We start from the raw sequence: 128,267 nt of genomic DNA on the forward strand, positions 1-128,267 counted from the left end.
GTTGTTTGTTTCTGTTAGACCATAAACATTAACTGATAAATTATTCATCTTTTCAAATTTAGGAATATCATTTAAAGTCATCGGAAACTTTAGATCTTTCGTATTTAATGTATTCTCATATTTTTTATAATGAGATACTCTTTCATCATGAAAATGTGGAGGATGTAAGTGTGCTAAAATAGACCAGAGAAAACATTTATTGTCTTTATTTTTGATATTGATAACTGCTTTTCTATTTTTGATAACACTGGGTAAATCAATGTAAGAAGAAGCTTTTAGAGGATCTGATTTAAGAATATGAATGTCTATGTAAATAATTTTTCCTATATTGAATCCACTTCCTACGATTGAATTATCCACATCTTGCTCCTGTTTAATAAGTTCATCATAGACTCCTGATGTTTTAAAATCTTGATATGAAGATATAAAGTGTGGCTCAGTTCTCATGTATGGTGCATCTATAACTCCTTCATCCTTTGTCATTTCTAATTTTACTCCCATATAAAATTTAAGTGGTTTCATTTCCTTTAGTGTTTTTTCAATCAACGTTTGAACAGCAGGTTTAACTATTTCTACAGCATCAACTATAGACTCTGGTTCAGGAGGTTTGAAGTTAAAGACTCTTATTTTAATATGTCCTTTGAATGCTCCATCAGAGTTTTTAGTTGTGATAAAATTTGATAAATGTAGATTTGTTTTAAGATGTATTTTGAAGCCTTTCTTGAGGATATTTTTATTACATGTAGAACAGTGTTTTGTTTCAGGTGGAAGAGGGGAAAGTTTGTTTAAAATGTTGTATGTATGTTTTGCGGTGAGAATATGTTGTTTATAATATTTTACTTCCTTCTCGCAAGTATCACAATAAACCATATTTATAGCATGAGAAAACGTGGTGTTTTATATATATCACTGTGCTTAAAATAAAACACTTTTGAGCTTTACAGCTCCGTTTTATATATATCGCTGTGCTTAAACTAAAACACTTTTTCACTCAGAATCATCTAAGTCATAACTATCACATGAATACTCAGAATCATACTCAGAGTCATCAATAAAGCTACTCTCATAACTATCATTTGAGCACAAACTATTAGTATCATAACTATCATCTGTGTTCAATGAAATACTATCATCACCATCGTCCAAGTTCAATGAAATACTATCATCACTATCGTCCGAGTTCAATGAAATAGTAAAATCTTCACTGCTGTATTGACTCATATTTAATTAGCAAGAAAAATATTCCCATCAATATCTATATACTTTCTTTCATTAACAGATTCAATCTCTACAATTTTTATATCAAAAGTTATCTTTAAATAATCTCTAACTATCATAGAACGAAATGACATTTCACCAGAAATATTAACATCATTCATTTTACTTAGATCTACACCCTTTGGATTATTAAAGAAAATACAAATGTCTCCTCTAGAATTATTAATGGTCTTATCATTCTTTTTCAAAGTATCGTGGTCAATCACTTTTTCAAGCTTTGAATAAATTGCCAGGAGTAGAGGAGAAACTTTTGTTAGATTTACTTTAATGGATGTCTTTCCAGGTATAGTTAGAGCTCTTCCTTTAAATGAAATAGAGGGGCTCATGTTATTTTCCATAACTGGTTTTACCCAAAAATTTCCATATTTATCTTTGTTCAATTTAACATCTTTGACATATTTTTCTATATCTTCCACCGAAGTAGAGATTGATTGAAATTTGTCTTTTGTGCTTTGAAACATTGTATTTATTAATGAATAAACTTGCGTTTAGTTTAAGTAAAAATTTACCACATAAATATGATAAGTTCTGAAGGATATTTAGAATTTCCAGACTCTCCATATGATAAATTAGAGAATTGTCCGGCTTGTGATAGAGTGGGGCTTAATGATGAGGATTCATATAAACAATGTTTATTCTGTGATTATATTCTAATTAATGATAATAAGAAATATAAAAAAACATATAACTCTTTTAAATTAGAACCAAAAATGAATTACTTTACAAGATTAATAAGAGAGATGAATGTTAAGCATTATGGTGATAATACACCATTTCTTACAAGGAAAGAGACTCTTTGTATTGAGGAAATGTATAAGGGTTTAATGATATTTATTATTCAAAATAATTTTAATGGAAATGTTAATACAAGATACTACATAAATAAAATAATGAATTATTTTGAAATTAAACCCGAACTCAGGATAAAATATAGAGTTTCTAAAATAGCTCAAAAAAAGTTGGATGACTTGTTTTCCAAATATATAAATGAATGATTTTTTACCCGTTTGGGAAAATAAGATAAAATTTAATAACCATAAAAACATTCCAAATTCATTGAGATGTCTAATAGTTGGTTCAAGCGGATGTGGGAAAACCTGTTTACTTTTAAAGATGCTCCTTGGTCCTAATTTTTTAGATTATGATAATTTAATAATTTTTACAAAGTCAAGTTTTCAACCCGAGTATCAACTACTCTCACAGGGTTTTAATGCAGGTTTTAAAAAGGAAGACATTATCGGTTTATTTAAACTTCAAAACAAACTGAATGATTATAATATTGAAGATATAATACAATTATTTTGTGATACACAGAAATCAAAATCGAAACCCATAACTTGTATTCTCAGTGATAATACGGATGATATACCTTCACCTCAAGATTTAGATAAATCAAAAAAGAACCTCGTCATCTTTGATGATTGTGTTAATGAGAGAAACCAAACAGTAATGGATAGCTACTATACAAGAGGGAGACATTCTTCTTGTAATTGTATATATCTTAGTCAATCATATTTTCAACTCCCTCGACGCTCAATAAGAAACAATGCCAATACTTTTATTTTATTTAAGTTAAATTCAATAGATGTAAATAATTTTTGGAGAGATAATTGCTCTACGTTATGTAGTAAAAAAGAATTTGAAAATTATATGAAACACACGATTGGAAAATATAAATATATTGTTGTGAAACAAGATGAGATACTAAATGATATTTTTCAATAAATAAATACAGAAAATGAATACCGAAGAAAGAGAAAGAAAGTTTAAGGAACATCAACAATTAGTTTCAAAAGTTGTTAAACAACAGGAAGAGATAAAGAAGAAACGGAGACAGAAACTAACTGGTGAAGAAGCCTTTGAAAGAAAACAAGAGAAATTCTTTAAACCACTTTTGAAAACTCAACACTCACCTACAGTTCCCACGGTAGAATTTACTCCGAAAAAACTTCAAATGCTCAAAGATTTTAGTCAGATAACAAAACAAGAACTAGGTGAATTAGAATATGATGACGAGGGATTATTTCGGAAACTTGAGGAGGTAAATCAACCCCCTAATTATGTTGTGGAAGCTCTTCAAAACAATGAATATTCGGCGGGTTCAAAAACCAGAGCAGGTCTCATTCCAACAGAAGAACCAGCAGTGTTTCATCTTGTGGAAGAAAAGGTATTGATATTTAATGATGAATTGATGTTCTTGAGTTCTACTCAACCAAATGTTAAATTAACTCCAAGATTAATGTTTCTTCTAACAAACCCCGGATTCAGCGGTTCAAAATATTTTGAGGAACCACTTGATATGGAAAGAGAGGAAGATAGGGTATATATTGAGTTGCTAAATGCACTTGATTATGGAGTTTCTGTTGCTGGTAAAAGTAAGAAGAATGAGAAGGAGAAACATATTATTGATGCTTTAAGTAAGCTTGGTTCGGGTGTTAGTTTTCTTCCAAATGACCCATCACAATTAGTTAATAGGCTATTATTGTTGTTAGGTAGTAAGAAGGCTGGAAACAACAATTGTTTTAATGAATCCTCAGCCATTTTAGATCAGTTGATGAACATGAAAATAATTAATAAATGTCAATACAAAGATATTTTATTAGATATTAAATAAGATGAGAAGCACAATTCTTAGTTTTAATTTCACAACGAGCGATTACACAGCTTCATTCCCTTACCCACTACAACTTGACCCCCTTACCTCATATGAGGCATCTTTGTTGTCAATGGAAACTTACAATACCCTTTTTAATATCACAGAGAAAAACAACAAGTTTAGTTATAATCCAGGAAGTGGATATAAAACTATAACCGTTTCACCTGGAGCTTACGAGATTTCTCAAATATCTTCAGAAGTCTCTCGCCTTATGAAAGAAAAAGGTGATGAACCAAAAAATATTGTAATAGATATTCAAAAACACACTTCAAAATCAACTATTAAACTTAAAAATAATTATAAAGTTGATTTCACGATTGAAAATTCGTTTAGAGAGCTATTGGGTTTCTCTTCAAAAAAGATTGAAAATAACGGGACGTTTTACAGTGATAATGTTATCCAAATATCCTCCGGTATAAATTCAGTATTAATTCATTGTGATTTGATTGATGGTGCTTATAACGATGGAATAAGAACAAATACAATATTTTCATTCAGTGCATACTCAACCCCGATTGGTTATAAATTTAATATGGAACCAAAAAATCTTGTCTATTTACCTGTGTCAGGAAAAACCATATACAGAGTAAGTTTTAGGATAACCGACCAAGATAATCGTATGATATCCTTTAATGATGAAATTATATCCATCAGAATTCACCTACGTGAAGTTTTTCAATAAATAAATAATGGTTATTGTGAGAAAACACGAGTTGGGAAAATATAAAATAATTACAGGGGAGGGCATGTTCCTTTCACCAGACTATACAAGGTATGTGGGTAGAGGATACTATAAACCTAAGAGACAACGAGGTGTAGGTCATCAATTTCGAAATAAAGGAGATGGGATAATTGATACTCTAATGGGTATTGGTTCAACCATCCTTAAACATAAAGACCTAATTGATTCAACTGCTTCTGCCGTGGGCTCCGTTGCGGGTGCTATAAAGAGTATAAAAGATGCTCAAAAGGAGTCTCATAAATTACAAGCAATCAAAGAAATAAAAAAAGGTAAAACTCAACTATCTTCACAAGAACGACAAAAAATCATTAAAATACTTGGGTCAGGGTTTCAACAATTTTAATGCTATATAAATACAAGTATGGAAGCGATTGATAGTATCTATGATTTGGATGATACGATTATCATTTCAAACTCCACTAAAAAGGAAGACTATTTTAAGGTAAATGCTATAACAGGAACAGACTGGAATTCAAACGGAACAAAAAGTTTTGAAATAAATAATCAACAAACTTACTTGAATATAGCTGATAGTTTCTTGCTGTGTAAATTTAAATTCACTAAGGCTGCGAATAATACTAATGCTACACTCGTAAATGATTTCTTCTGGAAAATGTTTGACAGTGTCCGCCTGTATATTGGAACACAAGAGGTTGAAGCGGTTGATTATGTCTCTGCTACATCTGAAATGATGAAATTTACACTATATTCGTTTAGTGATAGAATGGGTAAGGGAGCTGTTGAAGGTTTTATTCCTGATATGTCAACGGGTACAAACGCAGACCCTGGTTATAGTCAAAGGAAGTCAATGTATAATGATGAAACAAAAGCAGTGAATAGTTTTACCGTAGCAGTACCTCTTAAAGGTATATTTGGATTTTGCGATTATGATAAAGTTTTGTATGGTCTTAAAATTAGATTTCAACTACAAAGGAATGATAATGTAAATAGGTTGCTTTTTGGGGATGAAAATGCTTTTGGAGACAACAATAAATTTGTTATTAATGATTTGTGTTGGTATATCAGTGAATATACTCCTAATCTTAAAACGGAAGAGATGTTAAATAGAAGACTTAACTCAAAGAAACCGCTAAATGTATCATACCTTAAAAGAAGATGTCAACATGTTAAACTGGAACACACTACCTACACTTGGAATTTGGGTGTTCTTCAAGGAAAGCCACGATACCTCTGGCTCATTTTTAAAAAACCAGATGGAGAGGACGGTACTAATAAGAATAATGCGCTGAGTGATAATGCTAAGGTGAAACAACTTCGGGTTTCTCTTGATGGCACATTTTATCCGCGAGATAGATTGGAAATTGATTGGGAAAAAAATGATTATGCGGAAGCCTACAAGTCCTACCAAAAGGTCTGTGAAAGTAATGGTAATAATGATCCTATTTTGGATATGGTTGCGTTTCAAAAACTTTATACAATCTACGCAATTGACCTGAGTTCTCAAAAGGAAACTATAAAGTCTAATCGAGTGGATACTTCTCTATACATTGAAAGAGGGGAGAGTGAAGAGGTTAATGCATATTGTTTGCTTTTGGAGGAAACAGAATTACAGATTAATACAGATAATGGTGTTATGATTAATATCACATAGGTTTTTTCTCATAAATAAATGGTTGGGGTATATGTTAATCAAATCAATCTTAATAAATTAACATCTTGTATTCAAAATCAAAAGCCTTGTATTATTAATGTTAATACAATTCAAAGAAAAGGAGCTGTAAGAATTGATGTTTTACTCACACACACACAAGTAAAAACACTAAATGATGTTGGATCACTTAAAATTAAAATGACGAAACCTATGTTAAAGAAATATTCAATAGACGAGTCAAGAGGAGGATTTCTCCCGTTTCTAATTCCTTTATTTGCTGGTTTAAGTGCGGCGGGAGCATTGACTGGTGGTATTTCAGCAGCGGTAAAAACTGCTAACGAAAGGAAGGCACAACTAAAAGCTCAAAAAGAATTGGAAAGACATAACAAGGAGTTGGAGAAACAAATTAGTGGAAGTGGTGTAATTGTAGATTTTGCTCAAAAACTTGAAAGTCTACCTGATAAAGCTAGATTGTTGGTTGGAGATATGCTTTCCTCTATCGCTCAAGCGGGTGTTAAACTAACTAAACGGGGTAATGGATTGTATCTTTCTCATAAATAAATGGATAAATGGTTTAAACAATTTGGAAAGAATACAACGTCAAATATAGAACTAGCTAAGTATTGTAAAACACTAAAAATTGATAATGTGGTTATTTGTATGAGAGATGAATTAATACATATAAATAAGAATACAAAGAATATTATTATGAATTTAGACACACAGAATGGTTCTCATTGGGTTTGTATTCATAATAGTCAGGATAAATATTATTTTGATAGTTATGGTATGCCACCACCTGTTGAAGTAATACAATTCTTACAGAATGGTGTTTATCAAACATTTCAAGTTCAAGAAATTAATTCTAAATGTTGTGGTCAATTATGTTTATATGTATTATTTCAACTCAACAATAATGAAAATTTTTATGATATCATTTTTAATCTAATATAAATGACTTATGTTGGAAAAGATGGTTCTATCTTTGGAAAATCCTCTCAGGATATTGATTTATCAAATTATTATACAAAGGCACAGGCTGAACGACAAAAATATAGTGTAAGTAAAAATATTAATATGAAGAATACTTATAAATTAATCAATTATCCAAACCCTACAGATGCGAATGACTTAATTAGATTAAGTGATTTATCACAATATATATTTTTAAAGAAAACAGCACGTTTTGTGAAACAAGTAAAATTTACAACCACAACACCTGGTTATACTGACCATACACCTTTCCTCATTGAATTTAACTACCTGCTTACAATTGAATTTTATAAAGAAGGACATTTAGTTAATATGCGAATTAATAAATGGGGGTATGATATGCCTGATTTAGGGTATAATTGGTCTTTTTCAATAAACATAGAAGACCTACATGATTTAAATCAGTCTCGTAAAGAAGAATATTATCCACTTGGTGAGGATAAGGATTTATGTGGAAGTACAATTAGTAAACAACAAATACGTGATTTTAAGAAAAGAAAAATATATGATAGTATAGCGATGGTTCGCATGACAAAGAAGGAAGGTAATGAGATAAGGATAGAAAGCCGAGGAATACAAACCGATTTGGTAGTGGGAAGATGGGGTGGTATTACCTGTCATAATATTAATCTCACATATATTTCTGATACATAAATGGCAGGAAGAAGACTACAAGAGAATTATAATTTTTGTATTCAAGGATACCTACAAGAAAAGGGTGCTCGGTATTACATACCTTATGATTTGGAGCATATACATGGGAATTTTGTCATTAAAAACTGGCCTTATACTGATATTGTTAAACCCACAAATAGAGACTTGTTTAAAATATTAAATAAAAATGAACTTCTCAAAGTTATGAAATATAAAACTCTTTTAGAAATCGTCAACAAATCTTATTGGTATCCTATTATGAGAAAAATAATTATAGATACAAGAATATCTCAAAATCCAGATGAGTATATGTATAATATTCTTTGGGGTTCAAACTCAAGGGTAGCAAGGGATGAGGAAGGAGTTGAAGAAGAGAAGGAGGAAAGAGAGAAAAAGGAGAAGGAGGAAAGGGAGAGGGAGGAGAAGGAGGAGAGGGAGAAAAAGGAGGAAAGAGAGAAAAAGGAGAAGGAGGAAAGGGAGAGGGAGGAGAAGGAGGAGAGGGAGAAAAAGGAGGAGGAGAGGGAGAAAAAGGAGAAGGAGGAGAGGGAGAAAAAGGAGGAGGAGAGGGAGAAAAAGGAGGAGGAGAGGGAGAAAAAGGAGAAGGAGGAGAGGGAGGAAAGGGAGCAAAGAGAGAGGGAGGAAAAATATAAAAAGATGGAAATCAGTGAGATTCGTAAAAGATTGAGTGTATTACAGCAAATAAATCAATCTCAACGCACAGAAGAGGAAATTAAAGAATTAACAACTCTTATGAAGATAATGGTTTCAAAAATAACAACGTCAATGTCTTCAATTTCAGGGAGGAGATTTAAACGAGAAAGTGGTGAAGAAGAAGAAGAAGGAAAAGATTATGTGATTGATGATGTTGGTGTCATTGACTTTAGTTAGTTTTTATTTGTAAATAAATGGAGGAGAGAGTGAAGGCATTCCTTAGGATTCTTTATGTTTTAAAAATAAAGATTGAAATGTATATGTTGAAAACCAAAAAGGTTTTGATACTCTGTCGGAATTTTTCTGATAAATAAATATGAGTTATTGTCTCAAATGTAAAAAGAAAACTAAATCTAAAAATATCTCTTATGTTAAAGCTAAAAATAATAGAGTTTATCAAAAAGGAATATGTCAAGTGTGTGGCTCTAAAAAGTGCCAATTCATCTCTCCTAAAAGTGGAGGAGACATACAAAAGTTTCTGTCAGGAAGTAAATTTACAACAACTGGAATTCCAGGGGAATTACACCTTCCAGGGTATTCTTTCTGTGGTCCAGGAACAAACTTGGATAAAAGATTAGATGAGGCTGACAATCCTAAACCTTGGTCTAAACCTACAAATAGGGTTGACGAAGTGTGTATGAAGCATGATATTGCTTATGGGAATACCACTACGTTGACTGAAAAACATAAAGCCGACAGCGAAATGTTGTATAATTTGTCTTTGATACAAAATCCAACGTTGAGAGAGAAAGTTGATAGGTTTATTGTGAGAAATTTGATAAATGCTAAATTGAAACTTGGTCTTGGTTATTCCTCAAAAAACTATTAGGCTCTAATGATGTCATCAAGACTGAGGAGCTTTTGGCTGAAGAATTACACAAACCTATAATCACAAAGTTTAAAAGAAGGAAGGTTTATTCTAAATACACCGACCACATATGGTCCGCTGATTTAATTGAATTGAATAATGACAGGGGATACAGGTATGCTTTAACCGTTATTGATTTGAGGAGTAGATTTGCCTGGGTTGTCCCTTTAAAAAATAAAAGGGGTGATACTTTAATGTTAGCCTTTAAGCTAATATTTGATCGGGATAAAAGGAAACCAAAGAAGTTATGGACTGATGAGGGAACAGAGTTCTATAACAAAATATTCATGAAATTTCTTAAGGGGAAGGGTATTAAATTATACAGCACCTTTAATGAAGGAAAAGCAGTTGTTATTGAGCGTTTTAATCGTACTTTGAAAGAGAGACTATATAAAAAATTCACACAACTCGGTTCTCAAAAATGGGTGTATTTAATTCAGGATATTGTAGATAATTACAATAATACAGTTCATTCATCAACAAAATCAAAACCATCGGAAACATTTACAAAATTAGAATATGAAAAGGAGATTAATTTGAGAAAGCCCAAGTTTAAAGTTGGTGATATTGTAAGAATATACAAATGGAAAAGTCATTTTGAGAAAGGTTATACACAAAAATGGACTCGTGAATTATTTAAAATCATTGATGTAATGGATACAGTCCCTTGGACCTACAAATTATATGATTTAAATGGAGAAGAAATCTTGGGTTCATTTTACTCACAAGAATTACAAAAAACACAAGTAAGCAGATAATACCCTTGAAAATAATAAATAAATAAATAAAATGTAATGGGGATACGTTTTTAAATCTGTGAACCCCAAACACAGAATCACACAACTTTTTAGTTGGGGCTTAACTTTTGTGTGTGCATAATGGGGATACGTTTTTAAATCTGTGAACCCCAAACACAGAATCCCACAACTTTTTAGTTGGGGCTTAACTTTTGTGTGTGTATAATGGGGATACGTTTTTAAATCTGTGAACCCCAAACACAGAATCCCACAACTTTTCAGTTGGGGCTTAACTTTTGTGTGTGTATAATGGGGATACGTTTTTAAATCTGTGAACCCCAAACACAGAATCCCACAACTTTTCAGTTGGGGCTTAACTTTTGTGTGTGTATAATGGGGATACGTTTTTAAATCTGTGAACCCCAAACACAGAATCCTACAACTTTTCAGTTGGGGCTTAACTTTTGTGTGTGTATAATGGGGATACGTTTTTAAATCTGTGAACCCCAAACACAGAATCCCTCAACTTTCCAGTTGGGGCTTAACTTTTGTGTATGTGTGTGAGTCATAATAATATACAAACCCTAACCCAACCCCATCCCTAACCCAACCCCATCCCTAACCCAAACCCATCCCTAACCCAACCCCATCCCAAACCCAACCCCATCCCTAACCCAACCCCATCCCTAACCCAACCCATCCCTAACCCAACCCCATCCCTATCCCAACCCCATCCCTAACCCAACCCCATCCCTAACCCAACCCCATCCCTAACCCAACCCCATCCCTAACCCAACCCCATCCCTAACCCAACCCCATCCCTAACCCAACCCCAACCCTCACATTCAAAATCCCAACCCTAACCCAATCCCATCCCTAACCCAACCCCAACCCTAACCCTCACATTCAAAATCCCAACCCTAACCCAACCCATCCCTAACCCAACCCCATCCCTAACCCTCACATTCAAAATCCCACCCAAACCCTAACATAATCTTTTTTTTCTTCTTTTAAAAAAATATGTATTTCATTTTTTTTTTTTCCTCTTCTTCCAATTCTGTCTTTCAAGGCTTTCAAGTTTGAAGAAGTAGAAATGGGAAGAAAGAATTTTCCAGCATTTTCTTCCTCGAACTTTCTTGATATTGCTTAAATCAAGCGTCATTAAACAAAGAACATTGTTCATTGCTTTAGAATCCAAAGAGTCTCCAAGATGGACCCCACAGGTAGAGTCTCCAAAATAAAACCAACTTTCCAAGTTCCCAAGGTATAACCACATTCCTGTTGAGCCTCCAAGATAGGTATCACATTCCGAGTCATCAAAACAAAACCCCCATTCCGAGTCTCCAAAAATATAACCATCTTTCCAAGTCCCCAAGGTAGAACCACAATTTTCAGAAATATTTGGGGTTTCCGTGATAAGTCTCACATAGTATAACTGCGGACCATCAGGGAAAACTTCCCTTTCCCAATTTTTTAGGGTTTCTATGATGTGTCTCACATAGTATAACTGCGGACCATCAGGGAGAACTCTCCTTGCCCAATTTTTTAGGGTTTCTATGATGTGTCTCACATAGTATAACTGCGGACCATCAGGGAGAATTCCCGTTTCCCAATTTTTTAGGGTTTCTATGATGTGTCTCACATAGTATAACTGCGGACCATCAGGGAGAACTCTCCTTGCCCAATTTTTTAGGGTTTCTATGATGTGTCTCACATAGTATAACTGCGGACCATCAGGGAGAATTCCCATTTCACAATTTTTTAGGGTTTCTATGATGTGTCTCACATAGTATAACTGCGGACCATCAGGGAGAACTCCCCTTTCCCAATTTTCAGAAATTTGTGGGTCTCCAATGTATGACTTGTATTCTGGCTCATCAAGGTAGAACTTGTTCAGTGGGTTTTGTTTTGATAACTCACAACAAGTATCATCATGGTAAAACTCTTTTTCAGGATTTTGTGGATCTCCAAGGTATAACTCTTTGGCTGGGTCATCAAGGTAGAACTCGTTCTGGGGGTCTTGGTTGTTCAAAATGTCTTCAAACAAAAAAATAACTTCATCCCAAGTTGTGTTAAAAGCAGAATTTTCATTTCGTATCTCAGATACAATTTCCTGTGAAAGAAAATAACAATGTATTAATTTAATACAATATTTTTATTTGTATAAATCAAGCTCTATGAATATTAAAATAAACTTTGTTAACTCTTACATGAGTCTCATCTAAAAAAAAAAAAAAAAAAAAAAATTAAATAAATAAATAAATAAATAAACAAACTTACCTCCATTGATAAGAGGTTCGAGTCCAGTTCATCAATCTGAAGGTTGAGTTCTACACAGGTAGTAGGACTCCAAGGAATAGCAAAGTTATCCCATTCCATTTCGGCATAGGAGTCCATTCTCAAGTGAAGCAGAAAGCGTGTTTGAAAAAGCCTGTGTGGTCGGTGCCTTTTATAAGAAGGGCTGGGTGTGTGTCATTTCCTGTGGAAATTCCCTGGGCGTGTCTTAACTGGAAATGATGTGATGGAAATTCCCTGAAAATGATGTAATGTATTACCTGGAAATGATACAATGCTGAAGAGTTTATAAAGTGGGTGGGACTTAGCAAAAGTGGGCGGAGCGTAGCAAAAGTGGGCGGGACATAGCAAAAAGTGGGCGTGGCCTAACAAAAAGTGGGCGGGGCTTAGTAAAAGGTGGGCGTGGCTTACCAAAAGTGGGCGGGGTTTACCAAAAAGTGGACGGAGCTTAACAAAAGGTGGGCAGAGCCTACCAAAAAGTGTGTGGCACTGGAGGCGCTCAAACAAGAACATTGAGGGAGGTTTACCATTTTATCTTAGCTCAGTTAAAATATCTTAATAAAGAACCAAACTCAAACATATTTTTTGTTAATGTATTAGACGGTGAGGAGAGTTGTAGGAGAATTAAATTATTTCCCACACATAAACAAATATTTGTAGGGTCGTTGTTTGAGTGGGTCAAAGATGATTCACCAGATGATATTAAGAGTAAAAGGTTAAAAGGTCCATAAGGTCAGAAGGATCACAGGTTCACACAGAAGGACCATTGTTTAAGTGGTCTAATGAATAAGGATAACATGTCAAAAGGTTAGAAGGTTCGTAAAGAACAGGGTGAGAGAAATAGAGGTCTTTAGGGGCAATGAGGGAGGGAAAGAATTAATATGGAAGTGAATGGGTCAATGTTTGAGTGGGTCAAAGATTAATCTGCCAGATGATATGTAGAAGAAGGATGATAGGTCTATAAGAGAAAACAAATATTTGTAGTGTTTGAGTGGTCTAATGAACAACATTAAGGATAGGTACTACAGACAAAAGGTTCATAAAGATGAGGGTGGGAGAAATAGAGGTGTTTATGATTTTTGAAAAAGACAAGGGGGTAAATGACATTAGATAGGGATTTCCCATGTTAAACGGAGGTGTCCCAGAAGCAACATTATTACACTACTAGCATCTTCTTTTCTAGACTTGGTTATGGCAAACTTCCCTGCAAATGTCTGCTGCTCTTCTTCTGCTCCAATCGGTTCTTCTGATCATGTGCTTGTTAAAGTGGACATCTCTCTGGCCATTCTCAGAGAGCCTCCTCAGTGTCGACGAGTCTGGCATTTCACTCAGGCCAACTGGCATGGTCTTCAAGCAGCCATCAATCATCTGGACTAGTCTCCCATCTATACTGCCTCTGACATCAACTCATCATGGGAATTCTTCCAAAGTAAACGACTCTCTCTCATGCACAGATTTATCCCATCTCGTCTTCAGTTGTCATACCCTTCCTCCCGTCCATGGTACACGGAATCTTGTGGTGAGGCAGTTGCCCTGAAACAACTTGCTTTCGTCTCCTGGAAGGCAAATCCAATGGAAGGAAATCTCATTTCCTTTCACAAAGCCCGGAACAAGTGTGTGTCTACCCTCAGGAGAGCCAGGAAACAATATCTCTCCACTCTCAAGAGTGAACTGCCAAACCTGTCTCCCTCCTCCACATGCCGGTGGCATCTGGTCAAATCTGTTTCTGGTGTTTGTTCCCCCTCCATCCCCTCCCTTACCTCAAACGGCTACACAGCTGACTCCACACGTGAAAAAGCTGAATGCCTCAACTCTGTGTTTGCCTCTAAATCTTGTGTCCCAAACCCATCCCTCTCTGTACCCACCATACCCAGCTGCTTCTGGACACTGTGTCCCTTTCTCCTGACAAGGTGGAGAAGTTTCTGCCAATCCTCGACTGATTATGCAACTGGACCAGACGGCATCAGCCCACGGGTCCTAAAATCCTGCTCTGCCGTTCTATCTCACCCTCTCTCTGTTCTCTTCACCCTCTCTTTTGCTCAAGGTCATCTGTCATATGCTTGGAAATCAGCCAACATTACCACTTTTCACAAAAAAGATGCAAAAACAGATCCTTGCAACTACAGACCAATCAGCCTTCTCCCAATTATCAGCAAAGTCATGGAATCCATCATTGCTTCGGTTATCAAATCCTTCCTCTTCTCCAATGGCTTAATCTCTGATCATTAATTTGGTTTCAGACCAGGTCACTCTACTCTAGACATGCTGCTTCGGCTGTCTCAACAATGGATGAAGGTCCTCAATGCCAAACAGGAAATTAGAGCAGTCTCCCTTGACATATCACGTGCCTTCGATACGGTCTGGCACCGCACTCTGCTCACCACACTCTTCTCCTATGGTATCCATGGAAATCTCCACGCATTGCTTGCGGAATTCCTCTCTGGTCGTAGTCAATGTGTGGCCCTGAATGGATCTCTCTCATCTCCCCTTCCTGTTCAGGCTGGAGTTCCCCAAGGTAGTGTTCTGGGCCCTGTGCTTTTTGTGGTCTTCATCAATGATCTCTCTGACTCTCTTGAAAATCCTCTCTATCTCTTTGCTGATGACTCCACTCTCTGCCGCTCCATACTTCATCCCTCAGATCGGTAGTCTGCAGCCTCCTCACTCTCTGCAGACCTGGACAAAATCACAGACTGGTCAAACAAGTGGAACATGTCTTTCAATCCTGACAAATCTCACTATGTCTCTCAGAAAAGACCGACTGGACAACCCTCCCATCTACTTTCTGAGCAATACCCTCCAAGAGGTTCTGCAACTCAAGCTTTTGGGTCTCACTATCTGCCATTATCTTTCCTGGGAAAACCACATTTCCAAGCTGGCCTCCAAAGCCAGTCTCACTATGTCTCTGGGCATCCTCCGTCGTGCGAAGTCCTTCCTTGGCACACCTTAGCTCCTCACCACATACAAGGCTTTCATCCGCAGCTCAATGGAATACTGTTCTCCCCTCTGGGCTGGTGCTCCTGCCTCACACTTAGCTCAGCTTCACGCTGTTGAAACCAAAGGTTTCAGAATCATTGGAATCTCCCACAATGAAGCTAACTCCGAGGGCCTTTCACTCACTCACCGTAGGCAGGTAGGTGGTCTTTCTGTCTTCTACCGACTCCTATCCGGCCTTGCACCCCCAGCTCTCTCTGTGCTCTGTCCCCTAAATATTCCTGCAGGTCACACAAGATCTGCCAGCAACCATGTTCTGGTGAAATTGCCAAAATAAAGACTCTCTGCTCACCTTCACTCTTTCATTCCTCTTTTCTCCCGCCTCTGGAACAAACTCCCTCACTCTCTTCAATCCCACTCCTCCCTCCAGGTCTTTAAAACAGCTGTTCACCACCATCTGTCTTCCCCCATCCAAAACCTTGATCTCTTCTACCCCCGTTAATTCACCCCAGATCCACTTTTTTTTTTGAAATACCGACTTCTTTCCTGGAAGTTCTCGCAGTGCCCATGTGTTTTATACCTCTCCCACCCCACCCCCTTCCCATGCCTCCTCCCCCAAGCCCTCTCCCTCCCACAGATCTCCCGATGTCCCTGTTCTCTGCTGTTGTTCTTGTGTGCTTCCCTCTCTCTCCCCATCTCTTGTCTCCCGCTCCCTTTATTGTATGTTTTGCTTGTCCGATTGTTTTTTTTGTGATTGATGTTAGCTCTTACACGAGCCTCGATCTTGTATACAAAAAACAACAAAAATAAAACAACAACGTGCGTCACCCCATGAAAGGGCATTCGGCCCGAGGACACGTCTGCCAACTCCTAGACGTTAAAAAGATAGGACGTTCAACTTCAAGATCCCACTGGTGTCTTTCATAAAGAGTAGGTGAGTTGTCTGCAGCACCCCAAACAACTTCCTAATTCCTGCCACCTTCATCAAACTTTAGGCCGATTCAACCAGTTCGTGGAAAAATTTGAGCCACAATCGTTCCATTGACGACCCCAAAAGGTGGAAATATTTTTGCCGTAAATGAAGTGGTACTAGATACACCTACAGACACTGCCCACATTATATGTGCATACCTAGAATTTCAAATTCCAGATATATCCTTGATGGCTGTCTACACCATATTACCAAAATAATTTACAACCACGAATTCAATTCACGTAGTGTTGCTTCATATGCTTCTGGGAACAAGCACAGGTGAATCCTTGTTATGAAAATCTACAAATCTAGAAAATCTACAAATCTAGAAACTCTACAAATCTAGAAACTCTACAAATCTAGAAAATCTAGAAACCTAGAAAATTTAGAAAACTGAGAAAAATCTACAAATCTAGATAATCTAGAAACCTAGAAATGCTGCACCTAGGCTTTCAATCACCACTGACAACAGAGAATACAGCTTAAATTCCAGAAAAAAATGTGGAATTAACTGCATGGGACAACAGTAGAATTGCTCCCAATAGACGACGGATTTATGGAAAAAGGCCATGTATAAACTTCGAGGTGCATTTTTGGGTAAAAGTTGGGAACCTCACTTTCTAACATAATTAGGGTATGCTGAATTCGATTAACCCGGTTCCCCAGCCGAATTTTGAGTTTTGAATAAACTGCTGAATAACTTGGGCATTGGTGAACTCATAGAGGAGACAATCAAATCTGCAGAAGCGTTCGTCTGCAGAATATATAATGTGCACAGAACAACCTCTGTTGATTCAGCACGAAATATGTTGTTCTCCAAGACTGGTAAAGCAGAAGCAATGTCACCGACAAGTGATGCTCTTCATTTCCATTTGACACGAGTACACTATCAAGCCATGGTATGGACAAATGCTCATTGTGCCATACCTGACCTTCCTGCACCTGTGGAAATGGGATGGAAACGTGGTGATTCAGGACTAGAGCCTATTCTGATGTCACTGAGTCCAATCCCAGAAAGTTGCCTCGAGATGATTTGTTGTGTATGCCAGAAGCAATGCAAGACTCGACGCTGCAAATGTCGCTATTCAGAGTTGAGGTGCACATCAATGTGTGCCTGTCAGCAACAGAGTGATGATCAGACCCCTTGTAGGAATTTGATGTAGTTTGGCAAAACAACATGTGTGACATTCCTGAATGTTTGTTCTTCATGGCGATGTATACTTAATTTTCGAATAAATGGTTGTCTGAAACATTGTCTTATTAAAGCCATTTCCCATTTTTCGTGTTCAATTTAAATATCAGTTTTAATGTCTCTTTCAATATGTCACCAACCATAATATAGACCAGACGGATTTATGAAAAAACGCCATGTATAAGCTTCTAGGTGAATTTTGGGGTAAAAGTTGTAAAGTTAAAGTAAAAGAGCTGCATGTATATACATGATATATAAATGCTTGTTCAAAGAAATTGTCCAAAAGTGGCAAATTGGCGGCCATTTTGTTTATGCTAATTAGAAGGTCAAAAACTCAAAATTCGGCTTGGGAACCGGGTTAATCGAATTCAGCATACCCTATTTATGTTAAAAAGGGAGGTTCCCAACTTTTATCCAAAAATTCACCGAACATTCACACTTCTCAGAAATCCGTCTCGTCTACAATTGAAGTGAACAAGATTAGGCATGCCAGTAGCACTGGCACGAGCTGAGCTATTTCTATCAAAACAGCCAGTAACTTGTGACTTAACACATTTGTCGAGTGATGTAAAACTACATCCGACTACAAGTATCTCTCTCTCTCTTCGATGTACCATACTCTTCTCGGGGCGTTGGTGCAGCCGAAGCAGCTTCCTGAGCAAGGATTGCCCTGGGTAGTTTGCCTTTGCCATTGCAGCAGGAATTAGGGTAGTAATTTGGAATTTTTTCAGGATTCTTGCCATAGCTCACGTATTCTTTATGAAGGACACCCTGGGATCTTTAACGTCCAACAACTCATTCCGGCAGATGGGACGCCCAATTTAACATCAATTTGAGAGACGGCACACACGTTGATGAATCACCCTGCCTGCCAAACACTGGGATGGCAGTTTATAGCTGGGTCTGGATTCAAACCCAGGCTAGACAGCTTAGAGGCGAGTGTGGTTACCATCTAGGTCTAGGCAACCCTTAATACATGTGTCAAACTACATCAAATGCATTCAGTAATATATTCAGAGATTTTAAAATATATATATATGTACATTCTCAAATTGCTTGTTGTTTCTGAAGACGGTGCTCTTGCCAAAATTAGGGTCACAATGTTTTCTCCTTTAGCAGAACCTTGATCTGTTCATCATTGTCATCCAACCAATCCTGCTGGGTTCTTTTCTGCATTCCCATGACATCAGTAGCAGGTTTCAGGACTGCTGATTTGAAGGTTGACCAGGATTGTTCAGCATTTTCACCTGAATTAGCTGCGAATGGCAGCTGTCCCATGAGTCTAAGCCTTAGTTGTTCAACACACACGATGTCGATGCTAGTTTCTGTACATTCAATGTATTTGGAGTTATAGTACTTATTGGTCTCGTTTTTGGTGAAATTGATATTTTTTACATTGGAGCGCAGCATTCTGTGGTCTATAGAGCACTCCATACCTCTCATGGCTCTGGTGATTATAATAACATATTTGATATCACTCTGGCAGGTGATAGGAAACTCAATATAGGACCAGTGTTTAGGTCTTCGTGCTTTCATGCAAGCTTCATCTTATATCGAAAGATTGTTCGTAATCGTTATATTCCAAAGGGTGCAGAGGCTCTGGAGAAGCATGCCATTACTATTGCATTTCCCGACACCTTGCTTCCCTATTGAACTATCCCAGGCTGAGTTGTCAACCATCCCATTCTTGTATTAAAGTCGACCATCACAATTATATTTTCATCTGTTGGAGTGTCTGCAATCGCTCCATCAAGGTTTTCACATAATTTGGCCTTGATGTCCTCAGGGTTTGTCATTGTTTGGGCATAGATGCTGATTACTTTCACAGACTTGCTATTGCCAAGTGGTAGACATTGTCATACGAGTATCGTTGATGCCCTTGGGGAGAACATCCAGTTTTGTTGTGATGCCTGACTTAATAGCAAAGCAAACACCTGTCTCACTTTTCCTTTCTTGGCTTGCCTATCCAAAGTAATCTATGGCCAGCAGAGAAACCACATGGCTGACCCTCATCTGCCAGATGATTTTTGCTAATAACAGCAATGTTGATATTGCATCGCAACAGCTCCCTGCCAATTAGAGCAGTTCTGTGCTGAGGCCAGCAGCTGTTGTTCTTTGTCAATCAGAGTTTGTATGTTCCAAGAAGCCAGGTAAAGTTGCTGTTTCTTCATCGTTTTTATCTCACCCAATAGAGAGAAAACTCTGTAGGTATGCAAGAAACATCTGCACGTGAGTTTGATTATAGTGGGGATGGTTTGCACTGACCCAAACCCACTCGGTCTTGCACATCTGCTCCCAGTAGCTTTACGAGTCGAGATAGCTGGACGCATGCTCATCTGCAGTACCTATACTCGTAGCACCTGTGACAACGAATTTGACAGCTGTGCCTTCGATACCAGCAAGGTAAAACGATTACTTCCTCTGTTACATACACCATGGCAGCTATTCGTACACTGAAGATAAATGAAAGGAGATAGGCATTCTCCTAGGCATTGGCCCACATGCTACCATCACCTGCTTTAACCTGCATACTGATGCAGTTACGGGTTTGTGGCCACTGTCACTCACAGTCAGCTATGTGAAGCCACAGGTTAAAGTTGGCTGAATGTTGAGGTCAGGTGTAGTTATCCATCCAACTTTAAGGAAATATGTGGTTGCCCTATAAATTATGCCACCTCAGGAGTTTCACTTTTGACTTCGTGTCTTATTGGGCATGTTTCGATGCGCATAGAGTAAACTCAATTATGAGCTACTGAATCATGTACTATACCCTCAAAACAAGGAGGGAGGCTCCACATAATAACTGCTGCTGGTACTAATAAAGGATCATCAAAAAGTACAAGCATTTATGGATGATCACACAGGACATTGAGTTTTGACTACAAGTGTCAAATAACTGATACGTTTCTGCACCATCAATTAGGGATTGTGTCTAACTCAGCCAATGATGCAAACATCATCAACCAAACGCCTTCGACATATATTCTTAACCAATACCTAAGAGTTTTGTGATTTATGAAACATCAAGGAAAGTGTCAGTGGAATGTGAGACTTTATTTACTATTCACTAAAAGAGAGGTGGAAGTGTTAGATAAGTAACTCCCACGCAAAAGAAGCCTGCAACACACAAACCATCTTTAGAGTCGGCAAGGCAGCAATAAAATAGCAGTGTGGTAATTATTGCAACAAAGCACCCACAATAAGCGGAGACAGAATGCCTGGTAAGATTAGAACAAAAATTGTTTGGTTGCCATAACTTAGCTATTACTAAATATCTAACTGATAAACCAGTTGTCAAGACCGAGACATATATGATGTTGTTCACAGTAAATCAAAGATCTGCAATGGAAAGACGTGACTGTCTCAAAAAAATTACTTGGAAATTCACTAATTTTCATTGGTGTTGCAACTATAGTGGAAGTACCACAAATTTTAGGCAGTATATAGGAAAGCACAAATGAAACAATTGGTTTCATAAGTGCATTTCATGTTTGGCCTACAATCTTTTAGATCCTTGAAACACAGCAATTTTGGGATACTGAAGGAGATGGTGCACTATAGATTGCACAATGGCTCAGTTATAAAAAAATGTCTGTGATGTAGTAGACGTCAATTTTTTGCTGCAACATTGATGAATAATTATTTAATTTAAGTAATTTCACTTGAAGTGTGTGTGTGTATATCTATATATCTATATATATATAAATATATATATATATATATATCTACACACACACTTCAAGTGAAAAAACTTAAATTAAATAATTATTCATCAATGTTGCAGCAAAAAATGGAGGGGGGGGGGGATATGTACCCCACTATCCCCCCCCCCTCCATCCCCCCCCCCCCCAACCACCCACAATTTATGCTCACATATTGGAAAGTTAAGCTTCTCATTCTCTTCTTTCAAGTCAAGGTGGGAAAGAGCATGACTGCAGCATATAGGTATGGATCTAGAGATGTGTTTAGCATCTCAATAAAGACAACAGATTCTGATAAAATGCTATTCCACCACCATAATAAGTGCCCATAAACAAATATTCTACGTAAGAGGTAACAGATGTAACATAATCATGATGACATTAAAAACAGAGGGCATCCATCGCACAGTTTTGCTACTTTGACGTGGCACTACTTCTCTCAAGTGGAAATTTGTAACTAACCTAGAAGGTTCTGGAAGGTTCTTGGCATGAGTTGCTGGTGGACCCGTTAACTTGCCATGTGCTTGATTACAACTAATCATGCCTCAAGCTCACTTCCAGTGGAGCATGAACTTACTTTAAAACTGTCACTTGTTCACGTGGAATATTGCAGAGAATGACGTCTATCTTAGGGCCATTGAGCCAGCCATCCAATTTAAATGCATTCACTTGTGGACAGAAAAAGTAAAAATAAAAGTCCATGGTATCTGTTGGAACACTTTTTTTTCGTTTTATGTATTTCCCTGAAAATTGGCCCAAACTTTTGTTAAAAGCAAAATTGTTAAAAGTAACTTTTGTTGTTTCCATCTGTTTGACAAAAATTGTAAAAACAACAAATTGAACCTTGAGATTGTTGCAAGCCTTAGTTCCTGCTATCACTTACATTCATTTCCAAGCTTTGCTTCATCAGCATTCCAACTTGTATCATCTCCGTGTGAGCTCGATCTTGCTTGACAATTGAGGTTCTGATTAAAATTTCCAGTTAACAGAACTTTCAATCCTAGATATTTTAAAACAGTAGTTTTGCCTCTTTTAAGATTAAAATGAAAAATCACACTTCCTTCTTTTTTAACTTGTGAAACAGCAAAAGTTATGACCCCCTTCTTGTCCTCGCAACAATTTAAGTGACAGGTAATTAATAAAACGAATGACTGAAGTTGTACAACTATTTTTTTTTTTTACTTATTATGACAACCAAACAATTATTTTCATATCGCCAATATTTGTGCTCTATTCTTCACCACAGAGCAGCAGCAATGTACTTAGGAAGTCTCCACCAACATCTCCCTGTCGTGAGGCAGGCGAAAGTAAGGGTTAGCACATGTGGAGGTAATTTGCAGAAAAATTGCACTGTGTAATATGTGATGATCTAAGATGTCATTGGTTACACAGTGTGGAATAAAAGGCAGATGACTTGAAATTGACTTTCATGAGAAAGAAACATACTACGTCTGGTGAGGTATGCACTCCACTACTTGGGAAAACGTGTCTGTTACCTCAATAACTGAGCGTAGTGATTCTTCATACTCCTCTTCAAATACTTCCTTGATGGTCTGCAGGTCAATCTCCGAGCGGCAGACAATGATACGCAACAAAGTTCGCTCATCTGTTCCAACCCCCTGGAAGTAGAACATACATAACTTCTTCCAGAAATAAAGATGTTGCTTAGGTCAATTCAACCCCAATATAACTACTCCCACCCTCAATATATATATATATATATATATATATATATATATATATATATATATATATATATATATATATATATATATATATACATGTATATATATATATATATATATATATATATATATATATATATATATATATATATATATATATATATATACATACATACATACACTACCGCTCAAAAGTTTTTGAACACCTCAATTTTTCCAGTTTTTATCGAAATTTAAGCAATTCAAGTCTAGTGTCCTGGACTGGGGGCTGGGGGGGGGGGGGGGGCGGGAGGAAGTGGGCAGTGCCCAAAGTATGTATTTTTTTGTTTGTTTAAAGTCTTATGATTATGTTAGTATGATTCTACATGCTGCCTTGTCTTCTAGCAACCATTGAAATTGGTTTTAAATATATTTAGTCAGTGCAGTATACTGTTTATTCTATCAGGTGAGCGCCAGGGGTATTTCCCCTATGTTCTATTTGGACCTTATGGAAACTTGCACCTTTCCAGGATCTCTTCTGCCACTCCAATGTCCTTCCCCTTGATGCTAAACTTTGAAATCCTTCAAACATGAGGTGCCATGTTGCATCCGTGAGGCATCAGCATTAAATTGGATAAAAAATATTGGCAGGAACGGAAGAAAAAAATATTATATTGTATTTATTTTACGATCAGCATAGACGAGTAAAAGTACAAAGCCTGATTCACTCTTACACTTCTTCAGGTTTATCATCATGTACCACACTCTCTATAGTGTCAGTTTTGCTGAAGCAGGGTTACAAACCTGGAGGGGGTGCCACTTCGACGCAAGATACTCGACTGAGTGTGCAGGAATTAGGAATTTGGCCAGAGTGACAGCGACAGCTCACTTATTCTTTGAGCAAGATACTGTGGGGTATTTAACATCCATCAACTAATGCTAGCAAATGGGATGCCTGGTGTAATGTCCATCCGAGGGACGGCACACGCATTAATGCATCCATTACCTTGCATACAAAACATCCAGATGGAAGTTTATAGCTGGGCCGACATTCGAACCCAGGCGAGACAGCACAGAGGTGAGTGTCTCACAAGGTTGGTAGAAACAATTTGGTAGTTGCAGTCTGTTACTCTTTATGTCTCTCTTTCTTTAAATCTATCTGTCGAGGAGAAGGGAATTATTGCAGAATGTTTTCTGTAAGACTCAACTTGCCTGGATGTGTTTGAGGGTAGCGGAATAGCGGCTGGAACCAGAATTCTGTCCAGGTTCCTCCTGATGACTCCATCTTTACTCTTTACTTCTTCTGGTTCCTTCTGATGACTCCATCTTTACTCTTTACCTCTTTTGGTTCCTTCTGATGACGATATTTTCTCTTTACTTCTTCGGACTCCTTCTGATAACTCCAATGCAGCATTTGGTTTTCCGTTTGATCAGGATGTTAATGAAATTGAAACTTTATTCCGATGAGATTATGGCATTCTCAAAAATCAATCTGTCAATTAACATCTTTAAACATATGGTGGGATTTTCACCAAACTTGGTAGAAATCCTTCTAATGGTGGTCATGCTCCAGTTGCTTCAAGCAATTCTATGCCTCATAGGACTGTCTTTAAGTAGGTCATATATTTGAAAAAACGACTTTTCAAATTTCAAAATTTCAAATTCTTTTGAAATTTCAAATTTCAAAAACGACTTTCAAAAACGACTTCACATCCTGACTAATTTTAAAGCAAACATGAAAATCAGCTAGCTGTTTTGCCTATGTCAGTGTTTCTCAAATTAAATTATTCAGTGTTACCTGGATGAACGGTTGCTTCACAATGTAGTGTAATAATTATGTGATCCTGACATTGTTTTTTATCATACCTGTATTGCTTCACGAATTTTTCTTGCAAAGTAAGCTGGTGTTTTCTTTATACTTTTCACTGTAAAAAAAAAAACATTAAAGGATGAAAGGAAAAAACATGACAAGTTTGATTAATGTTATATGGTCTAAAACATACAGTAATACTTTGATAAGAAGGACATCACACCGGCATGGCAAAGGTTGGAACCATCTTAGACCTGGGCATGTCATGACAATATTTTTTTATGTGGGAGGTGGTGCACCCACTCTCCAGGGTGAGGGGGTCGGGGCACATTTATTTTGCATCTAGTGTATTGCTCAGGTTTCAAATAATACTGGACTATAAAAAGAACAACCCATTGAAAACGTTATTACGCCTCTACAGAAGTGATCTGGGAATGACAAGGTGATAATTTATTTCTCGGAAAGTCAGCCCCTACACGGAGGAAAGGGCTGGTGGTATGGGGTGGGAGGATGAAGACCTTGAAGTTGAAGTGCAAGAAGCGTTTGGAAATTAACTGCTAATGCTCCATCACATCCTTCAGAGGGTACTGGTAGAGGAGCTTTTCTACTACAACTGATATTATGCAGGTGATCATCTGCAGCACCCCAATCCTTCTCTAATCAATTCACTGTCTCCTTTGCCAACATCTGAGGTCTTCATTCAAATCTTAACCGTGTCCACCATTTCTGCAGTCATCTAGACCAGATCTCTTGTTTCTTACTGTGACTCTTGAAGGCACTGGTGATCGGGTGGATATGTAAATCAAAATGTGTGGAGCATGACAAGCGCTCTTCCCGATCCCAATGGATCAGAAATCCCACACATCACCGGTGCCTTCTGGTTTCTTGGTTTGCATTAGTTGAAACAAATGCATGTGTGGCAGATGATGGTTATGTTTTCACCCCTGTTTGTCTGTCTGTTTGTTAGTCTGTGGGCAGGACATCTCAAAAAGTCATGGACCGATTCGGACGAAACTTGGTGGACTGCAGGTTTGCTGTGTGACATGGACAGGTTTATTTTATTTTGGTATAGAACTGGATCTTGATCTGGATAACAGGATTTTTAAAAAGTGATGATTCACCTTTGAGAGATAGGGTCAAAAATGATATACAGCAGTTGTGGAACAGTTGTGGAAGGATTATGACAAAACTTGGTGGATCAGTTGGGTAGTTGACAAGAACCAGCTGATTAAATTTTGGTTGAGGTACAGAAGCAAATCCGGCCGATGAGTGGGATACAAAACGTAAACTGTTCAGCCTGGAAGAGGTATGTGCCCTTCCGAGTGCCGTTTCAGTTATGACAATGTATTGTGAAGGTGCGGTAGGATATATTTGTAAAACATAACGAGAACTGAATACATACCAACAGCCAGCATGGCTTCTTCCAGTGTGCCAGACATCTCATCAGCAATGGTTTCCTCAATATCTTTTCCAGAAATTTCTTTGTACTCGTCAAACACTACACAGCAAAACCCAAAGAAGCAGAAAAGCCACACATGAGCAAGGTGTGAACAAGGTCGTGTTAGTTATAACCTCGTAAATTTTATACTGAATCCTCCATGTCGATGCAAAATGAATGGATTTAATGGCTCTGTTGGTAATATGGCCTCACCACGCCAAAGATGACGATCATTGCGCAAACACAATACGCTGATGAACTCTGTTTCATCAGTTCCCCACTTCAACTCACTGGCACTCAGGAGAGCCTGCAGAAAAGGTACAGAAAATATCACTCAAACTGAGAAACTGAGCAAGAAATACACTGGAATTTAACTCAGTAGAAAACATTCTGCACTCCTCATTCCCCATTATAAACAAAGAACCGGCCATAGACCACTAGTTCACATTTAACTCTGGTCATTCAACACTAAACATAGTGAAACTTATCAAGAGCGTGTTTTCAGGTCTTGTGAAAGTGTTTCTGCGATGTGTGACCTTCACCACAGCATGGGAATGCTGCCAATTCAAAACATGCAGAGTAGGAGGTGACGGTGGTGCTTTCATAGAATGATGGATGAGTTAGACCTATTGCTGTTGGATTAAGTGTCAAGACTCTAATCTCAAAGACAATCATTTATAATTTATGCATCCTGTTTTTTCTCGAGTGAACATAACTGTGTAGTCTCCTTCAAAAAGCACAAGGAGCTCAACATCACATTATGGACGTCGCCATCTTGTTTTTGCTCAAAACTGAATTGCAACTGCAGTCATGTCCGTGACATGATTCAACTGTGAAAATTCTCAACCAAACTCTTGGTCGTGATCTAATTTGTAGCCATGGCTATGAAAACACCCTCTAATTGACAAAGAAGTTGAATGATGAGGTTTAAAGAGGCCATCTACAAGTACATACTATTTAAATAAAATTGGCAAATTTTGACTCCACTTGTCTCTCTTTTAACAGCATAATCCACCTCCCACCTTTTCCTGCCTGTAAACATTGCCATAATTGTCACATACCTGATGTATAAAGTCTTATGAGATTCCCCTCATTTCCCTAATACATCATGGTTTTCCTCCATTTTTTTGGAATACCAAGTCTATGCACATGGACAAGGTAGGTTTTACATGTACATTTCTCTACGAGTGAAGTCACGAAAAATGGAACACTTATGTAAAAATCAGCAGTGGAAAATTTTCTACCTTTAAACAGTTTGTCTGTTGCTTTATTTTAGAGTATGAGGGTCCACGTGTACAAAAATAATGATTAGAAGATAACGGCTTGCCTTGCTTTTAAAATGGAGGCTTGTGAATTAGACAATTCAATATCTTATGTCACGTCCGTCACACTGATAAGATCATGTGCCCAGCAATGTTTACCTCTAATTAATATTATTTTCTTGGCATTTGAAGATGCAGAGGGGTGAAAACTATCAGAAAAAAATACTAAGTGTAAGTCTGTGATGGAAAAATGTAACATTGGTTTGCTGGTGTTGCCATATTGTGTCCCTCTACCACAATCTACCATGAAAAGCTTTCCTCTGGCAAATTTTAGGGGTCATGAGTACAAAATACTCTCAAAATCTCTTGTATGCCTCATGTCTTTATACGATATACCCTCTTAGTTCACCAAGTACAGTGTATTTTAACATTAAAGGCAATATCACCTCAGTGTGATGGACGTGACATAAGCGACAATGTATGTAAATCATAAGATACTTGTTACTTTTCCATAATAAATGATAGTTTGCCATGACAGAAATTCTTTACATGATACCAGTCTTTCTAAAATCTATGAAAGCTGAGAACAAATAACAGAAACACATCAAACATGTCAGTTGTAAACTGTGACAACCTGACAACATGAAATTACATCAAGGTAAGTGAAAATCTAATTTTGACACTCAACAAGGATAGTGTATAAACAATAAATGGCTATTTTCCACATTACTTGCATTATGCACCACCATGTCAAGCCAATTACAGGCCTATGTATCAAAGACATGAAAGATAAGTGAGCATGACCAGGAGGAATAATTTGCAACTTTGTGCTGAAAACTCAACAGACAGTGTGATCAACTCCTGATTTGGAGCAAGTCTGTTAGATGGTAGGCACAATCCTGTAGCAGTTCATTTCCTCTTTCCAAATTCAGTTTTGATTCTGTTGAGGGCTGGGACTTCCAGTGGGTCAACTCCAGTGAGGTCTAGCGGGCCACAGAAAATTGCAAATGGGTGGACACAATCTAGGTCATCATTTCTTGGCCACTGGAAGACTGTATTCTCATTTCTGGTGTTTTGCGAACAAGACCGTTTGTCATTTCTGGTACTTATGTCACATCCGTCACAGTGTGACGGATGTGACACTTCAGGGGACGGAATCATTATTTTCCCCTTCTACAAATTTACATGAAGGCACAAATTAATCATTTGATGTTTGAGAATAGCTAATGGTTGAAGCTGTCTCAGGCATATTTTTTCATATTTTTGTAACTCTTACTTTTTGAATAAATTAGGGTGTGACGGACGTGACATAAGGGGATGGAAATTTTTTGATGATTTTCTCATACAAAATTTTTATGATGTGATATGTTTATTGAATTTTACTTGTAGACTTCAACAGAGAATGGTATCTACAACAGAGAATGGTATCTACAACAGAAAAATGCAAAAGATATAGTTATTCTGTTACCATTTGTAAAGGAGTAGAGTGATAATTAGTACCACTCAAATTGAGCTCACTTTGAAAATAGCGCCATCTTCCCATCTCAATTACTCCGCAATGAAGAGGGGTAGAATGAAAAATTTTTCACTGAAATAAACTTTAGCATTTAAATTTTACATAAAAAAATAAGGAGACACCTCAAAACCTTCCTGCTAATAATAGTTGATCAAAGAAATGTCATAGTCTAACTACTTTACATTTTAATGCCAAAAATACCCCCTTTGTTGGCCTTTAACCTGTCACGCAAGAACCAAAAATTGTTATATTGCACTGAAGTTGTCTCTGCAGGTAGAGGAGACCCCATTACACATCATACAAGTGTAAAATAGTGGATATTTTATTTGTAATAAGAAAATATCAAGCCCTGTATTGAGAAAAATGAAAGTGTTCCATTTTTCGTGACTTCACTTCTACACTAAAATCTTCACCCCATTTCAGTTCCATAAGTTCTAATGTGTGCAATTCTGTCTTTACAAATGAAACCTTACTTTCTTTCTTTTGCTTTCATTAATCTTCAACCTTCAGAAGCACCTTTCTATGTCCATCTTGCATTGTTTTTCTACTTTTATTCATTAATGTTCCGTCACACCACCATATCTTATTGACCCACTTATCTATCTGTGATTTTTAGGTCATCTCATCTTGATTTTCAAAGAGATTAACTTATAAAATGGGTCGTAATGTCCGAATATCTGTCTGTTCATCCATAGGTTCATCCGTCTGTCGGTTAACTTTTTGCTATTTTTTGCTATTCCTCCCTTTTCACCAAGCTGTTTGTTCTGAAACTTGACACGTTAATACAAGAAAGTAGCCTGCCTTCTACTCGATGGTCCGCAAAATCTTTCAGGCTTCAATTTCAGATCATTTGGGCTCCCTAGGAAGGTTACCCCTGAAACTTTGGATCCCGATTCATCCCTTATTTACCACCAATGTCTCTGAAACCCAATAAAGCCCTTCTACTTGATAGCCCGCACAATCGCTCAGGCTTAAATTTTTCGATTTTGGATCATGGGGGCTCCTGGGGAGGGGGGGGGAGTTGGGGGGGGGGGGTGAGGAGTTACCCCTAGAGTCCCTGTATAAAGAGAGTTGCGCCATGCGCTGACCCGAGATTTCTGGTCACGTGATTTCGTGGCGCCATTTTGTGTCTAACTTCACCGTGCGTGAACATCAGCTTGGTACGGGAATGTTGTTTATTGCCAAACAAAATGACTGGTTGTTCTGCTTTTGGTTGTTCAAACCAATCTGGGAAATATAAGATGTATAGATTTCCAAGTGATAAAGTCAGAAGACAAATTTGGGAAGCGAAAGTCAGACGAAAGAGCTGGAAAGCGATCGACTCCTCGAGACTCTGCCAGGTAGGCCCACGCCGCTTGATGATCGATGTTCAAAAGCAATTGTATCTGCTCGTTTTTTTTTTGGTTGTCTGTCCGTTGAAAACCCTTTTAAAGGGAAGTGATTTGTGTTTGTTTATAATCTTCAAGGAGCTGACCAAAAATGCATTTCTGTGGGAAGAACCCTGCTCAATTTTTTTCGGGTAGTCCTAGCGGACCGCATATTGTCATTGATTGATGAAATGTCCCGGTACAGTGACATTGCCTGGTCTGCGGTTGGGTAGTCTGCGGGCAATGTCACTGTACTTTTTCAGAGGGAATTAATTTTGATTTTATAGAGGTGGGAAACCCATGGTCCGTTTTGTTTTCAGTTGTCTGTCCGTCCATTCAAAACTTATTCCGAGGCAAGTTATTTTTTTGGTTTAAAATCTTTAGCCTAATCGGCAATCATAAAAGCAATTTTAGGGGGGGACCTGCTCAATTTTTTTGCGGGTTGTGCAGCCATCCATACGTCCAGAATTTGACGAGTTATTGTTTGCTTTGTACAGTGCTCATGCGTCTTGTGGCATATTTGCTCAAATATTTCCCACCCCGGGATTTATGGCCAAATTGTAGTAATGGAAGATTTTGCACATTGGACAATCCCTATATATTTAACCTGGTGACAGCTATCGTTCCCAAAACATACAATATTTCTAGGTGATTAATGCAGTAAAACAGGTGTATTTGTGTACCCACATTTAAAACTGGCTCAACTTTCAAAAGCTGTTATCCCTGTTTGATATCAATATACATGTGGTCGATAGAGCTAGCGATTTGTCTGGCCATCTTCCGGAAGATTGTCCATGTGATTTTCTGTTGTGGAAGTACTAGTACATGACAGCTCATTAAAATTAAACGGTGTTGTGTTAGAATAAAAATTTCAATAAATAAATACATCAAGGACACTCATTGATTGCTGATTGAATGCAGGAACATTTCGATGTGAATCAGTTTGAGAGGGGGCGAGCTGATGACAAAAAGAGGTTGAAGTGCTCTGCAGTTCCAACAATATTTAGCAACAATAGCTGAGTTTTTGACAAAACAAATATCACCTGTATGTAATAATAAGACAAAATATGTGTAGTAAAATTTTTTTTAGCAGGTTTAGAATATATCACCCCATATCGCGAATGTACATGTATATCTAATCCGACACACTTAGACACAAAATGGCGTCCAAATTTGAGTTGACACAACTCTCTATATACAGGGACTCTAGTTACCCCCTGAAACTTCGGATCCTGACTTATCCATTATTTACCAACCGATTGCTCAAACTTGATACAGCCCTTCTACTCGATGGTCCGCAGGATCGTTCCATCATGGATTTTTCAATTTCGTATCAGGGGGCCTCCCATGGAGTCATTGGCGCTCCAGGGGTTCCCCAAATAAGCACAGGTCTGAACTACAACCGCAAATTTGTGCCTCATTTTACAAAGTGTCAGAAGCCACACATTTGTTGCATATTTAGCAGCTCGATTTAGAATTTACTATTCTGTGCATTTTTCAGTCGAAGTGCTTACTGAGATGCTTATTTGCAGAATACCAAAAAACATGTTTGCAATTTTTGCCCTTGTGACATTGGGAAAAGGAATCTGTCAAAGATCACAACCATTTCTCTTCCTTACACACCCTCGCATCGTCCTCCACTTTGTCCATGTCAACATCGCCGTCTTCATCACGATTCCCCTGAAAACAGGGAAAAGGGTAAACCATCACTCTCTTTTTACTCAAACTACTTACAATCACCATTACAGATGTAAAACTAGAATGGCACTCTTCGACGTCATGACGTCGACTGATATGCCTCCGCCCACATTATTACATCATTATAATACTTGTATCAAGTTTGATTTAAATCCATTCAGCTGTGCCCAAGTTAGCACATTTATACCTGACATTACCTCTGACCTTTGACCTATTGATCCCAAAATGTAATCAGTTCATGTTTACATCATTATACATACCTGTACCAAGTTTTAATTTAAATCCCTTCAGCTGTTCACAAGTTCTCACATTTTTACCAGACATGACCACTGACATTTGGCCTTTGACCTCCAGACCCCCAAAATCTAATCAGTTAATCTTTACATCATTATACATACCTGTACCAAATTTGAATTAGATCCCTTTAGCCATTCTCAAGTTATAGACCTATTACAGACTTTGACCTCTTGAACCCAAAATCGAATCAGTTAATCTTTACATTAAAGCGCGGCGTTACGCGCGCTGCTTGTGAGCAAGGAGGAAGCGGACAAGCGGTAACATATAAACGTCTTTATTGTAAGACTACACTGTAACACTAAACTCCTCCGGGCTGGTCGCCCGGTGTATATCATGAGGCCACGCCTACCCCTCGGGCGTGGCCACCGCCCACTTGGTGCGTGGAATGATGTCACCACGCCAGTGGGCTTTTGTGTCCGCCACACGCGCCCCCCCAGAATTCCCGCGCACCTGGAGGGCCAGTTTGTGGGGCAGACGAATGACCCGGCCGAAGCGCCCCCTGGCGATCGGCGGCGTCCGGGGTGCAGGGATACCAGGTGGGATGCCCCTGGCTGCCCCTGGGATGGGTGCAGGACCGGGGGGCGCCGTGGCGGCGGGGCTGGGCGGTGCCGGGGTCCGCCCGCACGAGGGCGGCCCCGACGTGGGGGTCGGGCCACTGGCGGTGGATGGTCCACATCGAGGTGGGCCGGCTTGAGGCGGTCTACCGAAACGCGGTCAGGAGTACCGCCGATGTCCAGGGTCAAGTGCTTCGCCCCGGTCTCCAGCACGCGGAAAGGCCCGTCGTACGGGGGCCGCAGTGGTGTCCGATGGGCATCGTGGCGGACGAAGACGTACTCCGCCGTGCGAAGCTCCGGGGCGACGTGCGTCGGTGGGTGCCCGTGGCATGCCGTTGGCACCGGGGCGAACCTCTGGGCGGTCTCTTGCAGAGCGGAGCGCTGCTGTGCCGCGGACCATGGTGCCGTGGAGTCGGGGAGGAACTCGCCCGGCACCCGCAGCGGTTGCCCGAAGACCAACTCCGCCGCGGATGCGCGCAGGTCCTCCTTGGGCGCCGTCCGGAGGCCCAGCAGGACCCAGGGGAGCCTGTCGACCCAGCCGCCGTCGCGGAGGGTGGCCCGGAGCGCGGCCTTCAATGAGCGGTGAAATCGCTCACACAGGCCGTTAGCCTGGGGGTGGTAGGCCGTGGTTCGGTGCAGCCGGACCCCGAGCCCCTGCGCAACCGCCCCCCAGAGCTCCGAGGTGAACTGGGGGCCGCGGTCGGATGAGATGTCTGAGGGGGCGCCGAACCGGGCGACCCAGGTGGCGATGAAAGCCTGCGCGACATCGGCCGCCGTTGTCGACGCCAAGGGCACGGCCTCCGGCCACCGGGTGGTGCGGTCCACCATGGTGAGGACGTGGGTGAAACCCCGCGAGGGGGGCAGAGGTCCCACCAGGTCCACGTGGACGTGGTCAAACCGGCGTTCCGGCACCGTGAACGGGGCCAACGGGGCCTGGGTGTGCCGGTGCACCTTGGCGCGCTGGCACGCGAGGCATGTCCTGGCCCAGCCGCGGACGGCCTTCCGGAGGCCATGCCAGACGAACTTGTCGGCGATCAGCCTTTGGGAGGCCCTCGCGCCCGGGTGGGACAGGCCGTGGATGGCGTCAAACACCTGGCGCTGCCAGCCCGCGGGCACAATGGGGCGAGGACGCCCGAGGGAGACGTCGCACAAGAGGGCCGCGCCCGCGCCGTCGAACGGCACCTCGGTGACGTGGAGGCCCGTGACGGCGGTCCGCAAGGCCTGGACGTCGGGGTCAGCGGCCTGGTCCGCTGCCATCCGGGCATAGTCGATGCCGAGGTGGACTGCGTGGGCGACGGCCCGGGAAAGGCAATCCGCCACCGGGTTGTCCTTCCCCGCGACGTGCTGGATGTCCATCGTGTACTCGGACACGGCCGAGAGGTGACGCTGCTGCCGGGCCGACCACGGCTCGGTGACCTTGCCCATCGCGAAGATCAGCGGCTTGTGGTCGACGAAGGCAGTGAACGCCCGGCCCTCGAGCAGATGGCGGAAGTGCCTGACCGCCAAGTGAAGTCCGAGCAACTCGCGGTCGAAGGTACTGTAACGGCGTTCGGGCGGGCGAAGCTGCCGGCTAAAGAACGCCAGCGGTTGCCAAGCTCCACGCACCCATTGCTCGTGCACCGCGCCCACCGCGTAGTCCGAGGCATCGGTGGTGAGGGCGATCGGTGCATCGGGCGCCGGGTGCGCGAGCATGGTGGCGTTAGCCAAGGGGAGCTTCGCGCCCGTGAACGCCGTGTCCATCTGCTCGGTCCAGGTAACGTCGCCTTTGCCCGGCTTACCTCGGAGAGCTTCGTGCAGGGGGCGCAGGAGCTGGGCGATACGGGGCAGGAACCGATGGTAAAAGTTCACCATGCCCAGGAACTCCTGCAGCCCTCTGATCGTGCGGGGGCGCGGAAACCCCTTCATTGCCTCCACCTTGGCCGGCAGGGGGACGGCTCCGTGCCTGGTGACACGGTGCCCCAGAAAATCGATTGTGGCGGCGCCGAACCAGCACTTTGCGGGGTTCACAATCAGGCCATGCTGGCCCAGGCGTTCGAAGAGCGTGCGGAGGTGGCGTAGGTGCTCTTCGCGGGACGCGCTGGCGACGAGGATATCGTCCAGGTAGACGTAGACAAAATCCAAGTCGCGCAGGACGCTGTCCATCAGTCGCTGGAACGCCTGAGCCGCATTCTTCAGACCGAAGGGCATGCGCAGGAACTCGAAGAGTCCGAATGGCGTGATGACCGCCGTCTTCGGGACGTCCTCCGGCCTGACGGGGACCTGATGGTAGCCGCGTATGAGGTCCACCTTCGAGAAGAAGGACCTGCCCGCCAAACGGGCGGAAAAGTCCTGAATGTGGGGGACGGGGTAGCGGTCGGGAGTCGTGGCGTCATTGAGACGGCGATAGTCCCCGCACGGTCGCCATCCCCCGCCGGGCTTCGGCACGATGTGCAGCGGCGACGCCCAAGCGCTCTCTGAGCGCCGAACGATGCCGAGTCGCTCCAGGGTAGCGAACGCCGCTTTTGCCACCGCCAGCTTCGTCGGCTCGAGGCGGCGTGCCCGGGCGTAGACCGGTGGCCCGACGGTGGGGATGTGATGGGCCACCCCGTGCTTGACGGCCCCCGCCGAGAAGGTGGGCCGCGTGAGGGCCGGGAAGCCGGCGAGGAGGCGGGTGAATGCGTCCGCTGCCGGAAGCGTACAGACCAACGTGGCCGGAACCGAATCGTTCGGCAAGCCGCTTGGCAAGCCGCTCGTTGAGCTGGGCAACGCACATGCGAGCGAGCTGAACGTCTCGGCCTGGACAAGCCGTCTGCGCTTGACGTCGACCAGGAGCCCATTAGCGCACAGGAAGTCCGCGCCAAGCAGTGCCATGGGCACGTCGGCGGTGACGAACGTCCATCGGAAAACCTGCCCTCCAAACCGCAGAGAGAGACAGCGTTTTCCGTACGTACGGATGGGCGTCCCGTTCGCGGCAAGCAGCGCGGGGCCCCCACCCGCGGCGTGCTTGTCTGACGTGCCGGCGGGAATGACACTCACCTGTGCTCCCGTGTCGCACAGGTAACGGCGCCCGGAGAAGGTGTCCGTTATGAACAGCAGGCTGCTCGAACGGCCGGCGCTCATCGCCACAATTGAGCGCCGGCCCGGGCGTTTCCCGACCCGTTGAAGGAGCACGGCGGATGACACCGCCGAGCTTCGTGGCCGAACTTGGCGTGGAACCAGCACCAGGTGGTGGAGCTGGAGGAGCGCGGCTGGCTCCGCCAGGCCAGTGGAGTCGACGGGTTTCCCCGCGGTGGCGGTTTTCGCCGCGGCGGTGGGCGGGGCGTGGCGGCGTTCACGAGGTGCGTATCAGCATGCTGCTGAAACTCAGCGTGCTGTAGAAGATGATGCTGTGGAACAGCAGCGTCGAAGGCCGTGACGGCCACGCCAACGCTCGCCCGCGTGTCCGAAGCGGCGAAGTACTTGTCCGCCTCGGCCGCCAATGCTCGGGGTTCCGTTAGCCCGGTCCCAGCCAACGCGAGGCGAACCTGCGCTGGAAGTTGGCGACGGAAAAGCGCCCGGAATAGCGAACCGGGGGCTTCGTCGCCCAACAGTGACAGCATATGGTCCATTCGGACCGACGGGCACGTCTCACCGAGCTCGGGGAGATCCAGGAGGCGGTCGGCCCGTGCGTCGTCCGTGAGGCTGAACGTGGCTAGGAGTAGCCGCTTGAGTGCCTCGTACTTGTGGCCGTCCGGTGGGTGGCGAAGGACGGACACAACTCGAGCGGCCGTGCCGGGCCCGAGGGAGGCGACGACGTGGCAGTAGCGCGTGTCATCGCCGGTGAGGTGCCGAAGCTGAAATTGGGCTTCGGCCTGGACGAACCAGACTTCGGCCTGAGCCTCCCAAAATTCCGGAAGTTTGACGAAGGCGGCCATGGCGATGGCGTCGCGTGTGGAAGGATCGCTCCGGCAGATCCAACGTCGAGGGTCACCAGTAAAGCGCGGCGTTACGCGCGCTGCTTGTGAGCAAGGAGGAAGTGGACAAGCGGTAACATATAAACGTCTTTATTGTAAGACTACACTGTAACACTAAACTCCTCCGGGCTGGTCGCCCGGTGTATATCATGAGGCCACGCCTACTCCTCGGGCGTGGCCACCGCCCACTTGGTGCGTGGAATGATGTCACCACGCCAGTGGGCTTTTGTGTCCGCCACAACATCATTATTCTGTTACGTGGTCCTCCCGGTAACTACCTGGTCTCGGTGACCCCCGGACCGTGGGAGGCACCCCGCCAGAAAGATATATGATTTATACGCTTTCGTAACGCAATCAAGATGAATTCCAGTCCATAAGAAACCCCACACCAAGGATTCCGAGTAATCAATAATATATTCCCCCAAGGAATCAACAATCAACAACCATCAACAATCCACAATCAACAATCAATCCCCGAGATGATTAAGATGGCCATCTTACATATGTGTGTCCCCTTTCCCCACTCCCGACCCCTTGGGTACTCACGACCCCTTTGGTCTCTGTCCCTCACAATGTCTCTGGGCCCCTCCTGACCAAGATGATGGTCGGCTTCGCCGCACACGGGTGGTTGAACGAACCCCGGGCGGACGTGCTTCCACCGGGCACGTACCGTACCGGGAACCACGGCTGCAGCACACACCTCCTGGCCAAGCAAAGCGGGCAAAGCAAGCGCCGCTTGCAACGCGCGCGAGGCCCCAAAGTGCGACCCGTACGCGTCCTTGTAGACGGTGCGGCGAACTGTGCCGGACGCTGGGTCCGTGCACGGACCCACGGCAACTTGACGTGTCAAAAGGGTAGTTACACGTCCCGGTAACTCCTCTCGCCAGACGGGCTTGGGAACGCAGCTTTTCCACGCTGCTCAATATCGATCCCCACTCTCGTCGGAGCTGGGCGAGGAGGAAAAAGAATCGTCGCTTCTCCAGGACCTCGTGTCTCTTTTTTCTTCCGTTTCCGATCTCCTTTTTCCCAGAAGGGCTCCTGACCCTTTAATCACAACAACCTTTAATCGACTACACATCGATAAGCAAAGACCTGAATAGTAATTCACATACATTTACATAAATATGTAACAATACATACCTGTACCAAGTTTGAAATCGATCACTTCAGCCATTCTCGAGTTATAGACCTATTACAGACTTTCACCTTTGGCCTCTTGAACCCAAATTCTAATCATTTAATCTTTACATCATTATACATACCCATACCAAATTTGAATTGGATCACTTCAGCCATTCTCAAGTTATAGACATATTACAGACTTTGCCCTTTGACCTATGACCCCAAAATATAATTACTTCATGTTTACAACATTATACATACCTGTACCAGGTTTGAAAAAGATCACTTCAGCCATTCTCAAGTTATAGACCTATTACACATTTGACCTTTGACCCCAAAATCTAATCACTTAATCTTTACATCATTATACATGCCATTATACATGTACTAAGTTATATCATTATACATATACTAAGTTTGAATTACATGACTTCAGCCGTTCTCAAGTTATAGACCTATTACAGACTTTGATCTTTGACCCCTTGACCCCAAAATCTAATCAATTTATCTTTAAATCATTCTACATCAGTGTACCAAAATTTGGTCAGAATCCCATCACTGGCTCACAAGTTATCACGGTAGCAGTATCTTTACCTAACATGACCTCTGACCTTTGCCCTTTGACCTCGTGACCCCAAAATCTAATCAGTTCATCTTTACCTCATTATACATACCTGTACCAAGTTTGACTAAAATCGCTTTAGCCATTCTCAAGTTATCGCGGTAATGAAAACCTATCACGGATGGACGGACGGACGGACAGACGGACGGACAGCCTGAAAACATAATGCCTCCAGCGACCTCGTCGGCGGGGGCATAACAATAAAAAGAGTAAACACAAAACACTTAAATCTGATAATGTTTTAAACAGCATTTTCAGGTTTACTTAATTCTGTTGTACAATTAATGCTCATTTTAAGTCATATCAGTTTACATCTTATCGTTTTAACGTCTTTGGCAAATAGGGGACATTATTGTCAGTTCAAGTCATGATAAGTTTTATGTCATCGCCTAAATTGTTTATGATCACTTGTAAGTTGCTTGATCACTCACTAAGTTGTGTTTTTGTGAACTGTACAGTCTTGTAAGGTACACGAATGCAGAACCTGAGGTGTTCTCACTCAAGCCACATCGGCCCGCATGTAAAATGCGAACAAATATACCGTGTAAATATTTATGTATCGATGAAACTATGTCTATTACGTATCTTAATTTATTGTTTTACGCCACTAACGCTTCCGGTTCCTCTGGCGAGGTAGCGTTCTTCCGAGCTCTCCACGTCATCAAAGATAAGTCTTTTTCCTGATCGCATTTTTGTCAAACTTCTACTGTTTATTCTACTGTGTATGTGTTTACTGTGTTTCTAGTTAGAGCTTGTTTTGTAAATCGTGCAAGCTTGTGTGCAATAGTCGTTTGTGTTCGCGCCGCGTTTGGGACCTGTCCTTCAAGGCTTCATCATCGGTCTTTTGTTTATTTATGTTCGTTCTTTCGCTGTATTGCACTCTTCTTTGTTTTTCTTTTCATCCCCTACTTCACCCGGACATCTTACCCTTTGTTTAAAGTCTTAAATACAAAAATAATTTTAAAAAAATACCCCCGTTAATACACCCCAAATCCACTTTTCAATCTCCAACTTCTTACCTGAATTTCCTGGTAGTGTTTATTTGCTTTATACCATGCACCTCTCCCTCCTCCCCCAGCCCTCCCCCTTCCACAGATCTACCGACGTCCCTGTTCTCCACTGTTGTTGTGCTTGTGTGCTTCCCTCTCTCTATCCCTCTTGTCTTCCACTCCCTTCATTGTATGTTTTATGTGTCTGTGTATGTTTTCATGTTTAATGTGTTATAGTCAGGTTCACTATGTTTTTTCGTTCAAAATTTTGGTAGATTAGCAAAACTATACATTTTTGGAATATTCAGAGCATGAGGAATCCAAAAAATAATGTTTACATTTGCGTAGACACCTTTGCGAAAATGACACTCATTTTCGGAGTGCTGGAACGTATTCTCCTCTATTTTAGTTCATTATTATGGGAAATAGTTGTTCAGTTTAAGTTGTATCCGTTTGTTGTGTTTCCCAGGAATGTAACCGCGACCTAAACGGATTATTACCAGTGCAGTAAGTTCAGCTCTTCCTTTTTGAAATAATTATGTTAACAAAAAATACTTCATACGATTATTCATAACCTGGGCGAAGTAACAATAAAGTGATGCTTGAGAGTAATTTTTCAAATCTTAACTCGAAAAAGTATTTTCAAACGTTAAGTTTGAAAATTCCAAAAGTGAATGAAAACTTGAATCATGGTAAAATGTCCACATAATGCAAGTGGTACTAGCACTGAAGATAATATTAAGTTTGTGCTTCAATGACATCACTCAGTCACGTGACTCAGCATCGCCCCGTAAGCACTCGATACCGCAGCACGAGTCTTTTGGTGCAACAAGTTTCATTCATATAGGTCTAGATGGCATCTGTTTCAGGGTATATTCTGAAGAAGTGTCAATAGTTCCTTTACTATCTATTAGAAGCTCAGTGGTTATACATTTTATTATTAGGCCGATGATTAAACATGAATACAACATATCTCGGATGCTCAGCAAACCTGCAGCAGAGCAATGAGGAAGCGCTGGAGGTTCCCATCGATGTCAGAATCAATCTTTTCTTCCAATTTCTCTTCAAACTCTGTCAGTATAGGCAGATGCAATATTAGTCACAAAAAGGTTGCATTCATGAGATAACCATGCATCATAAATTATCAGGTCAAGAGAAAAATGACAGTGGGGTTGGTGGGGGAGAGAGAGGGGCCTGGGGGGGGGGGGGGGGGGGGGGGATGATGAATGACATGAGTTTTTTCTCCTGTGTGCACTATGTGTAAATGTCCTTACAGATGGGGAGGGACTCTGGGAATGTTTGCGTATGGGTCACTAAGCTTAGCATCCATCCAAAGGATGGTGCGCTTTGTGATACGATACAATGTCCTGCCTGTGAAGCACCAGTTCGGCAGTTTATAGTCGGGTTGAGAATCAAACTCAGGCTATGAAGTTCAAAGGTAGGTGGAATACCTTGCTAGCAGACAGGATACCTGGTTTAACGTCCCTTCAAGGGACAGCATACTCAATGATATAGTGCTCTGGCCAATAAGCAATAATGATCAGGTTAACAGTTTATGGTGGTGTTGGGATTCAGACTCAGATTATACAGCTGAAAGGTGATCTACCTCCAAACTATCCTGGAAGATACACCTAATCCAAATTGTATATATTAAAATAAACGGATGCATTTTCACTGCAAAGCAGGCTAACATTTTACTTTGTCTAAAAATGCTATCTCACATGCAACAAGCACATAATGTACCTACCAGTTTCATATGCCTCTACCAAAGCCTTTATTTGTTCGTTGGTACGTGTTGCCAGTATCTCAATAAGGCAGCTCTCATTCGTTCCTGCACCCTGTTCAGAGAAACATACCGCCCTGATGTGAGAGTAGTAGGAAAATTGGACTGAACTTAGTGCCTTCAGAAAGTATTCACACCCCTTGACCTTTTTCACATTTTGTTGTTACAGCCTGAATTGAAAATGATTTAAATTGAGATTTTTTTTGTCACCGATCTATCGATACATAATACCCCATAATGTCAAAGTGGAATTAATTTTTTCAGAATTTATACACAAAATAATTAAAAATGAAATACAGAAATATCTAATTTACGTAAGTATTCAATGCTCTGAGTCAACACTTCGTATAAGCACCCTTGGCAGTGATTGCAGCTTCGAGTCTTCTTGGATATGTCTGTATCAGCTTTGCACATCTGGATTTGGGGAGTTTCACCCATTTTTCCTTGCAAATTTGCTCAAGCTCTGTCAAGTTGGATAGAGAATGTCGGAGAACAGCAATATTCAAGTCATTCCACAGATTTTCAATGGGATTCAAGTCTGGGCTTTGGCTGGGCCACTCAAAGAATTTCACGTTCTTATTTTGAAGCCATTCCAGTGTTGTGTTGGCTGTACGCTTAGGGTCATAGTCCTGTTGGAACGTAAATCTTCGCCACAGTATCAGGTCTTTTGCACTCTGAAGCAGGTTCTCCCCAAGGATTTGCCTGTATTTGGCTCCATTCATTGTTCCCTCTATCCTTACTAGTCGCCCAATCGCTGCCACTGGAAAGCACCTCCATAGCATCATGCGTCCACCACCATGCTTCATGGTAGGGATGGTGTTAGATGGGTGATGAGCTGTGCTCGTTTCCACCAGATGTAGCACTTTACATTTCGGCCAAAGAGTTCATTTTTAGCTCACTTGGAACGAAGTTCAGGGGAGCTTATGCAATGGCGCGTCGTCCGTCTGTCAATCCGTCAGTCCATCCGTAAATACTTGCAACTTCTTCTCCGAAACAGATGAAGGGATCGAAAAACTTGGCACAAATTATATTTGTTGTGTTTTGACGTTTGCTCACGGCATTAAAAAAAACAAGGTCTAAGGGGGTTTACCTTGGTCAAAGTGGATCCAGGTTTGACCCCCCCAAATAAGAATTTGCTTTCTTCTCTGAAACTACACACACAATTTCGATGAAACTTGACCACAACCTTCATCATCCATGCTATACTAAAGATTGTTCACGGCATTAGAAAATTGGTGTCTGAGGAGGTATATGGGGTTTGGGAGTGGGGGGATTACCCCCCAAAATAGGTATTTATTTTTGTTTGTTTAAAGTCTTATGATTATGTTAGTATGATTCTACATGCTGCCCTGTCTTGTAGCAACCATTGAAATTGGTTTACAATACCTTTAGTCAGCATACTGTTTATTCTACCAGGTGAGTGCCAGGGTTAATGTCCCTATGTTTCATCTCATCAGATCACATAATCTTTTGCGTCATGCTCTCAGTCTATCTTGTGCCTTTTTGCAATCTCCAGGTGTGCTGTCATGTGCCTTTTTCTCAGGAGTGGCTCCCGTCTGGCTACTCTCCCATAAGGCCTAGATTTGTGAAATGCTGCAGAGACTGTTGTCCTTCCGGCAGGTTCTCCCATCTCAGCCAAGGAACTCTGTAGTTCTGTCAGAGTGGTCATTGGGTTCTTGGTCACCTCCATGACCAAGGTCCTTCTTTCCTTTTTGCTCAGTTTGGTCAGACGGCCAGCTCTAGGAAGAGTCTGTGTCGTTCCATATTCTTTCCAGTTCCTAATGATGAAGCTCACTGTGCTCTTGGGAACTTTTAACACTCTGTAAATTGACTTATACCCTTCCCCAGATCTACGTTTCCTCACAATTCTATCTCGGAGTTTTACGGACAGTTACTTGGACTTCATGGTCGAGTTTCTGCTCTGACATGCACTGTCAACTGTGGGTCTTATACAGAAAGGTGTGTTTCTTTCTAAATCGTGTCCGATCAATTGAATTGGCCACAGGTGGGCTCAAATCAAGTTGTAGAGACATCTCAAGTATTATTAAAGGAAATTTGGTGCACCTGACTGCAATTTGGAGTGTAATAGCAAAGGGGTTGAATACTTATTGACGAATAAAAAAAAATTGACTAATATTAGAATACTAAAAAAATAGTTTTCCATTTTTCATTATTTTGTAAATAATTTCTTTAAAAAACCAAAAACTCCACGTTGACATGATGGGGTATTATGTGGAGATCAGTGACAAAAATTCTCAATTTATTCCATTTTAAATTCAGGCTGCAGCACAACAAAATGTAAAAAAAGTCAAGGGGTGTGAATACTTTCCAAAGGCCTCTCAATTCTGAACTGGAACCTCTCAATTGTGGTTCAAATGTTTCTTTTCAATATCTCCAATTTTGAGTACTATGCCGTACATTGCAATGAACTACATATACAGCATACGTAAATTCTGGTTATCTATATATTTCATAGAATATGCAATTAGTGGGATTGTATATCCCACATATATTAAGAGTGTGTGTGAGCGGGTGAGGGATGGGGTTGTAAAGAGGAGGGAGTGATGGTGTACCATTGTCATATACAATATTGTTACTGTTACGTGCTCCTCCCCAAACCCCGGTCACGGTGTACCTCCGAGCCCCGAGAGGAGTCATGGCAGAAAGATGTGTTATTCTGTATGTCAAAGATCAATGGTGAAACCACACCAATTGTTACCAACAAACAAGTATTGTGTTAAGATCACACAAGAATAACAGTACAACAACAATAGTAATCAATTGTACAACCAATATGTATTTCCTATGATGGTACCATCAGGTTCGTACAATATAACTCACGTGCTCCAAGTGAGCGAAAAGAACATCCCCAATGTCTCTTTCCCGGCTTCAAGCCAAAGTTGATTCCGGCTTCAAGCCAAAGTCGATCCACTCCAGTGATTGTCCGTACGATGTCGTATTGAGACCAGAATCCCGTTGGGTTGGCAGTTACACTGCCAAAGATGGGTGAAGGTGTCCTCGAGAAGCGACGGGGAAATCACACCTTCAGGTATGGACGTTTGACGGCTCTCAATTGGCGAACCGCAGATTTCCCACTCAAAAGCCACGTTACACACACACACCAAATTAACGTCTGGATGCGGTGAGAATGGTTGAAGCGAAGTGAAAAACCTTGAGCGATGCGCAAAGCGCACGAGTCAAAATGGCCGACGGCCCGTTCTCGTGGCGTAACGGCACTCTGATGATTCTCTCCGGAATCGACCGCAAAACCTGTCACGCAGGTTTATCTGTCACAGCGATGACAACTCTGTCGCAGGAATCCCTTTCCCGGGAAACCCAAAGTTCACTCGTGACCCTCGTTCGCCAATTGTTCGCTCCAGACCTCGAAGCAGCTCGGCTTCTTGTCCGACTCACTCGCTCCGCCTTCTCTTCCTCCTCTTCCTCTTCTTCCTCTTCGTCGTCATCCGGTTCCGGTTTCATTTAAAACATTAAGTTTTTTACCTTTTGAAAATAGTAATCTCTATTTCCCCCAAACGACAACAATAATAGTACATGGAATCAAAAATGTTTACAGTGGATGAAAACCACAACAACGGAAGTGACGAATCCGTAACAGTTACATCTGTGGGGGTAAACAACGACATACCGTGGTCAAGATATAATCATATACATTAGCATGCCCCAAGTGTCGTGAAGAAGAAGAACCCACCTCGATGTATCTAAGTAGTGTGGAATGTCCAGATAAGATCGTATATGTGTCTCCATACGAGGGGTGGAGCTATGCTAATTAGGTAGGGCTTAAGGATAAACCCCAATGTGTAATTGCCCTGTGATTTTTCCCTTCGTTGTTATTGCATCAAAAAGGGCCGCCATTACAATAACTACAACAATCGCACTGTAAATGGACTCATTCGCTCACAACGCCGCCAGGGCTAACCAACACCCAGCACATTTGCCGATTGGCACGCAAGCCCCGCCTCACGGCCTTCGACGTCATCCGAACAGTCCTGAATGCAGATTAGACTCCGCCCCCCGATGAATCGTAACAGGGAGGCCACGCCCCGGCCTTCGTGATTGAGCAGCGTTCGGTAATTGAACAGAGAGTGTGACGTCATCGTGGAACATTTTGGAGCTGAAGGAAAAGAGAAGCTGTCGCGCCATCTTGCTCTTCTGGTCCTGGCTTTGATAGTGGACGGTCGCGTTTTATAATGCCCTCCCTGTGCCTTCGGCGGAGGCGGCTGTGCTTTGAGCGGTACGCACCAGCGAGGCGAGTGGTTGGAGCCCGGTGGATCGTGATGATCGGAGGAGGGATTTCGGCCGCCACTCCGCGGGTCGTTGGTTGCTATGGGGGCGACTGCGCGCCATCTTGTGCGCTCCCCACGCGTTGACTCCCTTTGACGACCACCAGGCTTTCAAGGGCCGTTTGGGGACGCCAGGCTGAGTACCGGCCAACGCACCACAAATGCACATTTTCTTTAATTTGTCTTCCCTTGTCGTGTCTCTGTGTCCGTATGGAGGGTCCCTCAGTTAGAATTTAGTTTCACCTCACCATTTATTTCGTTTTTATGACTTGCATTTATCTTCATTAAACCCATTATTTATTGCATTTCTGTGCTGCGCCTGTATATTCGTTTCTCTGTCTGTGGGGATCGGATAACCCCTGCGTGTGTTTCCGATCAGATAAGGGCTCGAGCCTTCCCGCTGCGCGAAAAGATAATACCACCAAGTTGGGTATATGCCTCGGAGTTTAAACTCGTTTCGGCCATTCGTCCTTGGGGTCTCGACCCCAGTGACACGACAATATCTACATCAAATAACACACTGTGAATCTTCACTTACACAGACAGGTTTGCTTCTATGGATGTATAGAAGGGGGAAGGGGAATAAAGAGAGGAAACTATTGACAAAAAGCCAAGATGAAACAAAATCTGTCCATCCAGTGGAACAGGAAATGTTGCAATGAATAAACCATAAAGGTAATACATGCGGGGAGTCAAATAACCCAAATGATGAAGTAATGATCCTTGGGCAAGAGCACAGGTACTAGTCTATTTCTCTGCAGTTCCTAGGCAGTGATACACATTGTTTTATCAGAGGCAGGTAAGTTTCCTAATTTGGCTATACCATGAGCTGAAGCAATCATGATTTTTGCACTGTAAAAAGCTTCTGAGATCTTCTGAGAGGTTAGCAAACTTGTGCTGAAATTGACTTTTTCTTTGCTTTATTTTAATGTGAAACAAAACCACTGGAGTCATGTGTTTCCATAAATGTTGCATCGTTAATTACCTCTCCTGCCAAAGGTGGATGGAGGTTGTGTTTTCACCCCTGTCTGTTTGTGTGTGATCAGGATATCTCAAAAATTATGGATGGATTCGAACGTGAACTTGGTGGGCAGGGCGGTTGAGTGACAAGGTTTTGACAACAATTGATTCGATTTTGGTGAAGATTCGGATCCGGATATGAGTATTAAAAAAAGAATTTAAAGTGATTCTTCACCATTGAGAGATGGGGCTAAAAACTATACATATGATATTTCAAAAAGTTGTGGACGAGTTATGACAAAATTTGGTGGTTGAGTTGGGTAGTTTACAAGAACAAGCCGATTAAATTTTGGTTCAGGTCCAGATCCAGCCTATCAGCGGGATACAAATCATGAACTGTTCAACCTGGCGGGTGATATACGCTCTACCAGTACGGCTATATTTTCAATTGTATTCTGTTTCCTTTCAATCGGGCCTAGAAATGGTGTGCTCCAGTGAGGCAACCAATGAGTGTGCTTGATGACGTCACACGAGGAATGGTGTTAAACTGAGTTTTGAGGGAGAAACAGCACTTTGAGCCGGCAATGTACCTCTCGAGTGAGGTCCGTGACAGTTTTTGAGTCGGAAATCCAGAGCGTGAGGTCTGGGTGAGGTTTCTCCCAGCCTCTCCACAGGAGGTCCTTACCAGAATTCTGTTTTGGGGATTATTTGGACCCTCCAAGTGGAAGGAGGAACTGGTCCTGTGATGCTGAGAATGTCAGCAGCAAGTTTACCTGGACATGTCATGCGTGGGGGAAACTTACCTGTTCATACTTGTAGTATGACCACGAGAGAGTGAAGAGGTAACATTTTCTGGATTTAATGGACAGAGTAGAACAATGTTTTTAGAGGGAGCAGAGCATGGAGATGTGATGATTGAGTTGTTACTGATGATTGAAAGGATGAACAGATAGGAGAAAAGAAAGATAAAAGCATTTTGGCAATAAAAGAGGAGATGGAAGAACATATATATATATATATATATATATATATATATATATATATATATATATATATATATATATATATATATATATATATATATATATATATATATATATAATATATATATATATATAATATATATATATATATATATATACATAATATATATATATATATAATATATATATATATATAATATATATATATATATATTATATATATAATATATATATATATATAACTTATATATATATATAATATATATATATATATAATATATATAATATATAATATATATATAATATATATATATATATAATATATATATATATATAATATATATATATATATAATATATATATATATATAATATATATATATAATATTATATATAATGTATATATATATATATATAATATATATATATTATATATATATATATATATATGTATATATATATATATATATATATATATATATATATATATATATATATATATATATATATATATATATATATATATATATATATATATATATATAATATATATGTATGTATATATATATATATATATATATATATATATATATATATATATATATATATATATATATATATATATATATATATATACAGTATATAGAGACAGAGAAAGATGAGTGGCAGGACATGGTAAGAGCACATATGGGGGCCCCACCTAGTAACGTGCATGTGCGTGAGAAATCTGCGTTTGACAGGTGGGAACGTCGAAAGTGTGTTACATGAGTAAAAGGGCAATGCCAGAGAAAAACCAAATGCGTGGGGAAGGCAGATTTTTTTATTTATTAGGACTGGGGACGAAATCGTTTCCTGAGACCTCGGGATTAGATGGTTTACTGGGGCCAGGAAGAGACGATAATATATACACATATACATATGAAAATGATGACCATTCCTTTCAAGCCCTCAGGTGAATACATCAGGTGTGTGTGTGTGTGTGTGTGTGTGTGTATATATATATATATGTATATATATATATATATATATATATATATATATATATATATATATATATATATGTACAGTCATGTGAAAAAGTAAATACACCCCGTGTAAAGTTCTGACTTTTTCAACATATTTCAACATACAGCTATTTGATCTTCATTTCAACAATATTGATAGATAAAGGTGATATAATATATCAAATATCATGAAACATTTACATTTTGTAGTCCATTGTATAATTTAAATAAACATAAATGCAAATTTTGCATGTGGAAAAAGTAAGTACACCCCTACATTTATCACTACTTCAAATACCTAAAATTAGAATCAGGTGCACCAGCTCAGGTGCAAATGATTAGAACATCGTTAGAGAGGATCATGGAGGAACCTGTCTTATTTAAACCTCAGACATTTAGTTTGGTTTGCTCTTTATTGTTGAAGTGTGCGGCATCACCATGCCTAGATCAAAAGAGCTCTCTGAGGCCTTCAGAAAGAAGGTTATAGATGCCTACGAGTCTGGGAAGGGATTTAAAAAGATCTGCAAACAATTTGAAATCAATCATTCGACTGTCCGGAAGATCATCAACAAGTGGAAAAGATTCCAAACAACTGCCAACTTGTTCAGGCCAGGCCGCCCCAGCAAGTTCAGCCTGAGAGCAGACCGCAAGATGCTGAAAGAAGTCTCTAAGAACCCCAGAATGTCATCACGGGACCTACAGGTAGCTCTTGCAACTGTTGATGTCAAAGTGCATGAGTCTACCATTAGAAAGAGGCTGCACAAATTTGATCTACATGGGAGGTGTGCCAGGAGGAAACCTTTGCTGTCCAGAAAGAACATCAGGGCAAGACTAAAGTTTGCCAATGAACACCTAGGCAAAGACCAGCACTTCTGGAACAATGTGCTCTGGACAGATGAGTCAACGGTAGAGCTATTTGGCCACAGTACCAGAAGACATGTTTGGCGAAAACCAAAGACAGCATTTGACGACAAGAACCTGATACCAACTGTAAAGCATGGTGGTGGAAATATTATGGTTTGGGGCAGCTTTGCTGCATCAGGGCCTGGGCAGCTCACCATCATATAATCCACTATGAATTCTTCATTGTACCAGAGGGTGCTTGAGGATAACGTGAGGCCATCTGTCAGAAAGTTGAAGCTCAACCGAAGGTGGACCTTGCAACATGACAATGACCCTAAACATACCAGTAAATCCACCAAGGAATGGCTGAAAAGAAAGAAATGGAGGGTTCTGGAATGGCCAAGTCAAAGCCCGGATCTAAATCCCATCGAGATGTTGTGGGGGATTGGAAACGAGCTGTGCATGCAAGAAACCCCTCAAACATCGCATAGCTGAAAGAATTCTGCATGGAGGAGTGGGCAAAAATTTGTCCCAGTCGATGTCAGAGACTGGTAGACAGTTATAAGAAACGCCTACTTGAGGTTGTTTCTGCCAAAGGGGACAATACCACCTATTAAAGGCAAGGGTGTACTTACTTTTTCCACATGCGAAATTTGCATTTATGTTTATTTAAATGATACAATGGACTACAAAATGTAAATGTTTCATGATATTTGTTATATTATATCACCTTTATCTATCAATATTGTTGAAATGAAGATAAAATAGCTGTATGTTGAAATATGTTGAAAAAGTCAAAACTTTACATGGTGTGTACTTACTTTTTCACGTGACTGTATATATACATATGTTATATACATTATATACATATAAGTTGAATGCACACCCCTCTTTCGGCAGATGATCTTTTGTTTCTTTGTCAATAATGTCTGCCAAGAAAGACAATTGTATAACGTCTTTTCATGAATGTATGTTTCTCATAGGTCTACAGATCAAGTTATCCAGCCAACCTACCGCCATAGCCCAGTTCAATTCACGAGCATCATACAACGCAGGAGGGGTCAGTAGGGCATGCAGGACCATCTCCAAAGTGCCAGATATCTCTGAAGAGATGTCTTCAACAATATCCTGAAAAAAATTGAAGACATAAAAGATCTGTTGAAAATAAGGGAGTGCAGTTTGGGAAGCACGGTGTTCAGTGTATCCAGCAAAAGCAGAAACACAACCAACCAACATTAACAACAGAGCTGAAGTCTGTTATTTCGGTCACTGCAGGGGATGTGCAGACGATCTCTGCTGGGGGTCTTAATTAGCCCCAATAAGAACAGGGGTTGGAATCGGGCAAGGTTGGGAGGCAATAAGTACCAGTGTGTAAAAATACTTAAATTAAAGATGCTTCCAAAATCGTGAAAAGATCTTTTAAAAGGCATCATTCAGCTTTATTCATCAATAGTGCAAGATTTATTCAAAATCCCTCTGTTACAAAGGACTTATCCTGTATAATTATGGAAGTGTAATGCAGGAAATTAAATCTGTTCAAATTCATTTAGACAGTAAAAACTGTGGGCTGATCGGTACATTACTGGCAGTGCAAGGGTTAATATCAATGTGCTGTCACACCCAAATTTGTTAAGCAAATGGTCACAAAATATTAGTTCTTCAGAATGCAGGAATGCTATACTCAGTACCCACTTGTCTGGTTATTGCCTACAACATCAAAACTCATTCGTCTTCTTCCTCGGCCTCCTAACTCTTGGTGTATTCTAGCACCTGCTCTGCGATAAGCGCTTACCTTTTTTCCAGTTTGGCCCTGCCCAATAGGAATCTCTCATATTGGTGTCACTTTGCAGCTCGTCCATTATTTGTGAAGTCACAGTACAAAGCAATTCGAGCTCCACAATGGGAGTGCCTTGCAGAACAGGCCGAACTGCCTCAACGGGATTGCAAGACTAGCATTAATGAATGATGACTAAAGCTTTCACAATTGAGTCAAACCACATTCACATAAAGCAAAACCTTTTGACTCCATCTTGAGTTGTGCTTATTGTTTTTGAAGTCAGCAGCATTTAAAGAATACCATCGATATAATTATTCAGAAAGACAACTTTGTGCGCATTCCTACATTAAGGGCTATATCTATCTGCATATTACACATGAAGGGGTGGGTAGAAGGAAAGGTGAAATGGAGATGAGGAAATGGAGGAAGTAAAAAAATCTTGAGACTTAGTTGTGCAGAGCCTTAATGGGTGGGGTTCAGGCCCACTTTATAGCCCTTGAGTTTTAGGTGCTCTCTCAGATGTGTTGAGGGACGATTTTACACTGATCCAGTAGATGTTTTCCGAGAAAATGTTTTTATACAGCAGAAGATGGTATATGAAATACTAGCTGGAGTACCCGGCGTTGCCCGGTGATGTATTTTTTGTTTCGATCCTGTTGTTTCCATCTATCTTGAGTTGAAACTTTCCATTTGTTTCAATCCTGTTGGCATTTTGAAGAATTTTTTTTTTTTTTCCAATATTTTTGTCGGTGCCTAAAACACTCGCCTTCCTACACCCAATAAGGAACATTTATATTTCATATGATATTACACACACACACGAATTGGGGATAATTTAATATTACCTTTCATATACAGTGCATTCAAGAAAGTATTCAGACCCCTTCACTTTTTTAACATTTTGTTATGTTGCAGCCTTATGCTGAAATCGTTTAAATTCATTTTTTCCCTCATCAATCTGCACTCAATACCCCATGACAAAGAGAAAACAGGCTTTTAGAAAGTTTTGCAAATTTATTAAAAAGAAAAAACTGAAATATCACATTTACATAAGTATTCAGACCCTTAACTCAGTACTTAGTTGAAGCACCTTTGGCAGCGATTACAGCCTCGAGTCTTCTTGGGTATGACGCGACAAGCTTTGCACACCTGGATTTGGGGATTTTCTGCCATTCTTCTCTGCAGATCCTCTGAAGCTCCAATTTTATATAGGCCTACAAATGGTGGCCAGCTTTAGGGTAATGTTTGATAAAAACAAGGTATTGTGCTACTAATAATAATTATAATTAATCTATTTATTGTGCATGTCATTGCACTGTTTCTTTGCCTTCTTTGCTAATTTCAAGTTTCTTTGTAGGTTCCCTAAACGCCACAGTAAACCTTGCCAATCCGTTTTACTTGCATAATGGAGGACGGTGTGCCATTTGCCTGAAGATGTGAATGGGTTGGTTTCTTATTCTGTTTGATGAGGCTGAACACTCCCCTCCAGCATTGCGATGTGGGACAGTCAGAAGCAACTTAGGTACTTTTGGCAATTACTTGCATCTACATGAAGCATCACAGTTCTTAATATCCAATATATTGCCCCATATCATTTCCATTCTGTGATACTATTTCGCCTCCGCCTCCTCTTCTGCCCCTTCCTCATACACTATCGCGGTTTTCCCATTCTGCATCAGTAATATCATGCTTATGAAGAAGCCAGTAATCTACACATTCCTTTGGCTGCTTATCTATTTGTGTAGGTGTAAACTGAAGCAAGTCTGGGTACTTTGTACAGAAAAATTCCACCGAATCAAATGTGCACTCTTCATTCCTTTCAAAATTCATAAACATTGCATGGTTGAGGACACTATCATGAAAGGGAAAATTGTCTAAGGCCTGAGAAGCAACTTTCACACAAAATGCTCTTGCTCCATTATAGAACTTGCTTTCATCAGCAACACAAATGTCACCTTCATCAAGAAGTTTTTTCGGCCTTTGCTTTGTTCCTGTTCCATCTGAGTTTGGAGTCGTCTCGGTGGTTTGTAATATTCTCAGTCCACCTTTTGTGAGATCATCTACCGGTTGGATCGCATCGAAAGTGACCAACCTCCTAAGCAGATTTTTGAAGAAGACACAAATTGCATCAGCTACTGTGGACCTCACTGTCCTCACCTGCTACTCCCATGAGCCTGCGGATGAAATGCTCGCACAAAAACATTCCAGCATTTTAATACCATATGTGCACCACTTAATTACTATGGACACCATCCTCCCATTTTCTAGTATGATCTACTCCATGACCATAACTATAAAATCACGGTCAAAGCTTGTTCAGCCACTGGTCGCCATGGGTATTGATCCCTTTGGGGCAATGGTTTAGTGGGGTCTAATTTGATAGTCACTGGCGGTGTCCCCCTAATTCGTCTCACACCATTTGGATGTGTATTCCATCATTATTCAGGTACTTTACTAGTACATCCAATCTCTCCCATCATTTCCAAATTCCATAATTTCCAGAAACCATGTCCAAAAAAACCCACAGAATCTTGTTTCTCACAGTCTGCGAGTCCTTTAGGTGCTTTTTTGCAAACTCCAAGTGGGCTTTCATGTGTCTTTCACTGAGGAGAGGCTTCCATCTGGCCATTCTGCCATAAAGCCCAGATCGGTGGAGTGTTGCAGTGATGGTTGTCCTTCTGGAAGTTTCTCCCATCTCCACACAGGATCTCTGGAGCTCAGCCAGAGTGACCATTGGGTTCTTGGTCACCTCTCTTACCAAGGCCCTTCTCCCCCGATTTCTCAGTTTGGCCGGGCGGCCAACTCTAGGAAGAGTCCTGGTTGTTCCAAACTTCTTCCATTGAAGAATTATGGAGGCCACTGTGCTCTTGGGAACCTTCAATGCAGCAGATTTTTTTTGTAGGCTTCCCCAGATCTGTGCCTCGACGCAATCCTGTCTCTAAGCTCTGCAGGCAGTTCCTTCGACCTCATGGCTTGGTTTTTGCTCTGATATACATTGTCAGCTGTGAGACCTTATATAGACAGGTGTGTGCCTTTCCAAATCATGTCCAATCAATTGAATTTACCACAGGTGGACTCCAATCAAGGCGTAGAAACATCTCAAATATGATCAAGAGAAATGGGAGGCACCTGAGCTAAATTTCAAGTGTCATAGCAAAGGGTCTGAATACTTATGTAAATGTGATATTTCAGTTTTTTCTTTTTAATAAATTTGCAAAACTTTCTAAAATCCTGTTTTCTCTTTGTCATTATGGGGTATTGAGTGTAGATTGATGAGGGAAAAAATGAATTTAAACGATTTCAGCATAAGGCTGCAACATAAAAAAAGTGAAAAAAGTGAAGGGGTCTGAATACTTTCTGAATGCACTGAACATACTGTATATAATTAGTAAGAAATTTGTTTTTCCTAACACTGGGATTTTTTTCTTGCTACCACTAGAGAACGTAGTTCACCACTGCAATAATGAAAAAGAAAAGAACCACCTTTAGAGACCGTTTTTCCCCACAGAGCAGGGGTTGGCCTTTTTTGGGCACCATGGTTCCCTTTTTTGAAGCAATGTTTTATGGCCGGATGCTCTTCCTGCCACGAACCCTGTTAGTCGCCTCTTGTGACACGCAGGGAATTACCAGGGAATTGGTACTCAATTTGCCAACCTTGGAAGGATGCCAGGCTGAGTCAACCCCCCTGGTGTTAATTCAGCGATCGACCGGGATTCAAACCCAGGATCCTAGGATCCCAAGCCGGCACCCTAATCGCTAAGCCATCATGGCTTGGATTTCTGGAATGCTAAGAGAATCTTGCTGATTGACGATATGCTTCACAAAACTACTATTAAAGGAAAATGTTACACCAGCATCTAGTAAAAATTGTGATAGGCCATTCCAGCCAAAAACCAAGGGATGCTGACCAAAGGTGTCCTTCAGAACAACATGTTTGTGAATAAGATCCGTGTCATGCAAACTGTTATTTGTGGCTGTAACTTCAAGCAGCTGATCATTCTCTCCCACCCCCACCCATTAAGGCCTGTGCCTGCTGCCACCCCCTAAGTAACTCTTATCTGTCTCATGACACTTGAAGACCCACCTGCATAGCAGCGGATCAGCCGAATGATGAGGATCTCACTGAACCTACCGAGACGGTGGCTGAAGGAGAAATCGGAAAATTTCTATTTTACTGGTGTGGACGTTTTGAAAGATAAATGGAGCAGATGCATTGAAATCAAGGGCCCTATATTGAAAAATAAATAGATGGGATGTCTTCAATGATGAAGTAATGAAAAAAATGGCAAGTGGCAAATGGACATAATGATGGCAAAAAAATCCCAGTGGAAGGAAATAATGATGAACGTGAGACAGGATTGTACCTGCCAACTCCCACTCCAAAAGTCACTCGATTTTCAAGCAAAATGCAAAACAGCAATTTCAAAATAAATTTACGAAGCCATCTGCAGACACTGTTGTTCTGAAAAATTATTCGAAGTTGAAAATTAAAATTGGCAAATGAAAGAGAATGTAAAATGATAGGAGAGAGAAAAAGAGTTTAGTGGAGGAGTTGAGAGAAGCGAAAGAAGCTTGGGAGTAGATGCGGTAGGTGTATGGAGAGGGAAGGAATGAGGCATGTGTAGAGCGTACAGGTGGAGGATAATGGTAAAACAAAATCCACATTAATCGATTATGTAATAAAATATTCAGAAAATAATATTTTATATTATCAAAAAGTATAGATTTATAAATAAAAAGAAACTATATTATAAAAAATAAAAATCCTCAAAAAATATCCAGTAAAGAAAGTGACGAGGTTTTCATAAAGAGGTCATGGTTCAGAAGGACAACACAAGTGAGTGTAAAATGGTGATAACATTCTGAATGAAATCAACCTTATGATTATCATTTTACCTCATGTGACCAGAATAAAACTTTGGTTGGATCTATGTGTCAACTGCATTAGGGACGCTCAAATTAATCAAAAAAGATTCTCTGCATGCCATCATCGTTCTATGCAAATCACCTCGGACATAAAGGAGTCTCCAATTTTATACCAGGCCCATAAACCCCCCTGTAAGGAAATACTGTTATAAATCAGGAAGTGTCTTGCTGCTACTTGGGCGTACCGATCCATGACACGTTTTGTACACCTCAGCTATCTCCTGTCGCTGTGCGTAGCTTCTCCTTGCCAAGATTCCATAAATGGTTTGCTCATCCGTTCCTAAGGCCAACAGACAAAAAAAAAATCATCAAAAAGATTCATCAGTCAGAAATTTGCTAATACGTTATATACAATATGTGCTTACATTAAGTGGATCAAGGATCACATGATCATATGTGTCACAATTCGTTTATTAGGAAAAATCCTTTTGAGAAGTGTCATGTCCTCTTCTTTTGTATGCAGCACATAACTATGAGTAACACCATTGACTGAAAGGTGGGGTGGGGGTGGGGCACTTGCTGTGCCGCTTAAGCAACGCCCCCTGTAGGTTATGGCAGGAATTTGGCCAGGGTACTGGCAATAGCTTGCCTACTCTTCATGAAGGACACTATGGGATCTTCAATGCCCACCAACTAATGCTGGCAGATGGGATGCTCAGTTTCCCTCCGAGGCACACCGGGAGACAGTTTTTAGCTGAGCCGAGACTGCACAGAGGCGAGTGTGAAAACCTCTAGGCCATCCTGCCAGCCACCCTTTCATGGATAAATATCAAGCTGTCGAGTATTTTCTTTATAGTACTGTTGCAGGATCGGTGTTAGGGAGGAACGGGTGTAAAGGAGACTAATTATACCATGAGTACATGTTTGGCACAAGTGTGTGGTTTCTGTATGAAAATGATAGAGCGCATGTTGTAGCTTGTTTAGGAGATGACAACAGTAACTCCTCACCACCATAATGTGTGAAAGGCTTCCCCACTGTACCCTTTCATTAAATGTTTAAATCGTTCCCTATGTAATATCTGTGTCTGTGTGTTTTCTTTAAAGCAAACGACTATTTCAACCAGCTCCGCAAGCCCAGCATCTACTCTTCCACCCCGAGGGCTGCAAAGGTCACCATGCACCCATGCATGAGGGTAAGGACTGCAGCCCTTGCTGGAAACCTCTGGAGCCACCTGAAACCACTCACAAGCATGGGCAGAGCAAGTGGCTCGAGAGGCCGGGCGGATAACCAATCAGCGCATCATCATGAGGTAAGGAAAGCCGAAGGGTGGGGACTGTTCACAGCAGTTTGGTGAGGCAGTTGGTAGAGAGCAGTGCAGGGGTGAGGAGCTCAAGTCAGTTGATTAAGAGAGTTGGCACTGAGCAGTGAGTTGGTAGGCAAGAGAGGTCCCATGGTGTCCAACGAGGACGCGGCACATGGGCCTCCACAATGCGGGCCGTACAAGCACTCATGTGCCGAGAGGTTATGGGACCCAGTCGCAATGCCGCCTGCCAAAAGCCTTGCCGTCTAGCTCTCCCTTGAACAGCCAGCACTGACCCCATGCAGGCATCGCATGGGGAGCTGGTTATTTTACATTGTCTTGTGACCTCTCCCTGTTCGAATCTATGTAGTGTGAACGCGTTAAGTTAACGCAGAAGCCACCGAGATATTTTGGGCACGTGGGTTGAAAATTGTATTGAGAATTGTGATATATTTGCCTCTTCTTGTTCTCCCGATCTCTCATTGCTTGCTTTTTATTATTATTAAACCTATTTCTCAACACTGTTGTGTCAGCCTGGTGCGTGTTTCGGTTTGGAATAAGAATCGCAGTATGAGTTAAAGTCGCGGCCGTTGTAAATTTGGCGCAAAACCCTCGTTAGGAGGTTGTGAAATTGTGGGACATATTTCCAGCGTAAATCAATCGGCCTTTTTCTAAATGGAGAAATTACTGGAGTCGGCAGATCTCGTTCGAGGTTTTGTAAATCAAAAACCGAAAAAAAAAATCTGTACTGCATATGGTCTCAGAACACAATCTGTTTATAAATCGGTGATTGGGTAGAAGATTTGACCACATGTCCACCCCATGGTCCACCATTACATTGTGTTTTTTTGTTGTTGCTTTTTTGGGGGGTTTTTTGTATACAGAATTGAGGCTTATGGAAGAGCTAACACATTGAACATGAAAACATGCACAGACACATAAAACATACAATGAAGGGAGCGGGAGACAAGAGGGGGAGGGTGAGGGAAACACACAAGCACAACAATAGTAGAGAACAAGGATGCCGGTAGATCTGTGGAAGGGGGAAGGCTGGGGAGGAGGGAGGGGTACACGGTATAAAGCAAATGAACACTATGAGGAATTTCAGGAAACAAGTTCGGGATTTAAAGAGGCGGATTTGGGTTGTTTTAAGGGGGTAGAAAAGATCAAGGTTTTGGATGGGGGAAGATAAGAGATGGTGGTGGACAGCTGTTTTAAAGACCTGGAGGGAGGAGTGGGATTGAAGAGAGTGAGGGAGTTTGTTCCAGAGGCGGGAGAAAAGAGGAATGAAGGAGTGAAGGTGAGCAGAGAGTCTTGATTTTGGAACAGGAACAGTCAAAGGAACAGTCAAACGTCTCAAAATCCACGTCGAATTAATAAATAAAGATCGCGCTCCGTGTTGCACCACCGACCACGACAACAGCTTCAATTGAACTGAGCAAACAGAACAGAGTCTGATTGTTTATACACAATTGTTGCCATGGCAATAACACCATGGTCACTCTTCTTTGTTTGTAATGAGCAATTGGTGCCATAAGTTCCGCCCATCTTGCAGGCCATGCCTTCAACCCTCTTCCCCAGTCATAAGGACTGCCCATATATTTCCTGAAATTATAAAAGACAAACATGGTCTGTGAAGCCGTGTGGACTACTGTGTATGTATACAAGCAGAAGTACCAGGCGTGGCCGGGCAGTGGAGGGGGAGGAAAGGGAGGGGAAGGGGGTAAGGGGAGGGGAGGGGAGGGGGGGGAAAGGACGGGAGGGGAGGGGGGAAGGGGACGGGAGGGGAGGGGGAGGAAGGGGAGGGGGGGAAGGGGAGGGGGAGGGGATGTAAGGGGGAGGAGGAGGAGGGGGAGGGGAAGTGAGGGGCGAAGAGGAGGGGATGGGGGTAAGGGGGGGGGGAGGGGAGGAGGAGGGGAGGGGGAGAGGGGGGAAAAGGGAAGGGGAGGAGGGAGGGAGGAATGGGGGGAATGGGGGGAATGGGGGGGAGGGGAGGGAGAATGGGTACGATTGCAGTACTCTACAACTCTGCAATAAATCTACAATTTAATACCGTCTATTTCTATATGAATATAAAAATGGCTGGTAATTAAACAAATCACCGATAATTGTAACGAATCCCAAAAAAAAAACAATCTGAAATATACCACAAATATAGATACCAACACCACATAGTAAATAATTGCATGCAGATGGCAATAATGAGATTCCGGAAGTGACGTTTATTTATACTCAAAGCCCACGGAGAATTATTTACGGTATGTTTGCCACAGACGAGTGACCCAGTTTATCGGGCAGCACACTCAACATTAGGTGTACACATGCTTCTTTTAAACTTTCAGTGGAAATTAAGTTGGCATTACACAGGCACTTGGAAACGCGTGGTTATTTAACTCTTTCATACATAGCATAACATAATATGACTGCCCTTTTTGTGGAACGTGCATACCTGACCCAATAACATAATGCATGAATGCATACCACCTGGTATAATGTATACCTGACGCTGCCTGGTATCACTGCATGAACCCTTTAGGCCAATCAAAGCCATCCATGTGGCTCTGGCAAATCTCCTGAGGCCGACATCTGAGCCACCATCTATGGCGAGGTAAAGTGAACCCTTGGGGGAGTCTGGAGCCAGAAGAGAAGTACTTGCAGTGTGCGGATTGCCAAAACAATGACAATGAACACTTTTTGCAAGCATCGGGACTGATTATTGCCTCATGTGTTTTTGGCATAAACAGGCTGTTGCCGCAGCATGGTTTAGGTTTGCCAAATTAGGGACAAACCAGAGCTTTCTATGACCGTGTTAACAAGATGGAGCTGGGAGGTGTCGCATAGCACATTTTCTTCATCAGTGGTTATACGGAGGATATTTATAACAAATATTTAAAACAAACAGTTTGTGAAATGAATTTCGAAAATATACCTGCAAAAAAGAGATTTCTTTGCTTGTTATGAATTTTTTTTTGTTTGCAATGTGAATTGTATGGATCTGATGATTATGAGAATCTCAGCAGAATGATAGCTGAAGAAGCATCTTTGCTGGAAGGGTACTCGACCTTTGCATAAATTGTTATTTTTAAGTGCCTATCCTCATGGCATCGGCTGGCAGAATGGCCCTGAGGTATGCACACTCACCTCTAAGTCATCTAGCCTGGGTTCAAATCTCAACCCATCTATAAACTGTAAACCCAGTGTTTCACAGGCAGGATGATTCATCATTGCGTGTGCCGTCCCTCGGATGGATGTTAAACAGGCATCCCATTTGCCAGCATGAACTAGTGGACGTTAAAGATCCCATGGAGACGTGCACGAGGAGTAGGTGAGCCATCGGAGGCACTCTGAACAAATTTCAAATTCCTGCCTGAACCACTGCTGGGAGGGCAATGGCAAACCGCCGAGTATATCCCTTGCTAATAAACTGTTTCGGCAGCACGGATGCACTGTAACAGAGTATGTTACACCAGATCAGATCAGAATGGTATAGAAACTGCAATGACTCGACTTGGTGTGTTTTTTTTTTTTTTTGTATACAAGATCGAGGCTCGTGAAAGAGCTAACATTCATTACACAGAAAGACAAACCGACACATAAAACATATAACATGGGGAGCGGTAGGCAAGATGGGGCGAGAGGGGGAGGAACACAAACACAACATCTGAGAGCAGGGACATCGAGAGATCTGTGGGAGGGAGAGGGCTTTGGGGGAGTGGGAGAGGTATAAAACATATGAACACTGCCGGGACTTCCAGGAAAGAAGTTGGAATTTCAAACAAGGTGGATCTGGGGTGAATTAGTGGGGGTAGAAAAGATCAAGGTTTTGGATGGGGAAAGATAAGAGATGGTGGTGAACAGCTGTTTTAAAGACCTGGAGGGAGGAGTGGGATTGAAGAGAGTGTGGGAGTTTGTTCCAGAGGCGGGAGAAAAGAGGAATGAAAGAGTGAAGGTGAGCAGAGAGCCGAGATTTCGGCAGTATAACCATCAGAGGGTTGCTGGCAGATCTTGTGCGACCTGTAGGAATATTTGGGGGACAAAGCACAGAGAGAGCTGGGGGAGCAAGGCCGGAGAGGAGTCGGTAGAAGACAGAAAGACCACCTACCTGTCTGCGGTGAGTGAGTGAAAGGCCCTCGGAGATAGCTTCATCACGGGAGATTCCAATGATTCTGAAAGCTTTGGTTTCAACAGCGTGAAGCCGAGCTCGGTGTGAGGAGGACCACCAGCCCATAGGGGAGAACAGTATTCCATTGAGCTGCGGATGAAAGCCTTGTATGTGGTGAGGAGCTCAGGTGTGCCGAGGAAGGACTTCGCACGACGGAGGATGCCCAGTCGGTGACTGGCTTTGGAGGCCAGCTTGGAAATGTGGTTTTCCCAAGAAAGATCATAGCAGATAGTGAGACCCAAAAGCTTGAGCGACAGAACTTCTTGGAGAGGATTGCTGAGAAAGTAGATGGGAGGGTTGTCCAGTCGATCTTTTCGGAGAGACATAGTAAGAGTGTGAGATTTGTCAGGATTGAAAGACATGTTCCACTTGTTTGACCAGTCTGTGATTTTGTCCAGGTCTTCAGAGAGTGAGGAGGCTGCAGACTGCCGATCTGAGGGAAGAGCAATGGAGCGGCAGAGAGTGGAGTCATCAGCAAAGAGAAAGAGAGGATTTTCCAGAGAGTCGGAGAGATCATTGATAAAGACCAGAAAAAGCACAGGGCCCAGAACACTGCCTTGGGGAACTCCAGCCTGAACAGGAAGGGGAGATGAGAGAAATCCATTCAGGGCCACACGTTGTCTACGACCAGAGAGGACGTCCGCAAGCCATGCATGGAGATTTCCATGGATACCGTAGGAGGAGAGTTTGGTGAGCAGACCTGGGTGCCAGACCGTATCGAAGGTACGTGAAATGTCAAGGGAGACGGCTCTGATTTCCTGTTTGGCATTGAGGACCTCCATCCATTTTTGAGACAGCAGAAGCAGCATGTCCAGAGTAGAATGACCTAGTCTGAATCCAAATTGATGATCGGAGATCAAGCCATTGGAGAAGAGGAAGGATTTGATATCCAAAGCAATGATGGATTCCATGACTTTGCTGATAATTGGGAGCAGGCTGATTGGTCTGTAGTTGCAAGGATCTGTTTTTGCACCTTTTTGTGTAAAGCAGTAATGTTTGCTGATTTCCAGGATGCTGGCAGATGACCTTGAGCAAAAGAGAGGGTGAAAAGAACAGAGAGAGGGTGAGATAGAGCAGAAGAGCAGGATTTTAGGACCCGTGGGCTGATGCCGTCTGGTCCAGTTGCAGAATCAGAGTCGAGGTTTGACAAAAACTCCTCCACCTTGTCAGGAGAGAAGGACACAGAGTCGCGGAGTAGTTGGGTTCGACTGGGTAAGGTGGGAACAGAGAGAGATGGGTTTGGGACACAAGATTTTGAGGCAAACACAGAGTTGAGGCATTCGGCTTTGTCACGTGCGGTGTCAACTGTGTAGCCATTTGAGGTAAGGGAGGGGATGGAGGGGGAACAAACACCAGAAACGGATTTGACCAGACGCCACCAGGATTTGGAGGAAGGAGACAGGTTAGAGAGTTCATTCTTGAGTGTGGAGAGATAGTGCTTCCTGGCACTCCTGAGGGTAGACACACACTTGTTCCGAGCTTGGTGGAAGGAACTGAGATTGCCTTCAGTTGGATTAGCCTTCCAAGAGGCAAAGGCAAGTTGTTTCAGGGAAACTGCCTCACCACAAGATGCAGTGTACCATGGACGGGAGGAAGGGTAAGACAACTGAAGACGAGATGGGATAAATCTGTGCATGAGAGAGAGCCGTTTGCTTTGGAAGAATTCCCAGGAAGAATTGATGTCAGAGGCAGTGGAGATGGGAGACCAGTCCAGATGATTGATGGCTGCTTGAAGACCGCGCCAGTCGGCCTGAGTGAAATGCCAGACTCGGCGACGCTGAGGAGGCTCTCTGAGAATGGCCAGAGAGAACTCCAGCCTGGAGTTCAGGTCGGGAAATTGACAGGTCGGGAAATTGACAGATTGTGTCAATCCCAGTGAGTCGCAGAAGTCCTTTGCTGAGGTGCCATGGCTGGTGAGAAGTCCTGATCAAGAAGTAAGCACAAGTTTTCCATGCACAGAATGAAAACCCAATGTTGGAGAGAAAAGCCTCTTTGCTGGTCTTGCACCTTCTGCTCTTTCCATGCTTTGTACACCCAGGATTCTGCAGGGCACACATGGTCCACCATCAACCAATCCCCTTGTGGTGAAACTATCCAAATCCAGGACTACTGCTCACTTTCCCCAATTTGTTACTCTTTTTTCTGCCTGTGGAATCAACTTCCACAATTCTATTCAATCTCATTCTTCCCTCCAGGTTTTCAAGACAGCTGTTCACCACCATGTCAGATATATACAAATACATATACATATATATATATATATATATTTTAACATATATATATTTATCTTTATCAAAAACTCACTTCCTCACTCTCCCTGCACGGCCCTCTCTCCACCTCACCCCCAGGAATACCTCGGGCTATGGCTTCCCCTTCGCTTCTACCTTTTGTTTATATGCGTGTTGTACCGTCCGTCCACCAAACAGTGATGACTCCATCTACATCTCGCTGTCTGATAATATGGACCAACTTCTATCTACTCATCCCAACTCTCTCTTCCTCATATGTGGTGATTTCAATTGTCACCATCGCATTTGGCTGGACGTGGGGAACTCTCTCACCAGCCATAGCTCCTCAGCAAAGGACTTCTGCGACTCATTGGGACTGACACAATCTGTCAATTTCCCGACCCAGATATCAGTCAATGGAGCATCTTCTCAACTTGTCTTGGTTATGACTAACTTCACTGCAAATGTCGGCTGCTCTCCTTCTGCTCCAATCGGCTCATCTGATCATGTGCTTGTTAAAGTGGACATCTCTCTGACCATTCTCAGAGAGCCTCCTCAGCGTCGACGAGTCTGGCATTTCACTCAGGCCAACTGGCACGGTCTTCAAGCAGCCATCAATCATCTGGACTGCTCTCCCATCTCTACCGCCTCTGACATCAACTCATCCTGGGAATTTTTCCAAAGTAAATTGCTCTCTCTCATGCACAGATTTATCACATGTCGTCTTCAGTTGTCATACCCTTCCTCCCGCCCATGGTACACGGAATCTTGTGGTAAGGAAATTGCCCAGAAACAACTTGCATTCGCCTCCTGGAAAGCAAATCCAACAGAAGGAAATCTCATTTCCTTTAAGAAAGCCCGAAACTATTGTGTGTCTGCCCTCAGGAGAGCCAGGAAACAATATCTCTCCACTCTCAAGACCGAACTCTCAAACCTGTCTCCCTCTTCCAAATCCTGGTGGCGTCTGGTCAAATCTGTTTCTGGTGTTTGTTCCCCCTCCATCCCCTCCCTTACCTCAAACGGCTACACAGCTGACTCCGCACGTGAAAAAGCTAAATGCCTCAACTCTGTGTTTGCCTCTAAATCTTGTGTCCCAAACCCATCCCTCTCTGTACCCACTCCTGGACTCCGTGTCCTTTCCTCCTGACAAGGTGGAAAAGTTTCTGTCAACCCTCGACTCTGATTCTGCAACTGGACCCGACGGCATCAGCCCACGGGTCCTAAAATCCTGCTCTGCTGCTCTATCTCACCCTCTCTCTGTTCTCTTCACCCTCTCTTTTGCTCAAGGTCAACTGCCATCTGCTTGGAAATCAGCCAACATCACCGCTTTGCACAAAAAAGGTGCAAAAACAGATCCTAGCAACTACAGACCAATCAGCCTTCTCCCAATTATCAGCAAAGTCATGGAATCCATCATTGCTTCTGATATGAAATCTTTCCTCTTCTCCAATGGCTTGATCTCTGATCATCAATTTGGTTTCAGACCAGGTCACTCTACTCTGGACATGCTGCTTCTGCTGTCTCAACAATGGATGGAGGTCCTCAATGCCAAACAGGAAATTAGAGCTGTCTCCCTCGACATATCACGTGCCTTCGACACGGTCTGGCACCCCGCTCTGCTCACCAAACTCTCCTCCTTTGGTATCCATGGAAATCTCCACGCATGGCTGGCGGACTTCCTCTCTAGTCGTCGTCAACGTGTGGCCCTGAATGGGTTTCTCTCATCTCCTCTTCCTGTTCAGGCTGGAGTTCCCCAAGGCAGTGTTCTGGGCCCCGTGCTTTTTCTGGTCTTCATCAATGATCTCTCTGACTCTCTCGAAAATCCTCTCTATCTCTTTGCTGATGACTCCACTCTCTGCCGCTCCATTCCTCTTCCCTCAGATCGGCAGTCTGCTGCCTCCTCACTCTCTGAAGACCTGGACAAAATCACAGACTGGTCAAACAAGTGGAACATGTCTTTCAATCCTGACAAATCTCACACTCTTACTATGTCTCTCCGAAAAGCTCGACTGGACAACCCTCCCATCTACTTTCTCAACAATCCTCTCCAAGAAGTTCTGTCGCTCAAGATTTTGGGTCTCACTATCTGCCATGATCTTTCTTGGGAAAACCACATTTCCAAGCTGGCCTCCAAAGCCAGTCGCCGACTGGGCATCCTCCGTCGTGCGAAGTCCTTCCTCGGCACACCTGAGCTCCTCACCACATACAAGGCTTTCATCCGCAGCTCAATGGAATACTGTTCTCCCCTATGGGCCGGTGCTCCTGCCTCACACCTAGCTCGGCTTCACGCTGTTGAAACCAAAGCTTTCAGAATTATTGGAATCTCCCGCGATGAAGCTATCTCTGAGGGCCTTTCACTCACTCACCGCAGGCAGGTAGGTGGTCTTTCTGTCTTCTACCGACTCCTCTCCGGCCTTGCACCCCCAGCTCTCTCTGGGCTCAGTTCCCTAAATATTCCTACATTTCGCACAAGATCTGCCTGCAACCCTCTTATGGTTAAACTGCCAAAATCAAGACTCTCTGCTCACCTTTACTCCTTCATGCCTCTTTTCTCCCACCTCTGGAACAAACTCCCTCACTCTCTTCAATCCCACTCCTCCCTCCAGGTCTTTAAAACAGCTGTTCACCACCATCTCTTATCTTCCCCCATCCAAAACCTTGATCTTTTCTACCCCCGCTAATTCACCCCAGATCCACCTTGTTTGAAATTCCAACTTCTTTCCTGGAAGTCCTGGCAGTGTCCTTGTGTTTTATACCTCTCCCACTGCCCCCTTCCCACGCCCCCCCCCCCCCAAAGCCCTCGCCCTCTCTCAGATCTCTCGATGTCTCCATGTCTCTCGGTCCCTGCTCTCAAATGTTGTGTTTGTGTCCTTCCCCCTCTCTCCCCCTCTCTCCCCATCTTGTCTACCGCTCCCTATATTATGTTTTATGTGTCGGTTTGTCTTTCTGTGTGTTCATGTGATTAATGTTCGCTCTTTCACGAGCCTCGATATTGTATACAACAAAAAAAAAAAAAAAAAAAAAAAAAAATCCCTCCAACTTCCAAATTTCCAGTTTTCATTCCTGAGAATTCCCTTCAGTAATTCCCAAACTTGAGAAGTTTTCAGTATTATTCTTGTCCACCCCATGCATCCTCTCCTGCCCCCAATCCTCCCCACATTTATAGTTTGTCTGCCTCCCTCTGTCTTGGCCATCAGCTCTGCTTTTGCATCCTGTTCCCTTTAGCATACTAGTTTATTTCTTCCACGAGCCTCGACTATGTATACAAAAAAGAAACCAGAACGACATTCTTCAACATCACGACGTTGACCAATAAGCCAACCCCACATTATTACATCATCATAATACTTGTACCAAGTTTGCTTTAAATCCATTCCATTGTTCTCAAGCTGTCACATTTTCTTGCTATGACCTCTGAGCTTTGACCTCTTGACCCCAAAATTTAATCAGTTCATGTTTACATCATTACACATACCTGTAGCAAGTTTTAATTTAAATCACTTCAGCTGTTCACAAGTTATCACATTTTCACCTGACATGACCGCTGACCTTTGACCTCGGGGTGCTAAAATCAAATGAGTTAATCTTTACATCATCATACATATCTGTACCAAGTTTGAATTAGATCCCTTTAGCCGTTCTCAACTTATAGACCTATTACAGACTTTGACCTTTGATCTATTAACCCCAAAATCTAAACAGTTCATCTTTACCTCATTATACACACCGGCACCAAGTTTGACTAAAATCCCTTCAGCCGTTCTAAAGTTATCACGGAAACGAAAACCTATCACGGACGGATGACAGACAGCCAGACGGACAACCCGAAAACATAATGCCTCTGTCAATTTCCTCAATGGAGGCATAAAAAACAAAGAGGAATGAAAATTGAACAGGAAAGCTTTACATTAGGCAAATGAAAAGAAAATGAAGCTTACCCTTCATCGTTGTATATTCTTGCAATATCACACTTTCTTACTTTTCATATCTTAGTTACTAAGTTAGGGCAGTCTCTTTCTTGACTGCCACTGGTAACATGTAACCCAATGCTACCTGCCGCATGGTCGGGTGACTGTGACTGATGGTCGGGTGACATGGTCGGGTGACATGAGTCTGTTGGGTGACTGCGACACCCTGCAAGACTAAAAACAACAACTGTTAAAGGGCGGATGAGCTCCCTTCATGAGCCAACGGCCACCCAGTAAGGGGACGGTGTCTCTTAAAAAACACCCATCTGGTCGGACCGGTTTTGTAGGTAGTAGGTTGTAGACAGCAACCGCACAGGTAGTACTACCGTTCGACCTGTATAGTGTTAAAGTGGTGCCCGGAACAATCTTACACTCCCCATGTCAGGATCGCTGGTCTTACTTACTGTCTCACTCAAACTACAGCTAACGGGCAAGCTTCAATCTATCTTTCTTGCAAACAAGCTCATACACTTTTCATCATACACTTTTCTTACTCATTTTCACGCCTTACCTTTACATTCTCGCACTTTTATTTCTCTCTATGCAATTTTCTTATTCAAGGCCTAGCCTCGATGAGGACTATATAATCCATGACTGGAGCCTTCAACGTTAAAATAAATATATATGTAAATGTATGAATGTATATATATATATATATATATAAAATATATATATATATATATATATATATATATATATATATATATATATATATATATATATATATATATATATATATATATATATATATATATGTCAAGTAGTAGATTTGTTATTGACTAAAGTTCAGTTATAGACGTTGGTTGCTAATGTGTTATGATTTATATGATGTTTAAAAATGCTATTTTCATAAAGTTAATAAAGGGTTTTTGCTTCGTTTTAGTTTTGGATGAGGAAAGGCTTAAAATGAGGTCATGCTGGACAATTGTATACGTGTGCTTTTTTCGAGGCTGGTCGTAAAACCACGCCCACATGCGCGTGTTTTTGCGTAATGCTAGTAGAATGACATGAACCTATCGTTAACCATATATATTTTGTTTTAATCACAGCAACGCATGACTCTGTATAAACATGCTTTGAATTACTCATGTACACAAACCCATAAAATATATGGGTTTGTTTGGCTAAGCATACACTCTTCTCTTTGTGAGTTACATTTCTGTTTTCTCGGAGCCCAGAGAAACATTTGGTCCGAATGATAAGGAAGGGCTGACTCCCCCGAATAACAGGGCGGATGACGGTGGGGGCTTGGCCCACCGGGGAGGAACCTCTCCCAGTTTTGTTTGTTCTCTCGGAGATTTTCTGATAATCGTATTCGTATATAAGTGAATGAGAATCAATGCGTTTTCAGGAAGGCTTGACTTGGCATGAGACTGGCTCTTGCTGTAGACGTCTTGGCTTCTTCCGGATCTGTATAAGTTGGTTTTAATTAAAAAGCTGCGTCATTTTTCAGGCTATTTGTGGACTTCTTTTCCAAACGAAGAGCTGATTCTTCACATATATATATATACACCCATCTTCTTCTTGTAATATGTATATATCTTGTAATATGTTACAAGATATGTAATCTTGTAATATAACATATGTAATATGTTATAAATATGGGAGTCTTCTTGTAATATGTTTTAATTACCGTAGTTTTCTTATTTTTTTTACGTTTTAAAAATTTTTAGGCTAGAAAATGCTTATTTTACCACAAAAATATTTAAAATAATAGTATATAAAAATACATTTATACCGCAAAATCCCGCGATATAGCGAAAAATCCGCGATATAATTTTACATATACTAGCGAGAAAAACCCGCGATGTACTGAAGCCGCGAAAAGTGAACCGCGATATAGCGAGGGGCGACTGTATATATATATGACTGTATATACAGGTGTCCCAACCGCTGCTGATCACTTGATTACAAACTGTATAAAACTGTCTGTATAAAAGCAGTATTGGAACAGACCGTTATTACACCCTCTGAAGCATTATTTGGACAATATTGCACTGCAGGAGGTAGTATATTGGAAACTGGAGGAAACTCTGACAGGAAGAGGTCTGGCAGACCTAAAGCCACAACAGAATCAGAAGACAAGTTTCTGAGAGTCAACAGCTCGCGTGATAGGCAGCTCACAGGACAACAGCTTCAAGCACAGCTTAACACTGGTCGAAGTAAGCAAGTCTCAGTTTCAACTGTGAAGAGAAGACTTCAAGCTGCAGGTTTGACAGGTCGAGTGGCAGTAAGAAAGCCATTGCTAAGATGGCAAAATAAGAAAAAGAGGCTTGCCTGGGCCATGAAGCACTGCCAGTGGAGTACTGAAGACTGGAGGAAGGTCTTATGGACTGATGAAAATTTGAAATCTTTGGTTCATCACACAGGGTTTTTGTATGCCGTCGAGTAGGCGAAAGGATGGTTCCTCAGTGTGTGACACCAACTGTCAAACATGGAGGAGGAAGCGTGATGGTCTGGGGCTCTTTTGCTGGATCCAGAGTCAGTGACTTGCACAGAGTGACCTGCACCCTGAACCAAAAGGGCTACCACAGCATTTTTCAGCGCCATGCAATACCCTCTGGTATATGCCTAGTTGGCCAGGGTTTCCTCCTACAGCAAGATAATGACCCGAAACACACCTCCAGGCTATGTCAAAACTACCTTCGAGGAAAATAACAAGACGGTAGGCTTCAAATCATGGAAGGGCCAGCACAGTCTCCAGACATAAACCCCATCGAGCTGGTTTGGGATGAACTGGACAGAAGGGTGAAAGCAAAGCAACCTACAAATGCAACACATTTGTGGGAACTTCTGCAACAGTGTTGGGAAGAACTTCCCGAACAATATTTGATTTCCATTGTAGAAAGAATGCCATGAGTGTGTTTGGCGGTTATATCTGCAAAAGGTGGCTACTTTGCTGAGTCAAAAATTTAAATTAAATTTTGTTAAAGAAAATGATTCTATGATTTCTTTTTTTTATCTCCAATTGTTTATTTGTTCTATGCTTAATTTCAGAGTACATTGAGACATTAAACTGTGTAAATTTCAATAAAAACTGGAAAAATTTAGGTGTTCTAAAACTTTAGACCGATAGTGTAGATCATGCTCAATAAATTTCAAACTGATCAGACTAAGCGTTGTCCCTGTCGAATTATGACGTCATAATTATGGCACCAATGACGTCATCGTTAACAACACCTGTTCCCCATATGGAGTTCTTTACAATGAGCCACGTTTCAATTTTTAAAATGCTGACACGGCACACACTTTACTTTACTGAAATGCAGATACAAATGTTATATTTTCGTCAAAAATCGTCGGCATTTCACCAAATCTGTTTTGGTCATGTGTTAATATACCTCAGCGATTGACAAATCTGAAATCAGAATTTTATTTGAGGTCAAAATGACCCTATGAGGTCGCTACGTACTTTGCCTGCTCGTCATGTGCAGTGTGATAATCAATTCCATGCCCACTCTAGAAGACTCTTCTTCTGCATGCAATAACAACTTCTAGCTTCCAGACCATACATCCAATAATCTTGAAATTTTGCACACGTTACACTTCATTACCTCGACTATAATATAAAGCTTCATGCCGATCAATTAAGTGGTTCAAGAGTTATAAATTTTTTTATATTTTCGTTTAATTACTTATATCTGCCAAACCACGTGACCTATCGCAAATTCCAAAAGGTTATTTTATTAGACTGATATGCTGAACACATCTGTGAAGTTTCCCCTCGATGGGATCAAAAATGAGGGAGGAGCTCGGTTCTAAAAGTTTATGCTTTAAAACATCATAACTCTGAAACCATGTGACGCATGACGTCATGCTCACTGACTTTTTTGTTCGTCATGGGTATGCGATTCTACCTGCAAAGTTTGGCCTCGATATGTTCAGTCATTTAGGAGAAATTGGATTTTAGTGGTTTTTCAGGCTTTTCACTCAAAACAATATGGCGTCCGAGCCACGTGACCTACGACGTCATTATAATTTTATTTCTGCATCAATTTATCCGAGAATATGCCCAAGAAATTTCATCCTAATCGGATAAAGTTTTTTACTTGTCGAATTATGACGTCATAATGGCGGCACCTATGAATGTCATCATTCACATATTATTTCGCATGGAGAGTTCTTTGCAATGAGACCTGTCTCAATTATTTCTGTGCAGCGTTTTTTGAGCTATAGAGGTGCAAAGTTTTTTGGTTTTTCAAAGATGGCGCCCATACCACGTGACCTTTGACGTCGTAATATTCACTAAAATATTCTACTTGAGGAGGCCCTCCTATGGTGAAAATTTCATGTCAATCGGACCAACGATTGCCAAGACAAGAAATTTTTTAAATGCAGACTCGCTCGTACGTACGCACGTACCCGAATGCTTAACCCTGCCTTTCGCTTGGCGAGCGCAGGGTAATTATAATTGTATTGAGGGATTTCTGAAACCTCCTACCTACCTTACGACACGCACCGGGGGCCCAAAACGTTCCACAGAAGGTTATTATACACCGCTCCTTTCCTATACCATCTCCAGGCGCTGCATAACGTCATTGCCTGGCACCGAAGGTGGCTCGGCAATGATACACGCTGAAAGGGAGTACTCAGTTTTCACTCCGGTTGTTTGTTTGTTTGTTTTCTTGTTTTCTTCTTTGTTTGTTGTACACTGCTCCTTTCCTATGCCATCTCCAGGCGCTGCATAACGTCATTGCCGGGCACCGAAGGGGGCTCGGCAATTATGCATGCTGAAAGTGAGTACTCAGTTTTCACTCTGGTTGTTTGTTTGTTTTCTTGGTTGTTTGTTTGTTTTTTCTTACTTCTTTGTTTGTTTGTTTGTTTGTTTGTTTGTCCGGGCGATATCTCAGCCATATTTTGAGCTTGGAAGCTGAAATTTTGGCACAATAGTGAGTAAGTACTTTGTCAAAAAAGTGTTTTTGGTTTTTTGATTAATCAATTAATTGATTAGTTACTTAATTATTATTGATTAATTAAGTACTTAACTTATATATTTCCTTTCTCTTCTGGGCATTATCTCAGGCACATTTTGAGTTAGGAAGCCGATATTTGGACATGCCAATGACCAAATGATTTGGCTGTAAAGGCTATTTTTGATTTATTAATCGATTAAAATCAATCAAAGTGAAATCAATTAATCGATTCATTATTTAATTATTCAATTAATGAGTATTTTTTTTTTTAAGTTACAGATTCGGATGAAATGGTGGTGGTTTATGTATTATATTAGCCAATTTATCAAAAAAAAAATTTTCAATGATTATTATTTATTTCTTTTCATTATTAGTCATTTATTTATTTTCTTTCTCATCTGGGCAATATCTGAGGCACCTTTTGAGCTAGGCAACTGATATTTGGACACGATAGTGACCAAGTGATGTGGCTATAAAGGATATTTTTGATTTACTGATTAATCAATTAATCGATTAATTATTTATTGATTAATAAATTAATTATTTAATTAAATTTATAAAAGTTACAACTTCGGATGAAGCACTAGTGGTTTAGTTATGCTATTAGCCAATTGATTAAGAAATTATTTTATGATTATTATTTATTGATTTTAATTATGCAATTAATCAATCAATTATTGTACACCTATCCCTCCCAATACAGTTTCTATGAGCTGCATGGCGGCATTGCCGGGCGCCGGAGGCACCCCGGCAATGCCACGCTGGAGGATATTAAATTTTTTGGCATGGGGGCGGTGTACTTTGAATGTATCTGTACTTGTTATATTTCCTTTTAGTAAAATATGCAACTGTAATGGTTACTAAATGCTGTCCTCGAGCATGTGACCAGATCCTCAGCTCTGATTGGTGGATGTTTGTGAGGGACATACAATACGTACACTGGATGGACAGACAAACGCTGTTCCAGACGGAATTGCTCTACGGGCTACGTAGTAAAAACACTCAGGTACTCCATAATGCCATGTCATTGCTAGTCCTGCTGACATCAGCTTTGGTTATACTCTATTGCACCAGATTTTTAAATCAGAAGCAGACAGCTCATCATAACACAAGTCAAGCTATACCCACCTGCTCTACATTTTCATAAAATAAATAATCAAATCATGCACCTGAACGTTTATAATGCAAATAATGTATTATCTCACTGCTGACCAGAAGCTCCAAAAACTACTCTAAATAATTCTGCCACAAATGGCTTCCAGAAAAGAGTCATTTAAATGGAAAATACTCACCGAGGCCTTTCATCGCATTGTACACTGCCTTGGCATCCACTTCAGCATCAAAATCCTCACATTCACACACGGTTCCATGAACTGGGGTCTGGAATTGACATAGAAACATTGTGTGATTATTAAAATTAGCACATGAAAGGGAAACTTGAAGTGCAGTGAGAATGCAGCAAACAGGAGGTGCTTGTTAATCTCAAGCCAGCAATGCAATATGACCTTGCACTTTCATTACTTCATATGGAGGGAAAAATAAAGTATAAAAACCTTCATCCAAACTCGTCCCTTCTAAATGGAAACTGCAGATATGGTGCCAAAATGCAAGTAGGTCATCGATACGAAAGCCTGGTGGCAACTGCCTCATACGGCTGAGTATACAACAAGGGATGTTTTTTATTCTGTACCCTCTGCACAAAATTATGGAAAATAACGCATATTATACACACACATTTGTGTGTGTGTGTGTGTGTGTGTGTGTGTGTGTGTGTGTGTGTGTGTGTGTGTGTGTGTGCATGTAGTGCCCTCCATAAGTATTGGAACAGTGAAATCACATTTGTTATTATTGCTATATACTAAAGAAGTTTGCATTGGAGATCAGAATATGAATACGAGGCAAGTTTTCAGAAGGTCAGCTTTTATTTCTTGGTATTTCTATGCACGTACATTTTATCATTGTAGAACAATATAACTTTAAATGTTCAGTCCCCCCATTTTGGGTAAGCATAAGTTTTGGAACACTCAAAAGTGTTCTAGCAGGTGTTTCTTGTTGCTCAGGTGTTTCTTGTTGCTCAGGTTTTTCTTGTTCCATTGATTGTTCACATATAAAAGAGCTGTGAATATCTAGTCTTGGTTTTACTTTTGCCTTTGTCTTGGGAGTAGGTAGGCATAAAGCAACAAGAAAACCAAAGAACTGTCTATGAAAGAAAAGCAAGCAATGTGGAAGGTGAAAGAGCAGGATAATTAAAAATTAGAAACATAGCACAAAAATTGGGCAGAGCAAATACTACAATTTGGAATATCTTGAAAAAGAAGTAAACGACTAGTGTACTTAGCAATAGACAACGGTCACGTCGGCCTTGGAAAACAACTGCAGTTGATGACAGAAAAATAATCAGAGCTGTGAAGAAAAACCTTGAAACAACTGTCAGTGACACAATCAACAACTTCCAGAGTGCAGGGTGGAAAGTATCACAATTTACTGTTCGCAGAAGACTTCGACAGCAGAATTACAAAGGTTACACCGCAAGATGCAAACCTCTCATTCGCACCAAAAATAGAAAGGCCAAATTGGAATTTGCCAAGAAGTACAGAGGTGAGCCAGTTGGGTTCTGGAACAAAGTTTTATGGACAGATGAGACAAAAACAAACCTTTTACCAAAGTGATGGAAAGGCAAAAGGCAAAAGTGTGGCAAAAGGAAGAAACTGCATATGATCCAAAGCATGCTACCTCATTTATGAAGCATGATGGAGGTCATGTCATGGCTTGGGCTTGCTTCTGGAACTGACTCACTCATCTTTATTGATGATGTAAGTAATGATGGCAGCTGCAGAATGAATTCTGAAGTGTACAGAAACATTGTGCCTGCCTATGTACAAGAAAATGCCTTCAAACTCATTGGGTAGGGCTTCACCATGCAGTAAGATGATGACCCAAAACACTGACGCTGCCAACGTAACCAAGGACTTCATCAGGGGGAAAGAGTGGAAGGTTTTAGACTGGCCCAGTCAAACTCTTGATTTTAATCCAATGGAACACGTATCCCACTTGCTGAAGAGGAGACTAAAGTCAGAAACCCCCAAAACAAAGAACAACTGAAAATGGCTGCAGTAATGGATTGGCAAAGCATTTCAAAGGAATATGTCAAGAGTTTGGTAATGCCAATGGGTCACAGGCTTGTTGCAGTTATTGCATGTAAAGGATATGCAACCAAATACTAACTATTATAATACTTTAATTTACTTTAAGGTATTCTGTTCAAATACTTATGCTTACCTAAAATGGGGGGACTGAACATTAAAAGTGCTATAGTTCTACAATGGTAAAACATATATATATATATATATATATATATATATATGTGTGTGTGTGTGTGTGTGTGTGTGTGTGTGTGGAGTATTAAGCAACATGGAGGTTCATCACATCAAAAAATATTAGAATAGCTTTCTGCAGAGTAATGACATCTCAAGGGTACATTGCAACATTAATTCAAAGTTATCATCGGATTATCATTTGCGTCACAATATTAGAGTTGTACCATAATATTTGATAACATTTGGGTAGGGCTCTATTTACGTCGGGCCAGAGGCACATTCTTTGTTTTTAGCCCAAAACCAAATTGCAAATGTTCTCCTCCCTCTTAAGCCATTTTGAGGAGGCTCAGTGCAGGGTTTACAAGTGAAGAAACGTTTCAAGGTTAGAGCCAATCCTAGAGAAATCACCACTCCATCGCAGTATGCTCGATCGAAAACAGCCGGAAATCGGAATATAGTCAGGGTGACAGATTGTAGCTGGGTCGAGATTCGAACCCAGACTAAATTTTTCAAAAGTGAGTGCACATACCACTAATCTATCCTGCCAGCTCATTTACAACTATGATTCACTACTAATTAATGTGACTTCAGGGATGAAAAAGTTGGTTGCTGTGAGGCAATGCTACATCATCTGGTGAAATGTGGAGTCTCAGGATCTAGTTCTGCAGAGGGTTTTTTTTACATGAAAAATAATGACTTCTGGCTTAATGTGATAGAACTTCGCACTTTCCCTCTTTATCAGCTATTGCTTTTCTTTTCTTGTCTGCCCATCTCTTTCAGTAGGTAATTTTTATGCCTCATCAAACAAATCCATATTTCACCTCCTCTCTTCAGCCTGGATGGTGCGTCGTTGCTGATATATATCTATATTATTTGATTTTAAAAAGATGGTCTTTTATCTGTATTATTTGGTCATATTTCTCTTTCGTCATAGCCCTTTTTTTATATCATACCAGTTATTTTGCTTGGGTTTGCCCCCATTCTGGCTTCACTTAGTCTTTTCAAATATGCAGCGATCCATGAAATGGAAATTTTCTTTTTAAAATTGGCTTGATGATGTCATAATATTTTTCCACCTTATGATAGTGAAAAAGGAGAATGAGAGTAGATAAGTTCTAAATTTGATTTCAGAAATCAAATCCCTAAGTTTTTTTTTCGTTTTTTTTGTATATAGTCAAGGCTCGTGGAAGAGCTAGTCTTAGTACACTAAATGGATCAGGACGCAACATGGAAAAAGGAACAGTAGAGAGAGGAAGAGAACACCAACAGCAGAGTTGAAGGCCAAGATAGGGGAGGCGGACAAACAATGGTTGTGGAAAGGAATAGGGGGCAGGGGAGGATGCATGGGTTGGACAAGATGAATACAGAAGGAAACTCCAAGGAAGGAAAACTGGAAATTTGGAAGGAGGAGAGATTGGTGTGGGGGGGGGGGGGGGGAGAGGGGATGGAGGAAGGGGGGAGGAGGGAGGGAGGGTGAGGGTGGGTGACGGGGAGGGGACGTTAGAGGCAGGTTAACGAGGGTGGAAAATATCATGGTTTTGGATTGGGGATGATCTGAGATGTTGAAGAACAGCTTACTTTTAGGCCTGAAGGAAAGAATGAGATTGAAGAGAATGTCGAAGTTCGTTACAACAGGTGTGAAAGGAGAGGAACGAATGAGTGGAGGTGAACAATGATCATGGCTTTTTAATTTTTTTGGGTCAAGGCTCGTGTAAGAGCTAACACATTAAACACAAAAACATGCACGGACACATAAAACATACAATAAAGGTAGCGGGAGACAGGAGGAGGAGGAGAGAGGAAAGCATTCAAGCACAACAAAAGTGGAGAACAGGGACGTCGGTAGATCTGTGGAAGGGAGAGGACTGGCAGGTGGTGGAGTGGGAGTTTCACCAGAAAGGGATTTAGGTAGTTTCACCAGAAAGGGACTGATGGTGGACTGTGTGAGCCGTGAAGAAGCCTGGAAGGGGGAAGGAAGGAACAAAGCAAAGAAAGAGCAGAAGGTGCAAGACCATAAATGAGGCGGGAGATTTTTCCTTAAATTTCCTCACTGACTGAGGAAAGATACCCCAAGGCTGTGTTTGTCTGAAGTGAAGTCTTACGTATGTCTCTATTTGCATGTGTGCGCATGATTTGTGTGACAGTTCTCAATCCCTGCCGCTGAAAAGCATCCCCATAGCATGATGCTGCAACCACCATGCTTCACAGTAGTGATGGTGTTAGATGGGTGATTGATTGAGTTGTTCCACAAGCCTTAGACATCAGGAAATATAGAGCAGCTGGTTAACAAACTATAGTCCTGTGGACAATGTCTACAGCTGAACGAAGTGATCATCCATATTGGGAAACAACCACAGGCTCAACCTGTTAGTCTAGTCTCTAGTGCATTATATATCCTCAAAAACCACAAAACCCCTCCAGCTACAAGATCAACCCAGCAATTCTGGCAGGGCAGGGATCCTCAGCCATCAACACCAATCTCAAGTGTCAGAGCTAAGCCATTCAGCTTGATAACTAATTAATGCATTACAAAAGCAATTTTCCACATTGAAAATCCAACACAGAATTTGATTAGCTGAAAACAGTGCAGCTTCTGTGCTCTCACAACAACTGCCCTGCCTATGTCTCCATTCATGATACCTGACCCCAACTCACAATAGTTACAGGGAAAGAAAATAGTTGCAAGTAGTGAATAGTACAATGCGTAAGCCGCAATGAGGATGTTATCATAACAGGTGCACAAACAATTAGTCATATTATGATTTGATGTTGAGGTGTCATATCCAGAGCATTGGTGCTGCTGAATAGGTTTCTTGGCAAGGGTTATACTTGGTGGTTTGCCATTGCCTTCCTAGCGTTGGTTATCTGTGCTCTATCCTTTAATATGCTGAGTATCGAGCAAGTAAGCAGCAGGTACCATTTTGAAATCTTTGGTATGACTCGGCCAGGGTTCGAACGACTGACCTCCATACTCTGAGTGGATGCTTCAGGTTTAACCATTACACTACTGTATCTGATAGGTGGTCCTATACATGTGATATATTATACAAGCAAATATGGCCGAATTATTGACTCCACACTCTCATATGTCGTTATACCTCCTTTCCTCTTCCTCTTTTGCACAACTAACCACCCTTGCATTCTCTTGCTCCTCCTCCAGCTCCTCCCTTCTCCTCCTCCTCTTCAATGCCCTTTTCTCAGTATTGTCCTCATTCACCTGCCTTTTCCAGACTCTAACATCTGCATAGATGATATGTAGATCGACCTTCAAGACCTTTTCGACTTTATTGGACACACACACACACACACACACACACACACACACACATATATATATATATATATTTATATATATATATATATATATATATATATATATATATATATACATACATACACACACACACACACACACACAGACACACACAACAAAAGACCTTTGTGAGTGTGAATTGCACATCATAACTTGGAAATGTATTACAAATAATCCTGCAATGATTCACCCTATGGATCATGCCCTGAAGCATGGAGGGAATGTGGTGGAAGAGAGTGCACCTCACATTGCACCACACCACGCAATGTGGTGGAAGAGAGTGCACCTCACATCGCACCACACCACGCAATGTGGTGGAAGAGAGTGCACCTCACATCGCACCACACCACGCAATGTGGTGGAAGAGAGTGCACCTCACATTGCACCACACCACGCAATGTGGTGGAAGAGAGTGCACCTCATATTGCACCACACCACACAATGTGGTGGAAGAGAGTGCACCTCACATCGCACCACACCACGCAATGTGGTGGAAGAGAGTGCACCTCACATTGCACCACACCACGCAATGTGGTGGAAGAGAGTGCACCTCATATTGCACCACATCACATAATGTGGTGGAAGAGAGTGCACCTCACATCGCACCACATCACGCAATGTGGTGGAAGAGAGTGCACCTCACTTTGCACCACACCACGCAATGTGGTGGAAGAGAGTGCACCTCACTTTGCACCACACCACACAATGTGGTGGAAGAGAGTGCACCTCACATTGCACCACACCACGCAATGTGGTGGAAGAGAGTGCACCTCACATTGCACCACACCACACAATGTGGTGCAAAGGAAGCACTTTCTGATTTGGATTCATGTTTTAAAGCAATCTTGAATATCTGGACTCGAGACGAGCTCACGTGACCAGATGACGTAGTGTACATAGTTGTAGTTTGTGAAAAACCACGGACTTACCCAACGACGAGCCATGATCACCAGAGGTATCCGCACCTGCAGAACATTATTATTACGGTATCATTATATTATTAACAAGAGGTAATAGGTAGCTTTCTGCCATCCCTGCAACCACAGGAGTTGACAAAACAAAAGACAACAACAACTGCAGTGATCAAAATGATCAATAGTCCGACCAAATGTGATGCGCAATGACCTTTTGCAACCTCGTGAGACAGGTATACATCAATCCCCGACCCCTCCATCTTCCTCTTACTCAAAACCCACCAAAAGACCCCCGTTTCAAAATGCTTCGTCATAATGGCGTTGATAGGTTTGAGTATCTCAAGTCGCCAATGATACGCAGCATTACCCCGCACACACCTTCAGAACACCCCAAAGCACCGCACAGTGAATCGGGGTGGTGACCAAGATGTCGGTCGCGCACGAAATCTAGTCGTGGAACAGCAGACACGTCGCACCGCGTGACGCGCGCAGCGGCACAACCGCTCCGAACTCACCACCACGTAGTCTCTCAATGAGCCCTCTGTGTCTGTCTGCGCTCACACGAACAACTGACGACGATTAAGGCACAGTCGGTGCAAAGGGCGCGGCCACTTCGCATCGCCAGCCCTCCCACTCAGGCCTTTGGCGTAGTGGGCTCACTCCCTCACACACGCTTACTGTTCACATCAACTGAATTTGAAAAATAATTACAACCACCACCACCACCACCACTATCGTCTCACTGTGAGATAAACCACCACAGCCTGCTTCCACCATCAATATTTCATCACAACAACAAAACCATCCACAATGCTGGCAACATCACCACCACCAATTCCACTGGCGAAAACACCACAACCATGCTGTGTAGCTGCACCATCAACACTACCACCAAAACAAGGCACCAACCAATTCCTCCTACTTGTGCCGTCAACACCACCAAACAAACAACGCAACCAATCAACACTACCACCATCACCAACAAAACCACCGAAACCATCCACATTGCTGGCAACATCACCACCACCAATTCCACTGGAGAAAACACCACAACCATGCTGCGCTACCTGTCCCACAGCAGCTACCTGTTCCACACACCACCAATTCCACTGGAGAAAACACAACAACCATGCTGCGCTACCTGTCCCACCGCTACCTGTTCCACACACCACCAATTCCACTGGAGAAAACACCACAACCATGCTGCGCTACCTGTTCCACACACCACCAATTCTACTGGAGAAAACACAACAACCATGCTGCGCTACCTGTCCCACAGCAGCTACCTGTTCCACACACCACCAATTCCACTGGAGAAAACACAACAACCATGCTGCGCTACCTGTCCCACAGCAGCTACCTGTTCCACACACCACCAATTCTACTGGAGAAAACATAACAACCATGCTGCGCTACCTATCCCACAGCAGCTACCTGTTCCACACACCACCAATTCCACTGGAGAAAACACCACAACCATGCTGCGCTACCTGTCCCACAGCAGCTACCTGTTCCACACACCACCAATTCTACTGGAGAAAACATAACAACCATGCTGCGCTACCTATCCCACAGCAGCTACCTGTTCCACACACCACCAATTCCACTGGAGAAAACACAACAACCATGCTGCGCTACCTGTCCCACAGCAGCTACCTGTTTCACACACCACCAATTCCACTGGAGAAAACACAACAACCATGCTGCGCTACCTGTCCCACAGCAGCTACCTGTTCCACACACCACCAATTCCACTGGAGAAAACACAACAACCATGCTGCGCTACCTGTCCCACCGCTACCTGTTCCACACACCACCAATTCCACTGGAGAAAACACCACAACCATGCTGCGCTACCTGTGCCACAGCAGCTACCTGTTCCACACACCACCAATTCTACTGGAGAAAACACCACAACCATGCTGCGCTACCTGTCCCACAGCAGCTACCTGTTCCACACACCACCAAATCTACTGGAGAAAACACAACCATGCTGCGCTACCTGTTCCACAGCTACCTGTTCCACACACCACCAATTCCACTGGAGAAAACACAACAACCATGCTGCGCTACCTGTTCCACAGCTACCTGTTCCACACACCACCAATTCCACTGGAGAAAACACAACAACCATGCTGCGCTACCTGTCCCACAGCAGCTACCTGTTCCACACAACACCAATTCCACTGGAGAAAACACCACAACCATGCTGCGCTACCTGTCCCACAGCAGCTACCTGTTCCACACACCACCAATTCCACTGGAGAAAACACAACAACCATGCTGCGCTACCTGTCCCACCGCTACCTGTTCCACACACCACCAATTCCACTGGAGAAAACACAACAACCATGCTGCATAGCTGCACCATCAACACTACCCCCAAAACAAGGCACCAACCAATTCCTCCTACTTGTGCCATCAACAACACCAAAAAAAACCACAACCAACCAACACTACCACCACCACCAAGAAAACCACCAAAACCACCCACAGTGCTGGCATCATCATCACCCCCAATTCCACTGAAGAAAACACCACAATCACACTACCAACAGCAACCAATTCCTCCTGCTTGTACCATCAACAACACCACCAAAAAAAATACCCAACATCGCCACTACCAACACCACCACCACCAGAAGCTGATTCAACAACCAACCTTGTTGCTTGCAATATTCATTCCACCACCACCAGCATGAAAAAAAAACACCAAGACAAACTTTTACTGCTCGTGTCATTGACACCACAACCAACCTTGTTGTAGCACAACCAAATCCCAACGTCAGAGCTTTATCACAACCTCTTTGAACATTTCCCAGGAAAGGCAAAGCAACAAAAAGCATCCCATGGTGATATCGTCAAACAAGGGATGTGGGTAATGATCAGCGGTCAGGGATAACGCAACGGGTACCGATTACCGATTATTATCATAAATTAGTTTGTAAAACTTTACATCCCAGGGACTACCAAAGTCTACCAAACCATAAATATATTGTTACAGACGCGGTTTTAGATGTTAGTTTACCGAGCGGTTTGGTATTACCGCGTCCGAACAGTTACTCCCCGATTAGAACCCTATCCCGCCCGATTCCACTCGAACGTTGGCCGAATCGCGCTACGCTAAATCAATGATAGAAAGGACACAACGGCTGGGTTAAATGAAACGACACAAGGGGTACAGTTCTCAAGACCTCCGGAGGAGGATATAATTGGTGATGCAGAAAAGGGGTAGATTACACGGTAAGAGGTAAAGCACAGAAAAGATGGGCACTTAAACACAGTCTTATCTATCCCCGACAGACCACAGACAAACGGGACAAGACTGACTTACACGGGGATTGATGGCAGGGAAGGACAGGCAGTCGATAGCTCAAGGTACACCTTGGCTCAGGGGCAGAATCAACACGGTCCGGTCCAGAGATGCGGGGAGGTATTTCAGCGCTCGGAGGTGGCGTCTTCTCTCTCCAAGCTGGGGGCGCATCTGACGTCACCTCCCTCTCCCTGCGCATGCTCAGCGGGGAGTGACACGCCCTCGGCTCGTTGTCTCCGCCCCAGATGGAATCGGTCCGCCGCTTCTATTGGGTGCGGGGGGTTACCGGGCTCCGCCCTTGACGAGGAGCTGACAGCGAGCCCCTGCGTGGTAACCCCGTCGGAGCACATGTTCAATGGCGGCTAACCAAGCCGGAGTGAGGACGCACACTCCCCGCGCCGCCGCCGCTGTTGTTGTTGTTGTTGTTGTACCATGAGGAAGAGCTGCGGGGAGGTATTGGGAGGTCCTAAACTTTCTAACGGTGCCATACAATCACATTCTGGTTCAACGAAGAGTCAGAATTAAGGGAAACGAGTCCTTAACTGACATAGACTAAGAATAACTAGCAAGATGTCCTATAGTTGTCTACGTGAGATGCGGTGGACCTGGATGCGACATTTAAGGGGGGAAATAGGGGAAGGTCGGGGCTACAGAGTGTTGTTTACAGACAATGGGACTAGGGAATGGGGGATTGGGGATAGTTGGGAAGTATTGGGGAAATAGGGGAATATTTACAAGCGGATATGGATGGAGGCCAATCTCATATCCGCAACAATATTCAAACCAAATATTCCTTCAACGACTTTTTCTCATAATTCCAATAAATCCATTTAATCCATACGTTAACCTCACCGGAGCATTAATAAAACGAGCAACGGTACCTGCCCTATGGGCGGGGCTTCAATTGGGAGGCCCAAATGAAAAGGCAAAATATCAGAAATTGAAGGCTTTTTTTATTTTAAAAGATTCATATAAACATCCGTTAAATCATATCACACGCAAATCATCAAAATCTAAACAGTACATGCAGTGGCGTCACTAGGGTTGGTGTCACCCAGTGCGGTATCTCATGGTGTCACCCCCACCCCCCCCCCCCCCCGCCCCCATTACCCCATTAGTCAGGTTCACTATGTTAACAAATATAATTTCGTTCAAACATTTTGGGAGATTAGCAAACCTATACATTTTTGGAATCATCAGAGCATGGAGCATCCGAAAATCAATGTTGGCATTTGCACAGACACCTGCATGGCCGCCATTTTGGATTTTCAAAATGGCCGCCATAAAATACATATTTTGCGCGATCTCGGCTTCTAGTCAACCCAGAAACTTAATTAAATATGCTAATCCTATGTTTTCTGGGTCAAGGAATCCAATAAAGGCCTCAAAATAGTGCTCAGGATTATAGAAAAGCAACAAACAAAGGTAATTGAAAACCATTGTCTTTATATTTGTGATATAACTGTATTACAGAAATACATGATATTGCAAGTCCTTTGAAGTTATAGGTATGGGTTTATAAAGCAAGAAAGCAGCCTTGTTAGTATCAGATTGAACTATAAGTCCTATACACAGGATCTACTAGGTCTATACCGTTCAGGAATACGCTTTTACAGATCTTCATCATTGTCCTGAGTGTCATTTTCGCAAAGGTGTCTACGCAAATGCCAACATTAATTGTTGGATTCCTCATGCTCTGAATATTCAAAAATATGTATAGTTTTGCTCATCTCCAAAAAGTTTCAACGAAAAAAACATAGTGAACCTGACTACATGGACCTCCTCCCGTACCAGACCATACAGAATCCTTAGTGTAGCGACCCATGGGTCCCCCAAAGCTCGAGACCAGCAACAGAATCTCCTGGCCCAAGCCGGCGACGTAACCGGCGGCCAAACCGCGGCGCCGAGGTTATAATCCTTTGCACCTGTCGGTCACATGACCACCAAAGCGTGCCTCGCCTGAGAGACGGGGCTTTGGTTCTGATGTATGCTTTTTGGTTTGGATATATATATGCGAACCCGATAAACGGGTTTTCAGAGTTCCCGAGATGATTATACAATAAACATCTTCTCGGACGAGTTTGTGTCTTGTCCATCAATTCGTCTGTCTCAAGCAGGAGCGCTGCTCCTTCACTGGTGACCCCGAGTTTATGACACGTGATGGACACGGCAGTGTCCCTCAAACTGCCCACTTTCTGGGAAGCACATGCCGCCGTCTGGTTCGCTCAGGCGGACTCCCAGTTCGCCCTGCGTGGCATTACGGAGGACACCACGAAATACCATTACGTGGTCGCCGCGCTCGGCTCCGTGACCGCCGCCCGCTGCCTGAGCCTCCTCCAGAGCCCGCCCGCTGACGGCAAGTACGACGCCATCAAGGCACTTCTTCTGGGCGCTTTCACCCTCTCCCCGGCTGAATGCGCACGACGCCTGCTCGACCTTCCTGAGCTCGGCGATACGCGCCCGTCCGAACGTATGGACTACAAGCTCGCATTGCTCGGCGAGCATCCCTCGGATTTCCTTTTCCAAGAGCTTTTTCTCCACCAGCTCCCAGCCCAGGTCCGGGTCGCCCTGGCAAGCATGACCATCACGAACCCCCGCGATCTCGCCAGGGAGGCCAACAAGATCGATTCGGCAAGCCAGCTCGTCGGAGCGGCGAGCCAGCTCGTCAGGGTGGCTGCCGGGAGCCTGCCCGCCGCCCAGTCGGCGCCCGCAGCGCGGCTTCCCGCCCATCCGCCCGACGCCCGCGACGCAGCTTCCTTCCCGGAGGCCGCCGGGCTGGCGCGACTGGCAGCGGCGACGCCGCGTCACCCGGTCCCGACGCGTCGACCGGAGCCCCCGCCAGACCCGGCCTGGTGTTATTTCCATGCCAGGTTCGGGCAGCAGGCCCAATCATGTCGACCCCCGTGCACGTTCGGCAAGTCGGGAAACGGTCGGGCCGGCGCTCACTACCAGCCATGAGCGCCGGCCCTTCCGGAAACCTGCTATTCATCGCGGACCAAGCGTCGGGGCGGCGCTTTCTCTGCGACACCGGCGCTCAGCTGAGCGTCATTCCCGCTTCGGCGGAGGATGGGCGGGCCGCCATTTGCGGCCCCTCCTTAATCGCGGCCAACGGCTGCGCCCTCCGCACCTTCGGCCCACGCACCGTCGCCCTCCGCTCCGGCAGCCAGCTCTTTCGCTGGGAGTTCGTGACGGCGGACGTCCCCATGGCTTTGCTCGGGGCCGATTTCCTTTGCGCCCATGGGCTGCTGGTCGACGTTAAACGTCGGCGTCTTGTCAACGCCGAAACTTTCAGCTCACTGGTGTGCGCCTTGAGCCGTTCCGCGCCCACCGAGCTTTCCTGCGTCCTCCCGTTGGCAGACGACTTCGCGCGTCTCCTCACGGAGTTCCCGGCCCTCACGCGACTGACGTTTTCGGCCGTCGCGGTGCATCACAGCATCGAGCATCACATTCCCACTACGGGCCCGCCGGTGTACGCCCGAGCTCGCCGTCTCGACCCAGCCAAACTCGCCATCGCCAAGGCCGAGTTCGCCGCGCTGGAGCGCCTCGGCATCGTGCGGCGCTCCGACAGCGCCTGGGCATCGCCGCTGCACATCGTCCCGAAGCCGGGGGGCGGATGGCGGCCATGCAGAGACTACCGCCGCCTCAACGATGCCACTACCCCCGACAGGTACCCTGTCCCGCACATCCAGGATTTTTCCGCCCAATTGGCGGGGCGGACCATTTTTTCAAAAGTGGACCTGATTCGGGGGTACCACCAGGTGCCCGTCCGCCCGGCCGACATCCCGAAGACGGCCGTTATTACACCTTTCGGCCTCTTTGAATTCCTCCGGATGCCCTTCGGCCTCAAAAACGCGGCACAGGCGTTCCAGCGCCTGATGGACGGTGTGCTGCGTGACTTGCCGTTCCTCTTTACCTACCTGGACGACATCCTCATCGCCAGCACGTCCAGAGCCGAGCACCCCCTCCACCTCCGGACGCTGTTCAGCCGCCTCAGTGAGCACGGCTTGATCGTCAACCCGGCCAAATGTCACTTTGGTGCGGCGACGATCGACTTTTTGGACCACCACATCACCCGGAACGGCGCCGTACCGCTACCGGCCAAAGTCGAGGCCATCGCCGCTTTCCCACGCCCCCGCTCCGTCAAGGCGCTGCAGGAGTTCCTCGGGATGGTGAACTTTTACCACCGCTTCGTGCCCCGAGCTGCGCAATTCATGCTGCCCTTGTACACCGCCCTCCACGGCCAGCCGGCGAACCACGACGTCGTCTGGTCCACGGACATGGACGCTGCTTTCACCGGCGCGAAACGGGCCCTCGCCAACGCCACGCTGCTGGCCCACCCGGTACCCCATGCTCCCATCGCCCTCACCACGGACGCCTCCGACTACGCCATGGGCGCGGTTCATGAGCAATGGGTAAACGGGGCCTGGCAGCCGCTCGCGTTCTTCAGCCGGCAACTCCTGCCCAACGAGTTGAAGTACAGCACTTTCGACCGCGAGCTCCTCGGGCTGTACCTGGCCGTCCGCCATTTTCGCCACCTCCTGGAGGGCCGCCCGTTCACGGCCTTTGTCGACCACAAGCCATTGATTTTCGCCATGGCCAAGGTCACGGAGCCGTGGTCGGCCCGCCAGCAGCGCCACCTCTCCGCCGTGTCGGAATACACCACGGACATCCGGCACATCGCCGGAAAGGACAACGCCGTGGCCGACTGCCTTTCTCGAGCCGGCGCCAACGCCGTCCACCTCGGCGTCGATTTCGCCCTGATGGCGACGGACCAGGCCACCGACGGCACGGTGCAGGTGCTCCGGGTGGCGGACACGGGCCTCCGCTTGGCTGACGTCCCCTTCGCGGACACGGTCCTGCTTTGTGACGTCTCCCAAGGCCGACCTCGCCCCGTTGTGCCAGTCACCTGGTGGCGGCGCATTTTTGCTTCGCTCCACGGCCTCTCACACCCGGGCTGGAAGGCGTCCCAGAGGCTGGTGTCGGCACGTTTCGTCTGGCACGGGTTGCGACGGGACGTCCGCGACTGGGCCAATGCCTGCACACCCTGCCAGCGGGCCAAGGTCCACCATCACACCCAGGCTCCGCTGGCTCCTTTCACTGTGCCCGAGCGACGTTTCGACCACGTCCACGTGGACCTGGTGGGTCCCCTGCCCCCATCGCAGGGGTTCACCCACCTGCTTACCATGGTGGACAGGACCACCAGGTGGCCGGAGGCCGTGCCCCTCACCTCCACCACCACCGCCGACATGGCCCAGGCGTTCATCGCCACCTGGGTCGCGTGTTTCGGCGCACATCTCGTCGGACCGCGGCCCACAGTTCACGTCCGAACTGTGAGGCGCGGTTGCCCGCACGTTGGGCGTTACCCTGCACTGCACCACGGCCTACCACCCCCAGGCCAATGGGTTGTGCGAGCGGTTCCACCGCTCCATGAAGGCCGCACTCATGGCCGGCCTCCAGGACGACGGCTGGGCCGACCGGCTCCAGTGGGTCCTTTTGGGCCTCCGCACGGCTCCAAAGGAGGACCTCCAGGCATCCACCGCCGAGCTGGTATACGGCCAGGCCCTCCGTGTCCCGGGCGAGTTCGTGCCCGACGCCACCAGCCCCTGGTCCGCCGCGCGCCAGCGCATGCACTTCCAGGAGGCCGCCCAACGTTTCGCCCCGGTGTCTACGTCCCGCCATGGCGACCCCCAATCCTACGTCCCCCCAGCACTCCGCATGGCGGAGTACGTCTTTGTGCGCCACGACGCGCACCGGGGGCCGCTCCGGCCACCATACGATGGACCCTTCCGGGTCCTACGATGGGACAACAAGTCCTTCGTCATCAGCATCGGCGGCCGGGCGGACCGGATTTCGGTGGACCGCCTCAAGCCGGCCCACATGGACGTCGGCCAGCCGCCACGGCTGGCTCTCCCACCGCGGCGCGGCCGCCCCCGTCCACTGCACCCCCCGTCCGGCCACCCGCCACCACACCGGACCCCCCCCCCCCCCCCCCCCGCGACCAGCCAGGGGTCGTTTCGGTCGGGTCATCCGGACCCCCCTCAGGTTGACCTTCTTGGACCATGTAGATTCTGGGGGGGTGTGTGTAGCGACCCATGGGTCCCCCAAAGCTTGAGACCAGCAACAGAATCTCCTGGCCCAAGCCGGTGACGTAACCGGCGGCCAAACCGCGGCGCCGAGGTTATAATCCTTTGCACCTGTCGGTCACATGACCACCAAAGCGTGCCTCGCCTGAGAGGCGGGGCTTTGGTTCTGATGTATGCTTTTTGGTTTGGATATATATATGCGAACCCGATAAACGGGTTTTCAGAGTTCCCGAGATCATTATACAATAAACATCTTCTCGGACGAGTTTGTGTCTTGTCCGTCACTTCGTCCGTCTCAAGCAGGAGCGCTGCTCCTTCATTAGTAATGTTTTTTGTACTAATGTTACTCGTAAGTCGTAATTCCCGTATATCACTGAATGTAATGGCAACTAGTGACATAAACAACTAGCAAAATTAAAATTACACCTTTAAATTACAATATTATACGCACAGCCTAAATGTATTTACATTTACATAGTTTCATGTGGTTAAAGTGAAAATTCTGCAAGAAACAATATCATTCGAAGTAAAAACGTTTAAGAACTATTTCAAAATTATGTTGATTTTAACGTTAAACTTTATTGTTACATGAGATACATTAATGGATTAGGTTTGCATAATCAATAACGGCCCAAATAATGTAGAACTTGTAGACAAATGCATATGGAAATATACTCATAAATAAAATAATACCATGAAGGAGCTGCGCTCCAACGCGAGTCGAAAGAATTGACGCGACCAAAGACGGAATTCGTCCGAGTTGCTTTATTGAAACAAAACAGCTCAGGTATTCTGAAAAGCCCGTTTATCGGGCAGCAATATATATACACATTTATGCCCGGGCGTTTGCCCGGGAAAACCGAGACCGGGTATGCCCGGGTGTCAAGGGCGAGTCCTGGAAAGGCGAGTCTGGACATGCCCGGGCGTCCTGGACGCGGCCTGGCAAGTCGAGGCTGGGCGTGCCCGAGCGCTCTGGGCGAGCCCTGGAAAGGCGAGAGCGGGCATGCCCGGACGCTCTGGGCGAGCCCTGGAAAGGCGAGTCTGGACATGCCCGGGCGTCCTGGACGCGGCCTGGCAAGTCGAGGCTGGGCGTGCCCGGGCGCTCTGGGCGAGCCCTGGAAAGGCGAGAGCAGGCATGCCCGGGAAAGACGAGACCGGGCGTGCCCAGGAGAGGCGCGACTGGGCCCGTCCGGACGAGCCCGGCATGGCGATCGCGCCCTGGCCGCGTCCTGGCAGGTGCAAGGCGATTGTGTACATTCAGCGGGAACCGCTACACACGCCCCTCCAGAATCGACCTGCACCGGCAGGGTCAATTTAAGGGGGGTCCGGATGACCCGGCCGAAGCGACCCCTGGAGGGTCGTGGGGGTTGGGGGGGGGAGTCCGATCCGGTGGTGGGTGGTCGAGCGGGGGGAACTGTAGACGGGGGGCGGCCTCGCCACGGAGGAAGGGCCAACCGTGGTGGTCGGTCGACGTCCACGTGTGCCGGTTTGAGGCGGTCCACAGAGATCCGGTCCGACCGGCCGCCGACGTCGACGACGAAGGACTTGTCGCCCCGTCGCAGGACCCGGAAGGGCCCGTCGAACGGCGGCCGGAGTGGCCCCCGGTGCGCGTCATGACACACAAAGACGTACTCCGCTGTGCGAAGCGCCGGGGGGACGTAGGACTGGGGGCCACCGTGGCGGGACGTTGGCACAGGGGCAAATCGGCGGGCGGCCTCCTGGAGGTCCGAGTGCTGGTGTGCGGCGGACCAGGGAATGGTAGCGTCGGGCACGAACTTGCCCGGGACGCGGAGCGGCTGGCCATAGACGAGCTCGGCGGCGGACGCCCGGAGGTCCTCCTTGGGGGCCGTGCGGAGGCCCAAAAGGACCCACGGCAGCCGGTTGGTCCAACCGTCGTCCTGAAGGCCGGCCATGAGTGCGGCCTTCATGGAGCAGTGAAACCGCTCGCACAACCCGTTGGCTTGGGGTTGGTAGGCCGTGGTGCGGAGCAGCGTGACCCCCAATGAGCGGGCGACCGCGCCCCAAAGTTCAGACGTGAACTGTGGGCCGCGGTCGGACGAGATGTCCGCCGGTGCGCCGAAGCGCGCGACCCAGGTGGCAATGAACGCCTGCGCCACGTCGGCGGTGGTGGTGGAGGTGAGGGGCACGGCCTCCGGCCACCTGGTGGTCCTGTCCACCATGGTGAGCAGGTGGGTGAACCCCCGCGATGGGGGCAGGGGACCCACCAGGTCCACGTGGACGTGGTTGAAACGCCGTGCAGGCACAGTGAAAGGTGCTAGCGGGGCCTGGGTGTGGCGGTGGACCTTGGCCCGCTGGCAGGCCGTGCAGGCGTTGGCCCAGTCGCGGATGTTCCGTCGAAGGCCGTGCCAGACGAAACGCGCCAACACCAGCTTCTGAGAAGCTTTCCGGCCCGGGTGAGAAAGGCCGTGGATGGAGGCGAAGATGCGGCGCTGCCAGGAAACGGGCACGATGGGGCGAGGCTGGCCCTGGGAGACGTCGCAGAGCAGGACGGTGCCCGCGAAGGGGATGTCGGCCAGGCGGAGGCCCGTGTCCGCCGCCCAGAGGGCCTGCACTGAGGTGTCGGTGGTCTGGTCGGCCGCCATGAGCGTGAAGTCCACGCCGAGGTGGACCGCGTTCGCGCTGGCCCAAGAAAGACAGTCGGCCACGGCGTTGTCTTTGCCGGCGACGTGCCGGATGTCCGTGGTGAATTCCGACACGGCGGAGAGGTGGCGTTGCTGGCGGGCCGACCATGGCACCGTGACTTTGGCCATTGCGTAGGTAGACCAACGGCTTGTGGTCGACGAAAGCCGTGAACGGGCGGCCCTCCAGGAGGTGTCGGAAATGGCGAACGGCCAGGAATAGACCGAGCAGCTCGCGGTCGAACGTGCTGTATTTTAACTCGTTCGGCCGGAGCTACCGGCTGAAAAAAGCAAGTGGCTGCCAAACCCCGTCCACCCATTGTTCATGGACGGCGCCCACCGCGTAGTTGGAGGCGTCCGTAGTGAGGGCGATGGGCGCGTTGAGCACCGGGTGAGCCAGCAGCGTTGCATCGGCGAGGGCCCGTTTTGCGCTCGCGAAGGCCGCGTCCATGGCCACGGACCAAACGATGTCATGCTTGGCCGGCTTGCCCCGGAGGGCCTCGTAAAGGGGCCGCATGAGCTGAGCAGCGCGGGGCACGAATCGGTGATAAAAATTCACCATGCCGAGGAACTCTTGTAGGGCCTTGATGGAACGGGGACGCGGGAACGTGGTGATGGCCTCGACCTTGGTCGGCAGCGGCACTGTCCCGGTCTTGGTGATGCGGTGGCCGAAAAAGTCAACGGTCATCGTGCCGAAGTGGCATTTGGCCGGGTTGAAAATTAAGCCGTGCTCGCTGAGGCGACCGAACAGTGTTCGGAGGTGGAGGAAGTGCTCGGCGCGGGACGTGCTGTCGACGAGGATGTCGTCCAGATAGACGAAAAGAAATGGCAGGTCGCGCAGCACGCCGTCCATTAAGCGCTGGAACGCCTGGGCCGCGTTCTTGAGGCCAAACGGCATCCTCAAAAATTCGAACAGGCCGAACGGCGTGATGACGGCCGTCTTCGGGACGTCGGCCGCCCGGACAGGTACCTGGTGGTATCCCCGTATCAGGTCAATTTTGGAAAATATGACACATCCCGCCAAACGGGCGGAAAAGTCCTGGATGTGCGGGATCGGGTACCTGTCGGGGGTGGTAGCATCGTTGAGGCGGCGGTAGTCGCCACACTGGTGCCATCCGCCCCCCGGCTTTGGCACGATGTGCAGTGGTGAGGCCCACGCGCTATTGGAGCGCCGCACGATGCCGAGGTGCTCCAACGCGTCGAACTCGGCCTTTGCCATGGCGAGCTTGGTCCGGTCGAGGCGGCGGGCCCTGGCGTAGACCAGCGGGCCCGTAGTGGGTATGTGGTGCTCGATCCCATGCCGCACTGCGACGGCCGAAAACGTCGGCCGCGTGAGGGCAGGGAATTCCGCGAGCAGGCGAGCGAACTCGTTCGCCGTCGGGAGGGCGCACGCCAGTTCGGTCGGCGCGGAGCTGCTCATCGTGCACGCCAGGGAGCTGAAGGTCTCGGCGTTGACAAGGCGACGACGTTTGACGTCGACCAGCAGCCTGTGCGCGCAGAGGAAGTCGGTGCCCAGCAAAGCCATGGGGACGCAGGCGGTCACAAAGGTCCACTGAAAGCGCTGGCTGCCGAAGCAAAGGGTGACGTCGCGCGGCCGAAAGTGCGTATGGCCGAGCCATTAGCAGCGACCAAAGAGGGGCCGCAAACGGCGTCCCGCCTGTCCTGCGCGGAGACGGGTATGACGCTCAGTTGGGCGCCGGTGTCACAAAGGAAACGCCGACCGGACGCTTTGTCCCGAATAAAAAGCAAGTTGCCCGAGTGGCCGGCGCTCATGGCTGGGAATGAACGCCGGCCCGGCCGTTTCCCGACTTGCCGAAAGTGCACGGGGGTCGGCACGTCCGTGCCTTTTGTCCGAACCTGGCGTGGTAATAACACCACGCCTGGTCAGGTGGAGGCCCCGGCCGTTGTGTCGGAAGCGGTCGTTGCACCGGCAGTTCGGCCTCCACCCGCGCAGGGCGCTCGGGCGTCGTGGGCGTCGCCTCGGACGGTGGCAGGCTCCAGGTAGCCGCGCCGATGTGTTGGCCCGCCGAGGAGATCTTATCGGCTTCCCTGGCGAGGGCACGGGGATCGGTGATCGACGTGCCAGCCAGGGCGAGGCGTACCAGGTGAGGCAGCTGGCGAAGGAACAGCTCGCGGAACAGAAAAGCCGGAGAGTGCTCACCGAGCAACGAGAGCATATAGTCCATGCACTCGGACGGGCGCATGTCGCCGAGCTCGGGCAGGTTGAGCAGGCGCCGTGCGCGTGCCGCCGGTGAGAGGGCGAAAGCGTCGAGGAGGAGCGTCTTCAGCGCGTCATACTTGTCGGCAGCCGGCGGGTGCTCGAGGAGGCTCAGGGCGCGGGCCGCGGTGGCGGAACCGAGCGCTGCCACGACGTGGTGGAAGCGGGTGTCGTCCGCGGTGATGCCTCGCAGGGCGAACTGGGAGTCCGCCTGGGCGAACCAAACAGCCGCGTGAGCCTCCCAGAAGGTAGGCAGTTTAAGCGTCACTGCCGTGTCCATGTCGGTAGGTCACAAGTGAAGGAGCTGCGCTCCAACGCGATTCGAAAGAATTGACGCGACCAAAGACGGAATTCGTCCGAGTTGCTTTATTGAAACAAAACAGCTCAGGTATTCTGAAAAGCCCGTTTATCGGGCAGCAATATATATACACATTTATGCCCGGGCGTTTGCCCGGGAAAACCGAGACCGGGCATGCCTGGGTGTCAAGGGCGAGTCCTGGAAAGGCGAGTCTGGACATGCCCGGGCGTCCTGGACGCGGCCTGGCAAGTCGAGGCTGGGCGTGCCCGAGCGCTCTGGGCGAGCCCTGGAAAGGCGAGAGCGGGCATGCCCGGACGCTCTGGGCGAGCCCTGGAAAGGCGAGTCTGGACATGCCCGGGCGTCCTGGACGCGGCCTGGCAAGTCGAGGCTGGGCGTGCCCGGGCGCTCTGCGCGAGCCCTGGAAAGGCGAGAGCGGGCATGCCCGGGAAAGACGAGACCGGGCGTGCCCGGGAGGTTCGGGCGTGCCCGGGAACAGCGAGTCCGGGCATGCCCAGGAGAGGCGCGTCTGGGCCCGTCCGGACGAGCCCGGCATGGCGATCGCGCCCTGGCCGCGTCCTGGCAGGTGCAAGGCGATTGTGTACATTCAGCGGGAACCGCTACAACCATAAAAATAAACTGGAACAAATACACAAGCATTTCAGCACTTGGTGAACATCTCGACTAATTCAGAACTTTCCTTTCCTGGCCTTCAAAGCTGCGAACTTGTGAATCACTTCATCGAAATCAATGCCTTTCGCCAACTCACTTTCAACTGATAATATCGCAAGATCGGAAAGCCTTGACACTGCAAATATTTGGTGTCACCCCCTCTGATAGTGTCACCCGGTGCGGTCCGCACCCCCCGCACTCCCTAGTGACGCCAATGAGTACATGGTGCCCACTTTGAAAAAAGATTGAATTCTGCAAAACGGAAGCGGCCGCTACACGTCTTTCTCAGTCGCACGTTTATGTGTGAAGAGTGCGCGCCGAATCTGTAACACGGAAGCGGCCGCTACACCTGTTTCTCAGTCGCTTTGCACACGCTGCCATGTTACTTCGAAGCCACACGTTTATATAGGAAGAGTTCGTCAGGAGTCGATGTACTCTTTCCTGGTACGTAGAATTTCAACAAAAGCTACATCACTGTTCATATCGGGAAATATTATTCCATCGTGTTTGGACAAACTGGAAAATTGGAAAACTTGGAAAAAAAAATAGGAAAAACAATATAGCCTATTTTACTCCAAGGGGTTTACTCCAAAAAAAAGTCCTTGCAGTGTCCATATGTTTTATACCTCTCCCACCTCCCCCCAAGCCCTCTCCCTCCCACATTTCTCTGGATGTCCCTGCTCTCAAATGTTGTGTTTGTGTCCTTCCCCCTCTCTCCCAATCTTGTCTACCGCTCCCCTTATTTTGTGTTGTGTGTGTCGGTTTGACTTTTTGTGTGATTAATGTTAGCTCTTTCACGAGCCTCGATCTTGTATTCAAGGAAAAAAAATAAAATAAAAATAAACCTATGTCACCCACAGGGTGAACCGTATCTTGCCAAAATGTGAACATGAGTGACTTGCTTCAGGTCACACTGAGGTGAACAGAACTGCTATCCACTAGAAGCGACTCTTTGAGGAATGTCTGCCCACGAGATATTGAAAGATTTTGATGAGAACTGAGGAAATAATTTTTTCATGAAAATTCCGTTTTTTCGTCATGACGTCATCAAATGACGTCATAGCGTCAAACTGTTTACAGATCTGGGAAGCACTCATCAAGGGCATTCATATGAGGTATTACTCGATATGGTACCTACGATTTCAAAATTTGACCTTGGGGTCAATAATTTTCGACCTCCAGCGCTAACCATGAAGGTCAAGGCCGATCGCCACCAAAAACTAATCAGCTGAGCGCCGGACCATATACTAGATTCCCATGAAGTTTGGAGACGATCCGATCAAAGTTACTCAAAAAATAACGATTTCAACATTTGACCTTGGGGTCAATAATTTTCGACCTCCAGCGCTAACCATGAAGGTCAAGGCCGATCGCCACCAAAAACTAATCAGCTGAGCGCCGGACCATATACTAGATTCCCATGAAGTTTGGAGACGATCCGATCAAAGTTACTCAAAAAATAACGATTTCAACATTTGACCTTGGGGTGAATAATTTTCGACCTCCAGCGCTAACCATGAAGGTCAAGGCCGATCGCCACCAAAAACTAATCAGCTGAGCGCCGGACCATATACTAGATTCCCATGAAGTTTGGAGACGATCCGATCAAAGTTACTCAAAAAATAAGGGTTTCGTCGACCTCCATGATTGACCACAAAGTGACCTTGACCTTTGACCTTGACCTTCAAAATTTTGTGTGCTGAAGGGTATCTCTATAGGACTCTGATATGCGAAGTTACATGCGAAGATATGCGAAGATATGGTACCTACGATTTCAACATTTGACCTTGGGGTCAATAATTTTCGACCTCCAGCGCTAACCATGAAGGTCAAGGCCGATCGCCACCAAAAACTAATCAGCTGAGCGCCGGACCATATACTAGATTCCCATGAAGTTTGGAGACGATCCGATCAAAGTTACTCAAAAAATAAGGGTTTCAACATTTGACCTTGGGGTCAATAATTTTCGACCTCCAGCGCTAACCATGAAGGTCAAGGCCGATCGCCACCAAAAACTAATCAGCTGAGCGCCGGACCATATACTAGATTCCCATGAAGTTTGGAGACGATCCGATCAAAGTTACTCAAAAAATAAGGGTTTCGTCGACCTCCATGATTGACCACAAAGTGACCTTGACCTTTGACCTTGACCTTCAAAATTTTGTGTGCTGAAGGGTATCTCTATAGGACTCTGATATGCGAAGTTACATGCGAAGATATGCGAAGATATGGTACCTACGATTTCAACATTTGACCTTGGGGTCAATAATTTTCGACCTCCAGCGCTAACCATGAAGGTCAAGGCCGATCGCCACCAAAAACTAATCAGCTGAGCGCCGGACCATATACTAGATTCCCATGAAGTTTGGAGACGATCCGATCAAAGTTACTCAAAAAATAAGGGTTTCAACATTTGACCTTGGGGTCAATAATTTTCGACCTCCAGCGCTAACCATGAAGGTCAAGGCCGATCGCCACCAAAAACTAATCAGCTGAGCGCCGGACCATATACTAGATTCCCATGAAGTTTGGAGACGATCCGATCAAAGTTACTCAAAAAATAAGGGTTTCGTCCACCTCCATGATTGACCACAAAGTGACCTTGACCTTTGACCTTGACCTTCAAAATTTTGTGTGCTGAAGGGTATCTCTATAGGACTCTGATATGCGAAGTTACAGGAGTTTCCAATAATAACTGTGGTCTACAGAGTGATCTAAACGTGGAAAAAAAATGATTAACCACAAACAAAAAAACAAAAAAACAAAAAAACAAAAAAACAAAAAAACAAACAAAAAAACAAACATACAAGCTGACTAATACATCTTGCAAAAACTTCGTTTTGGCAAGATAAAAAGGGTCCCAGGAATACCCACCCAAAATATCGTTGCGATCGGTTCAACCGTTCAACCTTCGAACGACAGACGGGCATTTGGCGAATTATAGGAAGATTAATATCCAGCAAATTAATCAAGCACTATCTTATTTCTCATAAAATCTGTTGGATTGCCGAAGATTATCGCAGGTAATACCAGTGCTAAAATGAATAAAATAGAGTATGACAAAGTGATGACTATCGATCATCTCATCATACAGGACGTAGTGATGAGCCCGATAACCATCGGATGAATATATTAATTGTCAGGTTTACATTTCTTTGACTTTTGTTACCTCCGCTACCAAAGATGGATGGAGGTTATGCTTTCACCCCTGTTTGTTACTTGCAAAATCGAAGATTTTTCAAGTATATTGGTCGGTTGCGTATGTGGTTCTGTCTGTCTGTCTGTTTGTTTGTTTGTCACCAGCCTACATGTCACAATTCTAAACCGATCGTCACGAAACTTCACCAAGTTGTATAGGTCGTCCCAATTGAGAAGCCTATTGATTTTGAGGTCAAATATCAACTGGAGGTCACATTTCTAAAATCGCCATTTTAAATCGGATTGACTTGAAAATTGAATAGCATTTGTATATTGAGTCACTAAGTTGGGAAATGAACTATTTTTTAGGTCAAAAGGTCAAAGGTCAACTCAAAGTCAAAAGATTAGATTTTGGTGAAGATCCGGATCTGGATCTGGATCTGAGAATTTTTAGTCATTTTTCATCATTGAGAGATAGGGCAAAAAACGATAAACATCGAGATATCTCAAAAATTTATGGGCGGATTTGGACGAAACTTGGTGGACAGGTTGGGTATATAACAAGGACGAATCGATTCCACTTTGTCGAAGATCCAAATCAGGATCCAGACACGATAATTTTTTTAATTCTCAAAGTGATTCTTCACCATCGAGTGATTGGTCCAAAAAGGATATATAGCATGATATTGTCATGTGACTACCCTGTGTGGTGAACACCGCAGGGTGAAACAGATGACCAAACGAGCTTTAAACTCCAAGGCGTTCAATCAAATGGCGGACCTTCATTACACGTGAGGGAAATGGGGATGATGAACTTACCTGGACGGTAAGCTCCACCCGACATCCTCGACCCTGCAATAAATCAACTCAAACTGACACGGAATTAAAATGTACAAAAATACTGGATTTATTAAAGAAAATGCCGGTTAAAAAAAAACACGATAAAACTATATTCTTAATTGGAGCGCTCCCACACAGACCCGAATAGACAAAGGATAAAATAACTGGAAAATAAATAGGTGTGATTTGTGGCACTTATCTTCAATCGGCTGGTGTATCTCATCAGGAATCGTCAAAGATCGCCTGAGGCCTTGGTGGAAATGCACGTTCGTTGGCACGAACTAGGCCTCACTGCGCGTCTGCTCACTCCTGGCCTCGCCAAGAACGCACTAAGCAGGCAGCGCCCGTCCACTCATCGTTCTTGTTTGGGAAACCGCAGTCCTCGGTCACAGCTCTTCCTCCTCAAGAACACTAGCAAGATGTCGGAACATGACCGTTCACCACCAGATCAAAAACGAGAGGGGCCAAGAGGACGTCGTTGCTGCGAGAGATAAAATGTCGATGCTGAGAGAGACAAAATGTCGATGCTGAGAGAGAGCTTTTCGGCGACCGTTCACCAACAAAGTCCGGACCCAAGAGAGAAAATGTCCGCCGCTCCAACTATTTTGTACTTGAGGCTCCGACGTCATCCCACGACTTCTCCGTCTTCGCTCCTGTCAGCGAGCCTCATCTTACCAGTCTCTGTGCCAATCAAATCCCTGCCAATCACTGCTCTTTGGGGCGTGGCTTCCCGGACCTTTTGTGCCTCTGCGCTCACCAAGTTGGTGTTATCAGTGATAGTGTTTGATGCCTGGTTTCCGGTTGGTTATTAATTAGTGTGGTTAATGGCTGATTTCTTACTAGGTGTCTGTAGTGCGGTGTCATAAGGACACAGGAAAAGCTTACAGAGGCAATTACATACAGGGGATTAATTTACCCATAATCTCTCGCTAATTAACAAACCCTCTCATTTGGGACGAACATACACTTACACAACATCCGGTCAACACAAATTTCCTACTAATTACATGGGGTTTCTTCTTCTTCACGACAGTCGGAGCACACTACCGATGCACTCTACCTGCCTCTAAGGTAACCATTGTCTACCCCTACAAAAGTAACAATATTTTAAAACGTAGTTGACAGATTATGCCAAAACTTGGTGGGTGAGTTGGGTAAGTGACAGGGACAAGCCGATTAAATTTTGGTTCAGGTCCGAAACCAGATCGGACGTGTATGTGTATATATATATATATATATATATATATATATATATATATATATATATATATATATATATATATACCTATATATATACATATATATATATACCTATATATATACATATATATATATATATATATATTGTTGCGGACGCGGTTTAGATGTTATTTACCGAGCGGTGGTATTGCCGCGACCGAAGTTATTCCCCGACTAGACCCCGATTCCACCCAGACGTTGACCAAATCGCGCTATGCCAAACCAATGATGGAAAGGACGCGACGACTGGGAAAGAGGAAACGACGCAAGGGGTACAGTTCTCAAGACCTCCGGAGGAGGATATAATTACAGTGGTGGAGAAAAGGGGGTAGATTACAAGGCAGAGTGAGGTAAAGACACAGAAGAGATGGGCACTTAAATACTGTCTTATCTTAACCCTGACAGACCACGGACAAACGGACAAGGTAGACTTACACAGGGATTGATGGCAGGAAGGGACAGGTAGTTCGATGGCACAAGGTGCACCTTGGCTCGGGGACAGGATAAAGCACGGTCCAGTCCAGAAGATGCGGGGAGGCCTCACAGCGCTCGGAGGGTACGTCTTGCTTGCTCCAAGCTCAGCGCGCATCTGACGTCACCTCCCTCTTCCTGCGCATGCTCAGCAGGGAGTGACACGCCCTCGGCTGGTTGGCTCCGCCCCACTGGGGCCGGTCCGCCGCTTCCATTGGGTGCGGAGGTTACCAGGCTCCGCCCTTAATGAGGAGCTGACAGGGAGCCCCTATTTGGTAACCCCGTCGAGCACATGTTCGATGGCGGCTCGTTGGGGAGGCCTGGTGCCCTCCCAACACCCCCTACCAACCAAGCCGGAGTGAGGACGCGCACTCCCCGCGCCCGCCGCTGCCGTTGCTGTTGTTGTTGTTGTTGTTGCTGAACCATGAGGAAGAGCTGCGCGGAGGTATTGGGAGGTCCTAAACTTCCTAACGGTGCCATACAAGAACATTCTGGTGCAACGAAGGGTCAGAATTAATGGAAACGAGTCCTTAACTGACATAGACTAAGAATAACTAGCAAGATGTCCTATAGTTGTCTTACATGAGATGCGGTGAACCTGGGCATGACATTTAATGGGGGAAATAGGGGGAGGTCGGGTCTACAGAGTGTTGTTTACAGAAAATGGGACTAGGGAATGGGGGATTGGGGATAGTTGGGAAGTATTGAGGAAATAGGGGAATATTTACAAGAGATATGGATGGATCCAAATCCCATATCCGCAACATTGCACCCTTCTCTACCTCGGGGCGTCCCGACCCGATAAATTTTTACCTACTTTAGTGTGGCACTCAGATGTAGTTCCCTCTACTATTAACTCAACCCTGAGTGCGACAGTTTTACAGATGTTCACAAATGAGTAAATATGTCCCCCTGCGACGTTGCACAATTCTCCTAACAGAAACACACCCACAGGATAACCGAATCGCGGAAAGCATCCTCAAACTAAACATACAGCCGGTAGGGAGCATCATTTATACAAGACTACACTGATATTTACACTACGATCCAGGACCTGTTCTTTGAGGAACACATGCAGATGTTATGCATAGGGAGAGCACGCATGCCAGCATCGATACACCAACCCACGAGTGCCCTGTGGCCCTATGGCCTTTAATAATGTGCAGAGCACCCCGTCCAAGCACCAAAAGCACCACCCCATACGCACAGTCAGCACCATCCGGTGCACCAATAAAGTGTTCAATAACAATGCACAATTAAGTGTCCATGGTCACCGGTGGTGTCGCAGCCGGCCGATGTTCTGCCGCTGGTCTTGCCTTCATGGAGTGCACTTGGCCTTCTGGCTTCTTTAGAAATAAAGAAAGGCGCCAACCGCGTCCATTTCTTAATTGTGGCCGTCAGGGGGCCAACTAAAAGTGGTTCACCTGTATGGCATAGGTGCCACGTTGACCCAGAGGTCCATCCACGGGTGGTGCTTGACCGCAAAAGAACTGCGGTCCATTGTGGGCGGCCACAAAAATTGCGGTCCATATGGTGTATCGATCCAGGCAGCAAGCAGCGGAAGTACAGGCCCACAACTGCGGAGCCAGCACCTCTCTCTCCCCTCTCTCTGTCCCAAGCCAGATCCTCGGAGGTGGGAGACAAAAGAAAGACAAGTGAGTAAGGTGGTAAGGGCGCAAAAGTGCATGCAATACAAGGTAATGCACACTGGGGGCACATGGGAACCAGGTGAGACAGGTACGTTCCTACCGTACGCCCCCCCCCCCCCACCAGGTAACCTACATTGCCCCTCCCTTACCCCTTACTGTATCCACAAAACACAACACTACCCATAAACATCTACTTTACACATCAACAAACGTCCCTACTGTCTTCCCCGTTCCTCCCATAAACCAAATTCGTCTTCTCTCCCTCCTAACCAATCAAATTTGCCATTTCCAACTCTCATCAAAATCTGCCATCTCCAACTCAACATCAAAATCTGCCATCACCAATTCATCATCAGTCCCTCCTAAGGAGGGAGAGATGGAATCACCCCAATGTCTTATCCACGTCGTGATGCGTCTCACAAATCCAAACAGGAATTCTCATTTCCTGCAACACAAAACAAAGAAAACACAGGTGTGGAGTCATCATCATCACCTCAGGTAAGTGGCTGCGTATGGTGCGACAGGTTCATCAATCCTAACTATTTCCTAAATGACTTTAACAACTTTACATTACCCGGGGTCTTTCTCCTGCCAAACCATTGGCCCTCATTACTCTATGTGGTTCAAAGAACCAAAATCCCATTGACCATCTGTGGTGCACACCATCAATTTGGGTCTCACTCCCCGATTCAACACTCGGTGCCCCCGCACAATTTCGGTGGCTGGGTCGTGTGACGCTCCCAGCTGGTCCGCCCACCTGCACACCTCCACCACTGTTGTTGCCTACCGAGCTCACCTGCTCCTCACCCTAACCTAACTAACTGGGGAAGGCCCTCTCGCACTCTCACCCCCTCAGTGCCCTCTCTGGCACGGGCTGCCCGATCCACACCCGGGATCCTCAGGCACCCACTGACACTAACGGCTCCCAGAGCCCACCTGCGGCCTCACCTGGCCGACATCTAACAGTGGCGGAGTGCCCAACCATTCACACTCATACTAACAGGCCACACGACCAGCCAATTTCACCACACCAATGCACCCATCCACAATACCATTCTGCAACCGCACCACAAATGCCAATCTCCAACCACAATTTACCTATACCTTCTAACTATTCTTTAAACTACCCTCCCCGGGTACTCGTGAAAAGGGGTCCACTCTTCCCCCATCCACACCTTCGCACCATGCACACCACTCCGTACCACTTATTCCAACTCTCTCCACACCACTCATTCTCTGCTCCATATATTCCACACACCTGTACTTGCACACCTGTGCTCTCATACTTGGTGCCGCCTGCACCCTTCTCTCCCCCAAGCGCATTCGCGCTGATCCACAACACTCACTACTCACCATGACACTCATCCGCAATGCTCTCTCATTCATCACTTGTACACTCACACACACCTCGGAGCATTGCCTCACCGATGCCTCATTTGAAGCTGCTCACCAGCACTTCCGTTCACACTGCATCATCTGCCCTGTCTACTCCCTTCTAAAACTCGCGCTCCTCCGTCTTCCCTTACACTCAGCGCTCCCACGTCATTATCATCCACACTAATCTACCTGCGTCCCCACTACAGGTATCAGTCACTAACTAACCTTAACGTTACCTAATGTCAATCTCTAGATCCCTACACACGATATCCTAACCCACCCGGGCTAGTTTTCACTGCCATACACCCCATAATCTATAGCGCATCTGCCCCCCAGTTTGTGAGGGATGACAGAGTTGCCATCCCACCACATCGGGCATCTCCCACTACCAATTTTGCACATCAAATTTCAACAAATCAAAAATTTGCCAATCACTACCCATCATCTGCCAATCATTACTGCCAATCCTTTGCCAATCATCAAATTTTGTTTTTCTAATTTCGGGGCCAAAACACTATCCTCGTCATTACAGTCTACTTACTAATGCCTCTCGGTGCGCGAATTCACTTCTAAAGCTCGGCTTCGTACAGCCAAGCCATGAATGCGGGTTGTTTGGTGCCAGCGGCTGGATACGTCCCGCATTCGGTGCAGGGAAGGAGGTTTACCCGGGCCGAGGTCCCACGCACCATCTCGGCACGGAGCCATCCCATGGCCCGATCTCGACCTGCCGGAATGCCTCAACAAAAAGTGGTCGCCATGACGACCCTTCCTATCGGGCTGCCCGCTCCGCCTAGTGGAGCACGGACGCGGCCGTTCAAAGCGAGGCCCAGCGTGGATCGCGTACGGCGGTCCTTTCGAACCCGCCGTGGCTCGGATCCCCGCTGGTTCTCGCGGCACGCGAAGCCCGGCACGCACCGAGGGCCCGATTCGGCTATAAGTCGCTCTAACCGCTAACCCGGTTACCGTCGATGCCTCACCTGCATGCTTACACGCATACGCTACCCCTTTCTTGCTCATACATCCAGCCGTTTCCCTGCTCTTGGTCATTGCACCTTCTCTTACACACCCAGGTACTCTCATTCCACTCACAGACTTGGTCACACACCTGACCACCGAACACCTTGGCACACATTCGTCGCTCGCACACCTCACCAACACACCTCTTCGCGCCCCCTCCTCGGTCACCTCCTCTGTGACGATCACAGGTGTGCTCTCACTCGCACACCCAACCACGTGCCTCACTACCAATTCCAGCGTGCATTCCCACACACGCTCTACCATTCCAGGTGTGCTTCCTTTCTCACCTGTCACAACCAACTCACGCTCCGTGTCACTCTTACTACTCTCACCTCCACTCTTGACAGCGCACTCCCCCTTACTCTCGACAGCGCACTCTTTCCTCATGCACCCGTCCGTTACACACCTTTCTCGCGCACACTCTCCCGTTACACCCTCTGTAACACTCACCACAGGTGTACACTCTTCCTTACTTTTGACAGCGCACTCTTTCCCCATGCACCCGTCCGTTACACACCTTGCTCGCGCATCCTCTCCCGTTACATCCTCTGTAACACTCACCACAGGCGTGCATTCTTCCGTTACATCCTCTGTAACACTCCTCACTACGCGCTTCCATGTGCTCCCTCGCACACGCGCTACGACCGACTCACTCTCGACAGCACCCTCACTCCTTGGCGCGCACTTTTTCCTCACACACCCCAGAGTCGGACTTTCTCGCACACCTCCTTTTTCGCACACCAGACCTGTCGCACACTTCACCAACGGCCTCTCACGAACACCCGGGTCCATCTCGACCTCCAAGCTCATTAAATCACCTGGCGCATCATACGCACGACCATATTGGTCACCACTTACACCGGGTCCTCTTTCTCTTCGCTTCTCCTCCATCACCTGCGAATCCCTCATCCGGTTAATGAGCACATCATCACGATCCGAACACAGACTTTGGACCAATTCTTTTACTTCCTCCTTTATCTCTTTCTTATCCTCTCTCCATCGCTTCTTAATTTCGCTCACCCCTTCTTCCACTTCTTCTAATTTCTGCTTCACCTCCTTCATCTCCTCGTGCGCCCCCTTAAGTTCTTCCTCTAACTCCACCTTATTTTTTTCTATGTGCTCCCGCACCTCCTGCTCTTTAACCTCCATCACCTCTACCACCTTGTTCATTTTCCTCGTCAGGTCCTCATGTACCGTCTGACACTCTTTTTGAATTACCCCTACGTCCTTTTTCATCTCCTTCTGTGTCGATTTTAAACCCTCTATTACCGCTGTGTTCTTCTTTACCTGGTCCCCCAACTCCTTTTGTCCCACTGTCAGTTGTTCTACTCCCAGCGTCAACTCCTCTATACCACCTTGCAATTTTACAGTCCCCTTTCTCACCTCCTTCTCCATGCGCTCCTCACAGTGCCTCACCTCCTCGCGCACTCCTCCGACCTCCTCACTCACACCTCTTCTGATCTCCTCTCCCATCACTTGCATCTCCTGCCCAGATGCCACCCTCATCTGCTCCATTTCCTCCCTGTGAGCATCCAATTTAGTTTCTACCCCCATTCTGACCCCCTCTATCTGCTGCCCCATTTGTTTAACTTCCCTTTCCGCTTGGTCCCTCATGTCCCTCAATTTGCCTTCCATACTGTTTTCTAACCCCTCTAACACCTTTTTCATCCCTTCCATTTGATTCTCTTGAGCGGCCATTCTGTTTTCTACCCCCGTTAACCCCTCCTGTATTTCCCCTAATCTATTGTCTAATCCCTCAAATTTGTTTCCTAATCCCTCTATTCTACTCCCTAACCCTCCGATCTGGACCCCCATGTCCTCCCTCAATTTCTCGCTATTGGACCCCATGTCCTCCCTCAATTTCTCGCTATTGGACCCCATGTCCTCCCTCAATTTCTCACTCTGAGCCTCTATACTGTTTTTCAAACCTCCAATTTGGTCTCCCATTTGTCCCATAAGGGCCCTCATTTGCAGGAAAAAAAAGGTTCGAATCCACCAGCGGCGCTGCTACGGTCGTGGGCACGGTCGCCGTAGCCATGTGCGAGGCGCCATTTTGCGTGCCCGTAACCTCGTGCGCGAGGCCGCCATTTTGCGAACCTGCCGCCCTCACTGCTTCGCTCTCCTCATGTCCCTCAATTTGGTCCTGGATCGACCCTGCCTCACTCTCCTCTACCGGAACCCAGCCGTCTTGATCTCCCATAGCGCGACTTTCAAAATTCGGGTTTTTTGTAAAACAAAATCAAATTTCGGTGACTTATAATTTTGAGCGCGTTAAGCGCGCTTCGGGTCCGTATCTCACTCCCGACACCAATTGTTGCGGAGCGGTTTAGATGTTATTTACCGAGCGGTGGTATTGCCGCGACCGAAGTTATTCCCCGACTAGACCCCGATTCCACCCAGACGTTGACCAAATCGCGCTATGCCAAATCAATGATGGAAAGGACGCGACGACTGGGAAAGAGGAAACGACGCAAGGGGTACAGTTCTCAAGACCTCCGGAGGAGGATATAATTACAGTGGTGGAGAAAAGGGGGTAGATTACAAGGCAGAGTGAGGTAAAGACACAGAAGAGATGGGCACTTAAATACCGTCTTATCTTAACCCTGACAGACCACGGACAAACGGACAAGGTAGACTTACACAGGGATTGATGGCAGGAAGGGACAGGTAGTTCGATGGCACAAGGTGCACCTTGGCTCGGGGACAGGATAAAGCACGGTCCAGTCCAGAAGATGCGGGGAGGCCTCACAGCGCTCGGAGGGTACGTCTTGCTTGCTCCAAGCTCAGCGCGCATCTGACGTCACCTCCCTCTTCCTGCGCATGCTCAGCGGGGAGTGACACACCCTCGGCTGGTTGGCTCCACCCCACTGGGGCCGGTCCGCCGCTTCCATTGGGTGCGGAGGTTACCGGGCTCCGCCCTTGACGAGGAGCTGACAGGGAGCCCCTATTTGGTAACCCCGTCGAGCACATGTTCGATGGCGGCTCGTTGGGGAGGCCTGGTGCCCTCCCAACACCCCCTACCAACCAAGCCGGAGTGAGGACGCGCACTCCCCGCGCCCGTCGCTGCCGTTGCTGTTGTTGTTGTTGTTGTTGTTGCTGAACCGTGAAGAAGAGCTGCGGGGAGGTATTGGGAGGTCCTAAACTTCCTAACGGTGCCATACAATCACATTCTGGTGCAACGAAGGGTCAGAATTAATGGAAACGAGTCCTTAACTGACATAGACTAAGAATAACTAGCAAGATGTCCTATAGTTGTCTTACATGAGATGCGGTGAACCTGGGCACGACATTTAATGGGGGAAATAGGGGGAGGTCGGGTCTACAGAGTGTTGTTTACAGAAAATGGGACTAGGGAATGGGGGATTGGGGATAGTTGGGAAGTATTGAGGAAATAGGGGAATATTTACAAGCGGATATGGATGGATGCAAATCCCATATCCGCAACAATATATATATATACAGTATATATATATATATATATATATATATATATAACTATATATATATATATATATATATATATATATATATAAATATATATATATATATATATATATATATATATATATATATATATATATATATATATATATATATATATATATATACACACACACACATCACATTACACTTTGAGCTATATATAGTAAGGGTTCAATTACTGCCAGATTGAATCAATCAAAGTGTGCTGTTGCTCATCCCTCTGATATACGTGAATCTCAGTGTCCCTGTCTGCCAGCATTAGTTGGTGGATGTTAAAGATCCAACTGTGTCTTTTGCGAAGAATATATAGGTGAGTTATCACGGTATCGTGAACAAATTCCGAATTCCTGCCTAAAATCGCCTTCAGTCAAACCTCGGGCTTGCCTAGCCGGTTTGTGAAAGACTTGAGCCAAAATATTTCACGGTTGAGGCCACAAGAAGGTGGGGATAATAGGAGACATTAAAATTGTAAGTTATAGCAAGATGTACATACATCACTTCAGATGTCAAGATCTTCATCCAATTTTGTTTGCTTTTCGTGCAGACATAAAATATGCCATTGTTTCTATTGAAACAGGATACCAACCATTTGAGAGGATAGGGTGTACCATTGCATTTAGGTTTTAGATGAATTAGGAAATTGTCAACCACCAGCCCCATCGTTTTCAACCACAAATGACAAAGCATTTTCCTTTGAATGACAAACAAATGACAAACCACAAATGACAAAGAACAAAAAAACCAGAAGAGTAGGTTTCGTGCTCTAAAAGTCAAAAAGCCAAAAAGAACACGTTGTCAGGCTTGGCTTAAGGTGTGGCTCATCTCCCCCGTAGAAAGGGAGAGGACATGATGAAGTAGAAAATTCAGGAGGAAGGTCACATGGTACCTGAAGACATTCATGGCTGTCATGTTTTATCGCCCTGTCAGTCCAAGTGGCCTTTCACCGTGACATACAGTGGGACTAGGCTGAGAAGTTTTACGCCGCCGTTGTTGGATACCCAAGTTCAAACTATGGACACACATGGTTCACAAATCAAAATAAATCATTTAATTGCTAAGATGTGGGTGCGCAGAATTCACAAGCAATCACATGAAGGTGGATCGCTGTTCCCATATCATGTAGACGAGGAAGCAAGGTCCGGTTTAATTAGACAATCGGAACAAAGTTCTCAATGGTGTGGTTCCATTTTACCATCTGTCCAAAACTTGAAGAGCTCATTCTTAAGTTCTGCCAGATCAGTCTAGTGCCTTTGGCACCGGATTGAAGTGGCACCATATTACATATTTATTTAGATTTTCGAGTCCATGGCACCAAACTCCTATTTGCAGATTTCTCCAATCCTACGAGGAATGAACACGACTTTAATTAGACTAATGAGTACAAACACGAAAATTGTCAGAACAAAAGATGACCATACAGTCACGTGAAAAAGTAAGTACACCCCATGTAAAGTAAGTACACCGCATCTGGAACAAACTCCCTCACGCTCTTCAATCCCACTCCTCCCTCCAGGTCTTTAAAACAGCTGTTCACCACCATCTCTTGTCTTCCCCCATCCAAAACCTTGATCTTTTATACCTCTGTTAAAACACCCCAAATCCGCCTCTTTAAATCCCCAACTTCTTTCTTGAAATTCCTCGTAGTGTTCATTTGCTTTATACCATGTACCCCTCCCTCCTCCCCAGCCCTCCCCCATCCACAGATTTACCGACGTCTCTGTTCTCTTCTGTTGTTGTGCTTGTTTGCTTCCCTCTCTCCTCCTCTTGTCTTCCACTCCCTTCATTGCATGTTTTATGTGTCCGTGCACGTTTTCATGTTTAATGTGTTAGCTTTTACAAGAGCCTCGATTCTGTATACAAAAAAAAAACCTATAGTCAGCAAGGAAACATTACAACTGCCATGGCCATCAAACTCCAGCAGCAGCAAAAGGATTCAGCTGGATGCTGCTGATGCTATACTGACACCAAACAACAAGAAGCCACGCAGGGACAGTCTTCCACATTGAAGAGATGCAGAGGAAGCCCTTCATCACTATGTAATGAGTCAAAAATAAGGATTCAATAAGGATATGTCATGCAATGTGGTTGGAAAACATACCAATGTGCTCTGGATTAAATGTTCAGTGGTCTATTTGTGGACAAGTAGTCCAATACATGCACAAATTACAAGAGCCACCAACAAATGTAGACGTTGTGGTCGAGACACTCTGTATTGTACAGCGGTGTGCTAAATAATGCAATAAACGATATGTCTTATGATCTGAACATCGCAAAGCCAGCTTTGCAAATTCAGTCTGCAGTCACTGGTGTACGATGATATTTTCATTATGTTTGGTGCTTTCTACATACAGATGGCTTTCTTCAAAACAATTGGAACGTTCGTTGTTGCTTCTGGAGGTCCTGATATTCTGACAGAATGTGGCATATTAGCAGCTGGGCCCCTGCATGGCCTTCTATCTGGCACTCACTTTAGTATATGCAGATGCCAGCATGAAGTCCTCCATCTTTGTTCCTTCCTGACAATGGCCGAGTTGGATAAATAGTTGGAGGTAGAACAACAGATCTTTTTGTCTGGTAATGATGAGACAGCATGGGAGGGGATGGACAATCCGATGCCCATGAAAGCCCGCTTGGAGTTCATGAAAGTCCGCTTGGAGTTTGCAAAAAAGCACCTAAAGGACTCTCAGACTGTGAGAAACAAGATTCTGTGGGCTTTCATGTGTCTTTCACTGAGGAGAGGCTTCCGTCTGGCCACTCTGCCATATAGGCCAGATCGGTGGAGTGTTGCAGTGATGGTTGTCCTTCTGAAAGTTTCTCCCATCTCTGGAGCTCAGCCAGAGTGACCATCAGGTTCTTGGTCACCTCTCTTACCAAGGCCCTTCTCCCCCGATTGCTCAGTTTGGCCGGGCGGCAAACTCTAGGAAGAGTCCTGGTTGTTCCAAACTTCCATTTCAGAATTATGGAGGCCACTGTGCTCTTGGGAACCTTCAATGCAGCAGAATTATTTTTGGAGGCTTCCCCAGATCTGTGCCTCGACACAATCCTGTCTCTGAGCTCTGCAGGCAGTTCCTTCGACCTTATGGCATGGTTTTTGCTCTGATATGCATTGTCAGCTGTGAGACCTTATATAGACAGGTGTGTGCCTTTCCAAATCATGTCCAATCAATTTAATTTACCACAGGTGGACTCCAATCAAGGTGTAGAAACATCTCAAAGATGATCAAGAGAGATGGGAGGCACCTGAGCTAAATTTCAAGTCTCATAGCAAAGGGTCTGAATACTTATGTCAATGTGATATTTCAGTTTTTTTCTTTTCAATAAATTTGCAAAACTTTCTAAAATCCTGTTTTCTCTTTGTCATTATGGGGTATTGAGTGTAGATTGATGAGGGAAAAAATGAATTTCAACGATTTCAGCATAAGGCTGCAACATAACAAAATGTGAAAAAAGTGAAGGGGTCTGAATACTTTCTGAATGCACTGTACACTTATACACTGACAAAAAATTTTCAGTCACATTGCAAATATTAAAATATCTACCACCTTTTTATTCAATGCTTATTGCAATATTTTTGCAGTTTAGTTAAGTTGGTACATAGTGATATTGAAGGTGAGGATGCAGGGCCTGGTGATGCATATCCATAGCCAACGAAGGGAATGATGACCCCTGCTGTCAATAGTTATGATAGACCACGTGTTTTTTTGTTAGCTTTTATAGTTATGATGTTGGGGAGAAAAATATAGAGATAAAAGTTTTTGACAAAAATGTTTTGTAAAGTGATATGAGTGCGTTAACTAAACCAGACATACTTTTGAGCCATAAGTGTGCTCAGTAATGTCATTGGAGCCACCAACTGTATGCAATACCTACATTTGGCATTCCCTCTGGACTTTTAGTGATTGTTGTGCATTTGTGAGTCATACTAATGTGGGAATGTTGATTATGGTTTAGTTAGCATTGATGATTGTAGTGCAAATTTTGATAATGGGAATATCCGTTTGTGGTATTAATTGGTTCTGCTTTTTTGTGTACATAATTGAGGCTCATGGAAGAGCTAGTACGAGTACAACGAGCTTATCAGGATGCAACATGACAAAATGAATAGTATAAAGGGGAGGAAACACCAACAGCAGAGCCGAAGGCCCAGACAGAGGGAGACGGATAAACAATGGGTGTCGGGCGCAGGAGAGGATGCATGGGGTGGACAAGATGTACACAGAAGGAAACTCTCAGGAGAGAAACCACCAGAACTAGAAATACAGAAATATTGTCAATACAGGAAGTATAAAATGAAGCATCCTACAAATACCTCAAAATAGAAGAAGAGAAGGCCTCCAGGTTACAACACAAAAAATGCGTAAACAATCAGCAAAGAGTACCTACACAGAATAAGACTAATTCTGAAGTCATCCCTCTCTCCAATGAACAAAACCAAAGCTATAAACCAACTTGCAGTGTCGGTATTCCACTATAGCTGTGCAATTATAAACTGGCCACAATTGGAGGTCAACAACTTAGACACCAAAACAAGGAAACTTCTCACTATTTAGAAACTATTCCACAAAAACCAATGCATTCCGAGGTTTTACTTGCCGAGAAGAGGAGGAGGTGGACTGATGGAACTGAATCAAATGCACAGAACAGTGTGTGTAGGACTAGTGTTACGTGTTCCTCCCCGACCTTCTGGTTTCGGTATACGTCCGAACCCCGAGAGGGGTCACGGCAGAAAGAATAGTTATTCAGTTTCAAAATCCATCACTAATGAAACCATTCATGAAACCATCAAATGAAACAATCAAATCAATAAGGAAACCACACCCTTGGTTGTCAATGAACAAATAATATATTAAAAGCACACAAGAAGAACCATATAACAATGGTGACAATCAACCATTCAATCAAGATCTCAAGAGTGTAACCTAGCTCAAACTCACGGTACATCCCCCCCCCCCCCCCCCCCAGGGACTGAAACCGAGCCCTTCTCAATGTCTCTATAACTCCACGGAGATGAGGCGACGGGGTGATGGCGAGTAAGGAGATGTAGGCAAGGCGTGGACTGTCACGTGATCCACACTAACAGCAGACGGGCAGTGGAAAGGGAACTCCCAAAGACGCGATCCTGACGTGCACCTGCACCGTTCAATCAGCGAACTGCAGTGCAATCTTCAGACACCGCTTTATTGCACAGCCGCCCCCGGCAAACCACCGGAGGATAAGAATCAGGTGCCTCGCCATGTACGCTCGACCACACTAGGTACGGAGCTTTTTCCGAACCTCGTTTTCACTCCTCCTGCCTTCTTCCCCACCTTTTTCTTCCGGGTCAGTTTCCTGTATCATTTTACGTTAACCTTTTCAACTTTAGATAGTTGTTCTTGAATACTAAACCTTTTGAGAATAATAATAATAATACATGATATCAGAAACATGTCAAGTGGGTGAAAACCACAACAGCGGAAGTGACGAATCCGTAACACTAGCAGAGAATGTGAAAATCTCAACAGATGATTGAATGAGATTTGTGCACCAGCAGGAAAACAACAAACCAGAAAAGGGATCTATTATCCATTTAGCAAAAAAACTTCCAAAAACAGGTGCAAGCGCAAGATACTACACAGGAAAATGAAATGGAAACAAATACCACCCCAATTAACGCAAATAAGAAAAAGGAAAACGACAAAAATAAACATCAGTAGATATACTCTGACAAATGGGAGAATGACAAAAGAGCAGGAAGATTTAAAAAAGAGCTTGGCAGAACAGGGAATGATAAGGAAGGCTCATTGGAATGGCTAAGAAGTGGTCAAATTAACTTGGGATGGAGAACGAGTCATCATAAATGGCCAAGGCCAAGGACACTACACTAATGACTTTAAGAAATTGTCAGAATTGATTGAAATTGCCAATCAGACAAATGCAGGTTTAGTGGGGTAGAAACAGAAAGTACCAGTCACCTCCTTTCGGGATGCAAAAAAAAAACTTTCAGGATGATGATGTTTCAGGATGTAAAAAAAGGCCTTTGCTATATGACTGGAGATTTCTCGATCCAATTGAGCACCATCACACACAACACTCCCCAGACACAGTCACGTGAAAAAGTAAGTACACCCCATGTAAAATTTTGACTTTTTCAACATATTTCAACATACAGCTATTTGATCTTCATTTCAACAATATTGACAGATAAAGGTGATATAATATAACAAATATCATGAAACATTTACATTTTGTAGTCCATTGTATAATTTTAAAAACATAAATGCAAATTTCACATGTGGAAAAAGTAAGTACACCCTTGGCTCTAATAGGTGGTATTGCCCCCTTTGGCAGAAACAACCTCAACTAGGCGTTTCTTATAACTGTCTACCAGTCTCTGACATCGACTGGGAGAAATTTTTGCCCACTCCTCCATGCAGAATTCTTTCAGCTGTGCGATGTTTGAGGGGTTTCTTGCATGCACAGCTCGTTTCAAATCCCTCCACAACATCTCGATGGGATTTAGATCCGGGCTTTGACTTGGCCAGTCCAGAACCTTCCATTTCTTTCTTTTCAGCCATTCCTTGGTGGATTTACTGGTATGTTTAGGGTCATTGTCATGTTGCAAGGTCCACCTTCGATTGAGCTTCACCTTCCCGACAGATGGCCTCACATTATACTCAAGCACCCTCCAGTACAATGAAGAATTTATAGTGGATTATATGATGGTGAGTTGCCCAGGCCCTGATGCAGCAAAGCTGCCCCAAACCATAATATTTCCACCACCATGCTTTACAGTTGGTATCAGGTTCTTGTGGTCAAATGCTGTCTTTGGTTTTCGCCAAACATGTCTTCTGGTACTGTGGCCAAATAGCTCTACCTTTGACTCATCTGTCCAGAGCACATTGTTCCAGAAGTGCTGGTCTTTGCCTCGGTGTTCATTCGCAAACTTTAGTCTTGCCCTGATGTTCTTTCTGGACAGCAAAGGTTTCCTCCTGGCACACCTCCCATGTTGATCAAATTTGTGCAGCCTCTTTCTAATGGTAGACTCGTGCACTTTGACATCAACAGTGGCAAGAGCTACCTGTAGGTCCCGTGATGACATTCTGGGGTTCTTCGAGACTTCTTTCAGCATCTTGCGGTCTGCTCTCGGGCTGAACTTGCTGGGGCGGCCTGGCCTGAACAAGTTGGCAGTTGTTTGGAATCTTCTCCACTTGTAGATGATCTTCCGGACAGTCGAATGATTGATTTCAAATTGTTTGGAGATCTTTTTAAATCCCTTCCCAGATTCGTAGGCATCTATAACCTTCTTTTTGAAGGCCTCATAGAGCTCTTTTGATCTAGGCATGGTAGTATAGTCAATATAGCGCCAAAATACCCCTACCCCCAAAAAATTGCAAAAAAGCGTTTTATGGTTATTTCTTGTACTTTAAGGCATAGTGAACAACATATTAAAAGTTGGACAGAAATGGAGCACGGGAAAGTAAAAATTTCTGACATTAAAAAATGGCCGAAATCTGCCCCCGTTTTCACTTGACACTATTAAGATGGAACATTCCAGATTAAGACCACCACCACTTATTAATGATGATTGGGGTAATTACGTTATAATCTAATTGGACTTGTTGTAAAAAGATTTTAAAATGTAAAAAAAAAAAAAGGTTTTGATTGTTGCGTACCAGCATTTTAATGTTGAATCTAAGGAAGCCTAAATGTCAAAAACCACTAAACCTATGAAGTTACCTTTTTGTATGATGTTTAATTATGATGTTAGCTGTCACATTACAGAGTTTGGAGGCAATTGCTCATCATTTATGTGAAATATAGCCAATTAAGCATTTAGTGGTGAGTAAATATGCATTTCAACCGATGACATGTTTCCTAACTTTAATATTTTCCAGGATAGAAAATGAGCTCAAGCAAAGAAACCTGCCCCTTATGCCAAAGGGAATTGGATTGTGAGGAGACAGTGGTGGTTCGTGAGAAAGGAGCTAAAGGTATCAACCATGCTAGCGTCGAAAGAGGTGTCGTGTCTTACATGTCACATTGTGGCTAAAATAATGGAGGATGACCCTGGTTTTCAGGACCAGGTGAAGGAACTAGAGAAACTTTACATGCTGATGGAGACTGGTGAAAATGACTTGGAGTCATTGTTGCAATCAGATTGCATTTGCCAGATTGACAAAGCTTTGACAGTCAAAAGGAATGAACTGGCAGGGACCTCCAAAACCAGCGCACTGTGGATCAACTACCAGCGCATGGTAGGAATTGCTCGGGCACTTGTTGCAGCTGATCGAATGGGGTCATGGGAGATGCATCTCCATGCCATCTCAGCTTGCTTGCCGTTATTTGCGGCCGCTGGCCATCCCAATTATCTGAAGTCAGCTCGTCTCTATCTCCAGAAGATGCACGCATTGGACGATTAAAATCCTGATGTTCATCAGAAGTTCCAGTCTGGCTTCCATGTAATCAGGCGCAGCAGCCAATACTGGGCTGGCCTTGGCTCTGATCTTGTGATAGAACAGACACTAATGCGCTCACTAAAAAGCCAAGGGGGCCTGACGCGAGGAAGTGGGATGTCAGAGCACCAGAGAGCAATTTGGACTATGTCTTCCACAGTGTCATCTTCTTACAACCTTGCCATGCAAGAACTGACCGCAAATAGTTACACAACTGGTGAACAACATAAGGAGTTGTCCACCTCCAGAGTGAGCAGAGATGAGGCTGACCTTGTTAAGGTTGCAGCCAAACTGGACAGCTTCATGCCGTTTTCGGATGATAAATCATTGCGTCATATCATCACAGGGATTACTGCAAATGAGATTGTCAATGTACATGACCTATTCACAATAGGAAATGACATAGTCAAGAATATGGATAGTCACTCCGTTTTCTCGTATTCGCACAAAAGGAGTTCGAAAGTCAAGACACTTGCATCCGGCAGTGCAGTCAAAGTAGCCGAGGATCGTACCATAGATCCAGTGTTGTTATTCCAGAGGTTCCTAGTTGGGTCACAGACAGGTGATCTCCAGATAGACGAAGTGATGAACTATGAACTCAGTCCATACCCGATGTCTTTGTTCGAAGCAAAGAACATCTTACGTCAGCCGGATAAGCCACAATTGGCGGAAGCGATAAGGAACTATGCTTCACCGAAATCAGACAATGCTGCCACACAGACGGTCCCAGGGACAGATCACTATGTTCTAGATGGGGGATCGCTTTTGCACCGCTTAAAATGGATGGAGGGGTGCACCTACAGTTCAATTGCAGATGACTACGCCTCATTCACAGTCAAACACTATGCCAAAGCCACTGTAGTGTTTGATGGTTATGGAGCTGGGCCAAGCATAAAAGACTGTGCTCATCAGCGTAGAAGTAGAAATAAGAATGCGAACAAGGTGAACATTACAGGGGCGACAACATTGTTTGGAAAAAAGGAGGATTTCTTGTCAAATGAAGCAAACAAGCAGGCAATTATCCAGCTCATCATGGAACGATTGCGACAGAGGGGCTCCGAGGTGATCCAAGCTGAAGGAGATGCCGATGTTGAGATCGCAAAAGCAGCCATCACAAAGTCTGCTTTCAAGTCTACCACACTCGTTGGAGAAGACACCGATCTCCTCCGACTGTTGCTCTACTACGCTGAGACAACAAACTGCACTGAACTCTATTTCCGCTCGGACAACGTAAAATCAAATGTCTATAATATCAAGGTCCTTAAGAAGATACTTGGAGAAGCAGTCTGTAGTGATCTATTGTTCATTCATGCGTTCACCGGATGCGACAACGTCCAGAGTATTTGGGATCGGAAAGAAATCGGGGTTCCAAAGAATCATCAAGAAAGAAAAGGAAATGAAAGACTCTTCGAAAGTGTTCTGCTCACCAAAGCAACGTCAGGATGCTGTGGAAACCAGTGGCTGCAGGGCAATGGTGGCACTGTTCAATGCAAATCAGAATGACTCCCTGGCATCTATCAGGTACAATATGCTCTGCAAGAAAGTTGCGAGAGCTAAGGCTTTTGTCATGCCTGAAAGACTGCCCCCAACATCCTCAGCATGTAAATTTCACTCCCTGCGGGCGTATTACCAGGTTATGGAGTGGTTTGGCCGCAGTGATGAAATGGAGCCGTCCGAATGGGGATGGAGGTTAGAAGGGGGAAAACTCATTCCAGTGATGACAGACAAAAACCCTGCTCCAGATGTACTTCTTCAGATGATTCACTGCAACTGTTCAGGAGGGTGCAAAACCCTAAGGTGTACCTGCAGAAAGCATGGGCTCGAATGCACCAGTGCATGTGGGCATTGCCAAGATGGCAATTGTGACAATATGACAAATGAACCAGTGACAGAAGAGGCTGATGAACAAGACGGCATCTGAGAAGCCGTAATGTTGGATATTACACATTATGACATCGGTAGTGAGTAATACTAGTGTTCCCTTGATTTACTGATGACGTCAGAGATGACGTCGTGACATCATTGCAAATGCGACATTCATTCCAGAAAGTACTGTTATTTGAAAAACATTGGTGAAAAGAACATTTGTTCAAACATCAGATTTGCAATTTGAATTTTTTTATGGTTATCGGTGAGATTTTTGACGTTTTTCTGCCGGCGGCCATTTTGTTTTTTGACGTCATTTTTGGACACTGCCGTGCGCAGAAATTGTCCAACTTTTGATAGGTTGTTCTCCACATCAAATACTATAAGAAAATGTCATAAAACGTTTTTTTGCAATTATTTTGGGGTTACGTGGTATATTGACTCTACTATGGTGACATGACTTCAACAACAAAGAGCAAACCAAACTAAATGTCTGAGGTTTAAATAAGACAGTTTCCTCCAAGATACTCTCTAACGATGTTCTAATAATTTGCACCTGAGCTGGTGCACCTGATTCTAATTTTAGGTATTTGAAGTCGTGATAAATGTCGGGGTGTACTTACTTTTTCCACATGCGAAATTTGCATTTATGTTTATTTAAATTATACAATGGACTACAAAATGTAAATGTTTCATGATATTTTTAATATTATATCACCTTTATCTATCAATATTGTTGAAATGAAGATCAAATAGCTGTATGTTGAAATACGTTGAAAAAGTCAAAACTTTACATGGGGTGTACTTACTTTTTCACGTGACTGTAAGTGTAAGCATCGGTGTTTTTCAGTTGTTGTCTGTCCACGAAGATACATGCCTCAACACGCTCCAAGCTAGGTGGAGGCCGATACATAATCTCAGTCTTTTTGATGCTAAGAGTGATTCCGAAGTGTTTCACTGCAGTAGAAAAACTATCCATAAGTAATTGAAGCTGCTCCTCACTGTGGGCAAATAGGCCACAGTCATCGGCGAACAAGAGGTTGCAGATTAGTTGTTGGTGGACTTTGGTTTTTGCACGAAGCCTCAAAATAGTGAAAATACCGCCATCTGTTCTAAACTTCATGTAAATTCCATCGCCACAATTGCGCAAGGCCTCATTTAGCATTGTCACAAACAACAAAATGAACAGAAATGGGGCGATCACACAGCCCTGCTTCACTCAAGTCGTTATGGGGAAACATTTGGAGAACTGTCCATGTGTGCACATGCCCAATGCATGCCATCGCATAGCTGCTTCAGTACATTAACACATTTGTCTGGTACTCCTGCTTGGTCAGGATTTTCCAAAGGGCTTCTTGAGACACTGGGTCGAAAGCTTTTCCTAGATCAACAAATACTGTGTATAGAACGACATTTTGCTCAATGCATTTTTCGTGAAGCGGCCTGGCCGCCAACACCATGTCAATAGTCCCCCGTTTACTTCTAAAGCTAAATTGCGATTCAGACACTACATTTTTGACAATAGAGACCACAAGGCAACACTGCATCACCTTGGTCAAAATCTTGGCTGTGATGGCTAACAGGGAGATGCCTCCATGGTTTCCGATATCAGACAAATTGCCTTTACGTTTGTAGATGGTATAACAATTTGCGTGTCTTTCAGTTGATCCAGAGCATCCTCATTTAGCCACATTTGCCTGAATAATTCATACAGTCGATCCAATAGCGTTTGACCTCCATGATTGAAGACCTCCACCGAGATGCCATCTTCTCCCGGGGCTTTGCCATTTTGGAGTCCATTGCTGCCTTGTAATATTTCATCCTTGGTTGGTGGCTCCGCAAGATGGTGCATGATAGACTTTTGTTCAATGGAATTTAAACTGCTTTGCTCAACTGTCGATGGCTGGTTCAGTAGTTCCTTGAAATGTTCTTCCCAACGTTTCAGAATAGATGTCTGTCAAAAGCAACTGTCTATCAACTGACAAAAGAGGGGCAGTACCTCGGCTAAATGGACCACACAATTGCTTAACTGCTTGATATAAATTTTTGACGTCATGAGTGTCCGCGTATTTTTTAATTTGGCGCGCTTTTTCACCGAGTCAATCATTTTTGAGCTGCATCGACCTCTGTTGCAGTAGTTGTCAGGCCTCAGCAAACACTATTCTTCCAGCCCTTGTGCTTCCGTTCATAATTTTATGGTATGCCCCTTTTTTTCTTAACAATGATAAGCTGCAGCTCCTCAACGTTGTCCAAAAATAAGTCTGGCTGCTTTTCTCTTCACTGTTCCAAGCACCTCCTTTGTCGTTTTAAAAACAAAGGCATGCAATTTGTTACACTAACATGTACCCTAGCGATATAATTGTCAGCTAACACATGCCTTGACATGTTCGCCAGTTTACCCATGAATATCCGGAATTTGCACATGCATACTGTGCACTGCATTCACAAATTGCCATGCACTTGCACTGCATGCACAAATTGCCATGCACATATACTGCATGCACAAATTGCCATGCACGTGCACCGAGTGCTTGCTATACGTGGTACTGACCAAATTGCAACACAACACGATTCGGTGAACCATCCCAGCTGTGAAAAAACATTTTTATTAACGTCTAAACATCGTAAATGCGATGCAACGCCTATCTGAAAATGAACGTCTACGTGCTATGAGCATGCTTGAGACAGTGATGCCACACAACATTGTGGCTAGGCATTTTAGTATTCATCGGAACAGCATAAGTCACTCTGGAGAAGTCATCAACAAACTGGAAACATCAGAGACTGTCCACGTTCTGGGCGACCACATGTGATGTCATGTTGGCAGGATAACCATATCCGGTTGGTGCACCTTAAGAATAGGTTCCAGAGAGCAAGTTGGACAGTTCACAGCATCTTTGGCCTGTGACCAATCAACGCCAGAACTGTCAGGAGTCGGTTACGTGAGCATAACATGTGACCATGACGACCATCAGTACGTCGGATTTTGTTGACAAGTCATCGACATGCTCACCTAGCTTGGTGTAGACAACATCTGAGGTTCAGGAGACACGATTTGGCTGCTATGTGTTGTGGTGGTGGAATAGTGACAGTATGGGGAGGCATCAGAGCACATCACAGAATCCAGCTGGAGGTAATTAATGGTAATTCAACATGTATTCGGTACCATAAAGAGGTTCTCCATCCTCACATCCTCCTGTTCCTGCAGGTTTATGGACACCACGTCACACTTCAACAGGATAATCGACTTCATCGCACAACAGAACATTCCTACACTTCCATGTTTCGCCTGATCTTTCTCCCATAGAACTTGTGTGGGATGAAATGGAATGAAAATTGCTCTGGGTTCAAAATCATCTCGTGTCCTCAATGAGGTGCTGTTCCACTTCCACCTGACTTAACCGCTCGACTTGCTGGCGACAAGTAGTTCTTGGACTGACACTTCTAATAAATACAATGCCTGTCAATCTCATAAAACACGACTGCAACATTAAGTGATACGAAATACACAACAGCTGACAAAATCATGCTAACAAACACGAAAAAAATATATTAAAAAATAAGCACTTTCCTGTTCTGGGCCCTGAGGTTCTGGGCCCTGAGGTGTTTCCGTCGGTGAACCTGCGGAAGGATCATTATCGGGACAACATGAGAGCGAGCGAGACGCGAGACGTACGTGATACGTGATCGTCCATGTACTGTTTAGCCATGTACTGTTTAGATTTTGATGATTTGCGTGTGATATGATTTAACGGATGTTTATATGAATCGTTTAAAATAAAAAACCGTCAATTTCTGATATTTTACCTTTTAATTTGGGCCTCTCAATTGAAGCCCCGCCCGTAGGGCGGGTACTGTTGCTAGTGTAATTAATATACATAGTGTGGCGGGCACAAGGGACAATAATTCAGCGCACCAGTGGGTGGCACGAGCGTCCAGGCAGGGAACGAAAATGCATGCCTCGCCTTTCGACCGATTGGCCACACCCGGGGGCAAGGCGTGGCCTCGGGACATATATGCGACCTCTAAGCTCGAGCCCGCCCAGTGCTGAAGTGTGAGCTCTTAATAAAGACTCTTTGTTTGTACCAACGCGTTGTGGCCTACCTCTCTGGCAATCGAGTTGTGTGTGCACAGCACCACACTGGTGACCCCGACGTGATCCAGCCGTTGCTGACCCCCGAACGTGCCATGGCTACCAACGCCGTCGCCATCAAACTCCCCGAGTTTTGGGAAGCGCAAACCGATGTTTGGTTTGTGCAGGCCGAAGCTCAATTTCAGCTCCAAGGCATCACGGCGGACGAGACCCGGTACTACCACGTGGTCGCCGCCCTCGGGCCCGGCACTGCCGCCCGAGTCGTGTCCATCCTTCGGCGCCCGCCGGGCGACCACAAGTACGAGGTGCTCAAACGTCTCCTCCTCGCCACGTTTGGGCTCACAGAGGTCGAACGTGCCGACCGCCTCCTGGACCTTCCCGCCCTCGGCGACACACGAGCATCCGCCCAGATGGATTTCATGCTGTCCCTGCTTGGAGACCAGCGCCCGGATTTCTTATTCCGAGCACTTTTCCTACGCCAGCTACCTGCACAGGTGGGCCTCACGCTGGCCGGTTCCAAACTAACGAAACCCCGCGCCCTGGCTGGAGAGGCCGACAAGTATTTCGCGGCCTGCGACACGCGGTCGGTGTACGGTGCTGCTGTAGTGGCTCCCGGTGCGGAGGCTCCAGCGCCCCCTGCTACCCTCGTGGCCGCTGCTACGCCCCACCCACTACCGCCGCCGCCACCACCACCACCGCCGACACGGCCACCGCGGGGGCCACCGCCGCAAACCTGGTGCTACTACCATGCCAGGTTCGGCCGCAAGGCTAAAACGTGCCGCCCGCCGTGTTCTTTTGACAGGTCGGGAAACGACCGGCGCTCACTTGCGGCCATGAGCGTCGGCCATTCCGGCAGCCTCCTGTTCATCATGGACACCTTGTCCGGGCGCCGTTTTCTTTGCGACACAGGAGCGCAGGTAAGCGTCCTCCCTGCCCCCACGTCTGACAAGCAAGCCGCAGGCCGGGGCCCCGCTTTGCTTGCCGCCAACGGTACACCCATCCGCACATTCGGGAAGCGTTGCCTCTCACTGCGGTTCAGAGGGCAGCGCTTTCAATGGTCGTTCGTGACCGCCAGCGTGCCAATGGCCCTGCTGGGCGCAGACTTCCTATGTGCGCATGGGCTGTTGGTCGACGTTAAGCGCAGACGTCTCGTCCAGGCCGAAACCTTCAGCTCGCTCACTTGTTCGCTGAGCGGCTCGTTGAGTGGCTCACTGAGTGGCTCACCGAGCAGCTTGCCAAGCGGCTTGCTGAAGGGTTCCGTCCCGGCGAGTTTAGTTTGCACGCTTCCGGCAGCGGACGACTTTACCCGCCTCCTAGCCAGTTTCCCGGCCCTCACGCAGCCCACCTTCTCAGCGGTGGCCGTTAAACACGGGGTGGAGCACAATATACCCACGGTCGGGCCGCCGGTCTATGCCTGGGCACGCCGACTCGAACCCACGAAGCTCGCCGTGGCGAAGGCGGAGTTCACCATGCTGGAACGGCTGGGTATCGTGCGGTGCTCAAACAGCGCCTGGGCCTCTCCGCTGCACATTGTGCCGAAGCCCGGGGGAGGATGGCGGCCGTGCGGTGACTACCGCCAGCTCAATGATGCCACCACCCCCGACCGCTATCCGGTCCCGCATATCCAGGACCTTTCCACCCGGTTGGCAAACACGACCGTGTTTTCCAAGGTGGACCTCATCCGGGGCTACCACCAGGTCCCCGTACAACAGGGCGATGTCCCGAAGACGGCCGTCATCACCTCTTTTGGCCTCTTCGAGTTCCTGCGAATGCCTTTTGGGTTGAAGAATGCGGCCCAGGCGTTCCAACGGCTTATGGACAGCGTCTTGCGTGACTTACCTTTCCTCTATGTCTACCTGGACGACATCCTAGTCATGAGCGCGTCCCGGGAGGAGCACCTGCTCCACCTCCGCACGCTTTTGAACGCCTGGGCCAGCATGGCCTAATCATCAACCCCACAAAGTGCCGTTTCGGCGTCGCCAACATCGACTTCTTGGGGCACCGCATCACCATGCACGGGACCATCCCTTTACCGGCCAAGGTGGAGGCGGTCAGGGATTTCCCGCGAGCCTGCACGATCAAGGGGCTCCAGGAGTTCCTGGGCATGGTCAATTCTTACCACTGCTTCGTGCCCCACGTCGCCCAGCTCCTCCGCCCCCTGCACGAGGCCCTCCGGGGCAAGCCGGGCAAAGGTGACATCGCCTGGTCGGAGCCGATGGCCGCGGCGTTTGCGGGCGCAAAGCTGGCCCTGGCCAATGCCACCATGCTGGCGCACCCGGCGCCCGATGCGCCGATCGCCCTCACCACCGACGCGTCAGACTACGCGGTGGGCGTCGTGCACGAGCAGTGGGTGCGTGGTGCTTGGCAACCGCTGGCGATTTTTAGCCGGCAGCTTCACCCGCACGAACGCCGCTACAGCACCTTCGACCGCGAGCTGCTCGGGCTCCACCTGGCAGTCCGACACTTCCGCCATCTGCTGGAGGGCCGCCCGTTCACGGCTTTCTTCGACCACAAGCCCCTTGTGTTCGCGATGGCCAAGGTCGCCGAGCCATGGTCGGCACGGCAGCAGCGTCACCTCTCTGCCGTGTCCGAGTATACGACGGACATCTGTCACGTGTCGGGTAAAGACAACCCGGTGGCGGATTGCCTTTCCCGGTCCGTCGCGCACGCGGTCCACCTCGGGATCGACTATGCCCGGATGGCGGAGGACCAGACCGCCGACCCCGGCGTCCAGGCCTTGCGGACCGCCGTCACGGGCCTCCACGTCACCGAGGTGCCGTTCGACGCCGCGGCCGCGGCCCTCCTGTGCGACGTCCCCTCGGCCAGCCTCGCCCCATCGTGCCCGCTGGCTGGCAGCGCCCAGTGTTCGACGCCATCCACGGCCTGTCCCACCCGGGCACGAAGGCCTCCCAGAGGCTCGTCGCGGCGAAGTTCGTCTGGCATGGCCTCAGGAAGGACGTCCGCGACTGGGCCAGGACGTGCCTCGCGTGCCAGCGCGCAAAGGTCCACCACCACACCCAGGCCCCGTTGGCCCCGTTTGCGGTGCCCGAGCGTCGGTTCGACCACGTGCACGTCGACTTGGTGGGACCTCTGCCCCCCTCGCGGAGGTTCACCCACCTCCTCACCATAGTGGACCACACCACACGGTGGCCGGAGGCCGTCCCATTGGCGGCGACGTCTGCGGCTGATGTGGTGCAAGCCTTCATCGCCACTTGAGTTGCCCGGTTCGGTGCCCCCTCGGACTCGTCCGACCGCGGCCCCCAGTTCACCTCGGAGCTCTGGGCCATGGTGGCGCAAGGGCTCGGCGTAAAACTACACTGCACCACGGCCTACCACCCCCAGGCCAATGGCCTGTGCGAGCGCTTTCATCGCTCGATGAAGGCCGCGCTCCGGGCCAGCCTCCGCGACAACAGCTGGGCCGACAGGCTCCCCTGGGTCCTGCTGGGCCTCAGGACGGCGCCCAAGGACGACCTGCGCGCGTCCTCGGCGGAGCTGGTCTTCGGGCAACCACTGCGGGTACCGGGCGAATTTATCCCCGACTCCACGGCTCCTTGGTCCGCGGCGCAACAGCGCTCCGCCCTTCAGGAGACCACCCAGAGGTTCGCCCCGGTGCTGACGGCACACCACGGTTGCCTGTCTTCCCACGTCGCCCGGAGCTTCGCACGGCGGAGTACGTCTTCGTCCGGCACGACGCCCACCGGGCACCGCTACGGCCCCCGTACGATGGGCCCTTCCGCGTGCTGGAGACCGGGGACAAATATTTCACCGTCGACATCGGCGGTGCCCCGGATCGCATCTCCGTGGACCGCCTCAAGCCGGCCCACCTCGATCTGGACCACCCCCCGCAAGCAGCTCTGCCTCCGCGTTGAGGCCGCCCCCCGGCGGTCGGATCCCCGGCACCCCCCAGCCCCGCCGTCCTGCTACCCCCCAGCCCTGCACGCATCGCCAGGGGGCGTTTCGGCCGGGTCATCCGGCTTCCCCGCAAACTCACCCTTCAGGTGCGCGGGAATTCTGGGGGGGGGGGGGCGCGTGTGGCGGGCACAAGGGACAATAATTCCGCGCACCAGTGGGTGGCGCGAGCGTCCAGGCGGGGAACGAAAACGCATGCCCCGCCTTTCGACCGATCGGCCACGCCCGGGGGCAAGGCGTGGCCTCGGGACATATATGCGGGCTCTCAGATCGAGCCCGCCCAGTGCTGAAGTGCGAGCTCTTAATAAAGACTCTTTGTTTGTACCAACGCGTTGTGGCCTACCTCTCTGGCAATCGAGTCGTGTATGCACAGCACCACAATAGTCACGTTTTGTGCGGACAAACTCTATCAGCCCCAAATGCATGACCCTATCCTCTGGCGAGGGTAATAATAACAATCATTATGATATTATCTTGCATCTTATGTTAAGCCATGGACTTACTGATAACCTCTGGCAAGTAAATTCTCATGACATTTACATTCACGTGAAACACTGGTACCTTAGGACCTGCCCCAATTTCCCTGACTCCTCCCCTACATGTGCATCATGGTCCCACCCTAAATCCACTTCCCTGAGCGTGACCTCATCCCAGCGTTGTCTGGTTCCAGGTCTGGTTGGCTCATTGAGATGCAGGTGTAATGTTTAAAGGGACCCTGCCAACATAATGACGTCATGAGTCGTCTCCATGAGGGAGCATTCTGTATAGACTGCCAACGTCATAATCAATCAGGACAAAAGACAAAACCATCATGACTCCTACCCACTATCTATGAATTATGAGAATATAACATCCAGATAGGAGTCTCCTTTACAGCTGTTTTTAAATATAGCCTCGGTTACCAGGGCAACAAGTTCCCATGTCAACGTGAAGGCGGCTTGCAGGTTGTGAATGGATTCTGCTGGTACAGCAGCCTCTTTCAAGCATATGGGTTCCTAATGAGTGCTTGATCGGAGGGAGGAAGTAGCATTTAGGAATGGGAGACAGATATTGTGTATAAAACCAACAAAACACCAACCAATGGCCGTTTGCAAGAAGGTAATGCTCCGCGCAGTGAGTGCATCCCTCAGGGCCCACAATCCCGGGTCTTTTTACAGGCCAATTCTATCAAGGAAGGTCCCTGCACGGGAATGAACCGCTTAGGGCGACATTACTCCAACCGCACCCTCCACAGGTCGGCGTACATTCTACAGCAAATCTGATTTCTTATGTGGACTGCACCTCATC

The 128,267-nt window shown here is 45.2% G+C and overlaps 1 protein-coding gene across 2 annotated transcripts; it reads right to left on the minus strand.

Annotated features, from left to right (window-relative positions):
- Positions 1-22,049: 22,049 nt before the first annotated feature.
- LOC137424951 (annexin A5) lies at positions 22,050-81,139 on the minus strand. 2 transcript variants are annotated; one of them, XM_068112874.2, is made up of 13 exons: positions 80,762-81,139; positions 80,262-80,297; positions 73,995-74,082; positions 56,376-56,470; positions 50,502-50,615; positions 41,362-41,452; positions 40,606-40,685; positions 32,024-32,080; positions 26,469-26,562; positions 26,220-26,315; positions 24,874-24,932; positions 22,840-22,962; positions 22,050-22,630 (listed from the first exon to the last, which is right to left on the minus strand). In XM_068112874.2, exons 2-13 carry the CDS (start codon positions 80,274-80,276, stop codon positions 22,574-22,576), a joined length of 969 nt encoding a protein of 322 aa, XP_067968975.2. In that variant the 5' UTR covers positions 80,277-80,297; positions 80,762-81,139; the 3' UTR covers positions 22,050-22,573. The 2 variants fall into 2 exon arrangements, with proteins under 2 accessions (XP_067968975.2, XP_067968976.2); XM_068112875.2 differs by having other exon boundaries at positions 80,625-80,809.
- Positions 81,140-128,267: the final 47,128 nt, after the last annotated feature.

This window comes from Myxine glutinosa, chromosome 4 (genome assembly GCF_964187855.1).
Source record: "Myxine glutinosa chromosome 4, kmMyxGlut1.1, whole genome shotgun sequence".
Classification (NCBI taxonomy): Eukaryota; Metazoa; Chordata; class Myxini; order Myxiniformes; family Myxinidae; genus Myxine; species Myxine glutinosa.

Bases quoted from the DNA above. Each gene is read 5' to 3' on its own strand.
- LOC137424951 (XM_068112874.2), bottom strand. The intron at 40,686-41,361 runs GTAGGTACATTA...CTATACTGACAG, and splicing joins GGTAGAGGCATATGAAACTG to AGTTTGAAGAGAAATTGGAA. The intron at 24,933-26,219 runs GTATGTATTCAG...TTTTTTTTACAG, and splicing joins AGAAGCCATGCTGGCTGTTG to TGAAAAGTATAAAGAAAACA.